We start from the raw sequence: 144,179 nt of genomic DNA, 5'->3' as shown, positions 1-144,179 counted from the left end.
TTTCAGATTCTTAGCTTTTAAAACCTGCAGTTGACACTATTTCAAAACATTTAGGATCATAGATTTAATGATAGGAAGAACCACCCTCAAGTGTAAAATGAAGATAAGAATGGTTCTTGCCTCACAGGGTTGTTAGGAGAATCAAAGGAGATGACAATTGTAAAGACCTTCAAAGTGCTATCTAAATATTAGCCATTATGACTACTATATCTAACTTGTTTATTTTACAAATGAGGAAACTAAGGCCCAGAGATATTAAATTATTTGCCCAAGGTCACATAGATATTAAGTAGCAAAACTAGAATTTCAACCCGGATCCTCTCACTCCAGATTCTTCAATTGTAACATAAGGATGATATTAACATCTAATCGTCAGGGTTGTTGTGAGGACTCAGTGAAATAATATTTGTAGAAAGCTTAGTACAGCATACATAGAAATGCTCTTTTTTCATTTTGTGTTTGTTTAAAATGATTTTTCTGAGTTATTAATGAGCTTTATTCATAATGGTAAAAGAATTTTTAATAAAAAGTGTCAGTGACACTCTTGAATACCAAAGACCTTAAAATGAATTTTTTTAAAAAGCAGGGGGCAGCTAGGTGGTGCAGTGGATAGAGCACCGGCCCTGGATTCAGGAAGACCTGAGTTCAAATCCAGCCTCAGACACTTGACACTTACTAGCTGTGTGACCCTGGGCAAGTCACTTAACCCCCATTACTCCACAAAAAAAAAAAAAAAAAGCTTAGCAGAGTACCTAGCACATTACAGGTGCCATGTAAATGATTATTCTATTTCCTCTGGATTCAGGGCTCTTTCCATGGTACTCAACACATAGTAGGCACTTAATAAAGATTCCCACCTCCCATATTCCTTTGCTATTTCTTCCTTAATCACCTAGTCTATGATAATAATGACTTCCTTTCTATACTTCTGATTTTAGAGGCAGGAATTCTAAGCTATGTCCCAAATGCAAGAGCCTCCTGAGTGTAGAGTCCCACAAAATATTCTGGGATGGTTGTCTCTGGGCTGTGATTAGACATGGTAACCATTGGCTCCTGGGGACAATGGTCTTACAAAAGCCATCATGCCCTAAAGGGGAGGGAAAGATATGAGGAACCTTAAGGAGAAATACAGTAGATGGCAAACTATGGGAACAGTAATCTTTCACTGATTCGTTATTTCTTTTTTTAAAATTAATTAATTATTTTTGATGTGAGGCAATTGGGGTTAAGTGACTTGCCCAGGTTCACATAGCTAGTAAATGTCAAGTGTCTGAGGTCGGATTTTGAACTCAGGTTCTCCTGAATCCAGGGCTGGTGCTTTATCCACTGCGCCATCTAGCTGCCCCTTGATTCGATATTTCATTGGTGTGGACATTCCCTCCACAGGGAGAGGTTGTCATTCCTCTGTCCTTTAATAGACAATTTTAGATGAATAGACATTGTGATTTTGTCAGGGTAGGGAGCCCCTGGTGAGGAAACACTACAAATACAGATGAGCTACTGCTCTTACAGTCTTAGGGAGTGCCTAGGAGCACTGAGATTAAGTGACTTGCCCAGGGTCATACAGCTAGTGAGACTTGAAGTCAGGTCTTCCTGATTCTAAGGCCATTTCTTTGTTCATTATTCCATACCATCTCTCCTTGGTAAGATCATCTTCATGAGTTGCTGTGGCTGAAAAAAAAATCAGTTCATCTCCTGGTGGCCACCTCTTTAGTGATTATATTATGATAATTAAAATGAATACATTCACATAGTGCTTTAAGATTTACAGAGTCCTCTTTTTAATAATAGGAAACTCAGGGCAGCTAGGTGGCGCAGTGGATAGAGCACCGGCCCTGGAGTCCGGAGAACCTGAGTTCAAATCCGACCTCAGACACTTAACACTTACTAGCTATGTGACCCTGGGCAAGTCACTTAACCCCAATTGCCTCACTAAAATAATAATAATAATAATAATAATAATAATAATAATAATAATAATAATAATAATAATAGGAAACTCCAGGTCAAGGGAGCTGAGGGGAGATTCAGCTTTTGTAGTTGAATGAGCAAGAGTTACTGGCATGCCAGGATAAGTTTCAGAATTAGATTGGACATACTGAGAAGGAGTTGAGTCCAAATGCTGAAATTCCGCTACCCCAAGAAAGATTCAATTAAAGTTCAGTTCCATTCAATTCGGGCAAGCATGTATTAAGTACCTAATGATGAAGGCAGATACATTGGAAAGAATGCTGACACTGCAGCAGAGACTTGGATATTGGCAACCTGGGTGATCTTGTGCAAATCACAGCTTCCCTGGGTGTCAGTTTCTTCATTTGTCAGAAATAGGGATTGGACTAAATGGTCTTCAAGTTACCATTTAGCTCTATTTCTGTACTCTTTTGTGCAAGACATCGTACTAGGCAGTATCTCCAAAACAGCTTCTATAGCAGGTTGCCAAGTAGGGAAGTACAAACCAGACCGGCAGGTGGGGGAGGTGGGGGGAGCAGGAGCTGTCCGTGGTTCTGACAAACCTTAAGTTACTACCCAGTTCCATTCCCTCTGCATAGCCATCTTCCCTCATCCCTCCTCCACCTCCAATAAAGCATAGAGGTTCAGTACCTTTGCTTCCTGTACTTGTATAGAAGTGCATTATGTTAAGGGAAAATCCATCTCTAGAGCTAAAGGAGATGAGAGAGATAGCTACTATATAAGATGATATAGTTAGAATTGGGAAGCCCTGAGGCTTCTCTTTGAAGAGAAGAATTAGGGGACATTGAAAGGTATTAGCCATGGTTTCTGAAGGCTTTTCTTTTTTTTTTTTTTCAAACAGAATAGGATTTATTTTAACAAGAACAAACTTAAAAAAAACACAAATAGGATCAATAGGATCAAGGGAAAGGAAATAAAATGGGGAAAGGGAAATTATACAACCTGAAGAAATACCACCACCCAGGAATCAGCTGAGAATACACAGCACAGCTCCTATCGCCTTCCAGTGTCCAGCTAGAATCGAAGGCTTTTCTTTTACTGTTTTTGTTTTTGTTTTTGGTGAGGCACTTGGGTTTAAGTGACTTGCCCAGGGTGACACAGCTAGCAAGTATCAAATGTCTGAGGCTGGACCTGAACTCAGGCCCTCCTGACTCCACTGCGCCACCTAGCTGCCTTGAAGGCTTTTCTTTTAAAGGAATATGAAACCTTAAATCCCAAGACTAGTTTTACTTTCTCCTCTCCCCCTACCCAATTGCTCCCCACGGTGGTGGTGGTGGTGAGGGGGATCACTACCTTACCTAGATGTGTGGTACCTATTCAGTTCAATTCTAAAATGTGTTAAGGGCAGGTGAGTGAGTGAATGGAGAAAGAATGGGCTGCTTGATGATCCTAAGAGAGAAACAAAAACTTTCCCATTGACTGAAAGCATAAAAGATTCCTCCCCAACTTCCCAAAGCAAGATATCTTGCCCAACAGCCTGGAAGGAGGAGAGGGAAGAGAGGGGGTACTAAATTGCTGTCATCCATAGCCCATATGGTGAGTGAGGAGACAGACTTTGATTCTGTTAACAAAGCAGTCCTCTAATGATCTACCCCAGGTAAGAGTCCAGGGACACCAATTGAAGCTGAAGGCCCAGCTAGGATGATAAAAGAACCAGGGCTGAGGGGCTGGCTGGCTGCCAGCTTCTGAGTAGTGCTTGCCTCTTAAAGCTCAGTGTCACTGAGTCCCTTCACCAATCTCCCTGAGGATCTGGGCTAAGACCTCCAGGCCCAAAGGAACAAATCAGAGTCTGAGAAGATGGAATGCCTTAAGGGATTTAAGTTTCTGATGATTTAAATTTGGGGCTCTATCAGAAAAGGAGCCTGAGTCCTGGCTGAGGAGGCTGAGAAAACAATCTTAAACTCAGGACCCCCAGGCAGAGCTGGGTGGCACCATCAGGGATGGAGAGTGGGGCCATAGGTAATCAGGTGACAAGAGACATGCTGACCTCTCTGAACCCAAAGGCACCCTCACTTCAGCCCAGGGTCCACAGACCTCCTTTGTCTCACAGGCCACTGCGGAACTGCCCTACCTGCACAGACTCTCTACTCCCTAGACAGCTGGGTCACATGCTGGGTGCTGCTGCCCCAATTTTCCAAGAGGAGCCAGCATTAGCTCAAATGTGACGCATCAAAGAAGAGTGTGTTTTCCCTTCTTCCTTCCCTGGGGGTCAGGCAGGGCCACCCCTGGGCCTTACTCATTCACCTCCCACAAGGCAGGGGAGGTCCCCTAGGGGCGGGGAGAAGATCCTGGCACTCACTTAAGACCTTCAAAGGACTGATCTCAGCATTCTTGAGTAAGGACCCAGCACACTAGCTTGGGGTTGGGTGTCTAGGTGACATAGTTTGTTTTCCTGCAAATACTCTAGGACTCCAGTGTCTCCTCACCCCACGAGGGTAGAAGAGAAATGCCTCAAAATCTCTTTAATCCTACAACAAAGGCCTATTTAATGAAATCATCCTAAAACCTTGGATTTGAAGATGTCTCTCTTAGAAATGACTAGAAGTGAGTAGATGTCACTTGCTCTCATAGTATCCCCAAGGGCATGCTCGCCTCCTTTCTACAGTTAATGCAATTGGTCCAAGGTAACAAGGTAGGACCATCGATTTAAGGCTGGAAGGAACTTTAAATATCTTAATTTTTACAGATGGGAAAACTGAGACTCAGAGAAATGAAGTACTTCCCAAGGTCACCCACTAAGTAGCGGAACTGGGATTTGAATGCTCACACTCCAAATCCAAAAATCTTCCCTCTTCACCACGATGCTGGGAAACAACTCTCAGGCTACAACCCTGTCCCTTAGACCATGACAGTTTGACTAATAAGTATCACTGTCCCAGGCTTTGGCTTCAATTAGTCCTGTGTCCACTTACACCCCCTCTTACTCTCCCCCTTTGGCCCTCAGCCCCTGACCCTGCTCAGTAGCAGGTGTTCTTTGCCTGCCCAATCCCCCAGTGACCTGCTTAATGAGCTAACAGACCCTCTGGCCCTGGGGTGGCTGCTGACTTGGTCACAGCTGCTTCCCCTACTCCAGAAGGAGACCTGATTTGATTTCAGTCTCCCATCCCCAAGCCCTTCCTCTTCCTTCCCCTCCCCCCAATGCAGCAGGAGATGGGCCACTCTTCCTCTCCTCCCCCTCCTCCTGATTCTTCATTCTGAGCAGGCACAGATGTGTCTGAAGGGTCTGAGGGACGATTAGTGCTGCCTCACACTAAGACACTGCAGCAGGTGCCCCCACCAGAAGCATCAGAGAAGACCCATACATACAATTTACATGTCAGTGCCACGTGGGCAGCTGTTTCCCCTCCAGTATATTAATTAGCTTTTTGTTCCTCTGACTGGCTTCCTCAGGAGCTGCTCCTTATAGGATCGCAGAACCTTAAAGACCATAGGGGAATAGATCTGAATCTGGAAGAGACCTCAGAAGCCTAAGGAAGTTTAATGACTTCTCCAAGGTCACACAGGTAGTGAATATCAGAGGTGAGATTTGAACCCAGTGTTCAAATTTGAACTCAATTTGAGTGTTCATCTTGAATGATCAAACCATTGTTTTTATACCTTCCCCTCCACCAGGATTTCCCTCCACTCTAGTCCAACCCACTCATTTTATAGATAAGGAAATTAAGGCCCTAGGGAGAGGAGCTAACTAGCCCAAGGTCACAGAGGTCATTAGGGAGCAGAGCCTGGATTCACACTCAGGACCTGTGGCTCTGAATCTATTGTCTCAGCTGACTTTCTGCCGCTAGCAAAGATCTTTGGGGCTTTCTTCTTTCCCTAATCTCAAACCCACTTCCTTTTTCCCTTTCTGAGTTTATTTTCATTGAACCACCTCCCTACTTAGGACTTTATCTTTGTTCCAAATGAGCTGAAAGTTCCCTATTTCCCTTACTGTCCCTGCTACCACCTGTCGGTGTTCATGGGACTTTGGTTTCAGGTTCATTGGCCAGAAATTAGACTTCCTAGACCCCTCTGATCTTTTTTTTCCTCTGACCCAGGTTGTTCTAGATTGATGCAGCCCTACCTTCTTCCTGGTGGCTTTGTTCCCTACCCTCAGCTTCTACCAGACCCAATCCCAGGAGATGCTCATGGCTGGCTTGGGGGAGGAGTCAGCTTTAAGGTTGCTTCTCTCTTCTACTGATCCCACCTCATCTCCCAAGAGGTGAACCCCCGACTCCCACCGGACCTATTCAGGGTGGGGACAGGACCTAATTGGATCAGTATTGGGTCTCCAGTGAGGGTCTTGATCTCACCCTTGGCGGCAGCCTGGGGTAGTAGAGACCTGAGACCAAGGTCACCCTGTGAATCATAGCACAACTCCACCCCCTTTTCCCCTTAGGAGAACAAAGAAAGAGGGGTCTGGGTCTGGGGAGGGTGATGTGAGGTGGCTGAACTAGTATGAGAGAGTTTTTCTGGGGCCATCCCTGGGCAGAGCATCCAGAAAAGAACTATTTTTTAAAGATATAGCACCCTGGAAGAAATTGGGGAAAGGAGACGAAGAAGTGTTGGAGAAGGAAAGAGGACATCCTATGTGGTCCTTCCCCTGAAAGGGGCGGGAGGCGGGGGGGGGGAGGGGGGAGGGGTGTACCGTGGTCTTCATTCAACTGCCCCGCCCAACTCAGCCCCACCCATTTTTTTCTTAAGGAAAAGATTTAAGGAACCCCGGACCGATCAGCTCCTCTGAGAAGGAGGTTGGGCAACGCCCACCCCAGAGGAACTCGGGGGAAGGAACGTGGTAGCAGTCGCTGTCCAGGTTCCAATCCCTGACCATTAACTTGAGGGAAGACCCAGGTGGCCGGGCCTCCAGCTTCGCCCAGAGGGGGCGTCGTCAGCCTGAGTGTATGGGTGGACGGCTCCCAGGCAGAGGGGTCTGACACATGGAAAGGTCTCACCCTCCCCGAACTCCCACCCCTCGCCTCTTTTAGCAAACTGGCCCTCTAGGGAGGGACAGCCCTACCCTGGAAACCCTCCAGGCCTTGGGGAGAAGGGAATGCTTCCCGGGGAATGGCAGAGGAAAGGTGGGGAACCCCGTCAGGGCGGGGACCCAGGCGTCCCGGCAGCCTGGCGCAAGGCTGAGCTCATCCCTTTGTTCCCGGCGCCGCAGTCCTGGGGTGTGGTTCGGGCTGTGCGGCGTAGTCTAGCGCTCCCCTTCCCGCACCGCCCCCCCCCCGCACCCTCTGCTACCTCCTAACCCTTCTCCCCATCTCTGCGCCCCAAAGAGCCGGCTACACTAGTCCTTGAATGCCCCGTCCCTTTCCAGACGCGCTCCCGGACCCATCCCGGGAATAGAGCTGTGCATGCACACCCTCTCCCCTCCCCACCCCAAGCACGGCTGAGTACAAAGGCTGAGCGGGGAACCCCAGCTTCCAGTGGGGCCTGCCGAGAGCGGGGAGATCCCAAGCGAAGCTGCCGCAGTGGGCTGCTCCAGCGCAGTCGAGCCCGGGGGAGGCATCACTTCCCCGGCTCAGCCCCAGCCCCAACCCCCGCCCCTGCCCCAGCCCGGGTCCCTGCCTCTGTCCTGTCTGTCCCCTTCCCTGGCCCTACCTTAGCTCCGATCTGATTGCCGCACTGGCCGGCCTGGATGTGGACGATTTCCCTCATCCTCGCTGGTCTTGCTGGCTTGCTGCAAGGGGAGCGGCCGGGGCTAGGAAGTGGGACGCGTTCTCGCAGGCTGCAGAAGGCTGGGTGCTCCCCGGCCGCGGGGTTTTATAGGCTGCGCGCTGCTGCACCGGCGGCTGGGCAGACCTAGGCGTGCTCCGCCAAGAGCTGACCTCATCCTCGTCCCAGCCAATCACGAGCCGCCGGCGGAAAATGCTGCAACATCCCTGCAGCATCAGTACCAACCAGCGCATCCCTCCCCCCGCCGCCCCCCCTTCTCGGTCCTGAGGGAGGGAGCTACCCACCCTCCCACCTCTGCTGCCCAGCGCAGTTACTTTGTCTGGCTGCACACAATGCCATGCAAGCTGCTAGGGCCCCTTTGGGCAGATCCAGACAGAATTCATAAAGGGGGATATGGCTGGAGGGCTCCCTCTGGTCAGGGTTTTGGGGGCCCTTCACAACCAAAGGAGAGGAGATGTCTTGACGAATGGTCATGGAAGAGGGTCCCCTGAGGACAACAGCGGCTTCCCCGCCCGCCTCCGGGCGCCCCTCGAGATCTGCAAAAGCGGGGGTCACACAGACCCCACCCAGCTCAGCAGCGGGTGGTGGCGGAAGGGGCGGAGAAGGATGGGGGAGCTCTCGTCTCCAAGTTACTCCAGACCCTCCTCATGGTCCCTTTTTCTTTGTTTCCTTCTCCAGCAGCCTCCCTTCCATTGTAGCCTCAGTTTCAGGGCCTCCCTCCTCCCCTTCTCTTCCCCAAGTATCTGGGATTCTGGTCCTCTCCCCTTCTCTAGCCCCAGCTCCATCCAGCAAGCCCAGGGGCTTGAAAAGCACCACCAAGATCTGTTCTATCCTGCTTTGCCCCTACGTAAGTCGTTGGGTAGCAAAGAAGTAGAATTAAAAAGAAGGAAACAGAGAGAGAGAAGAAAGAAAGAAAGAATCAGAGAAAAGAAAGGAAGGGAGGGAGAAAGTATGAAGGAAAGAAAAAAAGGAAATTTCCTTTTTCTTGGGAATTAAGGCAAGAGATCGCCTTGTTAGGAAAAGGAAAGTAGGGAGTCTACGCCCCTAGGCGAGACCTTCCCCTCCCCCACTTCAGCCTGGTTTGCCCGCTGGAGGGACAGACATGTCACTGGAGTAGTGGTCTGCTATGCCTTAGAGAAAGGGTTGTTAAGCTTGTTGTGTACGCCATGTAGCCCTTTGGTGTCTGGTGAAACCTATGGAAACCCAAGAACAATACTTTAAATGTAGAGAATACATAGGATTAAAATGGAGGCCAACTCTATTGAAATAATTGTTCATTTTTAAAGAATTAGCAACTATTCTGAAATCTGTTCGTAGACTTGGGTTCAGAACCCCAGAGAACACCCCAGAGAGGCTCGTTCAGTCAAATAGCCCATGGATGAAAGGAGGTCAGAGGAGAAGGGGTGGCTTCTATTCATGCCAGTTTTGCTGGGAAACAGGGCTCAGAGATTCCAAAATTGATGGAGAATTGGAAACAGATCCCTGTTAGGAAACTCCTTATTTTTTGGAGGGTGGGGTTGAAGTAGGTGGAAAATGGCCAGAGAATCTCCCTGGGTACCACACTTAGAGACTCAGTGACTGGGAAAGAGATATGGGCCAAGCCATAACATTCTCAGCCCCTCCCTGTGGCTTAAAGGTGAGTTTGGAAACCCAACCTAATCCTTGGGCTCATTGCCCACTGTCATTGGAGCTCCTAGACTCTCTCAATCTGGCTTTGGGCCAGGGTCCCAAACCCTGCAGCTGGGGTGGTAGCATATGAGGGGTGTGTGTGTGTGTGTGTGTGTGTGTGTGTGTGTGTGTGTGTGTGGTGTTGTGGTGGGACTGGTGTGGGAGGGAACATAAGGAGATCCACCTTCCTGTGCAGCCTCCTGTGGCCTTCTGTGCTATGTCAGAGCAGGACACTTGATCTCCCTAGCTCCCCAGTGAAAGATCTTGACCATTGCCCCTCTCAGTCCTTATACCCTGACATTTGCATTTGATATGTCCATCAGTCAGCATGTTAGCTCCATCCCCAGGCCTTACATTCAGCAGAAGACAATCCCCTAGAGTCCCAAAGGCTACTAGTTCAGCCCTTTGACCTTCTCTCAACGGGAAGTCACAGTAGTTCAATCTCTAAAGAAACTGATCGATCAAAGTGACAAAGTAGGGAGGAAGAATAAGAGCCGTGAGCTGAAGCCACCCACTGCACAAGGAGAGCCCAGTTTGCCTTCAGTGGCGATATCTGGCCACTAGAGGACAGTAGGGCTCCCCTCCCTGGAGTGGTCCAATTTTCTGGACCAGTGCTGGCTTCACTTTGGCTGAAGGAGTGTGGCACTTAAGTCATCTCTTTGATCCCCATGCCACCCACCATACAGTGCTTCTCTTATCCAGGGCTCTCCAGTCACGTGGGTAACTCAGGATCAGAATCTCTGGGCATATGGCTTATGAGAGACAATGGGGGCAGCACCTGCAATCAGGAGGCCCCAGGTTCAAGTGTCAGAACTGACATCGTCTACCTGTATGTCTGTTGGGCAATCACACTATACCCTTGAGCCAGGCTGGTACCAATCCCCTTCACAGGACTCTTGAGGAAGGTGCTTGGCCACAGAACCGTGAGTTGTATTTTTTAAGTTGTAGGGAGGGGCTAAGGGCAAAACTTGGAACAGCCCCATTGCCTGAGTAATTGTTCTGGGAAGTCACAGGAAATTAAGAAGGTGAGATCTACTGCTTATCACTCATGGGCACAGCTCTTCAAATAGAAACGGAAAGATTCCAATTTCATGGTTCTCTCACAAGCCTTCCAGCATCTATCTGACTTTTACATGCGGCTTCCTCTCAGCACTTACATATAACAGCTGCTTAATAGTATATAGTATATATATGCATATTTCTGATTATAACATTGAACATGGGATTCTGCTGAGACACAATTCCATTGTGAAATCACCTTTTAACAAAGTTCCTCCTCTGGATGGACAGAGTCCACCGACTACATTACAGATTTGCACTGAAATTTCCTCTTCAGATTTGCCTAGAGAGAAATACATACAGACACATACATGTATCCATGTGTGTATGTACACAAAACACACATGTATAACCACATATGTGTGACTTCCAATATCTGTTTCATACAAAGGTGCATATCTTTACAACTATGTATACATGCATATTCAAGGGTGACTGAGCATATATATATATATATACATATATATGTATATATATGTCTGGGCACTAGCTGTTGATTCGATTCATTCAGGGGGGTTGTGAGTGTGTAGCATGTGCTTCCTAGTGTCTGTAGCCTGTGCAGGGATTTTTTTCCTCTGGTTCATTTCCAGAAAAGGCTCTAGTGTTCTTAATTTCGAGAAATCTTTTGTTCTTGAGCTACACCCTTTCTCCATCCCTCCCTCCCCCCTCCCTCCCCCCTTCCTCCACACACCTCCTCTTCTCCTTTATGATGTGGCCTCTCGTGGTTGGTGTCTATTTGCCCATAGCCCCTCCTCCCTCTCCTTGTTCCCAGTGTCCCAGGGTAAGGTTTTTTAGCTGTTCTCTTTGGGTGGATGCTGGATGCTGGAAGGCGGGCTAACTGTGCCACTGCTGCACCTCCCTTCTGGTCTCTGACACATACCTAAGCAAGGGGAAGCTTCAAAGCCCGGCCCCACCCTGGCCAGCGCTCCCTCTGCTTGCAGTACCAAGCCAGGCTCATTTTCTTTCTCTTCCAGGGGGAGGGCCGGTCTCAGGCTGCAGCTTGACTCATTCTCCCATCTTGCAGTCCCAGGAACCAGCTCTCTGGCCCTTTAGTAAGATGTCTGGGACCAGGGTTGGCAGTCCCTTTGTTCTTTGACCTTGAGCTCCCAGCCAAGGGGAGGGGAAGTTGGGAGAAAATTGGGATCCTGAGAGATGAACCAGACAAAAGGCACTTGTGGTCAGTCAACAAATATTTATATGTCTGTTGTGCACAAAGCTAGAATGCAGATGAGCTGTTCTGGGATAGCTAGGTGACCCAGTGAATAAATAGAGCACTGACCTGGAGTCAGAAGGACCTGAGTTCAAATCTGGCCTCAGACCCTTGACACTAGCTGTGTGACCCTGGGCAAGTCACTTAACCCTGATTGACCCTCCCTCCCCCAAGACTCAACTTTAATTCCATAATAAAGGAAATAGGGGTTGATGATTCTTGTTTCAAGAAGGCAGAGGAGCAAACAGAATAAAAGAGTGAGGGAGAAAGAAGGGGAGAAGAGGTATGTGGAAGGAGAGACCATAGAAAAGGGGGAATGGCCCAGTAAGGGGTAGGAGGTCTCAAATCCACTTACAAATAATGTTACTTAATAGCATTTCTATAGTGCTTTAAGGTTTGCGAAGTGCTTTATACATGTTGTCTCATTTGATCTGCAGGACAATACTATGTGGCAGGTGCTGCTATTATACCCATTTCACAGATGAGGACTAGAGGTCTATCAGATCACCCCAGGCTTTTGGGGACAGTATAAGCAAGATAGCAATGGGGAGATCCAGATGTCATGGTTCTCTCACAAGCTTTCCAATAGCTGCATGACCTAACCAGAAAAACAAGACTGTACATCCTCTGTTAGCATCCACGCCTTTGAGATGTATCTAGAATGATCATAAAAGGCCTCAGATTCAGACGATAGATATAACTACTAAATCATAGAGTGCTGGGTGTTGGACAGGACCTGAGAGATCACCTAGTTCTAATTCATCACTATCATTTTGCAGATGGGGAAACTGAGGCTCATAGGAGGGGAAATGACTTGCCCAAAGTCATACATCTAGTTCATTCATGGCAGCAGGACCTAGAACCCAGGGTTCTCAAATTTCACTAAAGCGAAATACACGATACATACATAGTAATGTTGTTTCAGCTGGAACAAGGCTGAGAAAACCTTCTGAGTTGGGTAAAAGTTAACTCTCTTACAATGGGTGGTACATAGCTCCCCACCCCTAAAGTCTCCCTATGCTAGTGTTTCACCTGGGAGGGGGGGTTCAAGATTGTGACTGACCCTTAGCTTCATTGTGGGGTGTGTTGTAACCAGGGCTTATCACCGTAGAGACAAGGCTTCCAGCCTCAATCTACCTTCAGCTCTCCCCCTTCCCCTGCCTGCCTCTAGATGGTGATCAGAAAGAACTGACCAAGAAAACACTGAATTTAAAGTTAAAGGACTGGGGCAGCTAGATGGCACAGTGGTTATCCAGCCTCAGACACTTGACACTAGCTGTATGACCCTGGGCAAATCACTTAACCTCCATTGCTTGCAAAATAAATAAATAAAAAATAAAAATAAAATTAAAGGACCCCTAGTAATCTGTGGCTTACTATTTGTGTGACATCTGGATCTCAAAGTCAAATGAGGAGGTTGGCCTATGAGGTTCCTTCCAACTCTGAAATTCTGTGATTCTGGGAGGGGTTTGCTCAGTCTTCAGATTTATCCCCTGCTGGGGGTTGTATAGGGCTCCAAGCTTAACCACAGTTAACTTCTTCATCAGTATTCTGGGGCCTTCTCCTCTAGTCATTCAAAGGAAATTTAATTCTGACTCTGGGCAAAGTTCAGTCCAGTTCTTAGCATTTGCCCTCCTATGTATTTTTTACTTGTTTACCCTCTCCCCTGACCCCTCTCCCACCTCCCCTTAAGCCATAGGAAAGAGCAAAGAGAGATGATGAAGCACAGTCTCCAATTGCCCCCCATGACCAATGCCAGTCGGACATAGCGTCTAGGCAGAGAGTGGGTTTATTGTCATTTCTCAATCACACAGTTCCCATACAGCCTCAGTAACCAATCACTAACATAGCCAGGTCACATCAGGCACAGGCCGTCGCTATGGACAAGAGTGGGGGAGCCAAGTTGGGAGAGGAACTGAGGTATCGGAACTCCCAGTCATCTGCCCTTGGCTGCCATGGGCATCCCACACAACTGCACGTCCTTAGGAGTCTTCTGTATCCTGGACCAGGGTGGGAAGGTAGGGGGGGTTGGAATGGGGGTGGCTCTGGTTCTTGTTGAGGTGTCGTCTTTCCCATCTGGAGTATGTGTGCCCTGCCTCCTAGATGCAGTATCCTTAGTGGACACAAGCAATGATGAGAAGGGGGCAGGGAGGGAATAGGCTTCCAGGTACTAATACGAGGAACAAGCTGAATTGCAAGGCTTTTGGGATGAGGTTGAAAAAAATCAACGTCAAATGGAGGATAAAAGTGGATCGGATAAAGAGAATTGTTCTGCTCCTGTTGTATATTATGTGCACACCTGAGCATCCACACAAGCACACAAGTGAAAGTACTCACCATGTGCATGAATGCACACACACCCTCTGTGTCTGTTTCCATGACTCTCTGTCTCTCTCCACCTCAGTATCCCTCCCCAAAGGGCAATTCAGAAGCTGGAGTCCAGGCTGACTAATGATGCCTATCCCTCTTCACCATGGGATAGAACAGGTTCTGCCCATTAGCCAGAACATCAGGTCCCCTCTGCAGAGGAAAAGCTGCTCCCCTTGATTACATACTGCACCTCTGTCCCACTGTGTTTATGCATGCCTGCATGCATGGGCATTCATAATGCCCCCCTTACCAGGAACACAGAATCACCTCCTTGAGAGTCTTGCGGAGCTCTTGGCTGCGGAAGGCATAGATGAGAGGGTCAATGATTGAGTTACAGATGATGAGGGTGAGAAAGAGGTTGAAATTCTGGAAGTAGCAGCTGCATGTGGGATGTTTGGGACAGAGGACAAGAAGCGTGAGATGCAGGAAAAAGGGGGCCCAGCAGAGGAAGAAGATACCCAGCAGGATTGTGAGGGTGACAGCCCCCTTGAGGATTGACAGCTGGTGGATGGTGTATCTCTTGTGTAGTCGGGCAATCCTCCTGGCATGTTGGCACGCCTGGATGAACATGTGGATGTAGAGGACCACCATGAGCCCCAACATGGACAAGAAGAAGCCAATGAGACAGAGCAGGACTGCAACATGGTTGTAATAGGAGATGAAGAGGGTACCAGAGAGGGCACTGGACACCCAGATGCCAGCGAGGGCTCCCTGAGCTCGACAAGGGGTGACGATGCTGTGGTAGCGCAGGGCGTAGAAGATACTGATGTAGCGGTCGATAGCGATGGCTCCTAGGAAGGAAATTGAGGACATCATGGAACCACAGATCAACACATCAATAACATTGTCCAGCTGTTGCACTGTAGGCGCCTGGATCACCAGCACCCCTTTCTCCAGCAGTAGCACCACCAAGGTCTCCAGTAGGTTGCTGACACTCACCAGAAGGTCTGATAGAGCCAGGCAACAGACAAAATAGTACATGGGTGAATGCAGGTTGCGGTTCTTGATGATGGCTACCACAACCATCACATTTTCTACCAGGCTCAGTAGCCCCAGGGTCAAGAACAGCTCATCCGGAATGAAGAGCCCCTGGCACAGTATATCTGTCTGGTTGGTGGGGACAACTTGGTGAAGGGTATCTGGGGATGTGGAGTTCAGAGAGTTAAACAATCTCTTCTGTTGACCTGGCATCGGCATAGTTCCGGGTTAAGAGCAGAAAGCTGTGAATGTGAAACCAGCAACATAGATGAACTGGAATTTTCAAATTCCTACCCTGGAGGGCTTTCTCAAAGTCCAACAGCTGCCCGTTGCTGTTTCAGTTCATTGTTCTCACCAGTTAGTGCCCAGAGGAATCCCCAATGTTTCTCCCCCCCCACACCTCCAGCCCTTTGGTCTCAGACAAAAATCACAGCCACCAAATCCACCCCATACTCCTTATTTCTCTAACCTGTCAAAGGACATCCTACTGATTCCATTAGCACAACAGAGGCTTCGATAACCCATGCCACGTCCAATGTTGTCTAATCATCCTTTCTCTACTGTTTGACTCCAGGATCCAGAGAGTCTCAAATTTCCTGCCTGAACAAACCCAAATTCTCAATCTATCCACTTCTCTCTTCTGTCTGCCCCCACGGGCTGTTCTGTTCCACAGGAACGGAATTTTCTTTCTTTCTTTTTCCTCTTGGCTTTTTCATCTCTTTTCCTTAGTTGGATGAAGTGAGTGAGCCAATAGGACATGAGGTCCACGCATCCACACTTTCTGCATCACCTCGGAAGTCCAGCCACAGCCCTCTGTTTTGGTCCAAAGAAATGGATCAGGAGCCAATGTCCTAGTGGAGAATGAAGGCTCTCTCCCCCTTCCTTTAAAGACAGTCTGTGCAGCACCTCCTTCAAAGGAGGCTGATTGACCACATGATAGCAGCTCATGCTGGGAATGCCCAGCACAGCTGAATGATTAGTTATGAAACTTGTTAGAGCTGAGGAAGTTCAAGACCTTATATAAATGTCCCGTAGGTGCTGCCTGCCAGATTCAAGTAGCTGACGCTGAAACCAGGGATACCCTTACTTGGCACCAGGGGCTCCAAACCCAAAGAAGCAGTGCTTGAGCGGGCTGAATTTGGATAACTGGGTTGTTATAGGAAGACAGGCTTCAGATCAAAATTAGGAAGATCTTTCCAACAGGGAGAACTGCCTACAAATTCAATTGGGTTACCTTGTTTGTTAGAGTAAGTTTCCCAGAACTAGAAGTATTAAGGCAGAGGCTGGGTGACTTCCCTGTCGGGTATGCTGTAGAGGGGATTCCTGCATCGAGTCCTGGTTTGGAACAAATTGCTTCCAAAGACCTTCCCAATGTATGGAGACTTTCTCTTCATACTCTGTTTCCATACATGCATTTAATGAAGCAGCAGTGGTACAGAGGTTAGAAAGAATTGTAAAGTCCCAGTCCCTTATTCAAACAATTGGTCTGCCCCTCTTTCCCAACCAGGAAAGCTCTATTCATTTATCTCAGATCTCTAGTCCAAAATCTTTGAGAGTCCAACACTAGGCCAAAATGAAAAGGTAGCAGCCATCCTCATTTGCAAATTGAAATGGTGTATACCACTGAAACAATAATAAGTCCAAGAATGCAACGCATCTAAAGGACTGCTTGCAGATGAAAACAAGAGTCCCTTCTGGCTGGGTTTGCTTGGGGACTGTCAGCCATGCCCATTGTACCATTTGGTGGTGGTAGTGGTGTGGTGGTGGGTAGCACTTTTTTATTTTTATTTTTTGCACTTTTTTCTTATTAAAAATGTTTTATTGTTCTCAGACACTTGACACTAGCTGTGTGACCCTGGGCAAGTCACTTAACCCCCATTGCCCCGCAAAAAAAAAAAAAAGTTTTATTGTTGGTCTTTTCTTTTAACACTGTCACTTCCCAGTGATTCCACCCCACCCATGCCCCTCTAGACAATAGTATCCTCTCTTATAACAAATAAATCTAATCTAGCAAAATAAATCAATGCCCTGGTCAAGTCTGAAAACCCATGCCTCATTCTATACCTCTCCTTGTTGCCTCTGAGATAGGAGGCATGCTTCATCTTGCTTTGAAGACACAGTGGGATATGGCATTAGTCACTGAAATCTTTTCAGTGTTGTTTTCCTTTGCATTGTGAGGGTCACATTATGTAAAATGTTCTGGCTTTGCTTACCTCATTCTGCATCTATTCATTCAAATCTTCCTAGGAGTCTCTGAAGCTCTTTGCCATTTTTTATAATCTGATTATATTCCATTCCATTCATATACCACCATTTGTTTACAAGAGTTAGGCACTTAATATTCCTTCCAGGTCTTTGCTGTTTTATACAGGGTGGGCCAAAAGTCACGATGCTTTTAATAAGTTTTTGAAAATTATTTTCAAATAATTTATCCCATTTACAAGATTTGAGTTTTCACACATGATGGAAATTAATTTCATATATATTGTATATGATGCTATGGTACTATAAATTAAAAACAAAAAATAAAGGAGTTATTAAATACTGAATCCCCTTCATGACCTTTGGCCCATCCTGTATATGAGACCTTCTTGGGGGAATCTTTTTAATTAATTAATTTTTTTGCAGAGCAATGAGGCTTAAGTGACTTGCCCAGGGTCACACAGCTAGTAAGTGTCAAGTGTCTGAGGTCAAATTTGAACTCAGGTCCTCCTGAATCCAGGGCTGGTGCTTTATCCACTGTGCCACCTAGCTGCCCCTGGGAATATTCTTAATAGTTCTATTGCTGGGTTAAAGATTGTATATAGTTTAGTGACTTTTCTCATAGAATTCCAAATTGTCTTCTGGAAGAGCTTTACCAACAATGTATTAACATACCTGTCTTCCTAAAGCCCCTCCAATACTGACCGCTTTGTCATTTTTGCCAATCTGTTGGATGTGAGGTGGGAGCTCAGAGTTGTTTTAATTTGCATTTCTATTATCATTAGTGATTTGGGGCATTGTATGACAAAACTTTTGGACTCTCACTCCTCAACCCAAAGCCAGGGTTTATTTGGGATGAAGCTGGGCAGCAGCTCTATTCGTTCATTTCCACTGGCCAACAAGACCACACTGGCCCCAGGGAAAGAGTCACATCAAACCTAGACTTCTCGGCGCCAGCACTGGTTAGCCAGAGAGCTGAGCATGTTACACTGAAATGCATTCATGGCAGAGCAGAGAGCGCCCACAGGGAGGGTAGTGTGATGACAGGGAATTACCCTTACCACGATGTCGATGGCTACAAATAGCACGGATTTGGATACTGTCTTTCTTCCAAAGAGCTCAAAGCATTTTCACATCTATAATTACATAGATTCTCACAGGGGAAGGGGTGATTAGCCTCATTTTGCAGACAGGGAAACTGAGGCAAAGATAAAGTGGCTTGCTCCAAGTCATATAAGCCAGAGGTACAACTGGCACTAGAGCATCAATGAGTCCCAATCTTTTCTAATCTATGACACACCTAGGAAAAACATCAGACCATCCCGTGGAAATAGCCCCTTCAGCCATTTTAGCCGTCCCAGTCGCCTAGGCAGCTAGCAAGTAATTTAACCTCTGTCTGCCTGATTCCTCCATTGTAAAATGGGGATCATGATAGCATCTCCCTCCCATAGCTGTTGTGAGGATCAAATGAAGTATTTGTAAAGGGCTTTGTACAATGCCTGTCATACAGGAGGTGCATGCTTATTCCTTTCCCCATCTGCAAAATTAAAAGATCTTTCAATTCTAAGTCCTATCATCCACTTTCTTAACCATCTTCCTTTCTGGTTAAAAAAAAAGAAAATTAAATTGTTAAGGGGGAGTGAAAGAACCCAGAGCATCATGACATACCAATGTTATTTTCCTAATATCCCAAGCATGCAGGTGCCCTGGCTGGGTAAAAGGGGTCCTCACCATGGCCAGGCACTCAGGGGCTTATGGAATATCAAGTTAATTGTTGCTTGGGCAAATGACTTCAACTCTCTGGGCCTGAGGTTCCACAACTGAAAATAAGGGTGAGGGGATAGGGACAAGTGGTCAAGGTAAACTTTGAGATCTCTTAGCTCTTTTCTGACTTCTACAGCCATGCTGGCATCAGTACCATTGGAAGCTGAGTCCCCTAAGTTGGACAATCCCTCGTTGGGTTTGTCACTTTATCCTTGGCAATATGGAGCCCAGTACATCTCTAAAGGTCTAAGCAGCCCTGTAACAACTCCTACCATTCTTTGTCTTTGGGCTGTGATGCAGAGTCAGGACCAATGGGCTCCACTCCCCTTCAGCTTTCCTGTCTCTGATCACGGCAGAAAGGAGCTGTCCCTGTGCTAAGGAGTTTCAGTGATATTTTCAGCCCATAAATGAGGCCTTTGACATCGATGCTCCCCACCCACCAAGGCACACGGACTTCAAAGAGCGTGAGAATGGGACAACCTTTGGCAGAAAGCTGACCGCAGCTTCTTCCTGGCGAGGCCCTGGCCAGTGGGCAACTAAAACAGGCTAATCTTTCCTCAGGGCACCCACATTACTCTAGCTCTCATTAGGATAAATATGGCCACTTGGCTAGGGCTGTTGAAGGTCATGGGCACAGGACTAACCCCATTGTCATCAGGACATATCTAACTGGAATTCACAGATAATTGCAAACCAATACTTCAACTTTCTCCCCAAGTCTTTTCACAGAGGTACTGATAGATCTGAGTTTTATCAACTTTTGCTCTGGCCCCCATCATTAACAATGCACTCCTTCAGTGGAATTCTTGTTTGTTTGGTTGGTTTTTAGGGCAATGGGGGTTAAGTGACTTGCCCAGGGTCACACAGCTAGTAAGTGTCAAGTGTCTGAGGCCAGATTTGAGCTCAGGTACTCCTGAATCCAGGGCCAGGGCTCTATCCACTGCACCACCGAGCTGCCCTCCCTCAGTGGAATTCTAAGTAGTGAAATAACCAGAAAAGGAACTTGTATAATCTACTCAATGGACTGTTTCTAATACTCTAGCAGATATAGATGTGGGCATTCCTTCTCTAACTGTGCTTGGTTAACCTCTAAGACTCGCATCCATGTTTTCCTTTAAATTCACCTGGTGAATTCACCATTCAACTTGCTGAGACCCTTCTTCAGGTTCCCCTGAAGTCCAGAACTATCAACAGAATACATGGGTAGTTAGTCCATTGCTTGTCTCTTATTCTTGCTACATGACTAGCCCATTTTTCTTCCCAAATTGTCTATTTTTCTGATGATACACTTCAGATCACTTCTAATAGTTCATTTCTTATGTGTTGCTCACCATGAATGAATGAACGCAAAAACATTTCTTATAAGCACTATTATTTTGAGCACTGTGCTAAGCACTGGAGAATACAAATATATATTAATAAAAATGGGGAGTCCTTGTCCTCAAGGAACTTACATTCTAAAAGGGAAAGACAATACGTATAGGGGAGTGGTGGCCAGAGAAAAGACTTTGGTCACAGGGCAGTCAGGTTGGGGGGGCAATGGGGGTTAAGTGACTTGCCCAGGGTCACACAGCTAGTAAGTGTCAAGTATCTTGAGGCCACATTTGAACTCAGGTACTCCTGACTCCAGGGCCGGTGCTCTATCCATTGTTAAGGGTTAAAATTCTAGCTAGTCTGTCTAAAATATCTAATGAGTGGTCGCCAATAAATTATAAGCTTTAGCAAGAGTTAGGTTTTTAAGCATTTATTAAGGAGAATAAGAATTTGGTAAAGAGAGAGAGAAAGGCCTAGATTCCTATCTATTAAAGGGAGAGCACATTTCTAGCTCCCTTCTCCGCCAGCGTCCTCAGGAAAAAGCCCCAGAGTCAGCGCCAGTCTCTTCCTTCCTCCTCCCACTAGTCCGCGTCACTTCCTCCCGCCAAAGAAAAGGCTCCTGGTCTTGCCCTCAAAGACCTTCGCTTCATGGGCAGAACTCTTCTACAGTAAGTATCCAGCAGGTGGCATCATTCCAATCGTTACACCATTGTGCCACCTAGCTGCTCCTAACATATCCTTTTGATAAACAAAGGTAGTATTGACTTGGTTCTTGTGCCTGAAGGTGGGAGGGGAGGGGAGGGGAGGGAAGGTGGCCCAAGTTGACAGCTCGATGAGATGTGAAGCATGGTCTGTGTGGTCTGGGGCCAGTTAGAAGATAGTGGGTTAGGTGAGTTTGCCCTCCATCAATCACCGAGATGGTTCAGGCCCAGGGTTGGGAGTTCCAAAGCTGAAGTGGATTAACTGCCTCTGGGGCTCGGATTCTGGAGGCCCACTTTGGAGAGTGAAGATCCAGGTGGGGAGAAGCAGAGAAGTGGCTACAGGGCAGGCAGCTCCCCTGTCTCTCTGGTGACTTTTTAGCGACTCCCGATTTCACTTCTTCTGAGACAATAGCATTCTCTCTGACTGGCAGCACCACATCACCAGAATATTGGTGGGGTTGGCCAGGCACTAGTCTTAACAAGAGCCCATGGAAGTTTTAATCATGGTCCTAATTCACTCTTTGGTTCCTTCACCAAACCACACTTACCAGGCCTTATTACCCCTCTGCTGGGAGGTGTGACAGTAACCTACCTCCACTTGGAATAACAGAGTAAGCCTGGGACATCGTGCCCCTCGTTTCTGTGTACGTAGGATACACCACTCTTATGAGGGGTAAAATATACTAAGAAAAAGACCCCGATTTTTCCAGCTCCATTAGTAGCATATTAAGGTTCTCCACTGGTGTCAGGTTATGCTCGACTTTGTCTACCCTTCCCCCACCCCTCCTGGAATCTGACAAGGAATCTATTTCCATCTTGCTGCTGCTGTCTGGGCCATAGGTTACAATGGCAAACAATCAAAGAGCATTTATTAAATGGCTTACTACACCTCAGGAACTGTGCTAAGCCCTGAGGATACAAAGAAAGAAAAGAACAGGACTGACCCTTAGGAACTTACATTTTGACCAGTTAAATTCATTCTGCGCTTTGGCTTCTGGAGTAGTGGAAAGAGTATTATCCTGGAGATTAGGAGACCTGAGTCTGATTCCTGCCATGCCACTGACTGTGTGACCTTGGGCGAGTCCTTCCTTTTTCATGGAGAGCAGTTTTATTGTCTATAAAATAAGATGCACCAAATGACCTAAGTTTTTAAGGTCCCTTGTCCTTTTGTCAACCCAAAGGTCCCAAATAAAGTCACACTACTCAAAGCCCAAAAGAACCCCAAGCAGGAGCACTTTTTATTTTTTCCTCATTTTATTGTTATGAACTTTACAGAAATCAACAAACATGAACATTTCCTTATACAAAGAGGGGAGGGAAAAGGAATAAGCATTTACTAAGTGCCTCCTCTGCGCCAGGCACTGTGCTAAGCACTTTACAAATATTATCTCATTTGATCCTCACAACAACCCTGTGAGGTAGGTTCCAAACTGAGGCAGTTCGAGGTTACATGACTTGTCCAGGGTCACATAGCTAGTAAGTGTCTGAGGCTAAATTTGAACTCAGGTCTTACTGACTCCAGGCCCAGTGCTCTATCCACTTGTTACCTACTTGCCCCTAAGAAGAAAAAAAAAAAAGAGCACTGCATATCAAATCACAAATATCTTGTTTTTTAGATATTTGCAAGATTTGAGATATGTGCGAAGTGCTTTGTAATCCTTAAAATGCTACATAAATGTTAGCTATTTTATCATTATTTATTATTTTTAATTTAATACACTAGCTCCAATGCTGCCTTGCTTATGTGTCCCCTAATTAACTGCCTTCTACTCTTGTTTTAAAATTATTCACCAATGCACGTTTTTCTTTCTTTTTTAGTATCAAACTTGCCTAATTCTCCCCAAAACACATAAAAAATAAAAGCCCACAGGAAAACTCCTTGTGCCCAAAACCTGTTTGGAGAGGATTCAAGTTTAACAGCAAGATGGGTAGGAAGTGGATCCTATCCATCTCCCTCCACCAGTCACTAGTAGAGGCTAGAAATAAATGATTAGGCAGCATCCATCCTTTGAGTTGTAAGGATCAGTGCAGTGGTTTCTGGTTTAGGCAAGTCATGGAATCTCTCTAGGCCTCTGTTTGTAAGGTGAAGGAGCTGGAGACTTAAGTGATTTCTCAAGTCTCTTTTAGCTCAAACATCATGGGGTTTAAATTTAAGTAATAAAATATCATTCTGGATCTCCCAGTATCCCCCAAGCTAAACCCAAGACTTCTAAACAGAGAGTTTCTACATTCTTGGGAAAACTACTGGTGCCCATTTGGACCATATTTCCCACCCCACCCTCCCCTCTTTTTTTTTTTTTACCCCACCCCCCAACAGAAAAATTTTTATTCAAAAACAATGCTGCTTTGAATATTTTGGTGTGCACGGGATCTTTCCATTTTTGACCTCTCTGGAGGACATGCCCAACTGTGGGCTCCCTAGGTCAAAAGGGATGGGCATTGTGCTCACTGGGGCATAATTTCAAATGGCCTTGTAGAACGGTTGGACCAATTTCCAGCTCAGCCAACAGGGACCTGGCAGGCCTTTCTGCCGCCACTTCAATGTCTACTATTTCCATTCTTGGGTCACCTTTGCCTCTTTGTTCTGCAGGTTTCATTTTCAAGTGAATACCCAGGTGTGGCAGGAGGCCCTAAGTGTTTCCTTTCACTGATCTAGTAGGCCATGCAATGATGGGCTATGGGGATTTCAGTTTCTCTGCACTCCCACATTCCTCTAGGATCTTGCATGCTGGGATATCACTTTGGGATCATTCTTAAAGGCAGGCAGAAGAGTCCCCTCAAAGAGCAGGCTTGGAACTTACATTTTGATTTTGGACTGGTTTAACAAGCTACATTATTTTCTCTACATTTTTTCACCTCTAGTTCTTCACTGACTCTGCCCCTTCCAATGAATCAAAAGGTTACTGCAACTCAATTATTTTTTAGAGCCCTGGGTCCCACTACATCTCCCCTGATTTCCAATGACAGTCTAGTGTTCTCCTAAAACACTCAATAAATTGATTTTTTTTTAAAGGTTATTACCCATCTACCCAATTCTTTAATGGGATTGGAATATCACCAGCAAAAAATTTTGGATTTTTCCAGTGCCTCCCTAGTCAAACCAGCTTCTCTGGTTCTCTTCATGGAGTCAGTTTAAATGGAATTTATAGATTGCGCTTGAAAAGTCTCCAAAATAGAATTTCTCCCTCAATTATTCTCAAGGCCCAGGCCTATTAACCAGTCATATGAAGCTAGAAATACCAGTAGGGCTTTTTTTGATTAATTGCCAGAGCCCTTAGTCCTAAGAAAAGAACCAATCACAACAATCATCACAATTCAGAACATCTGTTGATCTTATCCATGTCAACATTGTCCCCACCAATGTGGCCTTAACAAATGGTCTTCATGAACTGCTGTGGCCAAGACTTAGTCCCTTAGTAGCCAGTCTTCTGGCCTCTTCTAACATAACTGGGTTAGGGCTCCTCTGACAGGAGAGAGAGAGCATCTCTGGCCTGTAGTGGAAGCCCTTTTTTCTTGGTAAGATCTGTGTGCCAGTGGAAGATCCTCTAGGACAATAGGACCACCTCCAAGTGGTGATGAAGTACAGAATGACTCTGGTGGAGGAATAATGCCAATACTTGAGCTACTTCAGCAGAACTATGATCTGATTTATGCAAATACACTGTCCTACACAATTTCCCACATGTAATTTGGGTTGTTGTCTTTTCCCAGTCAATTCCCAGAACCTATTCATTGTCCACGTGCGGCATCTGTTCAAGATGGATCAGCTAAATAGACTATTCAACTCTCTCTCTTAGACCAGACAATAGACACTTTCATCCATTTGGTTATTTTCTATGGGGCCTTAGTTAAGTCAAACATTTGAGATTTTGGATCACATTTAGGAGGCTCTGTACTTTGGGGGGGGGGGGGACGACGACTCACATCTATCAACCACTGGGTGCATCGACACATTTCTTATCTGGCCCAAATGAACTGCCTTCTCAGGCACTGAAAAATCCGACAGACATGATTTCTCATTATCTGTGATTTTTGAAAGACTGTGGACAGCGAGAAAGGTACCTCAGAATTGAAGATCAAATGTCTCCATTTTCAAAAGAGAAGAGAACGAAGTCTGCAAACTACAGGCCTGTAAATTCAACTGACTCTCACGAACTTCTAGAAAGTATTACTATTGTTGTTGTTAATAGCCATGACTTATAAATAAATAAAAAGCACTTATTAAGTGTTTACTATGTGCCAGGAACTTTGCTAAGTACAAAAGGCAATTCCAGCTCTCAAGAAGCTGACATTCTAGGGGGAGGGACAATTATTATACAGTGATAGCTGGGGAAAGGGTGTTATGGTCTGAGAAAAGCACAAATCACAAGAATGGCAATCGAGCAATGGAGCAGTCTAATAATACCTCCCTTTCTGGAGGCAATAGTAAGAGCAATTTGATGAGAGTTCTTATTTTATGGTGGTCAATGTCCTGCAGGTACATTTTCTCATTTGGTGTTGATGGGATGGTGAGGGAACATCTAGAAGCAGCACTATTCACTGAGAGCCAGTGTGGCTTCATCAAAGAACAAGCTGCAATAGCCAAGACTAACTTCCTTCACAAGTAAGGTCATTAAAACCGGAAGGTTGATGCTGTAATCTATTTTGCTGTGATTTAGCAAAGCATTTGACAAAGTGATCTTGTTATTCTTCTGGGAAAGACAGTAAATAATGATACTGTTAGAAGTATTTGGAATTGGTTGAATAGCTGAACCTGAAGAACTGTCATTACAGCTTGGAAGGAGTTGCCATAAGACACCTGTGTTTGGCCCTGTGCTGTTTAGCATCCTCATCACAGACTTGGAGAAAGGCATAGAAGGCATGACTAACCAATCTGCAGATGACACAAAGCTGAGAGGCAGAGGAAGAACAATGGAAAACAGTCAGGAGCCAGAGAGCTTTTGACAGACAACAACATTGGGCTGGAAAGAATAAAATTAAATCTAATAGAGATAAATGTAAAGTCTCAGAATTGGTTTTAAAAATCAAGGTGTCACAAAGGGCCATGACAACATGACTAGACTCAGTCTTTCTGAAAAAGATCTGTGATTTTGGTAGATCTCAAATCAATGTCAGTGAATAGTATGATGGGGCAGCCAAGAAAATGAAGGCAATCTTAGGCCTAAGGTGGGGGGTGGGGTGGGGGTGGGAACAAGAAGTGGTAGTCCTGCTGTACTCTGCCCTGATAAGGCTATAGTTCAGTTTAATTGGCAATGTGTGAGCCTGTGTGAGCCACTTGACCCGTCTGCCTCAGTTCCCAGTTTATAAAATGGGGATAAGAGCACCTACCTCACCTGGTGGTTGTGAGGTTCAAATGAGATTGTAGGTACATACATATAGTGCTTTGCAGGCTGTAAAGCACCATCTAAATGCTAGTTCTAATTCTTATCATCATTATTGTGGGCACCACAAGTTAGGAAGGGTGTCCCGGGGAGGTCAGCCAAGGGGAGGAAGGGTCTTGGGAGTTCATGACATGAGAACTAGCTAAAGGAACTAGAAAAAGCTAAGACTTCAGAGCTGTCTTGAAGTGTTTGAGGAGCTATCACACTGAGGAGGTGATTCGACTTATTCTACTTGACCCCCAAAGAAAGAACTGGAAGTTAATAGGCAGAAGTTGCCAATTCAGGCTTGATGTCAGGAAAAACTTGTCAATGACTGGAGCTGTCCACAAGCGACACATACTGCCTTGGGAAGGTGCGGGCTGGATCTCCCTGAAGGTCTTTGAGCAAAGGCTGGCTGACCATTTGTCAGGAACACTGCAGAGTCCATTCTTATTCAGCTACTGGTTGGACTAGTGGCTACTGAGCTCACTCCCAACACTACAATTCTGTGATCTTAACATATGTTCTGCAGACATCTTGTTGAAAGAGAGCCTTTGAAGAATGCATTTTGTTCTGCTAAATCAATTGCTTTTTTATACTCAACAAATACGGTGGAGTCCTTTATTCTCTCTCTCTTTTAGTCAAATGAGTGACCATAAAGACCTAAGTCTGAGGTAGACGACCATTTGGCAAAGTCTACCTGCTCTTGTCCATCTTCATCTGGAGAGGAGGATGTAGGCTCATGAGACTGTAATTACTGACAGCCTCTCCACTGTCCTTTAGGGAAAAACGATGCCCATGATTTCTTGCAATTTCTCAGCATCTCACATTCACAAATCTGTTTCCTAACAACTCTGTGCTGGGATTCTTAGTGCAAACATTATTGTTCTTATTTTACAGATGAGAAGACTGAGGCCAGAGAAGTGAGGTAAATCACAGGGGCAGAACCAGGACTTCTATCCTTCCCACTCCTCCCCTAAAACAAGTGGCTCCACTTCAAATGGGACAAAGCCAACGTCTGGCCGTGCTCAGGAACCCTGCTCTGCACGGCCCCGTGGAGGCCTCCTGACCTGGGTCTAGGCCATGCTGCTCAGAAAGGCCAGTGAGTGGGAGGCCATCTAAGAAACCCAGGGCACCATGCACCCCTAGCTCTGCTCCCTCCTTCCCTAACTCTCCTCCAGGTTTCTCTTGGGCACAGACTCCATACTGACCCTGTGTGGGCCATCATCCCAAAGAGTAGTTTATGAAGGAAAAAGAAAGAATCAACGGATGAATGGGCCTCAGGCCCTAGCAATCTCTGCTTTGCCTGCTTCTGGACTGTACTTTGAGAACACTTCAGAGAACTCTGATGCTGAGCTCTTCCAAATTGTAGAAGAAAGAGGCAAATGACTTTATAAATTAAGCACTTACTTTTTTACTTTAGGGAACTATTAAATTTCAACCGAAAAAAATCATGAACATAATTATACAGCATATCACTGGGATTCTGGATGCTCTATCTTAGTCCCAGTCTTCGTCTTCGTCCTCGTCCTCATCTCCATTCCCATTAGGGTTATCTTCTGTTGGAGGGTCCTGGAACTGGATGTTGGCCAGGAGGTCTCGCATGGCCGCCATCAGCCTGTTCAAGCCCTGGTCAAGGTCCTCCTCTGCACCAACTGGGTCGACTTCATCCGGTGTATCTTCTCCCTGACAGAAAAAGAGGCGTGAGGCTGAAGAGGAAACTGCTGGACGTGCTCGACTCTGTTGTGTATGAGCTGTGCACACTATTTCCACTGCTGGTGCTATGAGGACAGACTCAAACGGTTTCCATTATAGACCAGCCACACACACCAAAACAGAAGGATTTTACTCTGAAGGAAAAAAAAGCCTCTCCCCGGAAATGGCACTTCTTTTCTAACCTCTAAGGAAGGATACAGGCAGGAGGGTTCAAAAAATAACCTATAAAATCAAATACAATTAAAAAAAAATTCTAAGAAGTACAAGTCTGTTCTTAAGCTATCTGCAATTACAAACCACAATACTGGGTGAATTCAAAGTGAATCCAAAGCTTCCAAGACAACTTTCCCTAGTAGCATTTACTAAATAGAAAGGCTCTCTGCTGCACTATTCTAATCGAACATTGAGAGAGACTGCTAACAACAACAACAACAACAACAAAGAGTGACTGCTCATAGCACTCTTATTCTGATCCAAATACTTCAGGCTTCTGTGTCTTTCTTCTGAATTGGGATGTAAGCCCCTTGAAGGTAAGGGTTACAACTCGAGCCACCATTCCGTTATATAAACACGGAACTCTTTTGTGGCTGCTCTGTGGTCAGGATGCTGCGCTAGTTACTTGTTAGGGACATGAGGAGTTCGATTTTTTTACCAGCCACCACAGCACCCAGCACAAAGCTTCATCCCTAGCAGCTACACATCAATTACTGCTGTGCCGACTGAGTTTGGTCTGAGAAGAACAGAAACCAAGGATGTAACAGAAATGGTACCAAACTCATGTAACGTACCTGAAAGGTAAAATTTGGCAACAATGATCGAAAGAAGAGAGATAATGTGCTTTCATTGGAGTAACGGTTTGGCCTGAAAGAGAAAACCAGGACATGTCAGAAAGTCGCAGTATTTTCTTCTTCTAACTGTGCACCACGTGGATTTCAGTCTGTTAGCATAGCCTTGCAAATAATGATCTAAAAAATAATCCTACTCATGTAGGCAGTTTGCCCCAGCAGGGAAAAAGTCATAACCAATGGGTGGCATCAGAAGCACTGAGAAAAGCAGGAAAGGCAAAAGGAGCTCAGTGGAGTGAAGGCTGGGTTAGAAAGCAGCAGAATGGACTTTCTAATGAGTGAATGAGGGGGCTGAGTGCCCCCAGGATTTAAGGAGAATATAAGATACAGGTGTTCATATGACATAGATAGTAGGAGCAATGTTAGTTTCATTCTGGTGGAGACTTATGCACATCATCCCAAAGCACAAAAAATTCTGAGAGTAGGTGGAAGCTAAGCCGTACCGATGCTAAGCATAAAGGTTTTTCATTATTCGGTATTCTTTTTCTAAAAAGAGTACCTAATTTATAGCATTCAAAACATACAAAGTTGATAAAACATGCAACAAATTTGTGTTGCAAAGTCAGCAGCTTCAATATCCTAGCAACAACCAGGACCTATTGGCATAGCCTAGCCCTGCTGAAACCACATAAAAAATGCAAGAGGCCAGTGTTTCTCAAACTGCACAGTGCAAAAAGTTATAAAGGCAGACAAACACAGAATCAAGTGATGTATCTCGCAGTTTGTCAGTCCTGGGCTGATGTAGAAGGCCACTGGTTTAAAAAGATCTTGTAACCCCAAAGTTGGCTTCTGACTAGTCTAGAATCAATGCACTCAATTACACATGATGCAATCATCTATTGGGCTTTCTCATCACAGTACGTGTGATACATGGTCGGTGTTTATGTTTTTTACCATAAAATATTTTTGTACCAATTCCTGCTATGGATAAGTAGGTTGCAGCATGGTCTCCACCACAAACTAAGTTGCAAGGGCAGTACAAATGACACCATCAGAGAGATGTATGACTGGAATAGGAATGATTAGCCAGTTGCATTAACAAGAGAGGGATGAGGGATGCACAGCTAGCAGGCTGAATAAGTAACCAGGCAAAATGAAGGGACCCAGAGGAAAGCTTCCAGCATCCTGGGGGAGATCTCTAGAGGATTTACAAAAAGACATCAACAAGAGATACACAGGATAAGAAAATATAAATGGGCTTCAGCTGGAACCTTCAAAGGGAGAAGCCACATACTGCTGAGGCCACATATCCCTTCAACTCCTTAAGTAGCCATTAGGGGTAAAAAGAGAATTTAACAAAGAATTTGATGATGAACCCAATATCCCAAACCTAATACTAATGGCAAATCCCAATTACAGAAGCAACACCAGCCAATACACATTTATTAAGCACCTATACATGTACCATTTATTGTTCAGTTGTGTCCAACTCTCCGTGACCACATTTGGGCTTTTCTTGGCAGAGACACAGGACTGGTTTGCCATTTCCTTCTCCGGGTCATTTTATAGATGAGGAAACCGAGGCAAGCAGGGTAAAGTGATTTGCTCAGGGTTACACAGCTACTAAGTGTCAGAGGCTGGATTTGAACTCCCTGACTCCAGGACCAGCACTCTATCCACTTCACCACCTAGCGGCCCCACAAGAGCCAGTACCAGGCACTAAGGTAAAAGACAGTCCCTGCCTATGAGGAGTTCACAGTCTAATGAGGGAGACAACATGCAAACAAGCTAGAGACAGGACAAACTGGAGAGAATCAACAGAGGGAGGGGTTTGAGAAAAACTTCCTGTAGGAGGTAAGATTTTGATGAGGAAAGAGAACATTCCAGGCATGGGGAACAGTCAGAAAAAATGCCTGGAGGCAAGAGATGCAGGATCTAATTTGAGCAAGAGCAAGGAGGGCAGTGTCACTAGATGGCAGAGGATATCTAAGTTATACAGTATAGACACAAGAAGACTGGCAGTGTGTGTCTGCCGGTGGTAGTAAGGATTATAAAGAACTCTGACCAACAAATATTTTATATTTGATCCCGGAGGTTTGCCATGTGACCTGTGCTTTAGGAAAATCACCTTAGTGACTGAATGTTGGATGGACAGGTGTGAAGAGAGACAGCAGGCTGGCAGACCCACCAGTAGCCACTGCAATCATCTAGGGATGAGGTGATGGCAGTGGGGTGCCAGGCAGGTGGCAGTGTCCAAGGAGAGAAGGGAGCACGCTCAAGAGATGCTGCAAAAGTGAAACTGACAGTCCCTGGCAATGCAGAGGAAAAGAGGGATTAAAGACAATGAGCTGAGAATGACACCTGGGCTTCAAGCCTGGATGATGGGACGATGGTGACACCCTCGGCTGTAATAGGGAAGTCTGGAAGGAGGGAAGGCTTTGTGGGGAAAGATAATGAGTTCGGTTTTGGACCTGGTGAGTTTCAGATGCTTGATCTTGTCCAATTTGTTTTGTTTGTTTCTAGAGATTCTGACCCATCTTGTTTGGTGTACTCCTAAACTTAATCATTCCATGGTTCCAGCAAAATGACAAACATTTTACTGCTAAACACAGCATTATGAACATTAAATTCTCTAGTTTTGAAAGTAAAACTATGATTAGCTGAAATAAATCTAAAACATTTCTGGCTTACGCAAATAAAAGGGGAAAAACTGCTGTGAATCATTACATAAAATAAACCTTCAACATTGTTCTGAATTAGAAAACATTAAATAGCAAACCATTATAGCCTTCTCATTAAATAATATCTTTGTTAGATTCAGAACAAGTTATCAGAAAATTATTAAACAACCAAACAAACAGCCCTATCTAAATTGGTGCCACTAAGCATTAGGCATTTAAAAAGCAATACATTTTTGCAAATAAGTTTTAAGAGGAGAGTTCCCTGCTGCAAAAAACCTTGAGAACTGCTGGCCTAGACAATGAGGGGAGCACCGTTGTAGGGGGTGAACATGTGGAGCCCTGGAACAGATCTCTGTGGTCTGAGAGAGGGTGGGAGGGGAGAGAGCGCAAGACCCTCCCTGCCTGCCCCCACCCCAGTAAGAAAAGGGGCACACTGTGTGCTTCTGAGCCAGCAGTATAACATGGACCTACACCTCACCTTACCCTCTTCTGTGCTAAAATTGCAAAAAATGAAGCATTTCCAACTTCTTCTATTGGAAGATTTGAAGAGGAAAAAAGGTATCCCCTTCCAGTTGTTACTGCAATGTACCTACTACATTAAGTAAGGGATACCTGTGTTTGAATGTCTCCTGATAGATGAAATGTCTGTGTTAAGTAACATACAGTGAGAACCATAAGGGTAGGTGAGCCTCCAGAAACAGGAACCTGCAACTGGAGTAGGTGACAAATGGAGGAACACTGCTGGCCTAAGCAACTCAAAAAGGTGTTCATGAAGACCCTGGGAATGCAGTCTAGAAAGAGAATGTGTTATTCAGGGCACCAGCTGATCTCTGCCCAATCAGTTGCTCTTTTCTTGTCTTCATGTCACCTTAAAGCTTATCGAATGATTTATTTACCCATTTTTGTCATCTCTGGTGAGAATCAAAGCAGCAGCATGACAGCAATGTGAGCGAGAAGGCAAAGGCAAAGGGTGGAAAGGATACCTTCGTGGTCTGGTGTAGGAAGTGATGGAATCCAGGGGAGGCAGAGGGTCAAACCCCATCACAGGCTGGGATGTCACTTCCTTCAGAGAGGAACACAAAAACAAGATACCCAGGAAGGCTGTTAGTCCACCTCAGCTGGGCTTCATGACGGAGCATTTCCAATAGGACATCAAATTCAGAGCAAAGCCAACCACTAACTCCTGGATTCCCTCGAAATTAGGCAGCTTCAGCCTCAGCTCCCTGCAAGGCTTGGGGTTGGGAGCTCATGTGCTAAGAAAGTGGGATACAATAGGCCTTGCCTTCAACTCCACTGATCTAACAACTTGCCATTCCTACTTTTTCTCCCGAATGCATGGACTGCCAAGCCATGGGTTTGTGTCTGTGTACATTACAGTTAAAAATCGTCATGGGTCATTTTCAAGATGGTTCAGGCACACTGGCCTCACCTCCCTTTCACAGATGTGCTCCAGAGCAGCTGAGGGACTTGGCCAGGATTGTCACTCCAGCCCTCCTGATTCCAAGTCTAGTAGTCTATTCCCTGGTCCCACATGGCCTCTCCTACAGCAAGCCAGTCTTACACTATCTGCTATATTGTGGTGAGTCCTGCTGGCTGCTGCTCAATCCCAAGAGAAGGAAGAAGTAGAATCCTTTAAGGACTTAGTGATTAAAAAGACACTGAGTGGAGTGGAGTGGAGGAGCCATTCAGAGGGAGGGAGAAGTTGGCTAAGCCGTGCATGTGACACTGTATATACACACAATGCCTTCTTTTTAAGCTGGTGAGGCTCCTTACCAGAGGCAGGGCTGCGGTGGCCTCCTTCATCTCAGAAAGGATCACATGGCGATAGATATTTCTGGGGGCGCTCTGGTACCGGACCTTCCGCCTAAGAAAGTTGGGAGAAGGGAATAAAATAGAGACCAACAAATGAACGAATACATTCTGCAGCATTTTAGCAAGCTGAACTCTGGAGAAGACAATGTTCTTCTGCTCAATGGCTTAAGCTTCAGACGCATACTTGCTCAGAGGCATCAAGACAATCCCATGACAGCAGCCTGGTATTTGTCCAAGCATAGAATTAATCATCAAAACAAAATGAGCACTTAAGTACCCATAAATATACTTGTCCTTTGGCCAATACATAATTCCACCAAGGTCTTGCTGGGGGGTGGGGGAGGTGTATACTTGGTAGATACATCTGCTTCAGGGAAGCAGTTCAGTACATTTTCCTGGCAGTGGTGATGTTTGCTATGATACTAGCAAGCAGGCTCCCTCTGAGACAATCTGTACAACCCTGCAGATCCTAATGTTGCAATTCTTCTATCACACACAACATACATTCATAAAGGATTACTGTGCCACCACCTGTAGTGCAGGGCCAAACATTTGTCTAATGATTCAAAACTAGCAGTGATTTCTTCTTTCAACTTGTAATGATGATCTAAGAAAGATCCAGCAAGGAAATGTCCCCCCAGATCTCAAAAAACATTTTGTTTAGCATCAATTTCATGCACTTATCATGCAATGTTCTGAATTAGTTACTTGTTAAATACAAAGGTGTGTATGTGTGTGTGCGCGTACACACACACACACACACACACACACACACACACACACACACACACACACACACACCATCCTCCTAGATTGTAAATTCCACAAGGGGAGGGATAGTACCTAATATAAACTTTGCTTTTCCTCTAGTGCATTTAGGGCAATACTCTACATACAGTAAATGCAGAGGCAACTTTTCTTAAGTCATTTGGCACAAATCCATAGATTTAATGCGGTTTTCACCTGGTGCAGAAAACAAAGCAGTGGGTATTTATAAAAGAAGGTAGAAAGAAAGAGAAAGATGCCTGGAGTTTATCTTATCACTTATCACACAAGTTCTCAAGGAGTAGGGATAAGTTTAAATGTCCATTTCAGGAGGCCCCACATTAACAGATAAGAAACAATTCTACAAAATAGTTTCCTTTTTGATTGCCAATATGAGCAGCAACAGCCGGGCACAGAATGACTGACCTTCTTTCAGATTCCTCCACTATGGGTTCACCAGCATCTACTGTGTGCAGCACTTCTCTGACGTTTGTTTCTAGCCAAGCCATGATGGTAGGATCCTTCCAGAAAGAGTATGTCCTCCCAATGTATAGGGCAACCAGCTGGGTCAAGGCAGGAGGTTGGCTATAGTAAAGAGACCATCCTGTAAATTAATCCATTATGGAGTCAGATCCTGGAAAATGCCCTCTAGTCCTTATTCACACCCAAAGGCTTACGCCATGATATTAGTAAAAGGTGCTGTTCAGTGTGTGAGCTACAATGGCCCTGACTAGTCTGAGGCAACAATGTCTCCAAGGGCTCACACAACAAAATAGGTTTTTAGTAAGTTCCCTAGTATGTTAGAAGAGAAGGGATGCAAGGAACTGAAACAAATGGCTCTTGTTCTTTTTAATCAAAGAGAAGTAGAGTAAGCATTTTATGATTTCCCATTTATTTGCAGGAGGAATCTTCACAAATACATTAGAAATCATTCATTGTCTGAAGACTAACAACTCCTTTGTGAGTTTAGAAGAATGTAGTAATAGATTTTGTGGACACCATCATACAGGGAAATATAGCTAAGGACAAGGGTTCAGCTGTGTCCTGGATATCAGGACACCTCAATTCTGTTCTTACCACCCCATAATTTCTCCCTGTAACTTTAGTTCTGTCCTCACCATCACAGCATGAGTACAAGTGAATGTTCAGAGAATCCTCAGCCTGGCTAATTTAAATGATTTCTAAATGCAGTTTATAAACCACATGCCCAAATGTTTGGGGTCTTTGCTTAGCCGAGTGCGTAACCCTTTTTCAAATTAGGATGCTACCTGACCCCAGAGCTCTTGAAATTTCCCTTGCCTTATTCAAAATAGCAACATAGCAAGATCCACACCACTTATTCCAAATAAAATAAACAGCTATGCAAACGCAAAGCAATAATATGGCTGGTATCTTTAAGTTCATTTCCAGGTTTTTTGAATGACAATCTGATATACACATCTCTCTTGGCAGCCAGGGAACACTGGAGCTGTTGTCTAAATACAACCTCTGACAGGTGTCATCACACGAGCTCCTAGCACGTCATCAGCTGCCATGAGGAAGAGGGAAACACATAAGAAATACATTTGCCATTCTGCCTCCCATTATCATAAGCATGCAATAAAATCCTTTTTTTTACCTTATCTGAGTACTGAGTCCAAAGAAAGGATGAGCTAAAACTGCGGCATCTGGGTGCACACTGCAGCGATCCAGCAGGGGCATGAGAACTGCAAGGCAAAGGCAGAGTTACTGAGCCTCTTGTCACCAGCTGCCCCCTGAGAGTGAACCCCCAAGCTCACCACCAGCAGCAGTGGAGTGGTGGCAGCAGCTAATCTCCCGGGTCTCTCTCTAACCCAAGTTAAATACTCTCGAGGGGCCAGCAGCATAGAGAAGGGAAAGACGTGAAGCTGGTCTGTAAGACCCGTCTCCTTTCCTGGTGGGTGAGGGGTGAGAGCTAATGGCTGAGCAGCCCATATCCACCTCCATGTCTGTCTAGTTATTCGCAAAGAGAGGAGGCTGTAGGCCACCGAGACTGCTTGGGATACCCCAGACCCCAGGGATTTCCTTATGTTCTGCTAAGGATGTCCTTTTCCACATCCATGACAAGAGGTGCCAGATGGAGCATAGTCTGTGCCAAGAAGTGCCCTAAGAACAGACAACCAGTTGTCTTAGCTATAAGGGTCAGGATCTCACGTGTAGTTTCAAGCTGCATAGAACACAGACCTTAGGGAAAGAAGTGTCTGGTAACCCAAGTGTCTGAATGTTTCTAGAACTGGATAACGGCCATGTTGGCTGGCACTGAGCTCCCCACTGATCCTGCCTGACCAGTATCATATGAGATGTTGCTAGTTCTCTGAATCCCTGTTCCATGGAAACTTCGTCCATTGGCTTGGCATGATGGGAATTGGTTTAGTCTTGCTATGTCCTAAAGACGTGCTTTCCCAGCTGACTGACTGTGGGGCTTCTTAAGTTGGCTACATATTTAGTCTGTAATGTGTAAATAACTGATGCCAGAAGGGGAAAACACAATTTTCAAGTGTCTTCCTAGTAATAATGTAAGGCATTTCCAGTTATACAACTACTTAAGTAGAATACAAAATATGGCAAACAGCAGAAAGAACAGCTTAAACCAGAAGTTACCATAAATCTGGCTCCCTCTGTTTAAAAACAGAGCCGGATCCTTTCATGAAACACAGACAAATTAGTGGTCTCATCTCTGTCCCTTCTGCTGATGACACAAGGAGGAAAGGAAAAAGGAAATAAACATTTAAGCTCCTACTATGTGCTAGGCCCTGAACAAAGTGCTTTAAAAACAAACAAAAACACTTGGTTTGATCCTCACGACAACCCTATAGGTTAAGTGCTATTATTAGCCTCACTTTTACAAATAAGAAAATTAAGGCAAACAGAGGTTAAGTGACTTGCCCAATTTCACACAGCTAACAAGTGGCCGAGGCTGGATTTGAACTCGGGTCTTCCAGAGTCCAAGGCCAGCACACTCTCTGCTATGCCACCTAGCTGCCTCTTATCCTCATCTGGGGGATTCTGAAGAACCACCCAAGAAAACTGCTAGAATAGAAAGCTTACACAGCATGTGAGTCTCTTTGAGAATGCCAAATTCAGATCCTCTTAACCACAAAAAAGAAAGGAATGTTTTATTAGGTGAAGTTTATTAAGACAGATGGTCAAATCATTGAAGTGAAGTCAATTCCAAGGCTTAAAAACAGACATTTAATTAAGTCACCATTCGCATGTGCACATGAAATATATGCAAAATATCCTACAGGGAATATCCACAAGTATTTTTTTTTAAAATTCACTTTCCTTCAAAAATTTCTAGTGACCATAATGACCTCATCTTAAAGAGAGGATTTTGTGCATGCTTTTCTGAAACATGCACTCAAGCTAAGAAAGTTTCCAAATGATCAGCCAACTGATGCCCCTGCTAGTCCTAGGGGAGGCTAGGGAGGCAGGGCCAGGAAACATCGGCTAGGGGAGGGGGAGTGATCCCATCACCATAGACTTTTACATCACACTTGAACAAAGTATGAGATGGTTACATTTCCATGCACCCCAAATGCTGTCTGAATTTCAAGGCAGCCATCCCAAGAAGGCATCTCCTTACATTCTGCTTCGCCCAGGCCCAACCTCTATAAGGCACCATGTATATCTGGAGTAACCAGCCCCTGACAGTGCCACCTAATTAAGGTGCTATGTCCCCCTGCAAAGAGCTTGGAGGATAAACAGAGTCACAAGGAAGTAAACTTTTAAACAATTCCACCATCAGTTTTGTGATAATGTTTCTCAAATCATCCTGGGCAGTCTATGGAAGGTAAATAGGGGTTCTATGAGAAAATTCCAATGGTAGTAATATATTATCTTACAAAATACTAAATATGAAACACATCAAAAGAAGACCTGCCTAGGGACAGCTAGGTGGCAAAGTGGATAAAGTACCAGCTCTGGATTCAGGAGGACCTGAATTCAAATCTGGTCCCAGACACTTACTAGCTGTGTGGCCCTGGGCAAGTCACTTAACCCTCATTGCCCCAGGGAAAAAAAACAAAAAAAACCCCATTTATAGCTGCTGTTTTTGTGGTGACAAAGAATTGCAAACCATGGGGATGCTCATCAATTGGGGAATGACTGAACAAGTGATGGTATATGAATTGTGACAATCAAGGTTGGAGGGGCTGAGGGAATACACACCTATTGATGCACTGTTGGTGAAACTGTGAAATGATGTAGCCATTCTGGAAAGCAATTTGGAACTATACACAAAAAAATGACTCAACCGTACATAGCTTTTGACCCAGTAAAACCACTACTACCATTATACTCCAATGAAATCAAAGAAATAGGAAAATGTTCTTTATTTATAGTAGCTATTTTTGTGGTGGTAAAGAACTGGAAACTATGGGGATGCCTGAAACTGGGGAATGGATGGACATATTATGGTAGATGAATGTAATGGAATATTACTTTCTGTAAGAAATGATAAATGGGATAGTTCTAGAGAACATTGGGCAAATTTGTGTGAGCTAATACACAGTTAAGTGAGCAGAATCAGAACAATTTATATTCTAATAACATTATAAAAATGAACCATTTTGAAAGACAAAGATTCTTCTTTTTTTTTTTTTTTAGTGAGGCAATTGGGGTTAAGTGACTTGCCCAGGGTCACACAGCTAGTAAGTGTTAAGTGTCTGAGGCTGGATTTGAACTCAGGTACTCCTGACTCCAGGGCGGGTGCTCTATCCACTGTGCCACCTAGCTGCCCCGAAAGACAAAGATTCTGACTAATGCAATGATCAAACATAATTCTGGAAGACTGATTAAGAAGAATGCCACCTATTTCCTGACAGAGTAGTGATGAATGGAATCTGCAGAATGAGACACATTTTTGGACATGGCCAATCTGGGAATTTTGCTTGACCATGCGTATTGTTGCAAGGGTTTTGTTTTTCTTTTCTTTTCTTTTTTTCTTCCAGTGGGAAGGATAGGGAGGTGTAAAGGAGAAAAAAAACGCTTAGCTGAAAAAGAAAAGATATACCCTATTTAAGACTTGCTATACTGCTATATTTAAGAGAAGATATACCCTATTTAAGACTTGCTATACTGCTGAAGACTATGATCATGCTCAGAAAATGAAGTCTGTAGCCACTTTCATTTTAAATGATGATGTATGACTCAACAGAATAAAAAACCCCACACATGCTTCTTTCCTGTGGTCTCAGGATTCAGGAGGCACTGGCTTAAGGCTGCATCCAATGAGCCACGGGGATGGTTTGTTTCACGGGAACTCTTCGAAGGGCTTCCTGACTAGCGACTTTAGCTTCCTGTGTGGCTGGGCGTGTTAAGCAGGCACACATCCTGCCTTAGAAGAGCTACCAAGACTTACCACCAGGGAACATGATGAGTGCCTGCTGGATTAAACGAGATGCATTCTCCCTTGCGGAGCTCAGTTCAACCTCTGGAAGATCTTCTTGCTGACTCAGAAGAAAATACGCCAGTGGAACAGAGAAAGCAAAATTTGGGAGCTGAGACAGGTTTCGATGGCTCTATAAATGATAAAGAAATGAGATTTTTCACTTGAAGGAGGTAAAGACAAACACATGTTAATACAATAGTACATGAAGCTGTTTGTGGATTGGCCTCTTCAGCAGAGACAGGTATGGGCTCCACATTGGTTATTAAAAACATTTTACTCCTCTGTTGTTATGATGAAAATCACCAAATAGGCCAAAGCCTCCAGCTGGAATAATGGATCAAATTCAGCAAGATAAAATTTAACAGGAAAAACATATCTTGCAACTGGGTACAAAAAAAGAATTGCCCAAATATCAGCTAAGCGAGACATGGCCAGACTGCAATTCCCACAGCAAACTTTCAGACCTAAAATGTAAGCACTCTACAAGCCAACTGTGTGCTATGGCTACTAAAATTGTCAGCCCAAGCTTAGGCTGCAGCATTAAAAGATAGCTAGCATTCAGAATGAGGGAGGGCATAATTCCTGTAATTCCGTTCTGAGACACAACCGGACTGTTTAACCGAACTGTCCAACTCTCAGCACATTAGGAAAGCATTCCTGTTAAGCAGCAATGCATTCAGAGAAAGCTGACTAAGAGGCGAAGAACTTTCAACCAGCCACCCAAATTCTGGTTGGAGGAACTGGGACCATTTAAGCCTGGAGCAAAAAACTTAGGAAGGAGATGATCACTGTCCTCAAATATTTGAAAGCTTCTTATTTAGACGAGGGATTAGGTTTGTTCTGTCTGGCCCTAGAATTAACCAAAGGGAGACATCTTTTCATTCAATTATGAAAAACTTTCCTACCAATAAAAGCTATTAACAAAAGGTATGAGCCACTCTGAGAGGCAGTCAGATCTCTATCACTGGAAATCATATGGAGAACCTTTCAAGATGGGATGCTATACATAAATGCTTCAAGAAAGAGCTGAACGAAATGACAGCTAAAGTCCCTTCTAACTTCCTAAGTAGTTACGGTTCTCAGGCGCCACTCCCTCATGTTGTTTAATTCCTGGAAAAATGCCCAGGAATAGATTTGCTAGAAACATTTGCAAGGCTTAATAATGATGTGGAGCCTACAGGAACTTGAAGAAGTATGAGGAGATGAAGGAGACTAGTTACGAGTCAAGGAGAAAGAATATGTAGGCTTAACAACTACAATGACAAAAACTAACACCACATTATTTTCAAAAAATACCCTCTAAGTATCCTCCTCCTCCTCCTCCTCCTCCTCCTCATCATCATCGCTTGCATTTTTTTTTTTAAGTGAGGCAATTGGGGTTAAGTGACTTGCCCAGGGTCACACAGCTAGTAAGTGTTAAGTGTCTGAGGCCGGATTTGAACTCAGGTACTCCTGACTCCAGGGCCGGTGCTCTTTCCACTGCGCCACCTAGCCGCCCCTGATCGCTTAAATTTTACAGACAGGAAGCTGAGGCTCAGAGGTGTGAAGTGATTTGCTCCGGATGGGATGTGAACCCAGGTTTTTCCCTGATTCCAGACCCAGGCCTCCGGGTATTACATAACGCTACTTCATAGGTTGCCTAAATTGAGAAGCTATGTCAGTTCTTTACAATTCAGATGCTCAGGAAAAGAAAAGGGAATTGCAAGGAGGGAAGGAAAGAGGAAGAAGAGAGAAAAGAAAAACAAATCCCTCAGGAGGATGTGATCACCTCTTTTCACTTAAGGAAGACACACTTAGCAGGGAGAAAAAAAAAAGTTGTCTAACAGACTTCAATAAGATTCCCAAGGACTAGAAGAATGGATTGAATTTAACAAGACAAAATTTTAGAGTGACAATATAAAGTTTTGAGTTTGAAGAGGTCAATTCCATAAGTAGAGGATGCAACAGCAGTACCTGTGAAAAAGAATGAACATGTCCTTTGTACAGTGAAATGTTTATGTTTGTTGCTAAGTTTCTTAAAAGGGAATTTAAAAATAGTAAAAAGAAGTAAAAAGTTTCAATCAATGGCCATCAAAAATGAGCAGGATGATGTGGCTGTCAAAAAAGGTTAATGTGGGGCAGCTAGGTGGTGCAGTGGATAAAGCACCGGCCCTGGAGTCAGGAGGACCTAAGTTCAAATCCGGCCTCAGACACTTGACACTTACTAGCTGTGTGACCTTGGGCAAGTCACTTAACCCCCATTGCCTCCCCAACCCCCCAAAACCAAAACCAAAACCAAAACCAAAAAAAGGTTAATGTGATCTTAGGTTTTAGTTAATAAGTGGTGCCCAGAACAGGTGAGGGGGATTATCTCCACTAAACTGTGCTCAAGACAAAGCACTCAAAGTACTGTATTTTTTTCCAGGCACCACCAGGAGGTACTTACAAAATGAAGTATGTCTGGAAAGGTAATCAGAATAGTAAAGGGACTGGAAAGCATGTCTTACAAAGAGTAGTTGAAGGAATTGAGGATGACTAATCAGAGAAAAAAATGTTAATTTTAAGGGAGACATGATACCAGTCTTCTCAGACATATACAGCGATAATTTTGCAGTGGGATTAGATTTAATTCTGTGTTGGTCCAGAAGAGAACTTGGACTTGGTTTAAAAAAAAAAAAATGCAGTGAAAATAGATTTTTCACTCAACACAAGGAATAACTTTCAAGTAATTAGGGCTTTTAAAAAATGGAATGAATTATTTTAAGAGTAAGTGAATTCCCTGACAATGACAATGTCAAAGTAAATGCTAAAATGACCATGAGTCAAAAATACTGCAAGGTCATGGGGTTGAACTGCTAAAGTTCTGTGATTCAAAATTTCTCACAACTTACCTCCCATTCCTGGAACATACGGATCAGGAACCCATAATCCTTGGCTCGTAATGCCAGCAAATCAATAATCAGCAACAAGCAGAGAGGATCGTTGTCTGGATCGAGGCTTCCAAGAGAGAAGAGAAAACGGGCAAAAGAACAAGGAAAAAAGCTGTTATGATCTCAGTACAAGAAACCAAGTAAGAGGTGCAAGAAAAATTACAGAGTAAAATTATTCAGCTCTTCCTTAGCAGAGGTGAGTTCCTTCAATCACCTTAAATGAATAGATCACTGAATAGTCATTTCAAAGACAAAGGATGCACCTCATGACTCAGAAGGACTCACAGATGGACAGATATCCCTATATGGACTGAGCTGGTACCAGCTAGAATACTGCCTTAGATGTCATAGCAAAGCAGCTTATGGAATCCAGTAGCAGACATTTACCTTAGGATAAGTTTGCAGAATTCCAGGGCTGTTCGGGGGCAGCCTCTCCTCTCTAGGAACATCATGTGCTTGAATAGAACCAGGTAGAAAGCTCTAGATGAAGAAACAGATTATACAGATAATAGTTTTAACGAAATTTTGGCCAAATAACTAAAATTTTCAGATCCTCAGTTTCCATCAAAAAAAGGGGGGGGGGGGGGAGGGAATAGTATTTCCTTCTTACTCTACCATATTGTTGTGAAGATCAAATGAGATAATGCATGTGAAAAGACAATCAAAATTATTAATGGTATAGAAATGTAAAGTACTTTCATTATTTCACATGTGTAAGGTAAAGCAAGTTATAAACTTTATTATGTTATACAATGAGATGTAAAGTTCTCATTTCTGATCCTTAAAATTTTCATTCTTTTTTCCTTAGAAGTCTTGACCCCATAATTTAAAAGCAAAGAAGTAGGGAAAGACACTCATCGATTCTAGTTCTAACCTTTATTTTTGGTTCTAGCAAAGTGGGGGGTGACATATTTATTATAGGGAGCAGCTCTACCAGAAAGTCTTCTAAATCCACTCCATGTTAGGAGAGATACAGACTTTGCTTCTTTCACAACTAGTTAGTTGATGAGTATGCTAACAGACCATCACGATTTAGAGCTCGAGAGGTCTTTGGATCTAAGTTTATGAAACAAAAATCAAAACACAAAAATAAGGAGTCACTAACCTGTTCTCAGTTCTGCGATAATCTAGTCTGCAGGTGCCACTGGTGAGACTAAACAAAGGGTGAAATGCGCATTCCATACTGTACAAAGCTCTCTCTAAAACCAAAGAGAAATGCTATTAGAAAGCATTTTCATAATATATACCAAGTTAAGTTGAAAAGTTCTTTGGAGCAAGGGGTTAATTTGCTTCAAAAGTAAAAATATGCAAGGTAACAGAATAGATACTCAGAAGAAGAAACAAAAATGTCTGTCATGACTTGCCTGTGACACTAAGACAGGGCTTCTCTGGTACTCATTTTACCATCACCCAGTGGGATTCATCAGTGCAATTCCCCTTGGCATGACTAAGTCAATTAAGCTTAAATTCAATTTAACATCTGTAAAGTCACTTTTGTGCAAAGCTTTGTGGGAGGTGCTGCAAAGAATAAAAGAAATAGTCCCAGCCCTCAAGAACTGGAGGAAACATTCAACAGATTAAGGAGAATACTCTTTCCACTCTTATTCAATAATAATTGAATATTACTGAGGGGGGAAGAAAAAGACCAGCTACTGAAGGGGTCAAGGAAAGCTTCATGGAGGAGCTGACAGCATAACTCAGCTGGAAGAAAGAACTGGGACAGGTTGAGATGAGGAGGAAGTGCATTCCAGGAATGGCAGACTGTCATGTGACAGGAGAAAGAAGGCAGGGTTAAGGAAACAGCTAGTGTTCCAGTTTAGCTGGAATGCTGCATTCTGAGTCTGGAGAGTTAGGTAGGTGCCAGACCATGGAGGGCTTTGAATGCCAGGCTATGGAGTGTCTGCCTTTTATCTTGGAGGCAAAAGAAAGCCAATGAAAGCTTTTGAGCTAAAGGCTTGACCTATGCTTTGGGGAAGATTATTTTGGAAGCTGTGTGAAGGATAGATTAGAAAAGGGTAAGGGACAGCTAGGTGGTACAGTGGATAAAGCACCAGCCCTGGATTTAGGAGGACCTGAGTTCAAATCCAGCCTTAGACACATGACACTTACTAGCTGTGTGACCCTGGGCAAGTCACTTAACCCTCATTGCCTCGCACCCCCCACCCCCCAAAAAGAAGAAAAGAAAGAAAGAAAGAAAGAAAGAAAGAAAGAAAGAAAGAAAGAAAGAAAGAAAGAAAGAAAGAAAGAAAGAAAGAAAGAAAGAAAGAAAGAAAGAAAAGGGTACAGACCGAAGCCAGGAAAACCATTTAGAAAATTATTATATACAGGAAAGAGGAAGGAAGGCTTGAACTAAGATGGAGGTCATGTAAGTGAACAGAAAGGAATGGACATTGGAGAAGACTGAATAAGCTACAGCAATGGAGGGAGTGTGTGGGGGGAGAGAAAGAGAAAGAGAGAGAGAGAGAGAGAGAGAGAGAGAAAGAGAGAATGAGAACAAGAATGAGAATAAAATGGAACCATCAAGAAGACTCTGAGGTTGTGAATCTGGATAAAGTGGAGGATGGATAGTGGTACTCACAAAAGAAATAGTGAAGTCTGGAGGAAGGGAATGTTTAGGAGAAAAGATGATAAGTTCTTCCTTGGACATGCTGAATAGACAACAAAGTGGAGATGTCTAGTAGACAGTGAGATATGGGACTGGGGGGAAGGAGAGATATTAGGGGCTGCATAAAGAAATCTGGGAGTCATCTAGATAGAGATAATAACTGAATCTACTGGAATAAATAAGATGACTGAGAACATAAAAAAAGAAAATGGCTGAGGACAGGGCCACAGGGGACACACCCATGGTTATGGGGCATGAGATGTCTGTTAATCAAACCAAGGGGGCTCAGAAGGAAGTCAGACAGGTAGGAGGCAAATCAAGAGAGTAATGTTAGAGAAGTCAAGAAAGAAAGATGTATCCACAAACTATGGTGGTAACGGGTGTCAAAAGTTTCAATAAAGATGAAGACTGAAAGATGAGCTTGGAATTCAGCAGTGAAAAGATCACAAATAACCTTTGAAAGAGTAGTTTCAGTAGAGTGGTGAGAATGGAAGCCAGATTACATGGAGTTGAAAAGAGAATGGGGGATGAGTAGATGCAATGAGTATAGACTACTCTTTTTCAAGAGTCTGGCAATGAAAGGAAGTATAGATATAGGATAACAACCTGAGAGACTAACAAGATTAGGTTTCTTAAGGAATGATGTTTTAATTGACTCAATGATTTCATCCTAAGTGGTAATAAAGATTAGCTAAAGATGTCAGAATAAGGACATCTTATCCGGTTCTTACATCTTCCCCAAAATAATCAGCACTGCCTGGCATCTAACAATACTACAGACTTAGAGCCCGCTTCTCTTGCTGCTAAAAGGCTCTTAAAAGCAAGAGGAAAGAGATTTTTGCCTAACAAGCCGGGAATAAAAACCTACAAGATTGTACTACACCAGATGACAGCTGTCCTGGTTACTGCTAACTTTTACCTATAAGATCACGAGCCATCTCCTGATCCTCCTGGAGCCGACACACATCACTCAGCTGGAGCAGTGAGTCTATGTGATAAGGGTTTCCCTGGAGCAGAAGCTGAAAATACAGGGGAAAATAGATGGTTGACTATGATATCAAACACATATTGTTTAATGCAGCTGTCCTTCTTTGGAAATTAAACCTTTGAGTGTACAAATAACAAAAAAGCATTCAAGTATGTTTAAACTTTCTCACATAAGGGAATTCATTAATCCTTTCTCGGGGGCAGCTAGGTGGCGCAGTGGATAGAGCACCGGTCCTGGAGTCAGGAGTCCCTGAGTTCAAATCTGGCTTCAGACACTTAACACTTACTAGCTGTGTGACCCTGGGCAAGTCATTTAACCCCAATTGCCTCACTAAAAAAAAAAAACAAAAACATTAATCCTTTCTCCCTTAGTTAAATCAGTTTATATGCCTAAGAGGACTTGGGGTCCTGTCCTGGTATCAGAGAATGACCACAGAATTTAAGTGGGAAGGGACTACAAAGGCAACCTAGGCCAACCCATATCTGAACAAGCGTCCCCTCTCCAATATATCCAACAAGCTGTCCTGCTCTATAATGGAGGAACAGCTTAACTCCAGAGGCAGCCCCCCCTTCCATCTCTGGAGATCTCTAACCCACTGCTCCTAGTTCTGACTTTTGGGGCCAAGAAGAACACATTTAATGCCTATGCAACCTAACAGTTTTTCAAATATTTGAATAAAACTAACATGTTTCAATTAAGTCTTCTCTTTTTCAGGCTAAGCATCCCAAGGTCCTCCAAATGATGTTCATATGTCATAATTCCGAGGCCCTTAAACACAATCTGGTTACTCTCTTTGGGATGCTCTATCAGATAAATGTTCCTCCTAGTATGGGCAGCGAGGTGGTACAGTGGATAGAGCACTGGCCTTGGAGTCAGGAGGACCCCAGTTCAAATCCAGCACCAGACACTTAACTAGCTATGCGACCTTGGGCAAGTCACTTAACTCCTATTGCCTCAAACATCTGGGGCCATCTCCAGTCATCTTGATGTTTATCTCGCCACTGGACCCAGATGGCTCTGGAGGAGAGTGTAAGACGGGTGACTTTGCACAGCTCTCCCACACTTAAATCCAATTCACTGCAAGTCATGACATCATCCCAATGTCATGGCTCCCTTCGAGAATGAAGGGCAAACAACAACAACAAAATTCTTCCTTGTGATGTCTCATCTGCAAATCTGAGACATCCGTCATTATGTCTATATTCAAATCATTGATAAAAATGTTGGCCAACACAAGGCCAATCATAAGTCTCTGGAAGCCTTCAAGGGAGACCTTCTCCAAGCTGAAATTGAGCTGTTCATGCTGCTCTTTGGTCCAGCCATTCAGCCTATTCTGAATTCACCAAATCGTGTTGTCTTTTAGCCCCATTATGCCATCTTTTCCACAAGAATAACAACCAAGATTTGGTTATAATCTAAATAAATTATACCTACAATGCTTCCTTGATATACCAGGTTAGTAAGCCTGACAAGAAGGAAACAAAGACAGATGGGCCTGATCTTTCTGATGATCTGTTGCTGTTGCTTTATGGTGTTTTCTTTCTTTCTTTTTTTTTTTTTGGTGAGGCAACTGGGGTTAAGTGACTTGCCCAGGGTCACACAGCTAGTAAGTGTCAAGTGTCTGAGGCTGGATTTGAACTCAGGTCTTCCTGAATCCAGGGCCGGTGCTTTATTCACTGCGCCACCTAGCTGCCCCCGGTGTTTTCTTTTTAAGAGGCTAACCACCCTTTTGATAAGTACTAAAATTTTGCCACAAATCAAAAAGCCAGCTATCAATAGCCTCCAAACTATAGACTCTGTTCCCTTTTTAAAAACCTGGATTAAAATTCAGCCACTTTCAGTCCACTGGCACTTTTCTTGTAAAGTCTAAGTCTTTAAAGATCTCTTACAGTGGTTCAGCAATCACACTGGCCAATTCTTTCAGTAGCTGGGATGGTCTTCTGAACTTAGTCACCTGAATTAATCAAAGGCAGCTAAGTTCTCTTTTACTACTTCTTGTGGGTATCACCTCCCTATCAGCTATTTCATCTTTTCTAATCCAAATATCTTTCTTCTTAGTAAAATAAGTTGACAAGCTCTGTCTCTTTCCTGTCGTCAGTTATGATTTTTCTATCAACCCTGATCCTATGTTACCCTCCTATAGTCTTTTGCTCCCAATATAAAAACAGTAACAAAACAAAAAATCCTAAAACTCCCCAAACCTTTGTTGTCCTTGGCTTTCCTTGTCAGCCTCAGCTTATTCTAGGCAATAGGACTCCTGACACTGTTCTTACAAAATCATTCCAGGATTTTGGAACCATCTTCTATCTGCCTTTGCCTGCATCTTCTGTACATCTTTTAAAAAATTCGAAGGTGTTACCTCTATATCCACATTAGCTTCTTTAGACAGCTCCAGGTCCTCAATCAAAATTATTTTTTTCTTTAGGTTTTTAGAATTTCTTTCTTGAGAGAATCCTATCCCTCTTAGGCTGACTTCCTTTGTAAAATGTCTGTCCACAGGATTTTTACCTATCTCTTTTCTGAACCTTTTGAAATTTGTTCTCTCTACAGTAAAAGTGTGATTCTATGCAGGCTTCTTCTCATTCTATCAAAAATCCCAAATTCACAAAGGTTCCCAGGGACAAGATTAGACCAATTTGGGGGTCAGGGTATGTAGGCAAATTCAATTCTGGGAGGTCCTTTGGGGCCCAGAGCCAAGTGGGGCTCCAACAGTTCTTAAAACCAGGATGTAGTTCTCCTTAGCACACCTGCAGTAAAGTAAGACATTCTGCTGGTATTTACCACCATGATAAACTGTCAGGTGAAAGAGAGAAACAAGGGCAGGATACTGTTATGCTTTCAGTTTCAATCAATTCTGCTTTAAGAGTCCTACCTTAGCACCTAACCAGCTTATAAGACCTATCCAAAAAAGAAATCATGTTGTAAAAAGGTCTTCAACAGTGACATGGGTCTGAGTTTGTGAGAAGTTTCTTGTTTGTTTGAGCCTCAACAATGAGTTCGTATCACTTCAACTTCAGTCCTGAGTCTCAAATTTTCCTATCAAATTTAAGAAAACTGGATGTTTCATAAGACTTCAACGCTGAAGTTGTTCTACTAAGATGCTAATAAATGACTGTGCTTTCTTCCAAAGAAAAAGGTTTAAAAATAGAACAGCTGATAGCTAAACCCGGTCTTTAAAGGTCATCTCACACTTATTTATATAATCATTTCCCATTTCCTCAGCTGAAAGGACTCATACAAAGGACCTTTCTTATTTCTCATATGGTCTGGCTTGAAAGCTTGTTCTCTACTTTCTTCCCTTTGGCCACAGGGGTGTTACCACAACATGACAGGGGCCCAGTGGGACGGACTGTACGATCAGAGCAGACACACTCTCTTCGTAACATACCACGATATTATTTGGGTCCATGGACTCCACTGCATTTAGGAACTGGAACTGCACCTGCTGGTACTCTCGGTGGTGTTCAAAAGTAAAGTGCTGAATTCCCCTTTTTGATTCCAGCACTCGCATTGTAATACCTAGAATTAGTGGAAATGATATCAGTGAACCAAGCCCAGCATAGCCAGTTTCCATTGGATTAGAACATCTCCAATACTCACAAAGTCACATGTATTATTTTGGCAACAAGGAATAATGTTATGGTTAGTAAAAATTAATGAGGCCTAGGGTGATAAAGCTGTGCATACCCTTTGACCCAGCAATACCACTTTTGGGTCTTTTTCCCAAAGAAATCATGGAAGGGGGAAAGGGATCCACATGTACAAAAATATTTATAGCTGCTCTTTACGTGGTGGCAAAGAATTGGAAGTTGAGGGGATGCCCATCAATTGGGGAATGGCTGGACAAGTTGTGGTATATGAATACAATGGAATACTATTGTGCTGTAAGAAATGATGAGCAGGAAGAGTTCAGAGAAACCTGGAGGGTCTTACGTGAGCTGATGATGAGTGAGATGAGCAGAACCAGAAGAACATTGTACACAGTATCATCAACATTGAGTGTTGATCTACTGTGATGGACTATTTTCTTCTCACCAATGCAATGGCACAGAAGAGTTCCAGGGAACTCATGATAGAAGAGGATCTCCAAATCCAGGAAAAGAAAAAAAATTAATGAGGCCTGCTTTTTCTTGTGGACTTAAACCAATTGGTGGAACTTCTATTAGTTTGTATTCTCAACTCTAAACTCCCAAATTTCAGGGTTTTAAGGCTTGTTGTAGATAAAATGTAAAAGTTAAAGTTAAGTTAAATCCTTTCCTGAAACACTACCAAACTTAATTTAAACTAGTTTAGTCTAGATCTATAGAATGATTTATTCCTTTTTAATATATATAACCTGCTTTAGGAAAAGCACACAACACTAGTGGCAATTTTTTGAAATATAGTACACAGGCCTGATTCAGAAACCTGGATTGCTTTAAAAACAATGGGTACAAGTTCGTTGGGGAATGGGAATGCTAATGCCCACATTTTAATACATGCTCCCATCCCCAAATGGTATCCTTGACATTAGATTAAAATGAATATCTAAGAACAGCCTTGGAGGGGCCAGGGGCGAAGGAGAGGAGAATCACAGAAGAAGTGTACCCAAATGGGAGAAGATTATGGAATGGGACACAGGCAGTACCACCCCTTTGCCTTGGGTGATAGGTCTGATGGTGCAGCTACATGAATTTTCGATCTTTGCTAGTAAAGAAGGGGGAAACGCATCTCCTTCTCTCCTGTTCTAACAAGGACAGTGTTGGACGGGTGTAAACAGCTCAGTGTCCATAAGCAAACTTACAACTGTCACCTCGTACTTCCTTATAAATCCTAATTCTTCTGACCAACCTGAAAACCCAGCTTTGGCCTGCCCTTATGAAACAGCTCGGTAGTTTTTAACCCCATCTCCTCACAAGGGATGCCCTGGTTGGACATCTTAACACAAGGCACTATTATCACATGAACACCACGGAGATCAAATAAGTTTCCCAATACTAGAGATACTGCCTGCAGCTCACAAAAATTATTTTTTGCTAAAGATACAAGAAGCCTGGAGGATATAATAAATGGGAGGAAAAACTACAAATTGCCTACAGCCATAACTTGTCCTAGGGATAAACATGGACCTAAATCTTCTATACAGTCAAGCTAAATTCACTATATATGAAATGGCTTAAAAACAAAATTGATTCTTAGGTTGTAAAATTTGGAAGGAAAAAAAGTTAATTTCTAAAAAATTTTTTTCAGGTGGCATTTGGAAAAGTAAACATACAGGGTTATCTCAAAAAGTCTTAGTACAGGATTAGGGTCAACCCTAAATTTATGCTTTAAAAGCTATTAAATTTAATAGCTATATATTCAGTATACTTCCAAATATTATTCCCCAACACTAATGTATCTGTTGGCAAAAACCATCAGGAACTGCTCCCTCCTCCTGCCCACCCTGGACACAATGCAGCAGAAAAAACTCTGGACAAGAAAAGCTGGGTGCTAGTTCTAGCACTCTCACTGACTAGCTATATGAACACTGGACTTACTTAAGTCTATTTCCTCCCCTATAAAATAGGAATGATTCCTGCCAAATTCAAAGGGCTGCTATGAAAATCAAATGGGACAATTCACATGGAAGCCTCTTGGATGAATGTTGCAAAATGACAAAGAACAAGCATGGCCCCAAAGACAAGGGGTGCAGTAACACTGGCAATGACAACAGCCGGCATAAACAACCGATTCTGTGACCACAACCTGACAAGGCCCCCACCTGTTTTGCTATAGCGGGGCCAGGTACTCTTCGGAAGGGTCAGCCATGTGCTTCGGTGGAACTGACGCTGTCTCTGCCGAGGTCTGTGAATTTAAAAGAATGTAGAAAATGCTTTATCTTTGGGGACAGATTCTTTCAATTATCTAATCACTGGTGAATATGTAAAACAAATGAGAAATCTTCCACACTACAAGTTGCAACATTATAGACACAAAGCTTTGTGTGCTTTGTAGTTTCCCTTAAAAATGATACTAGTGGGCAGCTAGGTGGCGCAGTGGATAAAGCACCAGCCCTGGATTCAGGAGGACCTGAGTTCAAATCCGGCCTCAGTCACTTGACACTTACTAGCTGTGTGACCCTGGGCAAGTCACTTAACCCACATTGCGCCCCCCCCCCCCCCATGATAATAGTGTTTTAAAGCTTAGAACTTAGAAGTAGGAATAAAATCCCCAGTTGTCTTAAGAGGTTAAAACAAGTGAAATGTTGATGTCAAACATCACAGAAGCCAAGTGTGGAACAAAGAGCCCAGAATGAGTAAGAGAATCTGGGCTCAAAGTCCAGCTCTGCTTCTTAATAGTCTGGGTGACCTTGGATAAGTCACTACCTCTGTGGGCCTCAGTCTCCTCATCTGAAAAATGAGGGTGTACTAGACAATCTCTGAGGTTTTTTCTGATCTAAATATATGATTTGATTACCTTTGTATCTTTGATCCGACTTTCTCTAGCACCACAAAAGATGGGGTGCCCCCAAAGTCTTGGTGTGGTTTTAAGCTGTTATTATTAAAGCTTTGTTAGATAAGCAATTAAAGCTTAAACTGCACTAAGACTTTTTAGACACCCTGCAGTATTTTCCTTGTTTGACAAAAAAAAAAAAAAATCACATGGGATGTGATTTTCTACTAATATTTTTTATAGTCTTTGGTCTATATCTAATCTCAAATTGCCAACACTCCCAAGGTTAATGAAGTAAATAAATCAAGACTAGCCCCATACCCAAGGCAGGCAGTTTATGCTTTACTGAAGATAGGTAGTACTAGATTAGGTATCAGACCCAGGATGCCATGAACACCAAGTCTCAGAATGCCTAATAGTCACTAATAAGTCAACCACAGAGCCTCAGAACATGAGTTGAAAAAAAATCATGAAAGATGAACACCGCAGATACACATTTCCCTTCAAAAAGAAGCTTAGAGCAAAGTCCATCTCCTTACATATATTAACACAAAGGGTTTCAACAATTCTGTATAGCTTTACTTACCTTTCCAAAATTAAGTTAAGAGAAATACCATTCCTTGGGTATTCATAACATACGTCTGGAATGCTAGGATTTCTTGCCAATGGCTGTTTTAAATACTACCAAAGGAATTCATCGGGCTTTGTTCTTACCTCTGATCTCCGAAGACAGCTCGAGCTCCAAAATATCTTTTCAACTCTGTCTCTGGATTCAAGTGCCTAGAGAATTAGAAATAAAAAGGACAATAAACAAAAATGGAATTCTTTGACAACAATTAATCCCTAATCTTCAAACAACAACGTAACAGTGAGAATAGTATCCTTAGATTGACAACAATCAGCAATCCTGTTCATTTTGTAGTCTGAGCTACTGCCCTCTTCAGGGCCAACTGTGTAGTCAGGATAGACACATGCTTCTCAGGGAAAACACCAGAGTATCTGACCTGCAAATAGATACTCCTCTCAAAAGCAAATCACCTGTTAAATTGTTAAAGATGTCTTCAACATCTTTAAAAGAGTGGCAGGCTAGCAGGACAAAAGAGCATCCCTAGCAGTTAGATAAGATGACAGGAGTGAGCTAAACAAATCCACCTAGCCAAAGTTGGAGAGATGGGAAGATAAGGGAAGAGGAGAGCTGAGTTCTATAGCCAAGTGTTCTCTAAAGATTAGTATCAGTACGCATGCTTCTACAAGTTAAATGGGCTATTTGCACCTCAACCTATATGCAGAGTGCCCTATAGTGGCTGCAGGAATAAGCTATGGACCTACAGTTCAGAGAAGACAAAGCAACCGTGCCAAACAACAACACTGTTCCAACTTCTTCCCTTGAAATCAGAGCAGGGGGGAGGAGGGCAGGAAGATATGCACCAAGACAGAAGGAAATGAGAGATATTGCCTAGGGGAAGCAGAAGGAAATTCATGAAGGCAAATTAAATGTAACTAGCATAATGGAGTTAAAAAAGACTGAAGACCTTTTTACTAAATTGTTTTTGTTTCAAGGGATGGTTCGAGCTGGAGGAGAAAAGGGATTCCCTGAACCCCCTCAAAAACAACTGTCATATCAAGAGAAATGGCATCAAGAAAACAAAATGAAATGCCCAAGCTTGACCCCAAAGAGGAGATATGGAAAGGTACCTCTCTTCATCCTTGCAGTCATACAGGTAGGAGATGTGTAAAACACTGCATATGATGGCAGACTTTAAGGATGTATTGGTTAGTTTTGCTTAATTGCTTTCTCTTTTTTATTATCTGTAATAAGGGATAACTCTCTGGGAGGGGGCCTTGGGAAGGATAGACTGGGAAGTATAGGTGATGTGATACCAACAACATTCTGATTTTTTTTTAAAGTACTTTAAAAAAGGCTCAGGAGGCAGCTAGGGGGAGCAGTGGATAAAGCACTGGCCTTGGATTCAGGAGGACCTGAGTTCAAATCCAGCCTCAGACACTTGACACTTACTAGCTGTGTGACCCTGGGCAAGTTACTTAACCCTCACTGCCCTGCAAAAACCACAAAAAAAAAAAAAAAAAAAAAAAAAAAAAAAAAAAAAAGGCTCAGGAGGGACAGCTAGGTGGTGAAGTGGATAGAGCACTGGCCCTGGAGTCAGGAGGACCTGAGTTCAAGTCCAGCCTCAGACACTTAACACATGCTAACTGTGTGACCCTGGAGAAGTCACTTAATCCCAATTGCCTCACCAAAAAAAAAAAAAAAAAGGCTCAGGAAATATGATGTGCCTTGCTTAAGGCCAGACAACTATTTAATGGCAGAACCAGGACTTGATAAGATCTTAACTCCCAGTTCAGGGTTCTTTCCCCTATACTACGGGAGACCAACCCAAATCCCTCTGTTCTAGGAAGAGCTGCTACAACCATGGTCTAAAGAGTCTCCAAACACTCTGGACTAAAGAATAACTGCAGGAATTAGCCAACAGAGAGGTTTAATAACTTGTGCAAGTGTAATTGCGAAACAGATACTTAAACACATGGGTAATTATCTATTTTCCTAGCAGAGTGATTTCATCAAAAGACTAACGGTTGACTAATCTGATCTGAAATGACCACGTTTTACAATATCTTTCAGGAAACATCTTGAAAAGTTAAACATAATAAATCTAACATCCCCCAAAGAATAGTTTCCCTGCTGGAACAACAGATAGGCTCTATGTTACAGCAGAGCTTGGGGGGTGGGGGGGTGGGAAAGGACGGTGCAGACAGCAAGAGGACACCATTAATCTGTTACCTGTGTTCAATATAGAGAAGAGGCCGACTGTCCATGATGACACTGCTGTGAGTCTGATTTGAGAGCCCATTGCTAACTTCAATTTTCTCTAAAATGCTGTCAATATCCTCCAGACCGTTCTCTTCCTGAAAGCACCAAAAAGATTCAAGATAAAGGAACCATCGAAGTAACGCTATTTTAAACTCTACCATGCAAACCATTCAACTTTATCAAGCGTTTTGTTTGTTTCTTAAGAGGAAGAACCAGGTAAACGGTTTTGATATTTGTGATTGGGACTGTACAAACATAAAATCAACATTTTAAGGCCAGGAGAAAGTGATTCACTCCTAGAATCCCAAGGGTAAAGAGTGTTACTTTGAAATGCAGTTGTTGACAACAAACTAAACACAAATAAATTATTATTTCCACTTGCTATTGAATTGCCAAGTTAACAGAAGAGTAAACAAGTGAGGGTGTAGAGTTCGCAGTAGAATAAGAAGATTCTGTATTTTCCATGACACAAAGAGAAGAAACTTTGTTAAGCAATCTTTTTTTCCTTTTTCAGAATTATCTAAATTATAACAAATTATATATAATAAATATATATTGTATTTATAATAAATTATGTACACACACACAATATTACTAATGGGGCATCTGACAGAGTCCCGCATCAGCCTGGGATCCAGGTCTGGGCCTTTTTGATCCAGAGACTTTGTCACTGCTCTACAGACATTTCTTAGGACACGCCTTAACTGCCACCTCTCACCTCCTGTCTAGACTCCCCCATGCCACACCTTCACCTCTTCCTGCCCACTGTTTATGAAGCAGATCTTCTGGGCATCACAGGAAACATCACCACCACCTTCTAGGAGACTGAACCTCAAGGGAGGGCCTTGAACAGTTTCATCACCTTCCCCTTGGTACCATGCTTAGACTCATTCCTCAAACTCTCCTCAACTTAGTGATTTTGAACCCCAGGCTGCCAAAATACAAGACTTGTTCCTCAACCCCCACTGCTTGCTCCCCAAACCCTATAAATGCCCCATTGCAGATTTGCCCATCCCTTCCCACTGTGCCCTGTGGAATGCATACATGCTGGATAATTAACAAATGTCCCTCCTCTGCCACCCCCCCGAGACCTGGCTTGCTGGGGATGGAACTGTGCCCTGGCCACCCTCTGCAGCACTGGCCGAGCTTCTGCTCTGCTCACACCCCATTTCCCTCTGCCTTGTCCAGACTCTTCCTCCATAGTCACTGTACAGCTTTCCCCCCATGGTGGCTCACACTATTCACATTAAGCAGCACTTCAAGCTCCTCCTGGCAGTTTCATCGATCAGCAGCAAGCTGACTCCTCTGCGCTTGCTCTGAGCAGACAATCTGTTGCCAAGGCCTATCATTTCCACCTTCGCCATGCCTGCTCAGTCTTTTCCTTCTCCCCACTCATCTCATCACCAGCCTGGCTCACAAAGGGATTACTCCAATAGCCTCCTGATGGGTGCCCCTGCCTCATGGCTTGCCCCATTCCTGGCCACTCTCCATTCAGTTGCCAGACAGACTTCCTACAGCACAGCTTTGACCCTGTCACCTCTTCCCCACTCAATGAAATCACTCCCAAGGCCCAAAACAAAATCCCGTTTGGCTTTGAAAGCCAAACATCTGGGGTCCTTCATATTTTCCTCATCCCTTCACCTTTCTCACCCCTGCACAGACTCTACTATCTCCTTGTTGTTCTTCACACACACCACTGCATCACCTGATGCGCCTTTTCTCTGACCATCTCCCATGCCTGGAGGTCCTTCCCTCCTCTTCTCCACCTCCTTGGTTTATTTGCCTTCCTTCAAGACTTAGCTTAACTTCGATCTTCCGAAAGAGGACCTTCCCTGTCCAGGCCCTACTCCCCCAAGCTTCCTTCTGAGATGAATTTCCAACTACTCTGTATCCCTCTTGTATGTACATGGCTGTGTGTAAGGCCATGTTTGTTATTATTCTTGGCACAATGCTTGGCACACAGTAAGCACATAATAAATTCTTGCTGACAAAAAAGGGGGGGTGGGGTAGAATCTGTTTACAAACTTCCTTTGAGAAGCAGCCAAAAGGGACACAAGGGGAACAATAACTATAAAACTACACATGAGTTTTGATTCAAACATACCGAAGTTTCTCCTGTTGAGGTTTTCTTGTTTTTCTTCTTCTTCTTTTTCTTCCGTGGCTTGTTATTCAGATTAGGCTGTCAGAAGAAGAACACTGTGACCCACAGAAAGAGATAAGGAGCCAGAGCCCCGAAGAGGGCAAGAAAGGGCTCTGTCACATCAACATAGAAGCACGAATACGATTTCTAAGGTGGTCAGGGAGAGGCCGACCTGGGCATAAAGCTCAGGGATATGGAGGGGGAAGTAAGGCTTCCCACCTCTGTCCTCAAGCCCCTACAGGGGAACAGGTTTAAGCAAAAACAAATATAGGAGTAAAGAGACTAGGGGAAAAAAGAGAGGGAAGGCAACTTTTGTGAGCTCTCTCTCTTTTTTTTTTGGTGAGGCAGTTGGGGTAAAGTGACTTGCCCAGGGTCACACAGCTAGTAATTGTTAAGTGTCTAAGGCTGGATTTGAACTCAGGTCCTCCTGAATCCACTGCGCCATCTAGCTGTCCCTAGAGCTTTCTCTCTTTTAAGGGGCTTGAAACTCTCTTTTGGACTGAACAGAAAACCAACAGAATGCCATGATCAGGCACTACGAAATACAGATCTAATCTGTGTATTTTCAAAGCAGAGACAAAAGAGCATCAAAGCCAGTAATCCAATCCAGTCCATAGCTAACACAGGATTTCCAAAGGACAAAACCCTTTAAAGGACTGAGGCGATGGTCTATAACACTTTTCACCACCCCAGGAGCACAGTACCATAAAAGCCATCCAACATTCATTAGGAGCTGCCAACACAAAAACAGCTGAAGCAACTATTAATGAGAGAATTGGAATGGCAGAGGGGGCAATCTGCTGGAGAAGATGGGGCAGAACGGGGTGACTTGTGTACATAGAGCCGTTTGCCTTGGCAGGGAGAAGGGCCACTTCTTCAGGTGAAAGAGGAGATAGTGGCAAAAGGCCACTGGGATGAGAAAAAGAAGAGGCAGCCCTCTGTGACTGGCCTCGGTTTTTTCAATCAAATATGAGGTAAGATTCTTACCTGGAGATGGGGTGGGGGTGGGCAAAGAAAGATGTATGTGGGAGATCTCGGGAGCCAACTCGAAGCCCTTTCACTTCTCTCATGCCTGGAACTGTCCCTCCTCATCTCTGCCCCCTGGCTGCCTCTAAGTGTCAGCCTAAGTCCCACCTTCTGCAAGGTCTTTCTAGCCGTCATTAATCTTAGTGCCTCCCCTCTGAGACAACTCCCAAGTTATCCCATCCGTATCATGTTTGTACCTGAGTGTTTGCATGTTGTCTCTCCAGACTGTGAGCTCCTTGAGAGAAGAGATTGGTTTTCCTTTTCTTTCAGCACTTAGCACAGAGCCTGGCCAACAGTAGGTGCTTAAGTAATGCTAACTGATTGACTGGGCCGATATAGTTACTGGGTTCCAATTTACTATACCCTGACCTTCCTTTCAGCAAGTGGGCAAGATAATGTGTCCCATAAAGAAAAGCAATTGTATTCAATCCCAAATACCTGTGAACTAGCTGCCACCTGGTTTTCTCGTGGAAGACCTTCTCCATCTCTTTCTTGGTTGACCTCTAGTTCTCCATTTTTAGTGTCTTCATTATTCTCTGCGCCCTCTTGTACCTTCAGTCTGTAATCTTCTCCCCTTGCTTTGGATAAAAGTTCATCCTCAGGTTCTTCACTGGTTATCTGTGTCAGTGAAAAGAAAATAAATTGAGAAATGACTGCATTGTAGACCTATCAAGTGGCTTAAACGATGGGGTCAGGCCACAATTACAGCTACTAAGCTACGTATTAAACAACAGAATAGGAAATATAAGCTACTTTCAAAGCTGGCTCTTTGGGGTGAGAGAGAAAATTAATTTATTTAATTATTTAAAAAGAAATTTATTACTAAATAGCAGCAATGTGTAACATAAAAATGTAGCCAACCTAAACGATTTCTCACAGTTGGATACTTCTGAAAGAATCCTAGTTCAGTTACTAGTGTAAACAAATGCAGACAAAATCTGTAGATTAAAAATGAAAAGTCATTTTGGAAATGTGCATTGTAGTCCTAGATGCTCTGCTGACATTTTAATCTGTTACACCATTGTGGCAGAAGGAGGTGACCTTCTTGAAGAATATGTCTGAAGAATACAAGGATAGCTGGATAGGCTTTGAGTTGAAACAGAATTATCTTTCCCTCTTCCAAATTTACCTATTACCTTCAAGGGCACCAGCATTCTTTTAGTTACCCAAGTTCAAAAACTTGGTGTTATCCTCAATTCATGTTTCTCACTCACCCCACGTCACAAATCCAATCAATGGCCAAATCTCGGCATTTCTTTCTCTATGACAGTTGTATGTCCTTTTCTCTCCATTTATACAGCCACTACCTATATCAGGACTTCATCATCTTTCATCTGCACTATTAAAATAGACTTTTCTTTCTTTTCTTTTTTTTTTTGCAGAGCAATAAGGGTTAAGTGACTTGCCCAGGGTCACACAGCTAGCAAATGTCAAGTGTCTGAGGCTGGATTTGAATTCAGGTCCTCCTGAATCCTAGCTGCCCCCACAATAGACTCTTAATTGGTCTTCATGACTCGAGTCTCTCGCCAACGCAATTTCCCCTCCACATAGCTGCCCAAGCAATTTTCCTACAATACAGCTCTCACTGAGTGACCTCCCAGTGGAATAAACTCCCGTGGCTCCCTGTTACCTCTGTGGTCAACCAGCAATTCTCTTTAGCTTTTAAAGCTCTACCGCCTGGACCCTTCTCACCTTTCCAGACACTCCAGTCTAGCCACAATGACCTTACTTGCTAATATTCATACCTAATACTCCACCTCCAATCTTCTTCAGTGTCTTTTCACTGCTTGGCTTTTTCTTTGTGTCCCCAAAGTAAGCACTTAATAAATGCTTTTTCATCAACGGATTGCTGACTAAGAACTTGCCTGGCTAACTTCAGAAAGTAGTATCACCAGAGGGATTATAATGAGCCAATGAATTCCTTTTAGCAACAACTCATGTGACCATTTAAGGACAGGGTATTTAACTGGAATTTGTGAATTAAAAAAAAATTAGTACATTAGTTTTGATTGGTAACCTTCTATATTTTATGTAGCTAAAGACAATTATTCTAAGGGATCCATAGGCTTAACCAGACTGCAAAAAGGCAAAAGATAAAGAATTCTTGATTTAAGATGTGTAATCCTTGAGTACAATTAACATCTGACTACTCAATAAAGTCCAATAGCTTCATATTACCTAGGATCAAACACAAACTTCTCTGTTGGACATTTAAAGATCTTCACAACCTGGTACATTTTTACACACATATATGTGTATGTGTATTTGTGAAGTTCTAGTATCCCCTCTTAACCTGCCTCCCTCAGGCCTGAAGAATCAACATTACCGGCAAGTTAATGTGAAATCAGAGTTTGACATAGAAGGGATTAAGGCCCAAATATGTATATGCATGCTTTCAACTGTTTCTTTGCATTCCAAAGGCATTTTTGGATTAATAGGTAGTGTTTTTGTATTATCCATATGTTCTCCTTTTTTATATTATTGTGGATGCTCATGGGTTGACTAGATTCGTTAATTTATTCAGATTTGTTCAAAAAAGATTTATTGAGCACCTACTATGTGCAGAGCATTGTGCTAGCTGCTGGGGAAAATACAACATTTAGTTAAGATTTAAAGGGTCTGCTTTATGGAGCTAATAGTTTAAACGACACAAAAAAATGCACAGATAACAGACCTAGTATTACCTGGTAAGTGCATTAGGGAATTACAAAAGAGAAGTACTATGGGATATTCTAGGCGAAGACCATTTCCAGTGGGGAAAGAGGGAGGAGAAAAAGGATAAATAAAAGGCATGCACCCCCCCCCATGACAGAAAAGTTCTCTTTGAAACAAAATATCAATATTAACAAAATAAATGAACAATACACCAAATAGATAAATAATAGAATAATAAAGTATTAATACTGGAACTGGCATAGTGGATAGAGCACTAGGTCTGAAGTCAGGAAGACCTGAGTTCAAATCTGGTCTCAGAAATTTACCAGCTGTGTGATGAGCTAAGTGACAAGTTACTTAACCTCTGCCTGTCAGTTTCCTTATCTGGGGGATCAAAATAGCACCTACCTCCCAGGGTTGTTGTGAGGATTAAATAAGATGATTATAAAAGTGCTTAGCACAGTGGCTGACACTTAATAAGTGCTATACAAATAAATGTTAGCTGCTATTGTTATCATTATTACAATTATTAGCACTCTTTGTGAGATCAAAAATGATGGAAGTAGAGTTGCTGTTCACTGATTAGGGAAAGGTTAAACAAATTATAGTATATAAAAACAATAGATTATTATTGTACTGTAAGAAACTACAAAGAATCTAGAGAAATTTGAAAAGATTTATATGAACTGATGTGGAGTAAAGTAACCAGAACCCTAATGACAGTAATGAAAAGAAAGGGAAAGGAGAACAAGCAACAAAACAACTCTTTTCAAAAAAGACCAGTATGGGTCAATAATCCTGCCCTGAACATGACTTGCCAAACCCCAACTCTAGGCTACCCTTTCATCCACCTTCTACTTTCACCCCTACTGACGTACTGCCAATGGATCATTACAAATTTGCTATTAATTTAAATAGGGTCGTTGATACTACACAGCAATTCTTTTGGTTCAATTTAATAAGTATGTACTTACTACATGCCAGACACTATTTTAGGCATTGGAGATAACACTCTCAATCTCTCCAGTGGCTAGTCCAACTTTTTCATCTCTACTTCTCTCTCACCAGAGGCGCCCCTTCCAGCTTTACTGAGAAAATGAAGGGGGGATGGGGGAGCAGCTAGATGGCGAAGTGGATAAAGTGCTAGCCCTGGATTCCAGAGGACCTGGGTTCGAGTCCTGCCTCAGACACTTGACACTTACTAGCTGTGTGACCCTGGGCAAGTCACTTAACCTTCATTGCCCTGCAAAACCAAAAACAAACCAACAAGAAAATGAAGGCCACCTGTCACCAGGTTCCTCTTCTCTACTCCACACATCCTCATCTCTGGAGAGGCAGCCCTATTCTACTTTTACCCTCAACTCCACCCCCTCCCATCTCTCCAGGATCTCACCCCTTTGATAATTCCTACTCTCTCTTCTCCAATATCTCTTTTTCTACTGGTTCTTTCCCTGTCACCTACAACCATTTCTCAGGTCATTCATATCCTTAAAAAAAAAAACCCTTTGCTTGATTTTGTTATCCTCTCAAGCTATCATCTCATATCTCCTTTCCCTTTCACAACCAAACACACGCCCCCTGTACCTCTTGCTTCCATTTCCTTACCTCTAACTACTTCTCAACTTCCTGCTACCCCTTCTGACTTAAATTGTGCCCTCCAAGATTAACAAGTTCTTAACTGCTCAATTCAATGGCTTTTCCCCAGTCATCCTCTTTGCAGCTTGAGAAAGCATCAACGAGGCCCTCCTCCTGGATCCTTTTTCTTCCTTTGGCTTCCGGGACAAGGTCCTCTTTAGTTATTCTACTGCTTGTCTGACCACTCCCTATCAGTCTCCTTTACTGGATCATCATTCAGCTCCTAACCATAAATATTAGCATTCCCAGGGTAGTCTCTTGAGCTCTCTTCTCTTCTCTCTCCAAATCCTCTCTTTTGGTGATGTCACCAGCTTCCACTGGTTCAGTAGCATTTCTATGCAGAAAACTCTCAGATGTATATATTCAGTCTAATGAATCTCCTGAATTCCAAAGCCTCCATTTTATCTGCTGGCCACCTCTAACTGGGCATCTCAGACAAGTGCCAAACTGAATTCATATCCCACCTAACTTCATTATTTCTGTTAAGAGCACCAGCATCCATATAGTCTTGGTCTCCTTCTCCTCTCCTGATTCCCCTAGTTGTCACTGCTTCTAAAATTACTTTGTATATACTTCTAATTGCCTCTATACGTATTGTCCGCTGTCTGACAAAAGAGACTGAATTTTTTCTTGTCTTTTTCTCCCCAGTTGCTGGCACAATACCTCACCCCTGCCACTTGTAAATATGTCCTCTGACAAATCAAACACAGCTGCCGATCCAAATCTGATTTTCTCCACGAATGTTAGGAGCTGGAAAAGTGCTTAGATATCATCCAATCCAACTCTCTCAATACCTCAAATATTTCCTACAACACTTCGGTTTCCTTATATTTCTTTCTTTTTTTTTTTTTTGGAGAGGCAATGGGGGTTAAGTGACTTGCCCAGGGTCACACAGCTAGTAAGTGTCAAGTGTCTGAGGCCGGATTTGAATTCAGGTACTCCTGAATCCAGGGCCAGTGCTTTATCCACTGCGCCATCTAGCTGCCCCCGGTTTCCTCATATTTCAAGTAAGAATAAGAATATTTGTACTATTTACCTCCCAGGGTTGTTATGAAGATCATATGGGACAATTTATGTAATCCCTTGTAAGCACTATATAAATGTAAACTATTGCTGTTATTTGGATACAGTCCTTCTGTTATTACAGCATAATCATCATCATAAAATGGGGAAAAGGAAGCAATTAGTCCCCTCCTTTTCCCTCCCCAATACCACTGTTCCCAAATTTCTCCTCCTACTTGCTACCAGTGTGACCCTAGCAAGTAACTCTAGGATCAAAGGATCAAGAAAGAACATTAGGGACCATCTAATCCAGGGCTTCTTAAACTTTTTCCACTCTGGACCTTTTTTTGCTCTAGAAATTTGTACTCGACCCCTGGTATACAGGTATGTAAAATAAGCATACATAAGTTTTTATTGTTGCCAATATTTTTGAGACCTCCACAGTTTAAGAAGCTTTGACCTAGTCCACTTCCCTCAGTTTCCTCATAAGTAAAATGAGGGATTAGATTAGCTCTCTAACGTCTCTTCCTGCTCTAGAACCTATTCAACTAAAAAAAACATTGATCTAGTGTCTACAACATATACAAAGAACTCTACTAGAAAGTGGGGAATAAAAAAACCAAACAATTTCTGCCCCCCAAAAGAGATGACATTCTACAGGGAAAAATAATGGGCACAAAGATAAGTAAATATTTTTTAAAAGAGGGAGCACTACTTTTTTTTTTTAAATTCTATTTTTTAGTGAGGCAATTGGCGTTTAAGTGACTTACCCAGGGTCACACAGCTAGTAAGTGTTAAGTGTCTGAGGCCAGATTTGAACTCAGGTCCTCCTGACTCCAGGGCTGGTGCTCTATCCACTGCACCACCTAGTTGCCCCCTAGAGGGAGCACTACTAAGGAAGGGGTTAACGTTTTTGTGTCTCTTTGCCAGGCTGGTGAAGCCTTTGAGAACTGTTCTCAATGCATAAAATAAAATCTATGAGATTACAAAGGAAACTGATTATAGTTCTCTCTCTCTCTCTCTCTCTCTCTCTCTCTCTCTCTCTCTCTATATATATATATATATATATATATATATATATATATCTCTTAACCTGGGGTCCATGGGTGTCTGTGAACTTAGAAAGAAATATATCTATATTTATCTATATTATATATTTACCTTATCTATTGATTTATCTATATTGATAGATCGATACAGACCAATAGATGTGGATAGTTATCTATGTATCTAGATATCTCTGTAGAGATCTAAATATACATATTTCTAGATATATCTAGACAATCTATAGAGATTGATAGGTATGTATAGAAATCTATATAGATAAGAATTTATGTATATACATAAATCTAGATGAGTTATAGAAATAGATATCAATGGATAAATGAATCTAGACAAATATCTATAGCTATAGATATTGATAGATATCTACAGATGTAGACAGACATCTATATAGATGTTGACGAGATAGCTCCATAGATTTCTATCTCTATAGACAGATCTCCATCTAGATATAGTTCTCTATCGACAAATATAGCCATAGAGAGGTAGCTAAATATACACATTTTTTCCCCTCCAAGTTCACGGACCCCCAAGGACTTCAGGTTAAGACCCTGGAGAGGCTACCAACAAAGGCCTCGGGCAGGGGGCGGCACCGGGGTTGAACCTCGTAGGGAGGGTCGGGATTCCATAGGCTAAAGATGAGGACGGAGGACGTCCCAGGCAAAAATGCGGGGGCGGGCGACGGAATGCCCCGGGATCTTCCGGGGTCCCGGCCGGCGGACTCCTCCCCCACTACGCCTTCGACGTGGCCCAGCTGGACACCGCCCCGCCCCAAGCTCCTTCCCCGTTCTTCGCGGCGCGCCCGCCCCGCCCGTCACGCCGACGCCTGCGGCCCCGCCCTCTCCTGCCCTTCCCCCCCTTTCCTTTCCCCTCCCGCTCCTTCCTTCTCCCCCCTCCCCCCTCTGGCCCCTCCCTTCGGCGGCTCCTCACCAGCTCGTACAAGTTGCTAATGGCGCTGCGCTCCCTCCTCCCCCTCCTCCTGCGAGGGTCGCTCGGTAGCTGCCCCACTTCCTCGTCCTCTTCCTCGCCGCCGTCATCACGATCCTCGAGGCCTAGGCGTAGGGCCCCGGGCTCCAGGGGCTCTTGGCCCCGCTGTTCTCCCCGCAGCCTCCTGAGGGCCCGGCGCGACATAAGACCCAACGGCCGCGGACCCGCCGCGCTTGCGCACTGCCGCACCGGGGCGGGGGCGGGGGGAGGATGCCGCGCGTGCGCGCTGTAAACCGTGGGCCCGCCTTGGCTCTCCTTAGGTGGCGTTACCAGGAAGCCAGCCACGCCCGCTCCTAGGATCCCGTGAGCTTTGAACCCCTCCGAGATGCCCGAAGATTGGCTGCACTCGTAGCCAATGTCTGCGCAGGAGGTCGGGAGCGGGGGCGTTTCTTACCCGCCTCCTACGTTTTCAGATCCCCTTAAACCTGTCATTAGTTGACCCATTCCAGTTAATTTTTAAATTTTATTAAACTTCTGAATTTAAACAACACGATAAAATGGGACAGCTAAGGGGTGCCGCCCTGCACAGAGCTTTGGGCCTAGGGTCCGAATGCAGCCTCAGACCCTGCCTAGCTGTGTGAGCCTGGGCAAGTCATTTCCCCTCCTGCCTACCTTAGTTTCCTCCGCTGTTAAATGGGGGATAGTTACAGCACCCAGGCTGGTTGTGAGGATCAAATGAGATGTTTGTAAAGGAGTCTGCAAATGCCGGTCATACAACGGGAAAAAAATTGTACATGAAACTGCAAAGTTTTATTATGCTTTTCTCTTTTTGACCATGTGACAATAATTTTTATCAGACATTCACATTCTTTAAAAGTAAAAAATAAAAAAGACACCTAAAAATATAACAAGTCTGTTCCTTTTCCAAAAATTAATTAGCTGATGCAGTAACAAGGAAACAAAGCAAAAAACTACCCAAAATATCCTTGTAAAAAGGCAAAAAAGCAATTTCTTTTGAGTTGAAAGAAATAAATTGTATTCTTTGCTGTTAGAAAGAATATAGATTTTGCATACCCTTTGACCCAGCAATACCACTTTTGGGTCTTTCTCCAAGAGAGATCATGGAAAGGGGAGAAGGACCCACATGAACAAAGATATTTATAGCTGCTCTTTATGTTGTGGCAAGGAATTGGAAGTTGAGGGGATGCCCATCAATTGGGGATTGGCTGGACAAGTTGTAGTATATGAATGTAATGGAATACTATTGTACTGTAAGAAACAATGAACAGGAGGAGTTCAGAGAAACCTGCAGGGTCATGGATTGGTGATGAGTGAGATGAGCAGAACCAGAAGAACATTGTACACAGTATCATCAACATTGTATGTTGATCTACTGTGGAGTATAGATGTTGAATGAACCATACTATTTCTTTTGTTTTTGGTGCTGTTGTATTTCTATTTTGAGGTTTTTCCTCATTGCTCTGATTTTTCTCTTATAACATGACTAATGCAGAAATGTTTAATGTTATTATGTATATACATATACATACACACACACACATTTATATATATAACCTATATCAGATTACCTGCTGTCTAGGGGAGGGGAGAGGGAGGGGAAGGAGGGAGAAAAATCTGAAATTGGAAAGCTTGTATAAACAAAAGTTGAGAACTATCTTTACATGTAATGGGAAAAAATAAATAAAATACTTTTAAAAAAGAATATAGATTTATATATCATATATGTATATAATCCCTATGACATGAAATGTTCAGTATATATGTCTCTTCACCTGATAGTGACCTAAGCCATTACAATGAATAACACAAGTATGAGTTCTGAAAACCATAGGGAGGTATATAAATGCTAGCTATTAAAAGTATAAGTATTGAGGGACTTCCAGGGCAGAGCCAAGATGGCAGAGGAAAGGCAGTGAGCTCTCCAACTCGTGACAGGGATTGCTCCAAAAAACATTCAAGTAATGCCATAGGACAATGCCTGGAGCAGCAAAACCCACAGAAGAATGTGCTAAAATCATTTTCTAACAAAGATAGGTCATAAGGAGGGAGCTGCTGTGCTGAGACAGGAGTGGAGCCCAACTCCACAGTCACCCTGACACAGATCCAGTCCCAGGAGGGCCTCACCAGAGAAGGAAACCCCCAGAGCCTCTGAATCAGCTGAAGCACCAGTGTTATCTGGAACTAAGCTCATAATCTGGTGAGAGGGCTAAGCCCTTGGCAGGGAGGAGACTACAGAGGTCTATGTTGGTGCTGAGGTAGAACTTGGGTTTTTCACTCCTGCTGGGACCAGGAGGTAGGCTTGAGTAGCAGTGGCCCAGATGGGGGAGGGGCACAGGCTCCTTGGAGTTGACAACCACAACACACAAAGCCGGTTGATTAGCAAGTTGGTCTGGGGTCATCTAGGGATGACCCCAGGGAACAGGCCAGGTGAGTGAAGAACCTGATCCTCCTTAAATCATACCACCTGGGACTTCTGAAGTTTGGGATACTGCAGCCTGGAAAGAGTGCCCCACTTTAAGGAGCTAAAAACCAAGTAAAAGAAAGGCAAGATGAGCAGACAGAGAAAGGTGAGGACCATAGAAAGTTTCTTTAGTGACAAGGAAGATTGAGGTGCACCCTCAGAGGAAGATGTCAATGTCAGGGCCCTTATATCTAAAGCTTCCAAGAAAAATATGAATTGGTCTCAGGCCATAGAGGTGCTCCAAAAGGACTTTGAAGATAAAGTTAGAGAGGTAGAAAAAAAATGGAAAGAGAAATGAGGGTGATGCAGGAAAGACAAGAGAAAAAAGTCAACAGCTTGAAAAGCCAAATGGAAAAGCTCTCTGGTGAAAATAATTGCCTAAGAATTAGGATTGAACAAATGGAAGCCAGTGACTTTATGAGAAACCAAGACACAATAAAGCAAATCCAAATGAATAAAAAAAATAGAGGGCAATGTGAAATATCTTCTTGGAAAAACTGCTGACCTGGAAAATAGGTCCAGGAGAAATAATTTGAAAATTATTGGTCTACCTGAAAACCATGATCAAGGAAAGAGCTTAGACATCATCTTCCAAGATATTCTCAGGGGAAATTGCCCTGAAATTCTAGAAACAGAAGCTAAAATAGAAATGGAAAGAATCCACCGATCACCTCCTGAAAGAGATCCCCAAAGGAAAACTCCTAGGAATATTATAGCCAAATTCTAGAGCTCTCAGGTCAAGGAGAAAATATTGCAAGCTGCCAAAAAGAAAGAATTCAAGTACTGTGGAGCTCCAGTCAGGATAGCACAAGATCTAGCAGCTTCTACATTAAAGGACTAGAGGGCATGGAATATGATATTCCAGAGGGCAAAGGAATTGGGATTACAACCAAGAATCACCTACCCAGCAAAAGTGATCATAATCTTTCAGCGGAAAAAGTGGGACTTTAATGAAAAAGAGGACTTTCAGGTAATTGTGATGAAAAAACCTGAACTGAATGGCAAATTTGACTTTCAAATACAAGACCCTAGAAAACCATAAAAAATTGGAGTTGGGGGGACATACCTGGGGTCGTACAGTGGGCGACTGTCTTGTGTCTGAGGCCAGGTTTTGGCTGGGATCCCCCTGGGTCCAGGAGTGATGCTTTGTCCACTGTGTCACTTAGCTAGGTGATAGCATCTTTAGGATTAAATTGAGGGGTATGGGGAATGCACTGGGGGAGGGGGAAGGGCAGAGGTGAAATCCTACATGAAAGAAACAGGAAAAGGTTTATGGAATGGGGGAAGAGATGGGAGAGGAGCAGGGCAGTAAATGAATTTTACACTCATCAGAAAAGGCTCAAAGACTTTAAACTCATCAGAGTTGCCTCAAGGAGGAACTAACACACACATACACCCAACTGGGTGGAGTAATCTATTTAATCTGGGCAGTAAATGAGCCTAACACTCATCAGAATTGGCTCAAAGACCTCATTCTCATTAGAATTGGCTCAAGGAGGGAATGGCATACACCCTCAATTTGGTGAAGTAATCTCTCCAACCCTTCAGGAAAATAGGAGGGGAAGGGGATAAAGAGAGAGGGGCAAAAGAAGGAAGGGCAGGTTGGGGGAGGGGACAGACAGAAGCAAATCCCTTTTGAAGAGTGATAGGATGAAAGAAGATGGATAATAGAATAAAGGGAATAGGATGGAAGGGAAACAGTTAACAATAGTATTCATGAAAAAGAGAAAAGGGGGAAATTTGTACAAAAAATATTTATAGCAACTCTTTGTGGTGGCTAAAAATTGAGAATCAAGGGAATGTCCATCATTTGAGGAATGACAGAAGCTGTGGTATATGATTGTGGTGGAATGGTCTTGTGCTATAGGAAATGACACAAGATGATCCCAGAAAAACCTGGAAAGACTTATGAACTGTAGTATAGTGAAATGGGCAGAGCTAGGAGGACATTGTGCATAGTGACAGCAGTATTATTCAATGAGGAATTGTGAATGACTTAACTACTCTTCAGCAATGCAATGATCCAAGACAACCCCAAGGGACTAATGAGGAAGCTTACTATCCACCCCCATAGAAAGAACTGATAAAAAGAACACTTGTGGATTGTATATATATATAACCTGGTTGTGGTCTTGTGGAGGGGGGAGGAAAGGGAGGGAGGGAGAAAAATTTGGAACTCTAAATCTTATGAAAATGAATGTCAAAAACTACCCTTACACGTAACTGGAAAAAATTAAATAAATGTTTGTATTATTATTCTGGTTGCAATGCCTCACCATATATTTAATCTGGATAAAACAGGCTCATTGATAGGGTCCCAGCTGCCAAAGATGCAACAATTATAGTGTTGCTATATACTCTGTATTCCTTATGGGTCACATGCTGGCACACTATTTGGTAATTCGATTTTATAGTGAATTCAACTTGTAATTTTAAAAGCTGTCATTCATATTTATGAAGCTTCCTTCTGTTCTTTTCAATGAAGTTTTTTTTAATGCTTAAAATTCCCTGCTTATTTTTCTTCTCTTTTTTTTTGCCCCCTCTCCCATTTACTTGTAGTTGGAAGAAAAAAAAAGGAAAGAGAAAACTTTATAACAAATATACATAATAAAGCAAAATTAATTCCTACATTGGCTATATCTGATAAATATGAGTTTATCACCTCTCTGTTAGAGGGTAGAATACCTTTGGAATCATTGTGGTGACTTCTCACTTCACTGTGCATGAGTTCATATAAGGCTTTCCAGATTTCTTTGAAACTATCTTTTTCAAAGTTATCGATAAGGGGCAGCTAGGTGGTGCAGTGGATAGAGCACCAGCTCTGGAGTCAGGAGGACCTAAGTTTAAATCCAGCCTCAGACACTTGACACTTACTAGCTGTGTGACCCTGGGCAAGTCATTTAACCCCAATTGCCTCACCAAAAAAAAAAAAAAGTTATTGATAAGAAGAAAGTTCCCAAAGACATCAAAATATTTATAGCAGCACTTTTCGGTGATAGCAAAAAATTGGAAATGAAGTAGTTGTCTGTTGATTGGGAATGGCTAAATGAATTATGGTACATGGATGTAATGGAATATTACTATGCTGTAAGAAATGGACAAAAGTGGTGAATACAGAGAATCCTTCCAAGATTACCATCAACTGATGCAGAGTGAAGTCAGCAGAACCAAGAAAACATTCTACCTGATGAATACAACAATGTAAATGGAAAGAACAATGACATACCAAAAAATAAAAAGTGAATGTAACAAAATTACATAGATCAAGCAGGACTTGAATGAAGAGATATGAAAAGACAACCATGGAGGTTGGAGGTCCACGGGTGTTACATATTGCACATGTTTTCAGACTTTTTCAATGTATCCATCAATTGGTTTGATTTTTTTTTCTCTTTAAAAAATACTATTTGTTATATGGGGATGGCTCTCTGGGAGACGGAGAGGGATGGATATTGGCGAGAAATATGGATGATACAAGAAACAGAATACATCAATAGAGACTTATTAAAAATAAACTGTCCCTTTCATCATTACATCCAGTTCAGATCTCACCTCTGATACTACCTATGTCGGATACAACTGAACAACAACATAAATGAGAGAACAGATTCACTGAAATATCTATGTTTACTGTCCCAATGAGGTATTTGAGGGACAGTTTTGAGATGCAGAGACAAACATTTTTCAGATGGACTTCTATCAACTATACACCCTCTCCCCATCTTATAATTTCATGAATATAGACAGCTGGGGATTGGGGGAGCAGAGAAACCTCTTTTACCAATACAGATCAGATCCTTCCAGGCAGTATGTCTTAAATTAGTTGTTTTGGGGATTGAGCATAATCGAACATTTCTTTACCCAAGAACACACATTCAGTGTGTGTCTGGGGCAGGAGTCTATAATTGTATAATCAATTTTTGGAACTGTGGTCAAAAAACACAGAACCCAAGGAAGAGGCTGAAATTTGGGGCTCCTGGGTGTGAAATAATCAGATGAGATTAAGAATCAAACAATCAGGGGCAGCTAGGTGGCACAGTGGATAGAGCACCAGCCCTGGATTCAGGAGGACCTGAGTTCAAATCCAGCTTCAGACACTTAACACTTATTAGCTGTGTGACCCTGGGCAAGTCACTTAACCCTAATTGCCTCACCAAAAAAAGAAAAAAAAAGAATCAAACAATCAATAGTAATGATGATTGACTATAATGAAAAAATGTATGGTACCTACTTTGCTAGGCTATTGTGAAGAAAATTCTTTGTCAAGTTTAAGGTACTATATAAAAGTTATGATGAATAGGATGCTATCAGAAAAACCAGGAAAGATCTACATGAACTGAAGCAGAGTGAAATGTACTGTATACAAAATAACAGCAATAGTGTCAGATGATCTGCTGGGAAGCATGTGGTTATTTTCGGCAATGCAATGATCCAATATAACTCTGAAGGACTTATGAAAATTGCAATCCATCTACAGAGAAAGAACTGATGATATCTGAAAACAGATTGAAGCATATTTTTTGACAGTTCCTTAATCTGAAGTTTTGTTTTTATCTGTTTTCTCTCACAACCTAGCTAATGTGGAGTTGTTTTCCATGTCTACTCATGTATAATTTATATTGAATTGCTTGAGTTCTTGGGGGTTAGGGGTGTGGAGGGAGGGAGGAAGAGAAGTTAGAACACAAAGTTTTTAAAAATTGATGTCAAAATTTGTTTTTATGTGTAATTTGGAAAATAAAATTCTAAATAGAAAAAAAATATTTTTAAAGAATCAAACAATCGACAAGCATTTGCTAATCACCTACTGTATTCCAAGTCCAATGCAAAACCAAAAATGAAACCTGTCCCCACCCTTGAGGTGCTTACAACTGTAATTAATTTCTGTTTGTAACAGATCAGATTAGAAGCCTTTATAATCAATTGCTGCAACTAAATGTAAAGTCTTTCGGGGGAGGGAAAGCAAAGATACAATATGGCACATATGTAATCAGTGTATATTATGTGTAATGTATAAGCCTAACTTTGCAGAAAGTTCAGTAGTCAATAGATTCTTTTTTTTTTTTTTAGTGAGGCAATTGGGGTTAAGTGACTTGCCCAAGGTCACACAGCTAGTGTTAAGTGTCTGAGGCCGGATTTGAACTCAGGTACTCCTGACTCCAGGGCCAGTGCTCTATCCACTGTACCACCTAGCTGCCCCAGCCAATAGATTCTTGCCACATCCCTCCTTCCAGAGGTTGTGGTGGTTCTGAATGGTCAATCTGGCACCTAAATCCCAGCTAACCCTCAATGGGAATAACTGATGTAACATGCCTTTTCATATCAATATCAGCAAATATTACAAACCAGTATTGCACATTAGCACCAACCCTGGAAAACAGAAGCAACGTCTTAGTGCTATAGCTCAGCCTGCACTGCCCTCTGCCAATCCCAGGAAGCCAGTCAAAGAACAGAACACTTATCTTAAAATTAAAGACAAAAAATAAAAATAAAAATAAAAAATCTAGGACCACAGTACTACAATTGTCTCAGAACATATTCCAGCCACTCAGGGTGCCCAAGTAGCTTATGATTTACATAACTGAATAAAATGGGAACCAGGAGAAGAGCTTAGAGGTAATTGGATTATTCAGTATCTGAACATAAATGAAAGATTATTGTAAGGATGCCTAACTCTTCTTTACTTCCTCCCAAGGTGGGACAGAGGAAACTGTACTTCTATTGCAAGAGAAGATATTTAGATTAGATGCAGGAAGGAATTATGTGCACAGAAGGGTAGGACACAGAAATGAGTTACTAAGAATAGCTGGACATCTTGCTAGAATAATTTAAGTGTAGATGTTCCCGTTGGTCTTGGAGAATTTTCTAGGTGATACAGACTGTAAGGGCGGGATGTGCTAAGCATTTGCGTTAGGTTTCCAGCCAGCACAGGAAGAAAAGAGAGAAGAGTGGGGGCTTTTAAGTGATATTCCTGCTGGAAAATCACCAACTGCAAATGGAAAACACTGAACAAAATTGCTGCATTGTTATCACCATTGCCAGCTTGGCAAAGAAACTTCAAGGTTGGAGCCTTCCTCTTGGCTTTGAACCAAGATGAGGAAAGCAAGTAACAGGCTTAGAGGAGGTAGAAGAAGGGAGAATGGAGGGTGTAGAGAGTTCAGAAGCTCATACATCTAATTCGGTGCTCCCTTTCTGCGTTCTTTGTGGTTGCTTTGCTGAAAGGCCATGGACCGACTACTGTCCCTAGTTCTGTACCTCTCCCCAAACCTACCTCCTCTTCTCCTGTAGCTAGGGGTATGCTGGAGCCAGCCCAGATCAGCTAGGAGAGCTGAATGTTAAATTTTCAGCATGAGCATTTTGTTGTTGTTGTTGTTGTTGTTGTAGTAGTAGTGGTGGTGGTGGTGGTCGTAGTAGTAGTTGTAGTAGTAATAGTAGTAGTAGTAGTAGTAGTAGTAGTAGTAGTAGTAGTAGTAGTAGTAGTAGTAGTAGTAGTAGTAGTAGTATAGTCATGAACAACTCTTTGTTGGACTTGTCCGTGGGGTTTTCTTGGCAAAAATACTGGGGTAGTTTGCTATTTCCTTTTCTAGTGTGTTCCCATTTTATAGATGAGGAACTGAGGCAAATAGGGGTTAAGTGACTCTCCCCAGGGTCATACAGCTAGCAAGTGTCTAAGGCTAGATTTTGCAACTACTATAAATCAGAGCTTGATTTTACTGATTGTATAGACTTAGGAAAGTGTTCATTACACAGATTAAATTTTAAAGTGTGTCATGTATGCAGAGAAATGCGTAAGTATATCATGGATGAAAGAGGGATATTATACATTTATCAGCATAGCCCTGACTGGAATACACATACATATTGGCAGATAGGCTATTAAATGTTTCTACCTTGTATGTTTTTTCCCATTCCCTATCTATTTTCGCAAGGGCAGGGGAGAAAGTACCAATATAGTAAGGTTGTCCAGTTTTTTCAGTCATGTCCAACTCTCTGTGACCCCATTTGGGGTTTTCTTGGCAAGAATACTGAAATGACTTGCTATTTCTTTCTCTAACTCATTTTACAGATGGGGAAACTGAAGCAAAGAGGGTTAAGTGACTTGCCCAGGGTCACACAGTTAGTAAGTGTCCCTAAGGCTGGATTTGAACTCACAAAGATGAGTCTTCCTGACTTCAGGCACGCACTCTATCCACTGTGTCCCCTAACTGCCCCAATAGTAAAGGTAGAAGACTACATGTCACAGGAAAGCATGAGTGATAGGTTCTGAGAGGATAAGAACTGAAAGCATAAGACCAATGGGGAGAAAACAGAAGAAAGCAAAACATGAAGATGGAGGCCACTCTAGGAGCTTGGGGCCAATTAGGGGCCTTGGAGGTGATTAGAATGACAGGGAAACTTCCCCATAAGCAAGAGAACAAGATAACCCAAACAGATGCTAAGTCTGCCTTCATAAAAGTTTCCAAACAACACCTTCCTCTCCAAGGTCCAGCTATGGCATGTCCTTTGTTCAGACTTCCTCTACTGGAGTTGTGCATGTTTGGAGAAGATAAAGATGCAAAGTAAGCAGGGAGGAAGCCAAAGGAGATTGTCCTTCCCAAGACTGGAGACAATTACTTTCTGCTGCTTTATGTTCCATTATGAATAAATGGTTTTGTTTCTCTGCCATTGGGAGCCTTGGTTTGGTAGTTAGTCAGTCAGTCAATAAAACTGTATTAGTGCCTACTCTATGTCAGGCACTGTACTAAGCACTGGGATACCACCCCAACAAAGAAAGACTCCTTGTCCTCAAGGAGTTTGCAATCTAATGGCTTTTTTTTTAGTGAGGCAATTGGGGTTAAGTGACTTGCCCAGGGTCACACAGCTAGTAAGTGTTAAGTGTCTGAGGCCGGATTTGAACTCAGATACTCCTGACTCCAGGGCTGGTGCTCTATCCACTGCGCCACCTAGCTGCCCTGGGATGATTCTTTTTTTTTTTTTTTTTGGTGAGGCAATTGGGGTTAAATGACTTGCCCAGGGTCACACAGCTAGGAAGTATCAAGTGTCTGAGGCCGGATTTGAATTCTAATGGCAAAAAATAACATATAAAAGGAAGCTGGAAAGGGTGTGGTGGTGAAGGTGATAAAGGAGGCTAAAAAGGGTTAACAGACCACCTAAGATCTGAGCTCTAAAAGGGGCAAATAGATAACCCATCAACTGTAGCTAAAAGGTGTTAACAGATAAATTGAGGCTTGAGTCTTTATCAATAGTACCTAAAAGGGTTAACAGAGAAAATAAGGTTTGTGTTCTTATCAACAGAACTGTAACTAGAGGGTTCAGTTCCTACCAAACAATATTATCAACAGAAGCTTAGACAGTAACCAGGGACCATTAACAATTAATAGCCATTAATACATTTAACCCTCTAAAACACACCCCTAGTGAGAAAGGTACCCACCTTGGAGGACATCTCAGGACCTAAGAAGTCCAAATTAGGATAAACCTGTACCTCCTTAAGGAGGAGATTAAGACAATGAGGAGATAACCTATTTTTTTCCCCCACTATAAATATAATCATTTTCCATCTCCTATAATGAGGCACTTATCTCCTTGGTGTCTTCCTGTGGCCTCACAGTATTCTAATAAAACTTAGGAAACTGCGTCACTGAGTCTCGTAATTCTTTTGGGATGCCTCATGATCAATTTGATCAATTAAATCCATTCCTACTTCAAAGGGACATGACAAAGTTCAAAAAAGCTCAGCCCAGTGGGAAAAGAAAAGCCAGCTGGCTTGGGAGTCCTCTTTAAATGGAAGCTTTGGTTGGAGGAGTGGAAGAGGAAGAAAAGAAGAAATTTATATAATAACTTTGCTGTATATTTGGAGGGAATAGCAAGTTATACATGGTAGATTTGTAGTTCCATGTGCAATCATCTTTTTTATTGTACTGCGTTATGGAAATGCTGGTTTTGTTCTGTGAATTGAAAAGAAAAGAAATTAACATTTAAAAATGAAAAACAATCAATAAATGGAAGCTTTGGGAGGAGTCCTTTGCACCCTCCAGTCCCCCAATCTGAGGGGCAATAAGTGGGCTGAATACATGGGAAGCGAGCTAACTAGAGACGTTTCTCAGAGTCTTTTAATGGAGGGTGGAGGCAAAGTGAACCCAATCAGTTATTGAGAATCTCCATGATACCACAAAAAAAGAGGTTGCATTGAGAATCTCCATGACAGGAGTTCAGTCTGGTTGTCAGAGACTAGGATTCAATAACCAGTTTACACATTTCAAAAAACCCACAAAAACAAAACACCCCAAATCTCATGGGTCGGATATTGAGAGCCTGATAGAGTGCTAGATTGAAAGACCTGACAGGATCACCTAGTCCACCTCCTTCATTTAACACATGAAGAAGCTGAAGCCCAGAGAGGTCATGACTTACCCAAGGTCACACAGCTAGTTTGGGACAGAGCTGGTGTTTGACTTGATATCTCCTGATTGCTATTTCAGTACTCAATGCTCTAGCACTCTTTAGCCTTTGTTAATCTCAGGGAACTTTTAAAAAATAGTTACAATCAGGGGTCAGTGGTGTGGGTGACCCATGGGGGCATCTTCTGTTCTGCCACAAGGGTTTGCTAGAATTTCCCTGTAGCTTCACATTCCTTTAGCTGAGCTAGAAGGATTTGAAGAAATAGGGGACAAAGAGCCTGCTCATTACCAGGTAGTGCTTCTGTCTAGAGTCCCGCTCTGACCAAAGGCTTCTCGTGCACCTAAAATCTCCATCTGAAGCAATGATATTCCTATTCTAAGCATTCCAATAGCAAACCAAGAGAGATCATTCCTGTCCTCTCAGCAGTTCCAAATTAGATACGGCAGGGACAGGCAGGTTTTGCCTGGGATATTCAGCAATTCCAGGCGAGATGACTGCAGCTTCTTACCTAAAATATCTTGCACTTGTGCCATGAGTCAGGGGTGGCTCATCTATCTACAGAGCTCTCCAGTCCTTACATGGCTGCAAAGATAAGAAGAGAAGGCTAGGGGGAGCACTTTTTGTATTTTAACCTCCAGCTTTCTACCATCCCAAATAACAGCATAGAAAAAATATTTAGGTAAATCCTAAAGGGGACAGACATTTCTCCCCTCTTCTTGGCAGACCAGTTGCTAGAGAAACACCGTCTGCATTTTGGCATCTGGCTACATTCAGGAAGGTTTTCCATATCTAGAATTCTGGTGCTTTATTTCTATATCATTAAAGCTTTTGTTTCCAAGGTGCAGGGATATATGTGATTTTTAAAAAAAAATCTTGATTTTCCCTTGATCCAAGGAAAGCTGCTGTGAGAAGTGATTATTTGTAACCAATATCTTGGAGATTCAATTCTGACTCCTCCTCCTCCTTCACACAGCTAGTAAGTGTCAGTGTCTGAGGCCGGATTTGAATTCAGGTCCTCCTGAATCCAGGGCTGGTGCTTTATCCACTGTGCCACCTAGCTGCCTCCAATCCAGACTTCTTGATAAGATAAAGTCAACTCTCCTTGCTCCTGGTCACTACTATAAACCTATAAGATAAGATACTCTCCTTGGCTTTGGTCACAGCTATATACTTCTAGTAATCTTGATAAGAAAAGAATGACCAGAGGCAGCTAGGTGGCGCAGTGGATAGAGCACCGGCCCTGGATTCAGGAGGACCTGAGTTCAAATCTGGCCTCAGACACTTAACACTTACTAGCTGTGTGACCCTGGGCAAGTCACTTAACCCCAATTGCCTCACTAAAAAAAGAAAAGAAAAGAAAAAAAAAGAATTACCTTTCTAAATTCTTATTAGGGCAATAAAAATTTGGTCTGGAGTGAAGATTAATAGTTAGTCCGAGGTTGGGGGGACATCTGCATCAGCCCTTCATTTTAATATAGCCTACCTCCAAATTAAGTTGACCAATTAGAGGTGTCACTCAGGAATACCTCCTCTTTGAAAGGCATATAATCTGTGACCCCACTGCCATTAGGGATATTTGGTCTCAGAGAGATGGCCAATAGACCATCCTTTTATTAATAACCTGCTGGCCTATTAATAAAGTGATTAAATTACCCAGAAATTGTCTCTTCTATTTCTAATCATCCCACTAATTTTAGAAGTCATGGATAATGTCTGGAAGACCAGGGAGAATAATTGATGGGTGATATGTCAACAAGCATTTATTAAATACTATGTGCCAAGCATTGTGCTGAGCACTAGGGATACAAGATTAAAAAAAAGTCCCTGCTCTCAAGGAGCTTACATTCCAATGAGGAACACAATATGAAAATAGGTAAATACAAGAAATATACCGAGTAACTACAAGGTAATCTGAGAGGGGAAAGCACTAGAATCTGGAAGAGATATGGAAAGCCCTTTTGTAGAAAGTGCAATTTGAGCTAGTGTGGATGGAAGCCAGAGAAACCAGGAGGTACAGATGACGGGGCAGAACATTTTAGGCATGGGTAGGGTGAGTTGGGGCATAGCTAGTGCAGAGGCATGAGACAGGAGATGGAATGCTGGATTTCAGAAACTGCAACTTTGGCTTTGTTCAATTTTAGCTTATGTAGAAGGCAGAGGGAGAAGTGAAGAAGCATTAAGTACCTAATATGTGATAGGCACTGTGCTAAACACTTTGTAAATATTATCCTATTTGATCCTTAGGATAACTCTGTGACCCTATGAGGTAGATGCTATTATGATGCCAATTTTACAGTTGAGGAAACTGAGGCCTAAAGAAGTTAAGTGACTTGCCCAAGGTCACAGAGTTAATGTCCAAGGCCAAATTTGAACTTAGGTCTTCCTGACTCCAGACCTAACATTCTATCCACTGTATTATCTGGTTGCTTCTAAGTATAAGGAATGGTCCAGGTTATAAAGAACTTTAAAGACAAAAAAAAGTTTAGATTTAGTCCTGAAGATAATGGGAAGCCAGTGGAACTCATTGACATGGGAGGGGAAGGTGGAAACAATGTGGATATAGCAAACAGTGAAGGAACACACCCAAAAATGCCATTTTATTTTTAGTTTTTGGAGGCAATTGGGGTTAAATGGCTTGCCCAAGGTCACACAGCTTATTAGTGTCTGAGACTGAATTTGAACTCAGGTACTCCTGACTCCAGGTTCAGTGCTCTATCCATTGTGCTGCCTCCCAAAATGCCATCTTAAATGTACAGTTATCTCTTCTACATCATGACTTTTTCCCATCACAGTTTCAATATATTGCAGGTTGGCATAAGAAATTAAATGGGAATTTGAGGGGAATTTTACAGAAGCCACAGACAACATGAGGTCAGCAGAGGACACAGAGCCTATGACCAAATATTTAACCCACATTTTACAATAAGGTATTGTAAACACCCCATAAAAGAAAGAGAAAAAAATTCAGGCTTTCTGTCTGGTAAGAAGAGTGGGTCAAAAAATTTATGTGGGGGCAGCTAGGTGGCGCAGTGGATAGAGCACCAGCCCTGGAGTCAGGAGGACCTGAGTTCAAATCTGGCCTCAGACACTTAACACTTACTAGCTGTGTGACCCTGGGCAAGTCACTTAACCCCAACTGCCTCACAAAAAAAAAATAAAAATTTATGTGGAGTTTCTAGATTGCGGGGGGCACCACACCCCTAACCCCTACAATGTAGAAGGAATAACTCTAGTTTGACTCTTTTGGTAGCTAGAAAAGTCAATCTATAAGATGGAGTTGGGATATATAAATGAGGTGGAACTGTTATGTGATGCTAAAGCTTGTGTGCAAGTGTTCATGGGAAGTATCACAGGTGTAGGGACAGGACCACCTGGTATAGGGATCTCCAAAGTGGGTAAACACCTTCTACCGGCGCAGGTTGGCACTTTTTCTGAAACTCAGTCTTAAGAGAACTGTTTAGAGGTTAAGTGATTTGCCCAGGATCACGCTGGCATGGGTGAGTCTTCCTGGTTCAGTCACAGGTATTGGACCCAGCCAATAATTTCCTAGGCAAAGCTTATTGGAAGGAAAGCAGTCCTATCCCATGGAGGACGTGCAGCAGCCTAACAATCCAATTCATCCTTTGGAGTATTTGTCCGGAGAGAAAGGGAATTTGTGCGGTTTTTCCAATATGTGACTCAATAACCCACAGCCCCGGAACATGAATCCTCATGAGAACAGTTGGTTTGGCTTAACCCAAATAAAACTTTATTACACTGGGGAAAATCATATATACAGAGGGGAGGATCCCAAGGGATCAGTCTTTACAGTATATTCCTTTTGCACTGCCCTGTGGCTTTGAGGGTCCTGCCGGGGATCCGGCACTCACCACGCTGGGCACTGCATAGACACTGATGTTCACGTGTGACTCTTTATGTGGTGGAGGGCCAGAGGGATGAGGGGGAGGAGACAGGAGAGGTAAGTACACAGGATAGATGGGAAGTTTATGGCCCAAGAAAGGAGAGATGGAAGTGCCCCTTGATTTAAAATGCAGACTTTTCAGGTAGACATTAATAGAGCTTTAGTATCTCAGTTCAGTTTCTCCTGATAAATCCCAAGGTCTGGGATTGGCCCTAAAAATGCTTCCCTGGGAAGCTCTTGAGAATTTCCCCTCATATCGGGGCTGAACTATGGGTTAAACATGCAGAGATGGGCATCCGACTAAATCTTCCTGGGGTACACTGACCAAACCCTGAAGTCTTGTCAGGAAACTGACATCTAGCTTGGGTTAAGGGTGGATACTCATTCCTTTGTCCAAAAGACAGAAGCGTCAGATGCCTGGAAGACAGCATGACCTTGGAGCAACACTGTAGCTCTTCTGGACCATCAGGTGGCCAGATTGAAAGGGAAGAAGAGGCCAAGAGGTAATGCAGCCACAGCCAATAGATTCATCCATCCCAACTTTCCTACCGTGATATTCTCTCCCAGAAACACTTGTCCCAGATCGCTGTAGAAGGAGCTGGGGCAGGGCTGGGGGTGGGGGAGGCTGCTGCCTCTGCTTTATGTGTGCAGCCACAGTGACTGATAGAAGCTTAAGGACTATCAATGCATCCCTCCTACTGTATGGCAGTGAAGGGTAAGAGCAAGAGGAGAGGGAGGGTAGATTTTGGTGGCAATCAGGGGCAGACAGATGAGAGGAAGGTGTGAGACATGTAAGAGAGCCTGAGTGGAAGGGAAAGAAGCAAAATGAGAGTTATGATAAATAAGGCTTCATTTTTTTTGAGCCACGAATATGTAGATATGTGAAGAGACAAAGGAACTATTCTGATTCTAGCACTGTGGATGATTGGACGTCCCAGCTTCCTATGGTCATTTTATTTTTTGCTGCCCTGTCATCCTTCCCTACTTTGGGCAGAAGAAAGGGAAGTTGATCAGGGAGAGAGCCTTCTTAAAGAAGTTCTGGAAGCTTCCTGAGCAGGAGAGATGGGTATGAAAGTGGATGAGAGGAGGCACAAGTAGAGTGTCATGGAATCAAGTATTACCTACTCTTTCCTTTGCCCCAAGTCTTTTCTGTACACCTCAATGTCCCTATCCCCCCCCCAATATAGCCCTGAAAAAGTCAAGACCTGCTAGACTACTGGAACCAGGGACTGCTCATTCAGCTTCACATAGGAAGGAATCTCAACTGAGCTATATGTTCCTGATGGAACTTCATCCATCACTCCACTAGGGTCCTTTATCCTCTAAAGATAAGATTTAAGCCAAAATAGGAAGAGGCAGATGGGCTTAATCCACCACAGGACAGAAGGAAAATGAGTCCAGGACTTTCATTTAGGGAACAGAAACCATTTCCTCCTTTCCTTAACCTCAATGCCAATGGTGAGAAAAAGGAAACCGAGGAAACAGCAAAGAATCAAAGAGTAGCCAGAAATCTCAGCTTCGGTTTTTCTGCTCTTCTCCCTGACTAATCCTCCCTTCCCAACCCAGACTCAAGAAAGTCCATTTCTCCTTCTTTCCTTCAAATTTACCTTTGCAGACTTTTCTGCCCACTAATATCGAGAGGGCCTTGTCCTTTCTCATGAACCTTCAGAAGAGTCCCCGAGCAAGCCTCTACCATGGAGATGCCTGGGAACCCAAGTGCCTCTGTGTGAGCCCTGACCCCCAAAGGACTCTTAGGTCCCAGTAAACAATGTATATAAATATATAGACTGTGAATATATTATATAAATGTATCTATATATGTATATATATACATGCACAACTCAGAGGGTGATTCATTCACCTGAGAGGTGGTGCTAAGTCGGGGAGCTGTGCTGAGGGGGGAGGGCTACAGGCATGGTTTTTTATGACTGGACTCCATTCCAGTTTGACCCCAGAGATGGATTTGGGCCCCAGAAAGTACCACTGAAAGCTTGATGACTAGAGCAGAGCAGTATTGGAGAGACATGCCTCTCATCCATCATTATCATCACCATCATCATGGTGCCCAGGAGGAATGCTCAGGCCTGTTAGTCACCAGGATGGAGAGACTGAGTAAGGTGGGGCTAGGGGGGTGAGGGGGAACACAGAAGGTCCTTCACTTGTCCCAGGCAGTCCTGGTGTTAGGGATGTAGAGGGACTGCGTCTGTCGGGCCCTTCGGGGCGTGGTGTTGAGGACATCCACACTCTTCCGGCTGGAACTGACCACGTCCACTACAAAGCTAGTACAGTCACTGCAGACATCCTTTAGGATGCAGCCATGGGCATAGATGTGAGGGAATTCTTCTTCCACACTGCGCCATTTTGTCCCCTGCAGGGACCTGTGGATTAAAAGCAGGGTGGGGAAAATTTGGGAGGGGGGTGAGTTTAGGAGAGTTAGAATGGTCTGGAAACAAGCGATTTCTTCCAATGCAGAGAGTGGCTGCCCTATCCCATTTTGGAATCAGTCCTAGAAAAATTCACCCAGGCAATGTTTCCTCCACAGAAGGAGCTCAGTGGTCCTTGGCCCAATTTCCCAAAACTTCTCAGACTTCACCAACACCAAAGGGGAACTTCCATCTTTAACCTATTGATGTTTCCCAACTACTATCCCAAACAATCTGTATTTTGTTTTGTTTTTGTTTTGTTTTTTTTAGTGAGGTAATTGGGGTTAAGTGACTTGCCCAGGGTCACACAGCTAGTAAGTGTTAAGTGTCTGAGGCCGGATTTGAACTCAGGTCCTCCTGACTCCAGGGCCGGTGCTCTATCCACTGCACCACCTAGCTGCCCCACAATCTGTATTTTGAAATAACTACCTTGAGATTCTCTAGTTCCAAGGTGATGGATGGGAGATGAGAAATAACGTTTTGCTGCACCCTCCCTGGGGCTAATTCTTGCCCACAGTAAGCATCTCCATACCAAGGGGATAAAGAGAAAGAACTCACTGGAAGACATCTCTCCTCCGGGTCAGCATGGCTTTGGCAGTCACAGCCTTTTGAGGGCTCTCAAAGCCCAAAGTGTAAACGGGAATGTGTGCAAACTTCTTAGAAGGCATCTTTATCTGCAACACAAATACAAGGGAGAGTAGGGTTGAAGGACTTTCTAGAGCTTGGGCAAAATCACTGGCATGAAAAAAGGCTAGCAAAGCATTCTCCTTCTTAAGACTCTTCAATTGCTCTGGCTCTTTATTGTCTCTAGATAAAATAAAAAACTCCTCAGTTTGGCTTTAACCCCCCTTCTCAGTTGGATTCTAATTTCCATTTCCACAATGATTACATATTGCTTTATAATCTAGCCAAACGGGCTTACCTGAATTTCACTGCATATAACACTCTACATTCCATTTTCATGCTTTGTACAGGCCAACCCCCAGGCCTGGAATCCACCCCCTTTCCACCTCTACCTCTTCCAGCCCTTAACTTGTTTTACCACCTTCAAGATTCCTTGCTTAATTCCTCCAGTGTTAGTAATTCACACCCCCTAAAATTACTGCAATGTAATTTAAAATATTTTATTCTTACTATCTATGTACATGTCATCTAGCTGCCAGAGGTACCTATATAGCAACATGAAGTTTGACATCCCCACCACCAATCCCCACATGGTACATCCTGCTGCAAAACTGCGCCCCTGAAGACAGACTACCAGATGTTGCTTTCCCTTCTCCACTAGCACTTCTAACTCTACAGCCTTTCAATAGATTGTTCTTTAAGCTGATGGCCAACAAATATTTGCTTTTTTGTTTTTTAAATCTGATGGCTCCTCCTTTGATTATTTAGGCTTGGTCTTGCTTCAAAGGACTTATAGGGACAAGGTGACTTCAAGGTCCCTTTCTGCTTTCAGATTCTGAGCCTCCCCTGGAGGGCAGGACCATCCAAAATGAAGCAAATCTACCCCCACTATCCCAACATTTGGCCCCTCAGGCCAGGTGTGCTGACCGTGCCCACTATGACCAGAGGATACCCCCAAACCTCTGGAAGCCCTGCTCAGGATTCAGGTGGACCACTCTTACCTTTATGCTACAGGAAGTGCAGACAGCTCTGAAACAGAAAGAAGGGAAGGTTGTTTTTAAGAAGGGTACCACATAAAATCTTCCCAAATTCCCTATCATCACCTCATCCCCATTCATATCCTACCCACCCCTATTTTCAACCCGGTCTCCACTCCATTGCTATTCTTTTATTTTCACTATACTTTGTATAGTTTTGCTTTCTCTACTTGTTCCCATCCCCAAATACTTTTCAGTTCCTGTGGATGTCACCTTAGACTACTTGTTCTGATGCTTTCCCTTTAACCTTTGTATCTCCCCTTAATTATGAATGATTCTCAACCTTGAAGGACTCTCTGACCCAACGAAACCTAGGTCTTAAGCTCTTAGCTCAGCCAGAGATAACAATTTCCTAGATGATGGAAACCAGGATTCAGTAGGACCCCAAGTCCAATCCTGTCAGAGGTCACAGGATCATGAACTCATGCTGGATGGGGTCTTAAGTCATATACTCCAAGCCCCAAGGAAGAAAAATTACTTGCCAGTGGTCTCTGAGGTAGCAAACAGCAGAACTGAGACCTGAATTCAGGACCTCTGACTCCAAATACAGAGAGCTTTTCCCACTATTTTTTGCTACTTCCTCAGTCTTTTCTTCTCTTTCTCTGTCTGTCTCTGTGTCTCTTCATACAAGAAAACTAAATGACTTTCCTAAGGTCTTAATGAAGCAGGGATTTCCTGTTTCCAAACAAGGTGAGACTCAAAGGTCCTATCCAGATCCAGGCCTTGGATACAGTGGAATGATCATAGCAAACCTGGGTTGGAACCCAGCTTCTTACCCTGCATGACACTGGTTAAATCATTTAGCCCCATGGGCCTCGGTCTCTTTATGTGTAAAATTCAGAGATTGGAGTAGACGACAATGCCAATAACATTTATATAGCACTTTTAGGTTTGCAAAAATCCCTTCGCTACAACCACCACATTGCATTGTGAAGTGTGTAGATGACTTCTCTGGTCCCTTTCCAACTATAAATATATGGTCTTATATCTCTATAATGCATATACTTTCCTATATCCCAAGGCCAATCAGTGGTTAAAGGCTCACCTTTTACAAAAGAGACAGGTAGCTGGCCAGGAGAACAGAGGGAACTTGGTTCTACAACAGCAACATATCTGCAAGTTTAAAAAAGCCAAACAACCAATTAATTAAACCCTCACCCCAGCCTGATTTGAGGTCTGCTCAGCAACATCAGGGATATTGAAGCTTTGAGGGTCAGGACCCCATCTCACCTTTCCTTTCTTCAGGCTGTTATAAAGTTCTTTGTTCTGCAAGAACTTCTCCATCTCAGCCTTTACCAGCACCCTGCGCACATTGATCACCTCTTCCACAGTCAAAGCTAGGCTCTCCACTGGATGGCTGAATTCCTATGGATGGAAAGGGAAAGGGTAGGTTAAACAGCTCAATGCCTTAGGTGTGAAAGTGCTTGTTTTCCATCTTCCTGGAAGGACTAAACAAGGTCTCTGTTGAATCTTCTTTGGACAGTGATGCTAGACTTCTTTCCAAATACATTTTCTTGTGTCATTCTCCTGCTAAGAACCTAAAATGGCTCCCTATTACTAGAGAACTTGAGCTTTTCCCTCTTTTTTTCCCTCTAGGAATCAGCCCAAATACCTAGTGATAAAATGAACCTTTCAGTTGTAAGGGGAAAAAAAGGAAACAAGGGGTGGGGTGGGGTGGGGTGATGAGGAGTTTAGGAAGGGACTCAGGAGAAAGCTCTGACAAGGCTCAAATGGGAGGTGAGTATAGCTGGTCTTAGTAGTTCCTTCTCTTCCCTTGCTTGTTTCCAGGACTGCAAAGATAAGCAGCCTGTTCTCAGGAATCCCAGTAAAATTCTCAAATAATGTGGGCTAAGAAACTTGAGAAACCACTAGGTGGGGCCCCAACACTGCATCCACCAGGTGGTGAGGTCAGCAGCTGCAGGATCCCGCAAAATACCTTCAGGCAGAAGTGGGACAAAATGTACTTTTGGAGTTTGGAGTAAGATTTCACCCAAAAATAGATACCACAGTGATCAGGCACTCAGGATGCAGTGATCTTTGATATATTGAATCACTTCCCAAACTGTTTATCTCAACATCCAAAGGTCTGTGTACCTGTCCTTACTTGCTACCAATTTGTACACTTTGTTCTAGCCGAGTCAGTCTTCTCGTTGTCTCCATTGTCCATTCCCATTGCCCATCCCGTTTCCCCCTACCACAAATGCCCTTTTTCTTTGCCTCTCCAAAGTCTATAAATCCTTTAGAGTCCATTTCAAGTCCTATCTGCTCCGTGAATGGCTAATAATACGAGCCAACAGCGATTGAAACCTTCCATTATCATCAATGAAAGTTTACCATCAACTATGAATCCCATGGCTTTAATTATTATCTGAATGCTAATGACTCCCAGATGTATATAGACCCAGCTGGGTCCCAAATCACCAGGTAGACAAGTCTAGTATACACTTTGATGGGGATGTCTTGAATACAGGCATCCCAAACTCAACATGTCCAAGTCATTAGGTTTCTAAGGTCTTGTTCTTCCTCGACACACTTATATAACCAGTTGTCGAGTCTTATGACACAGTGGCAGGGCTAGTACCAGAATCACATCTCCTAACTCGTAGCTCAGTGGGTTTTTTTTTCCCCAACTACATCATATTGCTTAGAGAGAGAGTAACACATTTGACATATACACCTGCATAGGAGGCTCACAAGAAAAAGAATCACCAAGAGGGAAGGTGAGATGTACAAAAATATTTATAGCTGCTCTTTACGTGGTAGCAAGGAATTGGAAGTTGAGGGGGTGCCCATCAATTGGGGAATGGCTGGACAAGTTGTGGTATATGAATACAATGGAATACTATTGTGCTGTAAGAAATGATGAGCAGGAGGAGTTCAGAGAAACCTGGAGGGTCTTATGTGAGCTGATGATGAGTGAGATGAGCAGAACCAGAAGAACACTGTACACAGTATCATCAACATTGAGTGTTGACCTACTGTGATGGACTATATTCTTCTCACCAATGCAATGGTACAGAAGAGTTCCAGGGAACTCATAATAGAAGAGGATCTCCAAATCCAAGAAAAAAAAAAAAGGAACTGTGGAGTATAGATGCTGATTGAACCATACTATCTCTTTTGTTTTGGGTGCTGGTTTTTTTTTTCTATTTTGAGGTTTTGCATTACTGCCCTGATTTTTTCTCTTATAACAGGATTAATGCAGAAATAGGATTAATGTTATTATGGATATATATATGTGTGTGTATATATATATATATGTATATGTATATAGATATATAGATATAACCTATATCAGATTACTTGCTGTCTAGGGGAGGGGGGAGGGAGGGGAGGGAGGGAGAAAAATCTGAAATTGTAAAGCTTGTATAAAACAAAAGTTGAGAACTATCTTTACATGTAACGGAAAAAATAAAATACCTTATATGTTAAAAAAAAAGAGGGAAGGTGAAGAGGAGGAGAAAGACTTAGAACAGTATTCAGGTACCACAAAACCCAGCCCAGCCCAACATTAATACGACCCGTCCTGACCTCACTGCTCAGGTCTGGACACTGGCTTATCTACACGAGTGTCTTTCAAATAGCAGCACCAAATTTTCCCAGCAGGTGGCAGCAAAGTCTATCCATAGAGTGAGGTTGGATGTATGGGGCCGGTGCTGGAAGCACTATTAGATATACCTACACAGATAATACCTCAACAATACTCCACTGCTGGCATGCCTGAGGACAGCACTGGCGGAATAGCAAAGCTACTTAGATAATTATATTGTTATTAACAATAAATAAAAACAAGTGCTTCCAGCACATAGCACTTTAAGATGTACAAAGTGCTTTACGAGTATTGTCCATCTCATCAATCCTCAGAGGCAGGTGACATTATCCCTATGGTACAGATGAAGAAACTGAGGCAGACAAAGACGAAGGGACTTGTCGCCACAAACTTAGAAAGCGTCTAAGGTTGAATTTGAACTCACGTCTGCCTAACCTCAAGCTCGGTGCTCTGAGTTACTTTTGCTGACTCCAAGTTACAAATAGAGACTTTTGCCCTTGGCCATCAGAATGGTATCCCAACTACTTACCAGCCACAGGTGTTTTGAGTGACTGTCCAGTGCTGAACTGCCCTCTGGTCTTTCCTCTACAGAGCCCAGGGAGCTGTGGGCAGGAGAACTGGATTCCTTAAGGGCTTGGTAGGTGTGGGGAAATGATCCTAGAGAAACAGAAGAGATATCTGGTAGATAGCACAAACAGCTGATTAACAGGTCAGAACCTCTCCTGCCTCAGGCTCATTGAAGATTTCAGGTGTCCCAGGGTTTTTGTCTCTCCCAATTAATCAACAAACATTAAGAGCCTACTATGTGCCAGGCACTGTGCTAAGCTTTGGGAATACAAAAAGAAGTAAAAGACAGTCCCTGCCTTCTGGAAGCTTACAATCTAATGGAGGAGACAACATGCAGACAAATAAATACAAAAGCAAGTTGTATATAGGATAAATAGGAGATAATTAACAGAAGAAAGACCCTGGAATTAAGACAGGGTTGGGGAAGGCTTCAGTGTCCTGGGGTCTCTTTCTAAGCCCCACCCTCACCCCAACTGAATTCTTTTTAAAAGTTGATTTTTAAGGTGTCTTTCATGCTGCTTTGTCCCAGGTGTCAGAATGGCCCTTTCCAGCTCTGTCTCTGAGCCGGCAGAAAATCAGTGACAGGATAGAGAAATGAGCAGCTTGTCTGGGCTCTGGAGTAAGACCTATGCGGCTTTGATTTTCTTTCTCTTCTTTTTTTTTTTTTAGTAAGGCAGTTGGGGTTAAGTGACTTGCCCAGGGTCACACGGCTAGTAAGTGTTAAGTGTCTGAGGTTGGATTTGAACTCAGGTCCTCCTGACTCCAGGGCTGGTGCTCTATCTGCCCCTATGCGGCTTTGATTTTAAACCAGTTGTGCTTGGCAGGACATACAGGGGAAGAGGTTTTTGTTTTGTTTTGTTTTGTTTTTGTTTTTGCAGAGGTTCTTAACCTTTGTTTCTTTGCCCAACCTAGGAGCCTTTTGGTGGAATGATACATTGCTCCATTTCAGTTAGAGGTTAGTGAAAATAAAAGTTGATTTTTAGGAGTTCACACACTACCTTGAAATCTGTTCATGAACCCTACCATGGTAAGAAGCCTCGGGTCTAGAGGAAAGGAAATAACTCTACATATTTTGCTAGTTTTTGAAGGTTTACACAACTCCTTCCTTTTTTATGAGGCAGGTAGTAAGAAGTATTGTTATCTCCATTTAATAGATGAGGAAACTGAGGATCGGTCCCAGAAGTCTGACCACACACAGCTGCTAAATCTCAGATTGGGATTATGTTCCAGTTCCCTTGAGGCCAAATCCAGAGTTCTTTCCAGCACATTCTACTGGCTCTGACCACTGATTCAAGGGAGCCTGTGCAGGGCCCCCTCCGTGGCTCAGGGGAGAATGAAGAGCCGGTTACAGTGAGAACAGGAGGAGGGGAGGACTTACCGAGGTCTGTGGTATCAGGCCTCCACGTGTGCATGCTGCCTGAGCGGGGTCGGGCTTCCAGCTCCTGCCCTCCCAGGTGCTTAGTGTCCGGCTGCAGGCCCATGGCCATCTCGCTCTGGAGCTGGGCCAAGTCATGTTCGGAGAAGGAGCGGTCGCGCTTCAGGGGCAGCAGGGAGCCGCTCATCCTATTCATCTCCCCACTTGGAGATTCTTCCTCCTGTGGGGACACCAGGACTTACAGACAACTTGCTAGCCGTACCTTCAGTTTTACAAGGAATTGCCTGGGCAGACATCACTGTCCGTCCAGAGGGAACACCTTGCTTAACAACAGGGGACTACTTCTCTATTGGTTCTCAATAGAGCAGCATAAAATATATTGGATTCAAAGAAAAAGATATCAAAACCCACTCTCTGGCTGGCTTCATTGTAGGCTTGAGCCTTCAAAATAGGTGACAGCCTCAGGCTTAGGGACACATCACTGAAGGGACTGAATCTCAAAACCTCTAAAGGACAAAGGCCTTAGCAAATAAACCTTCCCTGCTACCTGGAGGTTTAGGGATTCCTCAAGGAAAAGCCTTGAAGGCAACTCACTTAGAATTAGCTTATTAGATTATAAGTATATTCAGGAAAGGAACTAAGTAACTGTGCTGTTCATTTTTATATCTCCTACAGCCTAGCTTCTTGAAATGCGGGGTTGCATAACTGAATGTGGGGGTCATGAAAAATTTGGTGACAGTAAAAGGTTATGTATACCAGGGCCCTGTCCTAATACAGCAACTAATACAGAGCCTTGCACATAGAAGCTAGCTGATTTTCTTTTTAAGTTGAATTCAACTATAGTCAGCAAATCAGCTGTAACAACAACAACAAGCATTTATTAAACTTCTACTATGTAACAGGGCCTGTGCTAAACACTTTTCAAATATCTCATTGTTCCTCACAGCAACTCGGAGAGGTGGGTGTTATTATCTCCACTTTACAGGTGAAGAAACTGAGGCAAATAGAAGTTTAAATGACTTGTTCAAGTTCGCATAGCTTGTAAACACCTGAGGGCAGATTTGAATTTAGGTCCACGCCTAGTGCTCTAACCATTGTGCAATACTCACCCTGTAAAGGTTTACAGTGCCAGTAAGTGGGTGAATCAGAATCACAATGTAAGTCTTTTGACAAGTGATCTTTTCATTTTTTGATTGATTTGTATCAAGTCAAAAGGCCTGAAACAAGAGCAGGAAGAGATCTATTCCCAGTAGATGGGGCTTTTCTATAGATAGAGTCCTTGCCAGCTCCGTTTCCCTGGGGCATAGGGTCTTGAAGCCAAAAATGGAAGAGGTTTCCCAGGGCTAGGTAAGAGGGATGTTATAGGCTCGCAGGAGATAAGAATTAGCAGGGATTTTAGGGATTATAATCCAACTCTGAAGAAATAGACCTAGAGAGACTAAGTCACATAGGCTTATAGAAGACAGAGCTGGAACTTATGTCTCCCACTTCCTTTACATCACACTCAGTCTTTGACCAAAAACAGAGGAGATGTGGATGCATTTATATAGCACATTAATTAACCCCATTTTATAGATAAGGAAACCAAAGGAAACAGAACTCAAGTGGCTTGTCCAAGGTCACACAGCTAATGTTCTGAAGCCAGATTTGAATTTAGGTTTTTCTGACTCCAAGGCTCTATCCGCTGTGTCACCTAAAGAGATCCCAGCTTACAGTCAGCCCTGTTCCCTACCCCCATTGAAATGCTCTCTTATGTCCCCAGCTCCACTCCAGAAAACTACCTCCTGGCTCTTTCTCTAATCTTTTTTTTTTTTTTTGGCGGGGCAATTGGGGTTAAGTGACTTGCCCAGGGTCACACAGCTAGTAAGTGTTAAGTGTCTGAGGCCGGATCTGAACTCAGGTCCTCCTGAATCCAGGGTCGGTGCTTTATCCACTGTGCCACCTAGCTGCCCCACCAGTGGAGTTTTGTTGAAAAAAGATTAGAGAGGGGCAGCTAGATGGTGCAGTGGATAGAGCACCGGCCCTGGATTCAGGAGGACCTGAGTTCAGATCCGGCCTCAGACACTTAACACTTACTAGCTGTGTGACCCTGGGCAAGTCACTTAACCCCAATTGCCTCACCAAAACCAAACCAAAACAAACAAAAAAAACCTCCACTGGTTCTGACCTCAGAAATGTTCATCTCTTCCATTTCTGCCAAAGTAGGGGCCTTCAGCAGGACTCGTGGCCGTGGTGGGCGCTGAGGGGTGCTCCCAGCACCAGAGAGGGACAGGTTTATGCAGGAAGTAGACTTCACATCATTGGAGCAGGCATTGAGGATGCAGGGCAGGGACCCAAAACCTTCAAGAGTAAAGTCAAGAAGGGGGTTAGGATAAGTAGGCAAAGGAGATAACATGAGACTTATTGGACATAATAACTCTTGGAAAGTTGAGCACAGAGGGCTCTAATGAACCTCGTCAATAAAGAAATTCAGAGTTAGCCTCCTGACTGGGTGCAGGCTTGATTGCTGCCCCTGAGGAAGGAGATGAGGCTAATTAATGGATGTCTTGAGCTGAAGAGTTCTGAGCAATAGGGGTAATGCTGACTGAGGGCTCACACAGTCCAGCCCCAGGAGCTAGGGAGATATCAGGTTATCTCAGGAGGGGTGAATTGGCTCCTCAGAGAGAAGAATAGGTTGGAAAGAGAACACTCAAAAGTCTGGTGTAGATCAACAGTGAGACCAGATCACGGGTGCCAAGATAGAGGGGATTCAGGCCTCCTTTTCTCACCCTTCCCCCTGCCAAAAAAAAAAAAAAAAAAAAGAGAAAAAAGAAAGAAAGAATCTCAGAGGCTCCAGGTTCAAGAAACAGACTTAATTATCATAAGAGTCCTGTTTTAAGAGCAGATTAAAGACAGATTAAAGTTTGTTGTTTTTTTTTCGCGAGGCAATGGGGGTTAAATGACTTGCCCAGGGTCACACAGCTAGTAAGTGTTAAGTGTCTGAGGCCAGATTTGAACTCAGGGCCTCCTGACTCCAGGGCCCCTGCTCTATCCACTGCGCCACCTGGCTGCCCCTGACAGGGGTCTTTTGATTCTGATCAATAAACATTTATTAACATGTCCTATGCTAAGTCCTGGAGCCAAAGACAAAGACCAGTCTCAAGGAATGCACATTCTACTGGAGGAGGAGAGAGAGAAATGGGGAAATAAATACAAAATATATAGAATTATGTCGGGGGCGGGGAGAGGTAGAATCCAGGAAGATCTGAGTAGGAAATGATAGCAAAGTCAGGCCTTGAAGGATGCTAGGGGAGTCTACAGTTAATAGTAATAATAAGAAAGAGGGAGAGCTTTCTAGGAATGGGGGACAGCGCATGGAGGTGGGAAATAGGAAACATTTCCTAATTAACCAGATTCCACTGTGGGTTACCGTGGGTTACTTCTGGTTGCCTGCTAGCCCTTTGGGGATGCGGCTGTGTACATTTATGCCTCTTATTCTAATATTTATGCACGTTTCTATTTAGGACGATGCTGTATCTTTCAGCTTCTCCTCCTCCATTTATATTTCAAACCCTTGGAGGTCAAGGGCCATGGTTTTTTTTTTGTCTTCTGTCATCATTTCTTCTCATTTATATAGCACTCTATGTCTTTGATATAAATATCAATACATTGAAATACTTAAAGGGCTGTATAAATTGGATGGGACCGTTGCAGAGCACTTAACATCCATTATGTCATTTGACAATAGGTTAAGTCAAGGTCACATAGAGACCAAGAATTTGACTTTAATTCCAACTGAGCCATTGATTCCTCATTTAGCACAGGGCTTTTAAAAACTGTGTCCTGTGGAGGTTGAGAAGTCTTGAGACCGTATTTGTACCTCTCCTTGAACTATCGAGCTGCAAGGAGCATTAGAAGTCATCTAGTCCAATCTTATCATTTTCAGGTGAGGAAACTGTGGTCTACAGAGATGAAGTGACTTGCCCCCAATGTCAAAATCCAGAACACTTAATCAGTGCACCATGGGGCAGAGTTTAAGTTTAATGCACATCATTAACATTTTATCCATCACTTTTTGATGTTTAGACAATCACCAAAACAATAGATACAAGACATGACTTGTGGCCATTTTGCCAGTTTTCAAGGTATCAATGCCCACACTGAAAACTTAACAATGGGCTTTTTCTCCAGCACACCCCTAGTTTTATCCAACTATTTCCCAACATCCAGCAGTGTTCTGCATCCCATAGTTGCTTAGTAAATATTTGTTGAATTGAGTTTAGAAGTGGAGCTGGGCTTATATGCTTCTTAAGATTTTTGGGGGGTTCGTTGGTTTTTGGTTTTTTGATGGGGCAATGGGGGCTAAGTGACTTGCCCAGGGTCACACAGCTAGTATGTGTCAAGTGTCTGAGGCTGTATTCGAACCCAGGCATTCCTGAATCCAGGGCCAGTGCTTCATCCACTGTGCCACCTAGCTGCCCCCTGCTTCTTAAGATTTTAAGCTAGGAAGTCTAGTTTCTGAAACTCAGGTTTCAGAAGGACTGAGAGACTTGTCCAACGTCACATGTCTACTAAATAGAGGAGCTAGAATTCAAACCATTTCCTTTCTCCAGCTCATTTTATAGATGAAGAAACTGAGGCAAACAAGGTCCTCTGGCTCCAAATTCAGTGCTTTTTGTAACTACACCATTGCTGATTTAAAAAAAAAACCCAACTGTTTGCTCTAGTAAATGTTCAAATTGTGAAGTTTTTAGGGTAAAATTCAGAGGATTATATGTTTCGTTACTAAAAACAATATTTTCGCCATATGTCTTAACAAAATTTTGCCGTGTGCTCAGCCACTATGCTCTCAAGCTCTCTCATTTTAGATCCCAGCCAAACTCTTAGAAATAGCTTTTACACACACATAGCTTCCATTTTCTCACTTCCCACTCCCATATCCCTTCCTTTGCAATCTGGCTTCTATCCTCACCTCAACTTAAACTACTCCTTCAGGAGTTGCCAACGACCTCACTATTATTGCCTTTTCTCAATTTTTATGCTTCTTGATCTCTCTGTAGCATCTGACCTTATTAACCAACTCCAGAGATTACCAAAACCATCAAGTGAGATATTGAACCACTAGCATAGTGAAAAAAGAGCATTAAACTGAGGGGGAGGGGGGTCCATTTTTAAAAAAAATCATGGAAACCTTAATATTTTTTAAAAAAGTTATAGAAGCCATCCATCCATTTATTAAGGCCCTCTTATGTGCCAAACACATAATAGAGATTGCATAAAGACAAAAATGAGACAATTCCAGCCACTTACGTTTGACTGGAGGGAAATAACATGTATGGAAATAAGGAGATAGACACTATGTAAATACAGGGCAGGTTGAGGGGCATTGACAATTGAGGGAATCAGGAGAGACCTCTAGGAGCCAATGGTACTTGAGCTGAGCCTTGAAAGGACCTCAGGAGGGGCAGCTAGGTGGTGCAGTGGATAGAGCACTGGCCCTGGATTCAGGAGGACCTGAGTTCAAATCCAACCTCAGACACTTAACACTTACTAGCTGTGTGACCCTGGGCAAGTCACTCAACCCCAATTGCCTCATACCAAAAAAAAAAAAAAAAGAAAGAAAGAAAAGAAGGAAGAAAGGAGCTCAGAGCTCCAGTATCTTTGCAAAAACAAAACAAAACAAAACCCAAACCCAAATGTAGTCACAAAGAATCAGACACAACTGAAATGACTGAACAACAATAAGTACCTACTTTGTGCCCAAGGTCGCACAGCTAGAAAGTGTCTGAGGACAGATTTGAATTCAGGAAGATGAATCTTTGAGACTCCAGGCCCAGCACTCTATCCACTGCAGCATCTAGCTACCTCTATGTAGACATCGGCAGCTCCCTATATTGATATAAGCAGGAACTCTAACCACTGCACCACTTAAGTGCCTAGTAGGTGCTTAATAAATATTTATTGACTGATTGGCTTAGGTTTTCAGCATATCATTGGTGGGGGGCAGAAATGAAGGTTAAGTGACCTGCCCAGGGTCACACGGCTAGTAGGTGTCAAGTGTCTAAAGCTGGATTTGAACTCAGGCCCTCCTGACTCCAGGGCTGGAGCTTTATCCACTGTGCCACCTAGCTGACCCCGTTTCTGAGTCTCTTTTGCTGAATCTTCATCTATATCCCCACGTGCTGTATGTGCCACATCTCGAGAGCTGTCCTGAGCCCTTTTCTCCTTCTCTGTGATCTCTTGTCCATTTCCTCAGATCCCCTGCATTTCACTAGCACATCTAGGCAAAGCATTTTCCCAAAGCTCCAATTACCTACTAGACATTCCACCTGGATATATACCACCAGTATCTCAAACTCAACATATACAGAAAAGCATTCATTATCTTTCCCCCCTCGTCCCATAGTGCTTATTTCTATTAATTCTCTTTCAGTCAACCAGGCTTGCAAAGTAGAAGTGACCTTCAACTTTAGCTCATCTCACATATCAGTTCAGCTGCCAAGGCCTGTCAATTCTACCTATGGAGCATCTCTTGCATTTGTCCTTCTTTCAGGCCCTTTATCTCCCATCCCCCCTCACCTGGGGGCTACAGCAATAGCCTTATAACTGTGCTCCCTATCCCCAGCCTCTTCTCTCCCTAACCCATCCTCCACACAGCTGCCAAACTGCTCTTCCTAAAGCACCTCAAGTCTCTCCGGCTCAAGAAGCTTCCAGTGCTTCTCTGTTGCCTTTAGAATAAGACATAAAAGGGGGAGCTAGGTGGCATAGTGGATAAAGCACTAGCCCTAGATTCAGGAGGACCTCAGACACTTGACACTTACTAGCTGTGTGACCCTAGGCAAGTCACTTAACTCCCATTGCCCTGCAAAAAATAAAATAAAAAATAAGCCTATAAAAAAAAGAATAAGACATAAAGCCCCTCACAGTCTGCATCCATCTTTTGTTTCCAGGCTGATGATGTTACTCCTCACATACTCTAAATTCTAGTGTCCTTATTGTTCCTCATATCCCTCATGCCACTCCCCACCTCCCCCATGCCTCTGTATAAAGAATAAATTTTAAGGGGGCAGCTAGGTGGTACAGTGGATAAAGCACTGGCCTTGGATTCAGGAGGACCTGAGTTCAAATCCAGCCTCAGACACTTGACACTAGCTGTGTGACCCTGGGCAAGTCACTTAACCCTTATTGCCTCACAAAAAAACCCAAAACACAAACAAAAAAAGAATAAATTTTAAAAGGTATTTAATAGGGGCAGCTAGGTGTCACAGTGGATAAAGCATCGGCCCTGGATTCAGGAGGACCTGAGTTCAAATATGGCCTCAGACACTTGACACTTACTAGCTGTGTGACCCTGGGCAAGTCACTTAACCCCAAATGCCTAACCTAAAAAAAAAAGGCATTTAATAAGTAATCACTCTATGTGCATAGCAGTGTTAAGTTCTGGGCACACAAATAGAAAGTAGAAGTAGCCCCAGCTCTTCAGGAACTCACATTCTAATAGGGGGATACAACAATCTAGGAACGTGCAGTGGCATGGCTGATGGAAAGGTTCTGTGGTCCTTAGGATACAGGGTTATTTCCATTGATGAAACTACAACCACTTCTGTTGTTGAATCATGTGACAAGTTCAAGGACTTTAGTGTCCCCCAGGCTGTTTCCCAAGCCTAGGATGCTCTCCTTTCTCACTTCTGTCTCTTGGAGCCCTGAGCTTCTATCAAGGCTCAGTGCCATCCACTCCTAAAGGCCTTTCCTCATTCCCTCAATTGTCAATGCTCTTCAACCTGCTCTGTATTTACCTGGTATCTATTTAAAAAATTTTTTTTAATCATAAAAGTATTTCTGGTACCTATTTTTATTTACTTATTTCCTTCCAGTCGAATATAAGAGTCAGGGATTTTCTCATTTGTCTTCATTAGAATCCCTTTTATGTGTTTGGCATATACAAGGCCCTTAATAAATGACTTAATGAATTATATAACTTTTTTGGGGGGGGGGCGGGGTAATGAGGGTCAGGTGACTTGCCCAGGATCACACAGCTAGTGTCAAGTGTTTGAGGTGAGATTTGAACTCAGGTCCTCCTGAATGCAGGGCTTTATCCACTGCATCACCTAACTGCCTCCTATATAGAACTTTTTTAAGCATAAAACTTTCCACGATTTAAAACTGAATTTCCCCTCCCCACCCAGTTTAATGCTCTTTCCACTATGCTAGTGATTCAATATATCACCTGATGTATTCTTGATGGTAATAATTTCTGGGTTCTTGATGGTGATAATCTTTGGAGTGAATAGAGCAAACAGGGGGACCAACTTAATGCAGTATCTTCTGTGAACATAGCTCTAATTCTGAAGAGGGGATGGGGTATTAGGGGTGTGTGAGTGTGTGTGTGTGCACTGAGGGAGGGTACCGCACCTTTAGAGTTCCAGTGTGGGCCTTGCACAGGCCGCAGCTTCCTCTCTTGCTTAATTTCCTCCAAGATCTTCTCGTGGAGGGTTCGTTGCTTCTGGGGCAAGGGCCGAAGTCTTCTTTCTGACACCTGCAGAGAACAGAAACATAAGAGCCATGTCCTAGAATTCTGAGAGATTTCAAGCAGAATGCGCAGGTAGAAAGTGGGAGATGATGGGAGATCAGGGGCAGGGCGGGACACATCAGAGACCAGGTAAAACACTTTGTGTACATTAAAGCACCCTATAAGTATCTGTAATTAATATTCTGGTGCCCACGTTCTGTGCTGTCATCTTTGGCAATGTCAGGGAGAAGCCAGGAAGGCTCCTGGAACATGCATAGACCCCCCCTCTGAAGAATGGATGGGTGGGGGCACATACCAGAGGCCACTGGATGGGCAGGCACTGAAGGGTCTGATTGCTAATGGGAGTGACACCTGTAGCAATGAACTCATGGATCCAGCTGAGCATTCAGGGAAGCAAACAGGATGTAGTATCATGGAGGCAGAGGGCATGTTGTGGTTAGAGCAATCTGCCTGAGCGCCAACTTGGGTGTATCCAGGAAAAGGGCTAATAATAATAATGATGATAATTCCTATTTACAAAGAGCACTAGGTTTTCCCCACAACAATCCTGTATTGTAGGTAGCGCAGTATCATCTCCATTTTACTATGAGGCAAACAAGGTTCAGTTGGGTCAGCCTGTAGTCACCCAGACAGGAAGTCATTCAAACCAAGATCTCTTAATTAGGAGTTCAATCCTCTTTTTACTACACCACAATAATGAGGGATGACGACATGACATTGATGATGACAACAATGGCTAGTATTTAGACAACACTTTAAGGTTTGTAAAGCACTTCCCAAATATTTCATTTTATCTTCTTAACAAATCTGGGTGGAAGATGCTATTATTATCTCCATTTTACAATTGAGGAGACTGAGGCAAACAGAGGTTGGAGTGACCAGATTTGAATTCTGATCTTCTTCCTGACTTCAGCCCCAACTGAACCACTGCCCCAAATTCCTGCAGATTCCTAGGATATATTTCAACCAGTGGCCTCACCCAGCTGAGTCTGGTCCCCATCCCAGATGGATATTGATAAGATATCGTGTAAAAGGTCTTAGAACAGTGTTATTTTCCTTTCTCTTCAATCTAATGCAGAATAGAGGAGTGACCAGTTGGTTTATTTCCTCCCAGACTGGAAAACAAAATTAAAGCAGCTTTGCATATTAGCACTGGGGAGAAAAGCAAGGCCTGGGGTCTGTCACTAGCCTAGGAAATGAATTCCAAGGGTTTCAGGCCAGACCAGACACCAGATCTTCACCCAATAGGCCAGGAAGATTTTCTATTGCCAGGTACAAGGAAACACTTTGAAATTAAGAAATTTTTTGAAGCTTTGCGGCTCACTTCTCTCTCTTGACACTTGACCCTGACCCTGGGCATAGCCAAGTACAGTAGGATCCCCAAGGCAAAATCGGTTACCTGCTTTAGTGGAGGCCGGGAACGGATAAAATCCAGAATGAGCTCATGGGCATCTTTCTTCACTCTGGGAGGGATGTCACCGTCAACCTGGACAAAGGAAGTAGCAGAGTACATGGGGAATGAGTCAATGCTGAACATTTGATAGCTTCCTAGCATTAGGAATACTAATGAAATGGAACGTGTTCTTGATCAATCCCCATTTTACAGATAGGAAAACAGAGGCACCAAAGCAGATTGGGAATGACCAATGACGTTCCCATTTCCGAGAGGTGAATTTACCTTTTCTCATCTTACCTACCCAACACCAAGGCTTCCTGAGAGTAACATGGCTCAAGAGAACCCCAAGAGGTAACCTTCTCTCTCCCTGGCCTAGCCGCTAGCAGGCCCAGAGTCCCAGGGACTCACCATGACCTTTCGTAGCTTGTAGTTGCGTGCTCGGATATCCTGCATCAACATCTCAAAGGGGGTCAGCTGGTATTCGGTGGGTAGGGGGTTGAACTGCTTCTCTTGTACCTTCTTGAGTTTCACACCATGACGCAACTCCCGCATCAGCTGCACCCAGAGCCGGGCCTGGAACCCACAGAGAGAACAAAATATTGTTCCCACTCAAGCGGCCACCGGTCATCCTTATCATAGTATAGGATTTGGGTGTTGAAAGGGACCTCCTGGGTCATCTACTACAACCCATCCCTAAAAGGAATCATATCCACGCAGCACCTGACAAGTGGCCCTCCAGCCTTGACTTGAGGACCTCCAATGAGGGCATACCCGCTGACTCTGGTTGCAACCCCTTCCACTTCTAGATAGTCCTGGTTGTTGGGAAATTTCTCCTTCTATCAAGTATAAATCTGCTTTCTTGTAACTTCTGCCCGTTGCTTTTGGTTTTACTCTCTGGGGCCAAGCAGAAAAGTGTCAACTCTCTTCTACACAGACTTTCCAACGTGCCCCTTCCTATCCTTCCCCCCATCTTGTTCTGGTGAAAGATCCCTGGGCTCCTTCAGCTACTCCTTAGATGGTATGAACTTGAAGCCCAGGACCCCATCCTCATTAACAACTCACATTTACCTAGAGCTCTGAGGTTTGCAAAGGGTCTTCTTCGCAGTAACCTTGTAAGGCAGCTGATACCAATGAGATGATTCTCATTTTACAAACTGAAAACTGGGGCTGTCAAAAGGCTTGCCCATAGTTACACAGCTGGCAAGGTTCTGAGGCAGGATTCTGACACAGGTCTTCAGACTGGAAATCAGGCCTCCTCCCTCCCCACTGATTCCACAAAGAAAGCCTAGGTTTGCAAAGGAACCCTAGGGCGGAGGCCCCCATCCCATCCCAAAATGCTGGAAATAAGAGGAGAGAAAGCCAGGTGGCTGAATGCTAAAACTGGAGTTGGAACTCTACCACAGATACTCCTAGCTGTGGGCAGGTCACCTAACCTCTATCTGCCTCAATTTCCCCATCTATAAAATGGGGGAAATAATACGCACCTACCTCATAGGGTCATCGTGAAGACCAAATGAGATAAAACACACATCAAATGCTTGCAAACTGTTAAGCATCATATAAATGCTGGCTGTCATTATTATTCCAAAGAAAGAAAGAGCAAGGTGAGGATCGAACCAGACTTCCTTGGTGTTCTGAGTAAGAGTTTTGGGGAGAGAAAACAGCCACTCCTTACCCAGTCTTTGTGCCGAAGGTTGTCAAGGTCAGCTTGTGGCTTCTCTGCCTGAGACTCATCCTCCCGAAGTCTGAGGAGCATCTGCAATCACATACAATCACATAGCAGGGTCTTATACAACTGGGCCCAGTAGGAAAGAGGAATTCATCCTCGTCGTTAGGCGGAGGAAAGTCAGACGTGCTAAGAATGAACAATTGAGGCCATTCAGTTGATGGCGGAACCTGGGTGGACCTTCCTTACTCCCCAATTGTCAGCCCTTATTAGAGAAATTTTCGGTACCATGTTAGACACTGGCCTCCCACCAGTCCCATGATGTGCTGATAAACGGGGGCATTTCAGCCTGAGACCAGTAACTCTGGGGCTGAGGAAGACATCCAGATAAGAAGGAGATCATCACAACCCCCTTTTTTCTCCCCTGGCTCTCTCATCTAAGAGAATAGTGGAGAATAGTGCTCATAGTGGGGAAGGCCCACCCAGTAGGGTTGGCCTGCATTGTAACTTGGGATTTTGAGTGCTTCTATCCAATGCTCTGACTAGGAGCAGGGAGAGGCTGCCAGACACACACAAGCTAGTAGTACCAGGACAGGAAGACGTACTAAAAGTGGGGCATCAGGCTGGGTACTACACAGGACAAGGATCCCCATGGCAACCTGGAGGGTTAAGTTTCTCCAGATTCCAGATTCTGCCTGACCCTTAGAAGTGGAGACCACTGGGCTCTAAAACTCCCACAGTTTACAGTAAAAAAAGAAAATCAACCGATGGCCCTCTGAAGTTTGGGTATCATCTTACAGTAGCCCCTCAAAAACTTAGAATTTTCTTCACTAATGAATAATTACCTAAGGGACCTAGATGGGTGTCATCTAACAAATAAGAGCTGAGATGCCGAGAACACATTACCCAGTGGATTCTGGGAACAGAAGAACCCAGACTGGTGTTTAGGGCATTGGGAAACACTAACAGTATTGTGGGGAGAACCTGAGAAGGTGTGACATTACCTTCCCAACTGAGAATGATTAGGCTTTGTTGCTGCAGTCTATGAGCTGTGAATGTGGACAGAAAGCACTGAGTTAATTCCTACCCTAACCCTCTATCTCATAGCTGGGGATGTTCTAAGAGACGTGGTTTCTTCCCTCACTCTCCCCCTCACCCCTTAGCTTTGTAGGGCCTTTTAACCGTGACTTAATTTAGGCCTGATCCCCAAGCATGAAACAAGCGGCTCCATATCCTAGATCTCTTCGTCCTCAAACTAGTTCAGGAAGCTTTGGTTATCTATTGTCATCTTCCTGAGCAATACAAGTGTATTGGCTTTCTAAAAATGTATTTCCTTTTAAACCTTTAAACTGATAATCTTTTGCTGTTACATCGTCTTCATTTTCCAACACACCTAATAAAAAGTCAATAAAGCTTCACCTCCATTTTCCAACATACCCAATAAAAAGTCAATAAAAATTTATCAAGCATCTACAATGTGTCAGGCACTGGGCTAAGTGCTGAGAATAAAAATATGAAAAAAATCCCACAAAACAATATATGCCTCCCTTCTTCACACAGAGAGCCATTTCTAATAACAGAATAAAAAAGAGGGGGAAAATTCAATTTAGCAAAACTAATCAATTTATCAATCAAATCTGACATTGCACGCCCACCCATAGTCCCCACCTCTACAAACAAAGAGGGAAGTATATTCTCTTGTCTCTTCATTGGAACCTGAGCATTAAATGCATTAGGAGTGCTCAGTTTTGATTTTTGGTAGTGGTGGTACAATGGAGGCTTTTAATTTAATTTAATATATATATATGTGTATATATATATATATTTTTTTTTTGTGTGTGTGGGGCAATGAGGGTTAAGTGACTTGCCTAGGGTCACACAGCTAGTAAGTGTCAAGTGTCTGAGGCCGGATTTGAACTCAGGTCTTCCTGAATTCAGGGCCAATGCTTTATCCACTGTGCCACCTAGCTGCCCACAACATAGGCTTTTAATAACTGTTCTCACATAGCATTTGGTTGGAACACTGAGCCAACAGCATACAAAGAGGATGATCGGTGCCTCCACCATTTCTTTCTATCTCTTTCTAGATGGAGGATTAAGCCTGCAAAAGGGTGTTAGTTTATGGTCCTGGAGGTGATCTTCCCGGTTGGAGGAGACTCAGCTGCCTATGGGAAGTTTAGTAGAGATTAGCTCTTTCAGAGAGCTCTTCTTCTACTCACTGAGAACTCGCAAAGCTACTTGTGTGAGCTTTAGGTCACTTAACTAAACCAGTTAAATTGGATGAGAGATCTTAATTCAAAAGATGTTAGAATAAGAGTTAGAAGGGTTAATCCCCTTATTTTTATAGAGGAAAAAAAAGAAATCCTTCAAGGGAAAAGAGGCTCCCCCAAGATCACACAGGTAATTAGTGGCAGATCTGGGATCTGGGATCTGAACCCAGAATTCCTTCCTTCCTTCCTTCCTTCCTTCCTTCCTTCCTTCCTTCCTTCCTTCCTTCCTTCCTTCCTTCCTTCCTTCCTTCCTTCCTTCCTTCCTTCCTTTCTTTCTTTCATATTATAGCTCTCTTATGAAGTACCTATGAGGTACTATGGTGAGTTTTAGGAATACAAAAATTAAATAAGGTCTCTGCCCCTGAGGAGTCTACAATCCAATGGGGGCAGGGCTAGTGTGTAGAGGATATATAGAGAAGAACATACAAGGTAGAATGTGGTAAGTGAAATTTGAGGATGAAGGGCTTACTTTTACCTTAAGGAGAAAAAAGGATAGCAGGAAAGATTTCATGGTAGGGGAGGCCATAGCTTGGGTGGTAGGGCAAAGGATATATTTCAATAAGTTCAAATATGAAGGGAGTGCATTTCAAGCATGGGGAGGGGGAAGGGGGAGAAGATTTTAAGTGGCTGAGAGCAAAGGTATCCCAATCAAATAGAAATGGCATTGCTAATCTGTATATAAGGATCCCAGCAGGTCACAGATTAATTTAGTTTTAAAATGTAATATTATCTATGCTTGATTTTATTTTTATTTATTTTGTTGGACACTTCTCTATGACATTTCAATCTGGTTCTGCTTCCCTAAGGAGTGTGGTTGACCTATGGGCTAGTGTGTGACACCTCTGGGCTAGAGCACAGCTTAGGTGAAAGGGAAGAGTGTGAAATTAAGATTTGAAAGGTAGGTTGGAGCCCTAAATGCTAGCTGAACTTTGAGCACATATCACTGGGGTGGGAGTGGTAAAGGAGGATAAGGGATTCTGACCATGCTCTAAATCACAGGAAGTATCTGAAATGTATCTCTTCTGGAACCAGGTGCTGAGATGCTGAGGGAAACTGGGAATTGGCCAGATGGGCAGCATACCACATAAAAGACACTGGTCAGATTTGGAACAACAGAGTGCCTCTGGGCAAAGTAACATGGACACCGATGTCTATGATAAGAGGCTTGGACTCAGTGGTAGTTCTGCTTTTGAATGGCCCTACCTTGGGATTTCCTGTCCCATCAGCCAGAAGGTATCCAATCTTGTAGATTGCTCCTTAGAGCCAGAGGAGATAAGGGAATCTGGCCAGGGCTTCCTTTTCTTTATCATCTGGGAGCATTGATTTAGAACTAAAAGAGACATAATCTAGTCCAATCAATTTTATAGATTGAGAGACAAATCCAGGAGGTAAATCACCTTCCAAATCTATTCTTTCAAATTCAATTCAATCTATAGTTATGAAGCACCTAGTATGTGCAAGGTACTGTGCCTATGCATTATGTGATAATGACAGGAACAGTAAATACAAACTGCCTTTACAAAAGCTCCAAGTTCATGCTTACTGTCCCTCTACCCATCTGTGTAATCATGTGGCAAGAACATTCTCGACTTCATTAGCATTTTCCCTTCTCTTAGTTCAATAAATAAATGTAAGGCAGAGTAGAAAGTCCTGGTTTTGGAGTCAAAAGACTTAGTACTGTGCCTCTCACATAGTAAGTGTTTAATAGAGATTTATTGAAGTGGTATTTGAACTCTGGTCTTCATGAGTCCAAGTTTAGTGCCCCATCCACCAGGCCAGGCTGTCTTTTAAAACAAAATTGGGGCCCAGGCAAGTTAGACATTTCTCCCAAAGTCACAAGTTCATCCAATCAATTGTGGAGCCAAGGTTTGGAATAGAGATTCAAGTTCAGTGCCCTTTTCCATTAGATTACCTGATTTCTTTCAAGAGTCCTGAGTGGGGGCAGCTAGGTGGCGCATTGAATAAAGCACCAGCCCTGGAGTCAGGAGGACCTGAGTTCAAATCCGGCATCAGACACTTAACACTTACTAGCTATGTAAGTCATTTAACCCTTATTGCCCCACCAAAAAAAAAAAAAAAGAGTCCTGAAGGCCTGGAAAATGACATCTCTTCACCCCTTTGGTCTATGCTGTATATTAGAACCATAGGATTATGTAACTAAGGAATTCTTGTCCAACTCTCTCATTTTACAGATGTGGAAACAGAAGCCCAGAGAGGTTAAATGAGTCAGTCAAGGACCCTCAGCTATTTAGTGGGCTGTCTTCTTCAGTCCCAGCCCACTGGTCTTTCCACTTCCATGTCTTTGCTATAGAATCTTTCTTTAGTTTCTATACCTCCCAAACTAGAACAGAGACCACAGCTTGTGTCCCCTTGTAGTAAACAGTCAAGTCTGGTTGAATGAATCAGTGAATGAGAACATTTCCGCTGTTCTAGCCAACCCACCTCTTTGGCCTCCTGGATTTTGGTGAGAAAGGCCTTCAGCTCTACGGTCTCCACAAAAAGGGCCCGGCACACAGCCTGATAGTGAGGTTGAGCCTCTCTGGGGTCTGTCAGGCGGGAAGCACACAGCGTCATGACTTGGGAATACGTGCGTACGTATCGTCGGGTGCCCTCGCTGGATTCCTCTTCTTCATCTTGCCCGCTGTAGCCCTCATCGGCAGCCCCACAACCACTGTCTTCAGAATCACTGTTGGCCATTAGATCAATGAGCTGCTCTAACTGGGGACTGAGCTCCCGCTCTTCACTCTCATCCAGCCCCCAGTCCAGAGCTCGATAGATGGCAAAACCCAGAGACTGGACCATCTGGTAAGAAAAGAAAGTAGTTATAGCAGGGAGATGACATCAACATAGTCAAGTTAGCCCACCTCCTCAGACATACAAGATACTAAGGAGAATACAAAAGTTTAAGATGTTGGGGCAGCTAGGTGGCGTAGTGGATAGAGCAGGGGCCCTGGAGTCAGGAGGACCTGAGTTCAAATCAGGCCTCAGACACTTAACACTTACTAGCTGTGTGACCCTGGGCAAGTCACTTAACCCCAATTGCCTCACTAAAAAAAAAAAAAAGTATAAGATGTTGACTCTGTCTTTAAGGAGCTAAATACCTAGTTAGGAAGACAGGATTAATTCAAGATACTTAGAGAACACCAGTGTATTTTATCAAGGGCTAAACTGCATAGTCCCAACTATAAATGAGATAGGAGTTCAAAGAAAGGGAGAGAGGAAGGCTACTTGGAAAGGAATCTGATTTTAGCCTATGGGGAAGGGGTAGAGTTTATTTTAAAACTTTTATTGGTGTTCATTGGTTTTCAAATCACTTTGGTTTTTGGATGTTCATTTTTCTATCCCTTCCCAAATCCCTCAGTAAGAAAAAAAGATAACCAAAACAATCCAGGAAAAGTTGTTTGTGCTTCTTTCTTTCTTTCTTTCTTTCTTTCTTTCTTTCTTTCTTTCTTTCTTTCTTTCTTTCTTTCTTTCTTTCTTTCTTTCTTTCTTTCTTTCTTTCTTTCTTTCTTTCTTTCTTTCTTTCTTTCTTTCTTTCGTGAGGCAATTGGAGTTAAGTGACTTGCCCAGGGTCACACAGCTAGTAAGTATTAAGTGTCTGAGGCCGAATTTGAACTCAGGTACTCCTGACTCCAGGGCCAGTGCTCTATCCACTGCGCCACCTAGCTGCCCCTGTGCCACCTAGCTGCCCCTGTGCTTCTTTCTTGAAGAGGACCATGACATTATGACTTGCAGTGATTGGATTTAAGTGAGGGACGGTTGTGCAAGGTCACCAACCTTACTCTCTCCTCTAGAGCCATCTGGGTCCAGTGGCAAGATACATATCAAGATGATTGGAGATGGCCCAGGATGTTTTAGGGCATTTGGGGTTAAGTGACTTGCCCAGGGTCACACAGCTATTAAGTGTCTGAGGTGAGACCTGAACTCTGGTCCTTTTGACTCCATGGCCAGTGCTCAATCCACTGCACCATCCCATACCCATAGTCTCACACTAATCCAACGAAACAATGGAGACACATTTCCCCTCTTCTTTGGGGGGAGGGATGGTCCTTTTAATTACAAGGTCCCACTTCCTTTTATTGTTCTTTTTATTTATATTATTATGGGGCAGTTAGATGGCAGTGGATGGAGTATTGGACCTAGAGTCAGGTAGACTCATTTTCTTGAGTTCAAATCTGGCCTCAAACCCTTGCAAGTCACTTAACTGTTTGCCTAAGTTTCCTAATAGGTTAAATGAGCTGGAGAAAGAAATGGCAAATCACTCCAGTATCTTTGCCAGATAAACTCCAAGCAGGGTCATGGAGAGTTGGACACAGACTAAACAACTTCATGTTATTTTTTTCACTTACATTATTGTAAGAATAGTAAATGTCCTTTCTCGGTTATACTTTGTAAGGAGAGGGGACTAATCAGGGGAATCTGATTAAATTGAAGAATTTTTTAAAAAATAATTTTAATCGATATCTCATTTTTCATGTCACCAGAATTTTAAAAATGTTTTTGGATTTATCAAACACTGGGTTACCAAGTTCCATTTTTTCGATTCTCCCTTGTCTCCCTTGTTTAATCTAATTCTCCATTGATCTACTTTTCTATTTTTAAATTAATACCAAATAGTTTGCAATATACCTTGATGTTTGAAAGTACAACCCCCCACCTCCCACCCCCTACCCCCTTTTCATTTAATATTCTGGATCCTTTGTTTCTCCAAATGATTTTTGTTATTATTTTATAGACTTCTATAATGTGTCCCTTTTATAGTTTGATTGGGATAGCATTAAAATTATAAATTAATTGAGTAGTTTCACCATTTTATTATATCATGTTTATTATATTGGCATGCCCCAGTCATGAACACTGAATATACCTCCACCTATTTTGGTTGTTCTTTATTTCTTTAAGAGCACTTTGTAATTGCATCTAAGCTTTGGTAGATTGATCCCCAAATACTTTTTGCATTTTAAGAGTTATTTTGAATAGGATTTCCTTTTCTATTATTGCTCTGTTAGATTTTGTCATTATTATTTAGAAATGCTGCTGATTTTTGTGGGTTTATTTTGTAGCCTGCAGATAGTGTCTCAACTAGTATCTTTGCAATTACTTAGGATTTTCTAAATAAACCATCACTCAGTAGTATACAGGGACAATTTAAACTCCAAAATTGTGGTGTTTTTTAAACAGGGTGTTAAGATTACAAGTTGTGAAGGAGAGGTGTTAGTTCCAGATCAAATTAAATAAATTATTAAATCAATCTAGTTCCCCTCTATTCCCACCCCCAGGGATATTTTAAGTCAATAAGTATTTATTTACTGCGCACCAACAGTGGTCTCAGCACTATGTCAAAAAGTATAGGGGGGAGGGGGCAGCTCGGTGGTGCAGTGGATAAAGCGCTGGCCCTGGATTCAGGAGGACCTGAGTTCAAATCCAGCCTCAGCCACTTGACACTTACTAGCTGTGTGACCTTGGGCAAGTCACTTAACCCTCATTGCCCTGCAAAAAAAAAAGTATGGGGGGGGGCAGCTAGGTGGTACTGTGGATAAAGCACAGGCCCTGGATTCAGGAGGACATGAGTTCAAATCTGACCTCAGCCACTTGACACTTACTAGCTGTGTGACCCTGGGCAAGTCACTTAACCCTCATTTCCTCTCAAAAGCAAACAAACAAATAGACAGACAGATAAATAAATAAATACTTATAAAAAAAGTATATAAGTATTCCATCAATCTATCCACAGGGCATTAATTAAGTACTTAGTAAGTGGTAGAGATACAAGAAAATGAAATAGTCTCCACCCTCAAGAAACTTACGGTCTATCAAGGGAAAAAACCATATGTACATATGAGTAAATATAAAGTATATAATAGTTTACAAAATAATGGGGGGGTGGCCTCTCATAGGAGATGGCAGTTAAACCAAGCTTTTAAGAACTTCAGAGATTCCCAGAGATACAGGTGAATAGGGCATAGATTTCAGGCATGAGGGTTCAACTTGTTCAAAGGGCTTGGGGATGGGAAATGGAATGTTGTTTACAAGGATCTGCAAGTAGTTGACAAGGTTGACTGGATCACAGATGGTGTGAAGGAGGTACCATATAATGGGCCTGGAAAGGTAGGTGGGACCATATGGCATTGAACTAATGAGGAAATGGGAAGTTCAGTAACTTGTCTGATTCTTACAATTGTAACTAGTAACCCCGACATGAGTTCTCCAATTTTGGATCCAAGTGTTCTGCTAGACCAGGATGCCTATAAATTCACATTCCTCTTTTTGCAGCAGGGGGAGTAACCCAGTGGATACAAGCTTAGTGAGTAGTTCAGCTTAATGGCCCAATTTTGAATTTGTAGAGTGCCTTTAGCATGCTCACTGTTGGAACTTTTCTTTGAGCCTCCTTCCCACTTACATCTTACATCTTGTTTATTTGCATGATTGCTCTCTCTTTAGAATGTAAACTCCTTAAGGGCAAGAATTTTGTTTTGTTTTGCTTGTTTTGCTTTTCTCTGTATCCCTAAGACTTTAACAAATGTCTGGTATCATATCATGTGCTTAATAGATGCTTGGGTGACTAACTGACCGACCATTAGTTCATTTGATCAGAATGCTATGGAAGAGAAAAAGCGAGGGATAAAGATGGGGCAGGAAGACCGGCTATGATAGCATAGAAAACAGCCACACTGGGACAGAAGAAAGAAAGGCCCCATTCAGTAGAGTGACCTCATTCATACTAAATATGTGCTGATACAGAATGTACCACTTGGCAGAAAAAAAAAAAGACCCACCAATCACATTTCCCTCCCCCTAGTCTTGGTCCAGGGGCTGGGGCAGAGGCAAGAAGCTTTGCTGACTCTGTTCTCTTTTCCCTCCCGGAGGACCCCAAAGCCCTGGTTTCCTATATCTTCATTACTGAGTGAACTGATGGGAAATATGAGCCTTGTGGGGAGAGAAGAGAACAGGTCTTAAATGCCAGTACTCTGCAGGGAAGGAGCCAATAGAAAAGGGCAGTATTCACTGCCCTGCAGAGAAAGAGAACTTTACACAAAGGATGGAGCTGAGGAGGGTCTGGTGGCAGGGACTCAGGGAAGCTGGCCCTCTCCAAGGTCCCTCATCTCACACAGCAAAAGGAGGAGGGAAATTGAGGGCCCTGAATGTAGTAAAATACTCACCTATAGCAAATAGGTATAGCTACAGGGAACAGTAGATAGAATGCCAGGCCTGTAGTTAGGGAGACTCATCTTTGTGAGTTCAGCCTCAGACACTGACTAGCTGTGTGACCCTGAGCAAGTCACTTAACCCTGTTTGCCTCAGTTTCCTCATCTATAAAATGAGCTGGAGAAGGAGATGGCAAAACCACTCTAGTATCTTTGCAAAAAAAAGAACAACCCCCAAAAATCCCTGAAAAGGGTCACAAAGAGTAGGACTGGACTGAAAAAAATGACTCAACAACAACATAGCAAATAAGGACTGTGTCAACCTGCAAAGAATCAACCCAGCTATCCTATCTCTCTTCTGATGAGGCAGGTTCAGGTCACAAACCCCAGATCTGAGTTAAACCATGTAATGGAGGGTCAGATGGCACAGTCACTGAGCATGCCCAACACATAAAAATAAGTACCAGCCACAGAGACCTAGCATGGGACTTTTCCTAGAGTAAAAGTTCTTAACCTGGAATCCAGGCACCTCTACAGGGTCTGTGGATAGATTTCAAAGGGTCCATGAACTTGGATGGGAAAACAAAACAAAGCAAAACAAAAAACTATCATTCTTTTCATCAACCTCTAACTGAAATCCATCATTTTCTTCAATTGTCAATTTTTAAGGGGGAGACAACAAATATTTATTAAGAATCTACTATGTGGGGGGCAGCTAGGTGGCACAGTGGATAAAGCGCTGGCCCTGGATTCAGGAGGACCTGAGTTCAAATCCGGCCTCAGACACTTGACAATTACTAGCTGTGTGACCTTGGGCAAGTCACTTAACTCTCATTGCCCTGTACCGAAAGAAAGAAAGAAAGAAAGAAAGAAAGAAAGAAAGAAAGAAAGAAAGAAAGAAAGAAAGAAAGGAAGGAAGGAAGGAAGGAAGGAAGGAAGGAAGGAAGGAAGGAAGGAAGGAAGGAAGGAAGGAAGGAAGGAAGAAAGAAAGAATCTACTATGTGCCAGGCACTCTGCTAAACACCTTACAAAAATTATCTTGTTTAAAAGAAATCTGAGAAGGGGTCCATCAGTTTTCCCAGAATGCCAAAGGGGTCAGTGTCACAAAAAGGGCTTAGAACCCCTGACCTAGAAGAATGCTCTGTAGGTAGATCAAATTAATGGTAGATGCCCCCATGGGATTGTCATTTTCTAATAAATGTCTTTCAGTGCCTATGAATGTGCCATGCAGAGATACTGTGAAGGGCTTTGCTATTAGGTAATAATTTTTTGGGAATTTTTCTTTAGGAAACTGGGGATTTATTTGTTATTGAAGAAAAAATAGAAAAGTGGATCAGTCAAAGTGATTAGAAGAGAAAGATTAAGAAGGCATCAGACTTGTACCACGCTTTGATAAAATGGACACAAAGTATTATCCAAAAAATCCTCTTTTTTTTTTTTTTTTTGGTGAGGCAATTGGGGTTAAGTGACTTGCCCAGGGTCACACAGCTAGTAAGTGTCAAGTGTCTGAGGCCGGATTTGAACTCAGGTACTCCTGACTCCAGGGCTGGTGCTCTATCCACTGCGCCACCTAGCTGCCCTAAAAACATTTTTTTAAAGTGCTTTAAAGGGGCAGCTAGGTGACCCAGTGGATAAAGCACAAGCCCTGGATTCAGGTGGACCTGAGTTCAAATCCGGCCTCAGACACTTGACACTTACTAGCTGTGTGACCCTGGGCAAGTCACTTAACCCCAATTGCCTCACCAAAAAACCAAAACAAACAAACAAAAATGTTTTTAAACATTGTTAAACCTCGTCTTTTAAACAAGAACTGTTGGAAAAGGTAGATGGTGGTTTTGCAGTAAATGGGTTTGGACCAGCATATGCTAGAGACACCTAAATGGCTAGAGTGCTGATCTTAGAATTAGGAAGACTGCAGTTTCAGTTCTGACTCAGATGCTTATTAGCTGTATGATCCTGGGCAAGTGACTTCACCTTTTTCAATCTCAGTCTCTCATCTGTAAAATGGAATTAATAATAGCAACTACCTTATAGGGTTGTTGTGAAGATCTAAGGAGATAATATATATAAAGAGCTTTGAAAATGTTAAAGCACTATTTTTGTTTTTTGTTGTTGTTGTTGTTGTTGTTGTTTTTTGGTGAGGCAATTTGGGTTAAGTGACTTGCCCAGGGTCACACAGCTAGTAAGTGTCAAATGTCTGAGGCCAGATCTGAACTCAGGTCCTCCTGACTCCAGGGACGGTGCTCTATCCACTGCGCCACCTAGCTGCCCCTGAAGCACTATTTTTGTTGTGCAATCAAGTCCTATTCTCCTTGACCCCCCCCCCCCTTTTTTTTTGGCAGAGATACTAGAGTGGTTTTGCCATTTCCTTCTCCAGCTCATTTGACAGATGAGGAAACTGAGGTCAACAGGGTTAAGTGACTTGCCCAGGGTCACACAACTAATGTCCGAGGCTAGATTTGAACTCAGGTCTTCCTGACTCCAGGGCCTGAGCTCTATTCACTGTGCCACCTAGCAGCCCAAGTGCTACATACATGTTAGCTATTATCTGACTCTAAAAGCCCTTCACAATCAGTACCTAGCTGCTCTAATCATAGCTATTGTTATTAGCTATATCACAATAAATTCTAAATGTATAAGAGAGTATAAGAATATATAAATATAAAAAAAGCTGCACCTGGACTTACATAAACTGATGCTGAGTAAAATGAGCAGAACCAGGAGAACATTGTACACAATATCAACAACATTGTGTGATCAATTGTGATAGACTTAACTCTTCTCAGCAATACAATGATCCAAGATAATTCCAAAGGACTCACAATGGAAAATGTTCTCCACATCCAGAAAACAGAACTGTGGAATCTGGATGTAGACTGAACCATACTGTTTTTACTTTTTTTGTTTTTCTTTGTTCTTTTTTGAGGTTTCCCCTTTTGTTCTGATTCTTCTTTCACAACATGACTAGTAAAGAAATAGGTTTAATGTGATCATACCTCTATAACCTATATCAAATTGATTTCTGTCTTGGGGAGGGGGGGGAGGGAAGGAAAGGAGGGAGGGAGAAAAATTTATAACCAGAAATCTTTTTTTTTTCTTTTTTCTCTTAATTTTAATTTTATTTATTTTTTTTAGTTCTCAACTTTTGTTTATACATGCTTTACAATTTCAGATTTTTCTCCCTCCCACCCCTCCCTCCCCCCTCCCCTAGACAGCAGGTAATCTGATATAGGTTATATCTATATATCTCTATACATATACATTTAGATATATATATACACACACATATATATACACATAATAACATTAATCCTATTTCTACATTAATCCTTATAACCAGAAATCTTAGAAAAACAAATGTTGAAAACTATCTCTACATGTAACTAGAAAATAATAAAATACTTTTATGATAAAAAAATTTTAAATAAAAAAAAGATGCACCATTAAAAAGTTAGAGGAGAATGGAAGGTTATAGAGCTCACTGTGGACAGAGGACAAAACCAGGAAATAGATTTGTTTCTGGTAGAACAGTCTAACTTGTTTTGGAAAGTAATTCATAATTATGCAAGGAAATTACAAAATTGCTCAGAGCCACTGACCCAGAGATCCCCATTATTGAGTTTATGATCCAGTGAAGTTATCAGCAAAAGGAAAATACCTATCTGTATTAAAATATTCATAGTAGCACTACTACTAGTAGCAAAAAAAAAAAAAAAGGAAATAAAAAAGTAAAAACAGCTTGTGTAGGCAACAGCAACTGGGAATGGCTGACCAAACTGTGGTGTATGAATGTAATGAAATATTATTACTGCACCATAAGGAAAGGTGCATATGAAGGATTCAGAGAAAAATGAGAAAATCTATTATCAAGTGATACCAAGTGAATAAGGAAGAATGCCCTCCAAACACCCCCCACCCCCATATACACATTTGATATCAAGATACAAAACAACTTTAAATAGCAACAAAACTCAGCTCAAAGTCACAATGTTGATGCTGATTTCCACAGCCCATGCCTGGCTCCCCCCCCCCTCCCGTCTCCCAGCAGTGAAGATTAAGTGATTTGCCCAGGTTCACACAGCTAGTAAGTGTCAAGTGTCTGAGGCCAGATTTGAACTCAGGTCCTCCTGAATCCAGGGAGGTGCTTTATCAACTGTGCCACCTAGCTGCCACCTAGCTTTTCCATTAATAAATGAAGAACTACCAAAGTAGAATGTTGCAAGGACATTTGGTGTTGTTCTAACTGGAGGTGGTTGAACTGTGGTTCTATATGGTTTTGTATGTGTTGAACCAAATTTTTTTTTTTAAAGGAAACTGGAAACTGCAGAGGCAGGTCTCATCAACTTTGTTCTCTTTCCTATAAGTTGTAAAGTCATTTTCCAATCATGTCCAAATCTCTCTGACCCCATTTGCGGTTTTCTTGGCAGATATTGGAATGATTTGCCATTTCTTTTTCCAGCTCATTTTACAGATGAAGAAATTGAGGCAAATAGGGCTAAGTGACTTGCCCAGGGTCACATAGTTAGTAAATGTCTGAGGCTGGATTTGAATTCAGGAAGATGAGTCTCCCTGACTCCAGGCATGGTACTCTATCCACTATGACGGCACCTAGCTGTCCCCTTTCCTGTAAGAACCAGTGATATGAACAAAGACATGAATTAGATTTAAGTGAGACTGAGTTGCACAAAGTAGTCAGTTTTATTCTCCCAGAGTCATCAAAGTTTAGTGGTAAGACAAAAGTCTAGATGACTGGAGCTGGACTGAGATGCAGTGTATGACTTTGACATCTTTGATGTCTGACCAAGCTCAAGGTGCTCCACAGGGCTTGCTTCAGCCATTTTCATGGCTCTTGGAACAAATTGTTCTCATATGCCCACTTCATAGGGGGAAGTCTTCATATGCTTGGAGTAGGCATCCCCCTAACTCACCAATGAGTTTGAGGCCTGTTGGTAACCCTCACCCTGGTTTAGCCCATCTGCTGAGAGGGTTTAACTGGGGTGTGGCTGCTAAGTAACAGATGCTTATTGAAAGGATGAGTTAATCTTCAGGTCACTAGGCTTAAGCTCCACTCTGGTGTTAAAAAGGTTAACTAATTTCCAAGCCTCTGTCTTATTGCATGAAGGCTTGTTGATTAAATCCCTTCTTGGTGATTTCCTACCTCCCTCACCTCCCCCTTTCCATAGGAAAAAAATCTGGGAGCCATGCCACTTGGAGTTGTCCAATTTCCAGAAGAATGCCAACCAATTCCCCACCCTGATTCTGCCTCAAAACAAAGCTCCCAACCAGATAATTCTGATTCTCAATTTTGATGCTTAATCGAAGGGTCTCATGATGAGAGCCAAGAAACTGCTGTGGATCAGCACAAGTAGACAAAATGAATGGAGGAAAAACCCCACTAGACTTCTATAATTCAGTGGTCTGTAAACACTTTTCACGCAGTCCTTAGTGTCAAACTCATTTTGGAGACCATTGTCCTAGCTTGGACAGAAAAGCAGTGGCACTTGACTCAAAGGTCCTGGGTTAAAATCCTGCTTCTTAAGTTTACTTCCTGTGTGACTTTGAGCAGGGCATTTAACCTCTCTGGGCCTCACATTTTTTCATCTGTTAAAAGGAGGGGGTTGCACATGTACAAAAATATTTATAGCTGCACTTTATGAGGTAGCAAGGAATTGGAAGTTGAGGGGATGCCCATCAATTGGGGAATGGCTGGACAAGTTGTGGTATATGAATGTAATGGAATACTATTGTGCTGTAAGAAACAATGAGCAGGAGGAGTTCAGAGAAACCTGGAGGGTCTTGTGTGGGCTGATGATGAGTGAGATGAGCAGAACCAGAACATTGTACACAGTATCATCAACACTGTGTGTTGATCTACTGTGATGGACTATATTTTTCTCACCAATGCAATGGTACAGAAGAGTTCCAGGGAACTCATGATAGAAGAAGATCTCCAAAGCCAGGAAAAAAAAAGAACTGTGGAGTATAGATGCTGAATGAACCATACTATTTCTTTTGTTTTTGGTGCTGTTGTTTTTCTATTTTGAGGTTTTTCGTCATTGCTCTGATTTTTCTCTTATAACATGACTAATGCAGAAATATGTTTAATGTTATTATATACATATATATATATATAACCTATATCAGATTAACTGCTGTCTCGGGGAGGGGGGAGGGAGGGAGAAAAATCTGAAATTGGAAAGCTTGTATAAACAAAAGTTGAGAACTATCTTTACATGTAACAGGAAAAAAAATACTTTATTAAAAAAAAAAGGAGGGGTTTGGATGTAGGGGGCCTCTGGGCTCCTTTTCAGCTAGATCTATGGTCTCTAGGAAATAGATTCACATGGCAGCAAAATTAATTTAGATTAATTCTGAGGAATCAGTTTCCCAAGTATCTGTGAATATTGCCTATAGAGAGTGGTAAATTAAAGTCTGTGCAAGATTTCAGATGGGACTTCCTTACCCTTTATTGGGTTTATGACAATCAATAAGCATTTATTATTTGCCTACTGTGTGCCAGACAATATGCCTCATTGGATAGAGAATTGGCTATAGGTTTAAGCCTTAGTTCTGACCTATTTACAGTGACTGATAACTATTGAACATCTCAGTGCTCCAGAAAATTTAAGATTCTAAACCACAGAGCAAGCCTGTAAGCCTTGTTACTAAGAAGGGGCTGGATCAAAAGATCTCTGCCGTTGCAGAGTTATGAGCTACAGCAAGTTAGGCAGATGGGGGTTCTGAACTAACTCCAGCCCCATTCTGGATAGTCCCCAAGGGCTGGAAGCCACCAGGCTGCCTAAAGAAGGGCAAACTGTCCAGTTCAGAAGTGGAGCAGGTCCTTTTTGTGGTGGCAAAGAACTGGAAATTGAGGGGATGTCCATCAGTTGAGGAATTGCTGAACAAGTTGTGGTATATGAATGTAATGGAATACTGTTGTGCTATAAGAAATGATGAGCAGGAGGAGTTCAGAGAAACCTGGAAGGACTGATGATGAATGAGATGAGCAGAACCAGAACACTGTACACAGTATCAACACTGTGTGATGATCAACTGTGATAGACTTAACTCTTCTCACCAATACAATGGCCCAAGATAATTCCAAAGGACTCATGATGGAAAATGCTCTCCACATCCAGAAAACAGAACTGTGGAATCTAGATGCAGATTGAACCATACTGTTTCTACTTTTTTGTTTTTCTTTGTTCTTTTTTGAGGTTTTCCCCTTTTGTTCTGATTCTTCTTTCACAACATGACTAGTGAAGAAATATGTTTAATGTGATCATACCTCTATAACCTATATCAGATTGATTTCTGTCTTGGGGAGGGGGGGGGAGGGAAGGAAAGGAGGGAGGGAGAAAAATTTGGAACCAGAAATCTTAGAAAAACAAATGTTGAAAACTATCTCTACATGTAACTAGAAAATAATAAAATACTTTTATGATTAAAATAAAATTTTTAAAAAGAAATGGACCAGGTCAAAGCTTTTGCCTGACCCACTGTGGGCAAAGTAGGGAGATTCTAGTCTCCAAAAAAAATAAAAAGAAAAAAAAATTTCAGGTAAAGTGCAGGTTTTCATTGGTAGAGGAAGTTCCAAGGGCCAATGAAATCTCAGTCCATAATGCCCAACTTCCCCCAGAAAGCATCAGACACTGTAATAGGCTCCAAGGATACACCTACCTCCCAGGGTTGTTGTGAGGATCAAATGAAATAATCATTGTAAACCTCTTAGCATGGTGCCTGGCACATTGTAAGCTCTATATAAATGTTTATGATGATTATTATTATTACAAAGACAAATATCTGAAAAGTTTCTGTCCTTGAGGAGTTTACTTGCTTATATTCCAATAGGGGAGACAATACATGCACATACAAACATGCAGAAAATAAATGCAAGGTCATTTGGAGTGGGGGAGAAAGGCCTCATATGGGTATTGGGCATTTGTGCAGACCCTTGAAGGAAGGTAGGGATTCTAAGAAGCAGAAGTGAAGAGGGAGTATATTCCAGGCAGAGGAAAGAGCCCATATGAAGGCACCAAAATGGGGAAATGGTGTATTGAAAGCTAGGTTTGCTGGACAAAAGAGAATGTGCAATGGAGAATAATGTGGAAGTGTCTTGGCCTGGCCCCATCCCCTTCTACAATTCAGGGTCTTGCTAGATAATGTTCACCTCTATTCTACAAGACCCAGACAGCATCCAGTCGTTGCTCAGGTGAAGTCCTGCTAGGAGGCAGGGATTATCTAGATGACTGTAATGGGCCACTAAGAACTCTATGATTCTCTGGTTATGTATTCTTTGAGCAAGAGCATACATACCTGGGCTTCTGTGTTGGGTGGTGGCACCACCATGGTTGAAGGGTCTGCAAGGAAAGAAAGAGACTAAGTTAAGTCACTGCCTAGTAGCTCAAAGGTTTCTACTTTTACATTCAGGTGTTACGCCATCCTCCCCCTTCACATATAACTGGTTCTTTTATGGGATACTGAAAAATTGATGACAACATCTTGAATATGCAAGAGAAGAATACTCATGAGAGTTTGGTACAATTTTACTGCAATACTTTAAACATCTGTGATTTTTGTCCATGGGGGTAATCCGATGCAGATTGCAGCCCCTCTTCAATTTAGTAGATGGCCTTTGAGAGTTGCTATGGCCAAACCAAATTCACCAGCCAGCAGCTAATCTGGCTTGGTCGTGAGATGTAGTGTGAGGCTCCAAGAGGTTTAGTGATTTGCCAAAGGTCACAAAGGCAGTAGGTGACCTGGGCTTTGACAATCTAGGCCTTCCAATGCTAAATCTAGTACAATTTCTCTCTGGACTTAGCCAGACTAGGCTTTAGATGAGAGAAAGACATAGAAAATATCTCACTGGCCCTAGACTCAAAGTGTTTGCTTTTTGATAAGATCTACCCAACCTCATGCTTGGCTGGTATCACTTTTAAGAACCCCAGGTCACCTCTCTCTCTTGATGAAGCATCAAAGTGGGATTTTACAGAGGTTCAGTCCATTAAACAATTGATCAGTTCATTAATCTAATCAATAAGAATTTATTGGGCTCCCACTATAGGCCAGACATTGTGCTAAGTGATATGTATATAAAGATAAAAAGAGACCTGTTATCAATGAGTTTATATCCTAACAGGGAAGACAATCATGCTCATATAACCAGCCAATGAGCCCAGCCCTTATTAACATGAACAGAATGGTTAGCTGATGCATTCCCCACTTTGGAACTCGTAGAGACATTCTGTAAATTGGTTCTAGTCTGCTAGCCACCTGATGAAGAGAAGACTCTTGACTGGCCACAACTTGAGGTACATGAGAAAGGTACTAGTTGACTAGAACATCTTCTCTCTCTTGGTTTGATTTCTTCCTGTCTGGTGGAATTCTGCTAAGAGGAGAGAGGCAAAGCTCTTAGGAGAAAAGGAATTTTTAAATCCTCTCCATCCAAGGCCAACATGGGGTCCATGAATATGGGCCTTAGTTCTCTGCCTTGGTGTTTGTTCTTTTATTTTAGGTAAAGGAGATTAGAGAAGGCAGTCTGGGAGTGGAGCCCAGGCTGGGTTTTGTACCCATTGCAGCATCGATGCCCTCAATACCTAAGGATGGCTTTTGGAAGTAACCATATCACTCAGTCAGTTGAGTAGCATTCATTAAGCACCTACTATGTGCCAGATACTAGAGTAAGAGCTAGAGATACAGAAAACAGAGCAGAACTCCTTATCTCAAAGAGTTCATCATTTAATGAGGGAAACAATGTGCTAAGCTCTTTGTAGAAATAGGATATATACAGGATACTTTAAAGGGAAGGTTGTTGTTTGTCCTTTGTTCTTCAAAAGGACCATGTGATGTCATGACTTGCACTGAATTGGATTTAAGTGAGGGAGGACTGTGCAAAGTCACCAGCCTCACTCTCTCCTCCAGAGACACCTGGGTCCAGTGGCAAGATAACCATAAGGATGCCTGGAGAATGCCAAGGATATTTAAGGCAATTGGGGTTAAGTGATTTGTCCAGAATCACACAGCTAGTAAGTGTCTGTGGTAACATTTGAACTCAGGTCCTCCTCACTCTAGGGGCAGTGCTTTATCCACTGCATCACCTAACTGTCCCAGCTGAGAAAAAGATGGACCAATGCTCAGTGACCAAATTTTCTTGGTGCTAAAACTGGTAAAAGTTGTGGTATTTGTCCATTTTTGCTTTGGTCAATCTTAGGAGCTACTTTTCCTGAGATACAAACTTAGAATTGTGCCAGATTCACTATTGCTAAGTGAACCTGCTAATTTTTCCGGGGGGGGGGGGGGCGGCGGGGCAATGAGGGTTACGTGACTTGCCCAAGGTCACACAGCTAGTAAGTGTCAACTGTCTGAGGCTGGATTTGAAATTAGGTCCTCCTGAATTCAGGACCAGTGTTTTATCCACTGGGCCACCTAGCTGCCCCCCCCCCCAACCTGCTAATTTTGTAAAGATTTAAAAAACATTATCAAGAACAAAAGGCCTCCTACAGATAAAAGTCAACACTGTGTTGATATACTGAGCATTAGATACAATGCTATTCGACTTATTAGAGTTCATGATTTGGAAGAAAAAAGAGAAAACAGGAGATTAACTATAAACTTGTTAGAAAAGCTATCTAAAGGACAAAAAAAAGATGTAATCATTTGGTATTTGGTCTTAGCAAAATCAGTAGGGTCCTAAGAAAAGTTCTTGGTAGAGAAGAGAGATGAAATGGGAGCTAAAATGTTTGAAAATGATTCGTAGCAAAGCTCAGTGGTAAAATATAGGTGTGGTTTTCTCTAAACAATAGATACATTCCTGGAAAGAAAAAGAATGTATGAATAATATTTTATTAAGTAAATATTTTAAATGTGCATGAGGAAGTTGCTATTTAAAGAAACCTTTAGGAGAATTATTTTTCAAATTGAATAACGACTCTCTAACTTATCTTTTCTACTGCTGAGGATTTTCACAGACCTGGTTTCCTTCCAGCAGTGGACTCTGGACACAGCAGAGAAATTGCTGCCCCAGCAAGCCCTGGCCTGCTGGAATATCAAGGGATATACACATCTGAGATAATCCACATATTTCTGATGGTCACTCTTCCAGAAAGCTAAGGAAGCTCCCAAGAGAGCAATTGAATTACAAAGGTTATTTTATTCAGGTTTTCAAGGAAAAATAATAGCTATTACCAAGAAAACACAGTCTAGTCTGAAGAGCAAGGCACTGGGAGTTGGGAGACCTGAGTTGTGGGTCCAACTTTGACATGAGCTAGCTGTATAACCTTGGATAGGTCACTTAACCTCCCTATATTTCTGGCTCCTTAATTGTTAAAAAATAAAAAGAGGGGCGGCTAGATGGCGCAGTGGATAGAGCACTGGCCCTAGAGTCAGGAGTACCTGAGTTCAAATCCGGCCTCAGACACTTAATACTTACTAACTGTGTGACCCTGGGCAAGTCACTTAACCCCAATTGCCTCACTAAAAAAAAAAAAAAGAGTAAAAAGAAAAAGAAACACCTATCCTGTTTATCTTAGAAGATTAGCTAGTTAGTGGCAAAACCAGATCTAAAATCAGCAGAGTTTTTGGCATTTTGTCTAGAGCTCTGGGATATATTATGACTATGGCTTGGACCAGTGCCTTCATTCATGTGTGTAGGGAACTCCCGATATAGGAACTCCTAGTGTACAAACTCCCTCCATTGATGGCAAATGACAACTCTGTGATTTATGTCTTGGAGAATTACCTAGGGGCACTGAGATGTTAAATAATTTTACCTTAGTCATACAGTTGAATTAACTTATTCATACAGTTAGTATGTGGAAGAAGGAATACGTAGACCTACATCATTCTGACTACAAGTCCAGCCCCCATCCACTACACTATGCTGTACAGAATGAACATACCTTTGTGTAATTTAAGATTCTAAATGTGGATTCTAATCTGTTTCCCCAGTTTGGGGGAAACTGACTAAAAATCACTGATAAAACGAGTTTAGGTTTTTAAGGGTTTATTGGAAAATAGAAAGAAAACGATTGAGAACAGAATTCTAACAGCCTGGCATTCCTATCTTTCCTCAAATTTCCTGTGAAGTCCTCTGCCGCCACCACCATCAAGTCAGGAAGCCAAAAAGGCCCAGCGCTCTCTGCGCAGGCTCCCTTTCCTCCTTCCTGTCTCCTCCCAGACCATAGGAGGCTCCTCAAGTTGATTGGCTGGTAGCCTTGATAGACAGCACCCATGAGCAAACGTCATTTCCTGACGCCAAGGAAAAGCCACAATGCTTCTGAGGCATTTTCCTCATGGTGGAGCTTTCCCACAGCAAGTCTCCAGTAGGTGGCGTCATTCCAATCATTACACCTTTAATACCAAATTAGCTACACGGGTACTTACTATATGTAGTGAACAGCCATCCTTTGAAGACCATCACAGAGCATTTTGTTTTTCACTAATCTAATGCACTCAAATTTATGATGTAAACATTGTATATTGTAGGTTAGCTGTAGTCATATATTATCACTCTACTAGACTGTATGCTTCCTGAGGGGAGGGATCTTGTGTTACCTAAACTTTGTAGCTTTCTTTCTTTCTTTTTTGCAGGGCAATGAAGGTTAAGTGACTTGCCCAGGGTCACACAGCTAGTAAGTGTCAAGTGTCTGAGGCTGACTTTGAACTCAGGTCCTCCTGAATCCAGGGCCAGTGCTTTATCCACTGTGCCACCGAGCTGCCCCCACTTTACAGTTTTCTTAATGGCTAGCACAGAGCTCTGAGTACTGTGGGTACATCATCAATAATTTTTATAAAATGTAAATCATCTTTTATTTACTCATAAGCCCTCCCTGGAGGGAAATCAGAGTTTCTGTAGTAGGAAGCTGATATAGACACATGGCAAGGGACTTTATCACGGTCTGTTAATGCAGTGGTGAGGCAAGGAAAATTCATTTTCCTATCCAGTCCCAGTTTCCTACCAAGCTAACCTGCTCACTATTCTATCAGTAGAGGCCTTTTACTGAAGTGAACTATATTATAATTAAAAGAAAATGGAAGGCAGGGGCAGCTAGGTGGCACAGTAGATAAGACACTGGCCTTGGATTCAGGAGTACCTGAGTTTAAATTCGGCTTCAGACACTTAACACTTACTAGTTGCGTGACTCTGGGCAAATCACTTAACCCCCATTGCCCTGCCCAAAAAAAAAAAAAAAATTAAAATTAAAAAAGAAAATGGAAGGGGTGGCTAGGTGGCGCAGTGGATAAAGCACCAGTCCTGGATTCAGGAGTACCTGAGTTCAAATCCGGCCTCAGACACTTGACATGTACTAGCTGTGTGACCCTGGGCAAGTCACTTAACCCCCATTATCCTCCCCCCAAAAAAAAGAAAAAAAGAAAATTAAAGAACCCCCCCCACCAAATATCTGGGAATTTGCTGACCTAGAAATATATGTGGACAACTGTAGACCTGAATAACTGGAGTGACATTTATGATCTAGTCAGATTGATGCACTAAAAAGGACAATACTCCCCAAATTCATTTATATAGTTAGTGCAAAACCAATCAAAATGGCATAGAGGTTTTTTTTTTATAGAACTGGATAAAAACATAATGAAAGTAATGTGGAGATACAAATGGACAGGAATATTAAGGGGCATGATAAAAAAGGCTTTAAAACACATTACAAAGCAGTTATGCTTGAAAGTATTTGGTACTGGATCTAAAAAGAAAGGAGAAAAATACATAAGAATAGAATAGAAAAGGCAGACCCCTGAGTGTATATGAGATTACAATCATTCCAATGTCTCCCCCATCCTTTTAAAAAATATTTACTAGGGGCAGCTAGGTGGCACAATGGATAGAGTACCAGCCCTGGAGTCAGGAGTACCTGAGTTCAAATCCGGCCTCAGAAACTTAACACTTACTAGCTGTGTGACCCTGGGCAAGTCACTTAACCCCAATTGCCTCACTAAAAAAAAAAAAATATATTTACTTGATCTAGTCATCGCTGCTAGCTATTTTCCAGTAACACTCTGCCCTATCATGTCCAGATTTCTTTTAAAAGCCATCCATAATAGGGGCTTATACTTCCTTTCCTTTTACTTCTTAATTCTAGAGGTTCAATTTCAACTTCATAGAAACTACCACCCTCAAAGTTGCTAAATCTTTTTTCAGTCCTCAACTTTTTTGACATCTCTGCCTTTGACACTGTTGATCCCCCTCTTCTCTTTGATTCTGTCTTTTCTCCAGGTTTTAGTAATACTGCTGTCTCCTGGTTTTCCTCCTATTTATCTGACTGCTCCCTCTCATTCTCCTTTGCAGGATCTTCATCCAAGTCATGCCTTCTAACTTTGGGAATCCCTGAAGGCTCTCTTTTGGATCCTCTTCTCTCTCTCTCTATTATTTCACTTGGTGATCTCATCAGCTCCCAAGGATTCAATTATCCTCCTTATGCAGACGATTCTCAGACCTATTTATCCAGTTCAAACCTCTCTCCTGATCTCCAGTCTCCCATCTCCAACAGTCTTTTGGACGTCTCAACAAGTTCAAAATTGATTACATTTTACATCCCCCCAAACACTCCCCTCTTCCAAACTTCCCTTTCAATGTCAAGGGTCCCGCCATTTTTTCAGTCACCCATGCTCACAACTTAGGGGGTGGTCATCCTTTTAACACCTTGGGTGTCATTTACTAACCCTATATATGCAGTCTGTTCTCTCTGCCTTCTTATGATCTCATGCCTGGACTACCAGAGACTGCTGCCTCAAATCTGGAATGCTTCCTATTCCAGTCCATCTTCCACTGATCTACCAACATAATCTTCCTAAAGCACAGGTCTGACTGTCTCACACACATACACACTCACTCACTCACTCGCTCGCTCACTCACTCACTCACTGCCCCCACTCAGTAAACTCCACTGTTAACTGTAGGATCAAATGTAAAATCCTCCATTTGATTTTTAAAGCTTTTTTCTACTTTTGCAGTTTTCTTATGTTTTTACTCTGCTTCTCATTAACGTTTTCTACTTTGTCTTCCCTCAATTCCATGCATTTTTTTGGGGGGGTGAAGCAATTGGGTTTAAGTGACTTGCCCAGGGTCACACAGCTAGTGTCAAGTGTCTAAGGCTGGATTTGAACTCAGGTCCTCCTGACTCCAGGGCCAGTGCTCTATCCACTGCACCACCTAGCTGCCCCCATTCCATGCATTTTCACTGGTCTCAGCTGAAATCCTACTTTTTGCAAAAAGTCTTTCCTGTTTGCCTTTAATTCTAAGGCTTTCCCTCTGAGATTACCTCTAATTTACCCTGTCTGTACTTTCTTTTTTTTTTTCTTTTTTTCTTTTTTAATGAGGCAATTGGGGTTAAGTGACTTGCCCAGGGTCACACAGCTGGTAAGTGTCTGAGGCCGGATTTGAACTCAGGTACTCCTGACTCCAGGGCCAGTGCTCTATCCACTGCACCACCGAGCTGCCCCGTGTCTGTACTTTCTATGTACATAGTTGTTTGCATGTAGTTTCCCCATTTCTTTGAGGGTAGGTATTGTTTTTACCTTTCTTTGTAATCCCACTGTTTAGTACAGTGCCTGGAATATAGTAAATGATTAAAAACTTGCTAACCAACTGACTGCTCAGTGTTAGACAAACCTATAGAAAATTTAAAAGTGGGGAAAAGATTATTTAACAAATGTACTTGGAATGAGCACAGTAACATAATGTTTGATAAACCCCAAAGAGCTTAGCTATTGGGACAAGAACGCACAATGTGACAAAAACTGCTGGGAAGACTGGAAAGTAGTCTGGCAGAAACTAGCCATTTCATTCCATATACCAAGATGAGGTCAAAATGGGTATGTGATCTAAACCTAAAGGGTTATATCATAAGCAAATTAGTGGAGCCTGGAAGAAATTTCCTGTCACATCTATGGATAGAGGAAGAGTTCATGACCAAATAAAAGATAGAGAGGTTCACAAGAGGTAAAAAGTATAATTTTGATTATACAAAATTAAAAAGGTTTTATACAAATTAAGCTAATGCAGCCAAAATTAGAAGAAAAGCAAGAAGGGGAAAGATAGTTACAGTAAGTTTCCTGATAAAGGTCTAATTATATATATATATATATATATATATATATATATATATATACACATACATACATACATACACACATATATGTATGCAACTGAGCCAAATTTATAAGGATAAGAGCCATTTTCCAGTTGATAAATGGTCAAAGGATATGAACAGGCACTTTTCAGAACTATCAATAGTCATATGAAAAATGCTCTAAATCATTAATAATTAGAGAAATGCAAATTAAAAGAATTTTGAGGTACTACCTTATACTTATCAGATGGACTAAGATAACAGAAAAGGAAAATTACAAATGCTGGAGGAGATGTGGAAAAATAGGTATACTAATATACTGTTGGTTGAACTGTGATGAGCATTCTCAAGAATAATTTGGAGCTATGCCCCCAAAACTATAAAACTGCATATACCCTTTGACCCAGCAATACCACTACTAGGTCTATACCACAAAGAGATAAACGGAAAAGGACCCATATGTACAAAAATAGTTATAGCAGTTCTTTTTGTGGTGGTAAAGAATCAGAAACTGAGGGATCCCCATCAATTGGGGAATGGCTGAGCAAGTTAAGGTATATTGAATGCATTGGAATGCTGTTGTGCTGTAAGAAATGATGAAGGGGAGGACCTGAGTTCAAATGTGGCCTCAGACACTTGACACTTACTAGCTGTGTGACCCTGGGCAAGTCACTTAACCCTCATTGCTCTGTGCAAAAAAGAAAGAAAGAAAGAAAGAAAAGAAAAGAAAGAAGGAAAGAAAATAAAAATTAAAAAATGATGAAGTAAATGGTCTCAGAAAAACTTGGGAAGACTTGTATGAACTGATACAAAGTGAAGTGAGTAGAATCAGAAGAATATACATAGTAACAGCAATACTATAAAGACAATTAACTGTGAAAGCCTTACTAATTCTGATCGATAGAATAATCCACCATAATTCCAGAAGATTCATGATGAAAATGGCCTCCAGAGGAGAGAAGTGATGGGCTCAGAGTGCAGATTGAAGCATATTTTTTTCTCTTTCTTTTTCCTGTGTTAAAACTTTTTTTTTTTTTTTGGAATACAGCTAACGTGGAAATATGTTTTGCACGATTTCATGTGTGTAGTGAGTATTGCATTTCTTGCCTTCTCAATTGGTAGGGGAGGGGAGAAAGGAGGGAGAGAATTTGGAACTAAAAATAAAATAAAATTGAATTTTTTTTTTTTTGGTGAGGCAATTGGGATTAAGTGACTTGCCCAGGGTCACACAGCTAGTAAGTGTCAAGTGTCTGAGACTGGATTTGAACTCAGGTCCTCCTGAATCCAGGGCCGGTGCTTTATCCACTGCACCACCTAGCTGCCCCTATAAAATTGAATTTTTTAGAGACCCGAATGCACTTAGGAAAATTAGTTGGTAGTTTGATGGGAAATGGTTTTAGAGCCACCTTTCATATGACATACCTAAGTGACTTTCAGCTGGATGATCCCTGAGGAGACAGACCAGTCCAAGGAACTGATAAGATCTAGGGAAGTGCCTAGAAAGTGTTGACACTTAAAGCATTGAACTAAATTAATTTGGAAAGAAATGTTATAAAGTAAGTTTTATTGATATTCAAAAAAGTTGTATTGATGTTCAAAATCATGTCATAGGGAGTAGACCTGTGATTTCCTTGGTGTAGGGAATTCCTAAGTGAGGAAGTACCTTTTACCAACTCAGGTCAGTGCCTTCTTTAACCTTGAGAATGTAAGTGACGTTTCTTGACAGATAAACTGTGCATATTAGAGACAGGTCTTGAACCCAGGTCTTCCTGGTTTTGAGACCAGCTCTCTATTCACTAAACCTAAAAAAGAAAAAGAAAGAAAGAAAGAAAAAAGAAAACAGAAAGCAGTTTCTGCTCCTTTCACTTAAGTAGGGGCTGGGGAGTTTAAAACAATCCTATGTCATTGTAGTTAAAGATAAAAGCCTTTCACTTGCAAGAGAGAAATACTTGGAGGGACTTCTTTCAAGGCTGGGATTCCCAGAGCAGCTCAAGAGACAAAGCATCTCCCCTGGATCACAAATAAAGGATTGAGTGTGGATAGAGAGAAAACTAACTCAGCCAGTAGAAATAACTTCTGCCTAGGATATGCAGCTGCCAAGACCCAGAGACAGCACCGATCGCTTCAAAAGACCAGACAAGGTTGCCTAATTAGGCATTGTGGTAAAGAAAAAGCCCTGGACAAGCCCCAGAGAATCTGGGTTGTGGTCTTGGTTCTGTAACTAACTTGCTCGACAGCCTTGGCCAAATCACCCGCTTTCTCTGGGCATCATTATTTTCATCCATAAAATGGAGATATCCAGTTCATCTGTCTCACTGAGTTGTCAAGATCAAATAAAGTAACGGATATGAAAATACTTCATAAAGGATAGTCTAATATGCAAAAGAAAGGTATTATAGTAGTAGACTCATCAGGGGATACCTAGTATTCTCAGGGATTCTAAAAGGATTTAGAGTTAGAAGGTTCCTTAGGGGGGCAGCTAGGTGACTTGGCAGATAAAGCACCTGTCCTGGATTCAGGAGGACCTGAGTTCAAATCTGACCTCAGACACTTGACAGTAGCTGTATGACCCTGGGCAAGTCACTTAACCCTCATTGCCCTGCCCCCTTCCCCCAACAAAAAGACCTTAGGGTTATCTGGTTCGACCCATTCAACTACAAGGCTTTATGTTAGATACTAAAAATATAAGGACATTCCTTCTCCCTCCCCCTGTAAAAAAAAATACACCCTGGCCTGAAGAAGCTTACTTTCTACTGGAAAGGACTATCACAGAACACAAATAAATAAAAACCAAATAGTTCATGGAGTAAGAGAGCACTGATGACTGAGGAGATCAGGGAAGGCTTCATGGAAGAAGGGGGACCTGAACATAGTCTGCAATGAGACGTAGCAGTTAGAAAGGGAGTGAGTGGAAAGAGTCCTAGACTTCAAGTGAAAAGATCTGGGTTCAAATCCAGTTGTGCTATTTACCACATGGATGACCTTGGACAAACCTCTTCACCCTTCTGAGCCTCAATTTTCTCATCTGTCAGATGATGGGGTTGTATTGGCTAACCTCCAATATCCCTTCCAGCTCTAAATTTATTATCTTATGATTGGAGAAAGCTAGTGAAATCATAGTGTGCATTAAGAGAAGTCGAATGTACAGGACTAGGGGAGGTTGTGGTACTCTTCTACTCTGCCCTGATCAGACCACAGAAAGAGCTCCCGAGTGACATGATAGAAAAGACATCGATCAACGGGAAGGCATCCAGAAAAAGGTATCTAGCATATGAAGGGTATGAAGCTCATACAATATGTTTTGTTTTATTTTGTTTTGTGAGGCAATTGGGGTTAAGTGACTTGCCCAGGGTCACACAGCTAGTAAGTGTCAAGGGTCTGAGGCCAGATTTGAACTCAAGTCCTCCTGAATCCAGGGCCGGTGCTCTATCCACTGCGCCACCTAGCTGCCCCTTGAAGCTCATACAATATGAAGATCTGATGATAAAGGACTGGAGACTGTTTGAGTTGGGAGAAGAGAAGATTAGGGTTCAAGACTGTGTCCAAGAATTTGAAGGTTTGTTGTATGAAAGAGGGACAAAACTTGTTTTGTTTGGGTGTAGGGGACAGAACTTGAAACAACAAGTAGAAGTCACAGAGAGGGAAATTAAGGAAAGGCCTTCTGACACTTGGAGCTATCTAAAAATGGAATGGGCTTCCGCAAGAGAAAAAGGTTTCCCTCATTGGAGGTCTTCAAGCAAAGACTGGATGATCACTTGTCAAAGAAGTGGTAGAGCGATCCTTGTCCAGCCCAAGTAGGACCGGATGACCTGTAGTCTCTTCCATCTACAAGATTCTATGATGCCCAGGGAAGGGAAAAAAACTTGTCCAAGGTCACTCAGGTAGTAAGCTACAAAACTGGAATTCAAAGCCATGTCCTTTGACCCCAAGTGCAGATTTCTATTTTTCAGTGCCTTGGTTCCTGCCGGTCTGTGGGACACCCTGGACAATGAGCACTCTGTGTTGTACGGTCTGGAGAAACTCAGAGAAGAAGTAAGCAGGTGTACAGTCTCATACGCTAACTGTACAGTGGGAGAAGCGGCTTTCCACCTACCCTTGCCTAAAGACATCCTTCTACATCTTTAGCAGCAGGTCACAGCTACACAGTGAACCTGCACCTGGGAGATCTCTCTCACGGTCTCAGCCCATTGAGAAGGGTCAAGGATTAAAGGGCAGGGCTCTTCCACGCACTATAACTCATCACAAGGACAACGAGTGGTTCTTCAGGAAGGGTGACTGTAGGGAATGATATGAGGGCAGAGGAAGGGAGTAGAATTCCTGTAATGAGCTCACCCTGTTTCCAGCACAAGGTATGCATCTGTCTCAGCAAGAATGACTATCATTTGCACTTGGCTCATGCAGAAAACATGTTGTTTTATTCCCACTAAACCACACACTATTTCTTTGATAGTACTTTTTTTCAATTACATGTAAAGACAATTTCCAACATTCATTTTTTTGGGACAGATTTTGAATTCCAAGTTTTTCTCCCTTCCTCCTCCCCCCACCCTCTCCAAGATGGCAAGTAATCGGATACAGGTTATACATAACCACACACTATTTCTGTCTTCCTGAAACAAGTGCAGTAGACAGACAAAGTCAGCAGCGGTGAAACATCCATGCTGAGGAACAACCACTCCAGGATCAAATAGACAATCCTCTGTTTGACATTGAGAGTTCTCCAGAACCTGGCTTCTTCCTGCTCTCCCCATCCTCCTCCACATACTCTATGATCTAAGGACACTCGACTTGTCCTTCCTCACACATGGCACTTTATTACACAATTCTGCCTTTGCATTGGCTGATCCCTGTGCCTGGAATACTCTTCCCCTTCACGCCCTTCATTTGGCTTCCCTACTTCCTTGCAAGTTTCAGTTCAAACCCCAGCATCTACAGGAGGTCTTTCCCAGTCCCCTCCACTGCTAGGGCCTTCCCTCTACAATATCAACTTTCATCCACTCTGTACAATATATCTATCTCTGTACAGTGTATACGTATGTTGTTTTCCCCGCATGAATGTGAGCTCCCTGAAGTCAGTCACCCTCTTCTTCCCTTTTGTATCCCCACACACTATCTGGCACTTAAATACCTATTAACTGACTGAAACGAACTGAAGTGACTTGTTCTAGATAGAGGAAGGGTCTCTAAACCCCCAAAGCAAGGAATCCATAGTCAGAAACCCTGCATGTTTCAAAAATAACTTGGGGGGCAGCTAGATGGCGCAGTGGTTAAAGCACCGGCCCTGGACTCAGGAGTACCTGAGTTCAAATCCGGCCTCAGACACTTGACACTTACTAGCTGTGTGACCATGGGCAAGTCACTTAACCCCCATTGCCTAAACAAAAACAAAAACAAAAACAAAAAACTTGGGGGTGATATTTGCAGTAGCAACAGCATAAAGTGTATAGGGATCTGAGGAACATTAGGCATGTGACTTCTCCTTTCTAAGGCTGCTTCCTTATCTGTAAAATAAGGAAGTTGGATTAGATTATACCTTCTGGCTTTAAATCCTATGATATAATGAGCACTGTCACTCCATTCCCAAACTCTCTCCCTACATATGGCTGCAAACCCATTCCTTTGGGTTAAGGCATTGTCCCTGCTCAGAATGCTAATACCCCCAGCCACTATTAGGCATTAGCATGAGCCTGTGAGGGGCAGCTAGATGGTGCAGTGGAACACTTACTAGCTGTGTGACCCTGGGCAAGTCACTTAACCCCAATTGCCACTCAAAAAACAAAAACAAAAGCATGAGCCTGGGAATTTACTGTTTCATCTATGGCAGCTATCACCACTGTATGAATGGGGCACAGAATAAGTGAGATTTTCTATGGGAGAAGATGGAAAGTCCAGAAAAGAGGGCATAAAAGCAGGCCCTGGGCAACCAACAACAACTTGAGGAACTTGGTACCTGGGTGAGAGGAAAACACCCCCTCCCCCACCAAAGAAGGGTGTCAATGGAATTGGAGGGGGGGGTGGAGATGGACAGCACTTCAGATATACTTTGCCTATTTCACTGGACTGCCTACAGCCCCCACAGTGGTCTAACTTAAGAGACACTTCTAGACGTCTGAAACAGTAGCCAGGACAGTATATACTTCTGTGAGCACTGAATAAAAGCAAATTGGATTGACCTGAACAGAATGCTATGGCCTTATCTGACAAGGATCACTCAAACCAACTTTGCAGGGAAATTCAAAAGAGTCTTTGAACCTATTAAAGTCTTACCAGACCATAAAACTCTTAATGGCCTCACCCACATTTAACTATTTCCACCCTTTCCCTCTTCAAGCCCATGTCACTAGGTTAAGAGAGCACACAACCATGTATCTAAGGCCAATTTCAACCAGAGGATGACCTAGGGAATAGTTGCCTGGGAGACAGGAAGACTTAGGTTTGAATCTGCCCCTAGCACTTATTAACTATGTAACCATGGACCAAGCCATTTAATCTCTCAATCATCCGTCTTATCATCTGTTAAATGGGGATAATAATACTTTCAGTACCTACCTCACTGGGTGGTTGTGGATCCCAAATGAGATAATGAACATAAACTACTTTACAGGCCTAAAAGCTTTAAAGCACTAATCGAATGTCTATTATTATTATTATTACCGTAGACACAAATACACCCCCCCCAAAAAAAAGCAAAGAAAAGACAACAGCCAAAGACAGACCTTGCCTAGTAAAACATGTTAAACCCACTGCCCAATTTCCTATTGGTCCAGCCTGATTTTGTCTAGATTTTAGGCAGGAGTTAATTCACATGGCTAATTAAAATGTTGTCATTCCCAATCTCCATTCTTTCTCATAGAAGGCCTCAACTTTGCCTGGAGGCTAAAACAGCTCTGAAGAGTCATAATGAGTTAATGATCAGAGACAGAAACCCTAATGTTTTCATGCTTTCGATACCAAGTCAACTCTCTGTGTCTCATAACAGCATATTTGCTTAAATGGGGCATGTCCTAGGACAGGACCAACCAGTTCTGAGAGTTTGTAGGAAGTATTTCCACTTAAGGCTACTGTAGGAGAGATGACTTCCACCACCCCAAATAATCCCCGCCATCCTCATCCTTCCCTGACATTGAGTGGAAAGGACACTGGGTCCCCTTGATCTTGACATCCATCTGCATATTCACTAGGAGAGAAAATGAAGGGGGTTTTGTGGGAATTCATTCTGATAATGGGTAGATCTCTCTACCTTATGGGCAGCTGTCCAAAGCAATACAGCAATGGGACATTTTCTTGAGAAAAACTGGCTCTTAGCTAGAGCATAATGAAAATCACATCAGTTATAGTCTTGAAAATGAACTCTACACAGACTAGGGACCTTGATGGCTTAGGAATGCTAGTGCTGGATGGAGCTGGCTCCAATGGGAGGGTCCCCTTCTCTTTACAACTCCAGGACATGCAAAACCCAGGGGCATCAGTTAGTCACCAGGATCCCCTACATCAAGATTTAGGGGAAATAAAGGCATTGACATGTCTTTATGTTATATCAAAACATAATGATGTCCACTCTAACCTCTCTGGCCTTAGTTTCCTCACTTGTAAAATGAAAGAGGTGGAATATATGGATGGTCTTTGAGGTCCCTTTCAGGGCTAGATTTAAGATCCTATCGTGGGGCAGCTAGGTGGCACAGTGGATAGAGCACTGGCCCTGGGATTCAGGAGGACCTGAGTTCAAATACGACCTCAGACACTTAACACTTACTAGCTGTGTGACCCAGGGCAAGTCACTTAGCCCCAATTGCCTCACCAAAAAGAAAGGAAGAAAAAAAAGAAAGATCCTATTGTGCTTTTGTCCAGCAGACACAATAAAGAACTTCAGGGTGGTGCAGTGGAGAAAGCCCTGAATATGGAGTTAAAGAACCTAGATTTGAACCCTATCTCTGCTTTCATGACCTTGGGCAAATTACTTCTCTTCTTTATTTCCTCATCTATAAAATGAGGAGTTGGACTATATGACCTCAAAGGTCCCTAAATCTATGACTCCTATAAAAATATCCTGCCAGGCTAGGCTGATGAGCTAAAGGTTTGAGATGATCAGGATTTAAAGACTCCTCATGCAAAAGTTGGTATTCTATTAAGATGCTTTCACAACTGTTTACCTGCAGAAAATGTGTTTGTTGAATGGACTGATCACCAAGGGAAGCAGTCCCTGCTCAGAGGAGAGAATAAAGCCTGAATACTATCAGTTTTCACATGCACACACCCACAGCATACACAAACATACCTCTATTCACGCAAATGGCCAGCCCACAATGCCAACACCTACCCACATACTTATTGTACAGGGTCCACCCAACATATACAAATACAGATACACCTCCATCTCTCAACTCATCACACAGTCCACCTGCCGTCAAGTCCTCAGGAAGCAGTTTTCTAAATAGAAATGTTGGGTAACAACATTTCTCATTTTTAGGAACACTCATGGTAAGATACTTAGCAACAGACTAGCTTTCTAGCTATATTTCCTTTGTGGTACTTGCTATTCTCTCCCCCAAACTTCCTCCCAGTAATCCAGACCACAATTTTTATTCAAATAACATTTTTTACAAGCAAAACTTACTCAATTTCCCAATGATTTTGTTGGGTTTATTTAAGGCCTGTTAATGAAAGGCAGAATGGTACAGATGAAAGGACACTGTGCCGTTAATTACTTTAGAACTAGAGGCAAGTCACTTAACTCCTCTGGGGTTCAGTTTCTTCATCTTTAAAATAAAAGGTTTGAAGAAGAGAATTTCTAGGGTCCAGGCCTAATACTCTAAAACTATTTTCATTTCTCTTGAATTCTAGCTCTAGTTAAATTCATTTATATTTTCTTTTGGGGGTCTTACATACAAATTCAGAAGGGTTAAGAAAAGCAAAAAATAAAATGGGGCACTGGTATTATTTCCTGACTTGTCCCAAACCATCTTTGGACTTCATCCAAGCCTTTCACTGTTGCTTGGTGCAATTCATATCATGGCCAGTACCTCATAATTGCATTGGGTTGATTTGGTCTGTCTGTCTTGGGTATTGGTCATGGATCCATTCAAGAATCTTCTATTGTCCCTTTTGGTGGATCTTCTCACCATTGAGTCACATGGTTAGGGGAGTTATTAAATAACTTATTATCTTACCTTTCACCCTTTAAACCAGGCATTTAAACCATATCCCCAGTAAAGACTTCTCAGAGGCATGTGTTCCAATCAATGATGTCTCCTCTATTAGACTCCGAGTTCCTTGAGAATGGAGACTGTCTTTCGCTTTTTTTTTTTTTGTATCCCCAGTAATCAGTAATCAGCACGTAGTGGCACAATGAATAGAGTGCTGGGCCTAGAGACAGGAAGACTCCTCTTCCAGAGTTCAAATCCAGTCTCAGACACTTACTAGCTGTGTGACCCTGGGCAAGTCACTTAACCCTGATTGCCTCAGTTTCTTCATCTGTCAAATGACCTGGAGAAGGAAATGGCAAACCACTCCAGTACCTTTGCCAAGGGAATCTCAAATGGGGTCACACAGAGCTGGATACGACTGAACAACAACAACTGGAACATAGTAGGTGCTTAATAAAGATTTTGACAGGATGAGGCCAAGTTGCTTCCTCTTTCATTGGGTTCGATTAGTTTCATCCCCTTCTGGCTTCATAATGCAAACAGAGATCAACAATAGCAAATAGCTTAGAGCTATGAGGAGACACGTGTGAGAAAGCAGCTGGTAAAGGATGAGACAGAGCCATCTGCCTGGGGCACTTGTGCTCTGCCAGGAAGTCCGGAAGCTGTAGACAAGAGCACACCACCTGAAGGCAGGGACTCTGCCAGAAGCATATGCTCAGAACAGAAGTATTCTAGTTGACAAAGGGAGATTGGAGTCAGGAGAAATATCCTTTTATGTAATGGAAGAAATTGTTTCCCAGAATGTTATTTCCTCTCCTCAGAATGCCTGTGCAAGTCACAATCATCTCATCCTACTAATAAATATTTACCTGTGCATTCACCTGAAACAAGGTGCTATAAAAGCAAGCTAAGGAGACACAGTCTCTACCTTTTTCAATTTAACTGCAAATTAAGAGTTACCATAGCAAATGTTGTGGGAGGGTGCTAGTGTACAGCATGAGCTTCTTGCCTGGTCACTGGTCCTCTTCGAAAAATCTACAGGACCTGGAAAGTAGACTCTAGGATGCCCCAGACTCTTGGAGCTCTAGACCCTATTGCAATTTCTGGGGTGGAGACCTGACACTGAAGTGTCATGAATGCAAAGGAACTAGACGAGACTGCTACTGTCAGGAATTGGTGACTCCCTGGCCCAAAAGAGAACCATAAACCAACTCTTAGTGGCCTTTAACAATTATAATGGACAATTATTATTATGTGTAACACTGATATTGTCAAAAAAGGATGAGCTGGGCAGCTAGGTGGCGCAGTGGATAAAGCACTGGCCTTGGATTCAGGAGGACCTGAGTTCAAAGCCAGCCTCAGACATTTGACACTTACTAGCTGTGTGACCCTGGGCAAGTCACCTAACCCTCATTGCCCCACAGAAAAACAACAACAACAAAAAGAATGAGCTACTCTACACATTGCTGCTTATAGAAACACAAAGATATAGGGAAGGTAGGTGAGTTTTAGAGCAGGAGTTGGCAAACCATAATCAGGTGGTGGCTGGAGAACCAAATCCATCCTGTTAACTTTTTTTTTTACAACCCCCTGAGCTAGGAATGGTTTTTATATCTTTGCCATGTTGCTTGGGACACTAAGAGATTGACCTGCCAATGTGTGTGTCAGAGACAAGACTTAGACCCCAATTTTTCTGATGCCTACCTCTATCCCTATTCCTAGTCTCTATCCACTGTGATATTCTGTGTGTACATACACACATATATGCATGGATGCATAATTCTTCATCTGTGATTTCATGTAGAGATATATAGATTATATAGATACTCAGAAACCCAATACTTCCTCAAAGTCCTATGAGATTCCAGCTTTCCACAGTTACAATGGCCAGAAAAATTGACCATGGTGAGACTGAGATGGTAATCAACCTATATGAGCTTAGCTATGATTGATTACCCAAGGACAACAAGATTACACAATCCATTGCCAGGGGAGTGTTGAGAGAGAAGTAGAGGGTGAAAGAAATGGCTATGGCTTCAAGGAAGGTAATAAATTGAACTTTGCACTGGGTAGGCTTTAATTTTTTTTTAACATTTAAGTTGTAAAATGTAGATGAAATCACTGTGGAAATAGATGGAGGGTGGTGGAGAAATCACTTTTGTATTAGGATATTGTATAAGGATAAAATGGAACTAGAGAAAAGAGGGTCCTTTGCCTCCAGGTAATTAAAGGGTATGTAGGCAAAAGAAGCATAATAAAAGTAAAGGTTTAGAGTTGTGTGGTAAAACCCCAGAAAAATAAATTGTAGGTAGGTTAGTGTGAGCAAAGTAGAAAAGAGAGGCAGGGAAATAGCCAGGAGGCAGTACCATATATCTGAGATGAGGGCTGAAAAGTCCAATGTCATCTGTCAGTATTCAAACTTGGCCTACCCTAGAGAGTTTTCCAGTGCCTGCGGAACACAATCCAGAAACCTCACAATGAATAATGGAGGACAGGAATGCTGCAAGTCTCAATGGTATTTTTCTTTCTTTCTTTCTTTTCTCAGCAGAGAATTAGCCAGAACATTATACATTGGGAGCTGTATTCTCTGGAAACCTTAAGATGACCAAAGATAATATCATAAAATTCAGTCACATGTTAATTGACCAGCTGGCATTTAAACAGAAAGCTAACTTTACCTCTGCATTGTGGCTGGGAAGGCTGCTAGATTTAATCCAATAATGAGCCAATTTGGGGATCATACAGTATTAAAAAAAAGGACTCCTGTTAACTTTGGTTGCCTCTGTTGATTTTGAAAAAAAAAACCACCAATAACCCCCAAACCACTCCGTTCCTTAATGTGGGGTTCTAGTACAGGGACCCCCAAAATATCTTGAAGATGCTAGCAATGGTTCAGTTTCCCTATTTTAACAGCAGATTTGTTGGAAATTTCATGGGAGATTTTCAAATGAAGGGTATTTTTATTCTATTAAATCTACTCACTGGGGGGAAAAGTGTTACCACTAACTAGTAGGATGTGGGGTTATTTATCTCCTGAGTTTAGTTTAATTTTTTTATAACAAAAATTACACTAGAAATGTACACAATGCCTTTTAAACCCAGATTGGAAAGTACTCCCTAAGTGAAAGATTAGTACGTATACTTTTAACAGCTTGAAAAAAATCAAGGCCCAAAGGAAAAAAAAATCCCATAATATGCCTAAAGTCAAAAATAAGGATTAAGATAAGTGAATGTAATGGTATATTATTGCAACATAAGATATGAAAAGAATTATCTCAAAGAAACCTAGGAAGACTTATGAACTAATCTAGAGTGAAGTGAGCAGAACCAGGAGAACAATTTACATAATAATGACAATGATTGTAAAGACAAACAACTTTGAAAGATTTAAGAACTCTCTGCTCAACCAAATGACCAACCATGATTCCAGAGCACAAGTGATGATCTTAGCTTAGACCTGCTTAGAGAAGGGAGATGGAGCCAAGATGCAGAATGAAGCACACTTTTTGGATATGGACAATGAGGAATTTATTTTGCTTAACTATGCTTATTTGTTATGAGTTTTAGTTTTCTTTTTTTTCTTTGACATGGGAAAGTTGGAGAGGGAAAATGAATGCTTGTTACTTAAAAACTAAAATTAAATTAAAAAAAAGAAAGGATGAATCTTTATGGAGCAAGTACAGAATATGTTTAGGAATGAAATTGATATAAAAACAAAGGGGCAGCTAGATGGCACAGTGGATAAAGCACCGGCCCTGGATTCAGGAGTACCCTAGTTCAAATCCATCCTCAGACACTTGACACTTACTAATTGTGTGACGTTGGGCAAGTCAATTAACCCCCATTGCCCCACAAAATTAAAAACAAACCAAAAAACAAAGGATAAGATTTTTTTAAAGTTTAAAACCACAAATAATTGCTCTAAAGTTTCAACTGACTCATAAAGTTTTTAAGATAAAAAATAAAAAGTTAAGAGTTTTAAAAAGCTTTTAACCTCACACTCCTATGCAAGATATATTTGTAAAGGAATGATCATATGGAAAGTGAATTTATCTTCCTTGACCTGGGAGGGGCCCATCATTACTTCCTACAAAGTTCAAAGTTCAGATTCACTTTTATTATATTTGAATCTTGAAACCCAACCTATATTTCAAGTCAACATGTACACATGGCACCAACCTTTGGTGTTTTGATTTCAATGTAATGAACTACTTTGTTCCAAATGGATGCAAAGAAGGGACCAATACATTTCAAAGGGATAAGAATGGGCAAAATTGGAACATTACCAGTTCTTGGTGTAATATGGTAGGTGTTTTAAAGGGTCCTGATGACATATACTCAATTTAAAACACCTACGACTTAAACATATCTGGAGAACAATTGTCAGGCTCTTTACCTATGGTCCATAACTAGATAACTCAGAGAATTGGAAAGAATCCCTTTCTCCCCATGGTCAGATTTATTTTACTTGGAAATCATGACATTTTCAGATAAAAGGCACAGATATTACTATTTAGTCTCTTACATGAATTTTCTGGCCACTGTAGACCTGGGGCTGTTTCCTTAAAATTGTCTCATGTTATCTACAGATTACCAGCTATTACCTGTGTCACTTGTGCTTACTAAAAATATATTGGACTTTGTTTAGCATTTCATTAGAGAAGTTTCATCATTACAATAAGTAATGAGTGAAAGATGATCGATCTATCTATGTCACATATATGTGTACAAATATTTATACATCTACACACATACACATGAATTTTGGAAGAGGGATTGTCAGTGGCTTGCCCTGAAATGGTCAGGACACACTCTAGCATGAACCATGAATAGAACAAAGATCTCCAGACTCCCAAGTCACAAAGCCAACCCATTGTGCATTGCCTTAGTTTCATATTGTTCTGTCCCACCTTCCTGAGAGTCTGTCTCTGTTGATTTCTGTAAACCCACAGGTTTCAGTGCTTGGGATATTCTGGCTATCCTCTCTGAAACACACAGAACTGCTTTTGTGTTCCCAAAACATGAGATCAACTTTTGGGACCATACCAACATGTGCCTTATAGCAGTATTCAGGTTCTCAAGGGCTACAAACAACTCATTTTGGAAAGAAAAAAGACCAAGACTACAACCTCAGAATCTTGAATAAACTTGGAGGGGAAGGGAGAGAGACAGAGAGTTAATAGTTACATTTACTTAGAATGACAGATGAAAGACCCCAAAGTTGTGCATTGACTCTAAATGAACATTGTGATTGTTATTATTTGTAATAACAGAGACTGCTTTCTGGGAGTCCCAGGGCTCAGATACTATCCTTCTCTGGTGTTGCAAGTATGCATAGGACGTATTCTCATAGAGTCACTCTACCTTCTCAGTCATCTGAGGGCTGCAGACCTTAGTGGGCCAAGGGGCTACCACTGGTGGAGGGCAAAAGGAAGGAGGTGGGAGACAGGACTCATGTAAGTCTGACACTGTTTCAGGTATTCAATAATCAAGAGTCAAGAGCTCCTAGCAATTTCCCCTTTCCACTCTCCCCACCTTAAAAAAAATCTACATCAAAAGACTTAAGTAGAAGCATTGGGCTCTAATGTTGGGGCTCTTAAGAAAAAAGAAATGGAGCCGTTTTAAAAGCTTCTGCTGATCCATGGTGGTGATGGGGGCAGTCGGAGTCATGCAAAAGACTACTAGAGGCTAGAAGAGGTTATTCTCCTTCCCTACACTCTGGAAATTGGAACTGGATCCTGAAGCACATCCCTGCTCTGTTTCTCCTTCTCTCTGACCTCCTCCCTTCCTTAAGTCTGCAGTAAAGACAGCCCCAAGCCTGTGCCTAATTCGAACTGGGTCTGACGGGAGACACACCTGAAGAAGCAGCAGGGGCAGGAAGGTGATGGAGTAAGGGAGAAATGAATACCCAGGGCAGGGAGCAGGATCTGCATCTGCTGTCCTCTTCCTTTCCAATCCCACCCTCCTCCCAATCTCTAAGGGGAGTACCCATCCTCACCAGCTGAGCCAGGCTCCAGCTGTGCGCTGACCGTCCCATCCTTGTGAAGGAGGATGTCGGCTGTGTCCCGGATCCTGCCCCCTCCGGGCTCTGCCCCGAGCAGCCCGCGACAACACTGGTAACACACGGCCCATGCCTGCTCTTCATTAATCGGCTGTTCATAAGACTTCAGCACCTCCTCCAGGGACAGCTCCCAGGGGTCCAGACGGTCAGAGACCCCTGCCCGCTCTGGTGGGGCTGAGCTGCCGCCGCCGCCGCCGCCGCCACCGCTGCTGCTGGCCCTAGCCATGGCTGCTCCATTATCGCCTTTTGCGAGCCAGGCTGGTTTCCATAACAGCCGCTCTGGGCAGTAGACGCAGCCCAGGAGGAGGCAGCGGGGGAGGCGGAGGCGGAGGTGGTTCACGGGTAGCTCTTCTTTGCTTTGTCATCCTCCAGCCTCGCCCCGCCCTAAAAAGAGCCAGTACAAACCAGAGGAGCCGAGACAGCAGCCTATTGCTGGAGCTTCAGGTAAGGGAGGGGGCGTGAGTGTGTGTGTGTGTGTGTGTGTGTGTGTGTGTGTGTGTGTGTGTGTGTGTGTGTGTGTGAGGGAAAGAAAAAAGACGGGGGGAGAGGCACAGAGAGAGACAGGGAGAGGCACGGAGAGACAGAGAGGGGCGGGGGGAGGAAGAGAGAGAGAGAGAGAGAGAGAGAGAGAGAGAGAGAGAGAGAGAGAGAGAGAGAGAGAGAGAGAGAGAGAGAGAGAGAGAGAGAGAGAGAGAGAGAGAGAGAGAGAGAGAGAGAGAGAGAGAGAGAGAGAGAAACTGGCTGCACTGGTGCACTGTCAGACCACTCACAGTCGCTCACAGAGCTGGCCAACACACAGAAGCTACACATCCACCCATACACAGACTCACACATACACACGGAAGCTGAGACATATTCACTGGCAGATTCACACGCACGCCCACACTCACATTCATGAGGGCACCCAAGCTTTCAGCAGATCTACACTGTAGTGCCTA

General features: G+C 42.8%; 4 protein-coding genes across 4 annotated transcripts in view; all 4 read right to left on the bottom strand.

Moving 5' to 3' along the window:
* The window catches only part of TUBB3 (tubulin beta 3 class III), a 14,029-nt gene extending 6,283 nt beyond the window's left edge, over positions 1-7,746 (bottom strand). The window contains exon 1 of the mRNA XM_043988723.1: positions 7,552-7,746. Within this exon, the coding sequence (XP_043844658.1) occupies positions 7,552-7,608 (57 nt within the window). The 5' untranslated portion in view covers positions 7,609-7,746. The remainder of the gene's footprint in view (positions 1-7,551) is intronic.
* Positions 7,747-14,179: 6,433 nt separating this feature from the next.
* On the bottom strand, positions 14,180-15,130 carry MC1R (melanocortin 1 receptor). The gene has a single exon (XM_043985011.1). It carries the CDS (start codon positions 15,128-15,130, stop codon positions 14,180-14,182), a length of 951 nt encoding a protein of 316 aa, XP_043840946.1.
* Positions 15,131-27,642: 12,512 nt separating this feature from the next.
* On the bottom strand, positions 27,643-65,860 carry TCF25 (transcription factor 25). Its single transcript, XM_043990295.1, has 18 exons — positions 65,615-65,860; positions 58,769-58,948; positions 57,269-57,343; positions 55,135-55,259; positions 53,052-53,117; positions 51,667-51,749; positions 49,312-49,442; positions 45,855-45,954; positions 43,436-43,529; positions 42,718-42,810; positions 42,292-42,397; positions 39,392-39,551; positions 35,630-35,717; positions 34,438-34,596; positions 33,208-33,298; positions 32,418-32,497; positions 28,757-28,829; positions 27,643-27,938 (listed from the first exon to the last, which is right to left on the bottom strand). Exons 1-18 carry the CDS (start codon positions 65,813-65,815, stop codon positions 27,753-27,755), a joined length of 2,091 nt encoding a protein of 696 aa, XP_043846230.1. The 5' UTR covers positions 65,816-65,860; the 3' UTR covers positions 27,643-27,752.
* Positions 65,861-81,233: 15,373 nt separating this feature from the next.
* SPIRE2 (spire type actin nucleation factor 2) lies at positions 81,234-143,722 on the bottom strand. Its single transcript, XM_043988770.1, has 15 exons — positions 143,179-143,722; positions 120,272-120,315; positions 107,253-107,612; positions 102,550-102,630; positions 101,283-101,447; positions 100,878-100,964; positions 99,361-99,484; positions 93,137-93,309; positions 90,973-91,189; positions 89,557-89,684; positions 86,708-86,842; positions 86,523-86,590; positions 85,442-85,469; positions 84,375-84,490; positions 81,234-83,771 (listed from the first exon to the last, which is right to left on the bottom strand). The coding sequence occupies exons 1-15, from the start codon at positions 143,465-143,467 to the stop codon at positions 83,549-83,551; spliced, it is 2,238 nt and encodes a 745-aa protein (XP_043844705.1). The 5' UTR covers positions 143,468-143,722; the 3' UTR covers positions 81,234-83,548.
* Between the last annotated feature and the right edge of the window lie 457 nt (positions 143,723-144,179).

Source organism: Dromiciops gliroides, chromosome 2, assembly GCF_019393635.1.
Source record: "Dromiciops gliroides isolate mDroGli1 chromosome 2, mDroGli1.pri, whole genome shotgun sequence".
NCBI classification, from domain to species: domain Eukaryota; kingdom Metazoa; phylum Chordata; class Mammalia; order Microbiotheria; family Microbiotheriidae; genus Dromiciops; species Dromiciops gliroides.
Note: the sequence above shows the minus strand (reverse complement) of the source record. Positions and strands in the feature narration are given on the sequence as shown.

Bases quoted from the DNA above. Each gene is read 5' to 3' on its own strand.
- MC1R (XM_043985011.1), bottom strand. From the start codon at position 15,130: ATGCCGATGCCAGGTCAACAGAAGAGATTGTTTAACTCTCTGAACTCC.
- TCF25 (XM_043990295.1), bottom strand. From the start codon at position 65,815: ATGTCGCGCCGGGCCCTCAGGAGGCTGCGGGGAGAACAGCGGGGCCAA. The intron at 43,530-45,854 runs GTAAAAGTTAGC...CTTTGGTTTTAG, and splicing joins GATGGCTCGTGATCTTATAG to AGAGAGCTTTGTACAGTATG. The intron at 28,830-32,417 runs GTATCCTTTCCA...TTTCTCTTTCAG, and splicing joins TCCTACACCAGACCACGAAG to GCCAAACCGTTACTCCAATG.
- SPIRE2 (XM_043988770.1), bottom strand. From the start codon at position 143,467: ATGGCTAGGGCCAGCAGCAGCGGTGGCGGCGGCGGCGGCGGCGGCAGC. The intron at 99,485-100,877 runs GTAACCGATTTT...TGTTCTCTGCAG, and splicing joins CCCGGCCTCCACTAAAGCAG to GTGTCAGAAAGAAGACTTCG. The intron at 93,310-99,360 runs GTGCGGTACCCT...TTACTCTTGAAG, and splicing joins CCCACACTGGAACTCTAAAG to GTTTTGGGTCCCTGCCCTGC.